This window comes from Spea bombifrons, chromosome 12, assembly GCF_027358695.1.
Source record: "Spea bombifrons isolate aSpeBom1 chromosome 12, aSpeBom1.2.pri, whole genome shotgun sequence".
Taxonomy (NCBI): Eukaryota; Metazoa; Chordata; class Amphibia; order Anura; family Pelobatidae; genus Spea; species Spea bombifrons.
Genome location: NC_071098.1, coordinates 22,168,805 through 22,308,314, shown reverse-complemented (window position 1 = coordinate 22,308,314; position 139,510 = coordinate 22,168,805). Strand labels below are relative to the sequence as shown.

Below are 139,510 nucleotides of genomic sequence, written 5' to 3'. Positions count from 1 at the left end.
TCATAGATGCTTGTTGCATAATACAGTAAAATGAATTAACATCCTACATACCTGTTTTATGAGTTTACCTGTCTATATTTGAGTCATACTTGAATCAGTTTATGGTAACCTAGGAAAACATCTGTACTCCCATAAATAAAATACAGGTTTTAGGTCTAGTAATCCCTGAGTTGCCATTTCCTAGTGTGAGCTAGCAGTTCTGTTACATAATTGTATTTCTTAGTAATGATATACTGTAGAAACATAGAATTGTACAACAGAGAAGAACCATTGAGCTCATCTAGTACCCCATTTTTCCTGTAGGGACTCAAACCCCAATCATTCCCAATCGCTTGTCCCATGCGAATTCCCTCACTGTATTAGCCTCCAGCACTTCTGATGGGACATTACTCTATTTATCTACCTCATTAATGTACAGTGGGAAGCTATGAATAACCCTTTCCTGCCCAGACTCAGCAGCCTATTTTTATAACAATACACTTGCCTCATCTCTTGGCAGCATAGCTCCAATTAAACGTCACCCCCGACAATTGACAACTGGGTATACCAAAACCACACGGTTTCTTCATAAGCGCTGCTGCATGACTGAAGGCTTCTTCAGAAAATCCAAATCCAGCGAAGCCTTTACTTACTATAAATTCATACTTCGCACCTACAACGCTGCCCTCTCTCTCTCTCGCCAAACAGCTCTACTTTTCCACTCTCATATCCTCCCTTTCTTCCAACCAGCGACGCCTTTTTTCTACGTTCAACTCCCTTCTGTGTCCCTCCATACCCACCCCACAAACCTCTCTCACTGCCCAAGATTGAGACTATTAGACAAGACCTCTCTTCTTTACAACTCCCTCATATACCACTTACCACCACTCTCTCCACTCATCCCATACTAACTGTCTTTTCCCCCACAACTGAAGAAGAGACAGCCACTCTACAATCACCTTACGAACTTCCTCTCCTTGACCCCCTACAGTCTGGTTGGTTTCAAACCCCTTCACTCTACTGAAACAGCTCTATCAATTGTCTCCAATTACTTGCTCTCTGCCAAAGCAAAAGGTCACTTCTCCATTCTAATACTATTGGATCTCTCTGTTGCTTTTGATACTGTTGATCACCGCCCATTCCTCACCCAAGAATGCACAAAAAAAAATCTCAAATGGTCTTCTAAATGTGCATGACCATGTCTCCTTGCCTGAGTGTTCCTGCTCTGTGCCCTGCCAGTGGGCTGTTCTGCCGTGTGCCCTGCCACTGGGCTGTATTGCTGTGTGCCCTACCAGTGGGCTGTCTTTGAGTGTACCCTGTTTGGAGGTCCTTCCAGTCATGTATCCAGCGCCATGGACCTTTCAAGCAGTGTTCCCTGTCGAGAGCAGGCCCCCTCCAGTCTGGCTTTAGCATCCTGTTGTGTGCCCGGCCAGTGGGCTATCAAATCTGTGCTAGTTGATCAGTCCAGGTTTGTACTTACCTGTCTTATTCCAATACAGACTGTATCATATATAATATATATATCAGCCTTCTGTGTATTTCTATTTGCTTGTCTGTATCTACTAACGAGTCACTATGGATCGTGGGAACAGATAGAGCCCCTGGTATCATCCGGCACCTGAGTGACTTGACTCCTAGCCCATGCCCTGACAGTCAGCCACTAAGAAGTAGACCACAGAGCAGGGCCGCAGAATGCTGAAGCATGTAGCCAGTGAAAAGCATCTGTCCTCAGTTGCACACAAGCCAAACTTAAATATGTGCAATGCCAAGCATAGGCTGGAGTTGTCTAAAGCACACCTCTACTGGAATCTGGAGCAGTGGAAATGTGTTATCTGGAGTGATGAACCATGCAATGTAATTAACCCCTTAATGACAAAGCCTGTACATGTACGGGCTCAAAATGCATTGTTTTCAATGGGTTTAGGGACCGCCCACTGTCCTTAATGGGTTAATATCTTTTGTTGCAGATAATTCATAAAGCAAACCATACGATAACGAACATGAAAGTTCATAGCGTGAAGTCTATGAGAAAATCAAATTGGAGCTGTTGTAGTAACAACAGTTTATGAAAGCAGGTAGGCAGATATACACTGGTGATTACCGTTCTCCTGCCACAGAGTTAATAGTGGAAGTCCAAGTGAGATATTGGAGCTGTAAGGAGTATTGGAATCTGTAGCAGGCGTAACAATGACAAGCAGAATCAATGAAGCAGAGTTGATGTTCCAATAAGACTTCTTATAAAGATACACAGGCTTCTGTAGTTGAGGAACTTCATTTTGGTAATCTTAATTCCAATGGACCCAGGTTCTTTAGTAAGGTAAATGCAAATTAAATCACAGGATATCAGGAGCCAGATTACAGAGCCTGTAAGGTCATCACAGTGTCCAGGTGAAAGTCAGACCAGACAATTGCCAGGTAGAGTGACCCCTGGTGGTCAAAATAAGTAAATCATAAACGAAGGGTTTAACATGAAACATCCTGCAGTCAGGATAGAATCCTGACACCAATAAAGTGCCTGACCTCACAAATGCTTTTTAGGCAAAGTTCATATTAATCCCCATGGTTTTGGAATGGGATATCCAACAAGATCATATAGGTGTCATGGTCAAATGTCTACATACTTTTAGTCATATAGCATATAATTATTTTAGGTAAAACCCTGAAAAAATAAACTAAATAAAAGCCCAGTTATATTGGTATATTTTCTAAAGAAAGTCCTTCTACTGAATATATAATTTGTGTTGCTACACTAAAATGAGTGAAAGAAAATCACTGTTGATTAAAGACATAATTTTGCTTTACAGATGATAAAGACATGTTCTGGCAGGTTTGTTTCTACGGTAAGTAGGATTTTAGTAAACATTTGGTGCAAGCATTTCCTGAGGTGATTTAACAGGAAGTGAAATACATTTAAGCAAATAGTTGACTTGATTAAGAGCTTTTCTTAGCAAAAAATACCCAACAGGGAGAACTAATTAAGCCCGTAGGCAATCTCCTTAAGTTGTTGATAGACTGTACTGTTTCACTGCCATGCCATTGACAAAAAAACAAACAAAAAAACAGCTCATTGATATGGGCTGACCCTTTAAAAATTCTAAGATACCTTTATCTGTGTTAACTAGATAATAAAGCTTGCGGTAGTGCAGACACAGTGGACAGGATGATAATTCTTACATACCAAAAATCTCTTTGTGAATAACACTTAGCATATAAACTGATTTACTTGAGGGAGCAAGCAACCCTGAGTGAGAATAGGAAAGATTTTCACCTTGACTTCTGGAGCTGTAGCTCTCCAAAAACTGACATAAAATTGTCCATAACGGGTCGGGACAAATATATTCCAACCTTACTTAGAGCTTGACCCTGAATACCTGACATATGTACTTACAACCAAATATTTTAATGGGCTAATCACGGTGTAATGAGTGTAAAATTGGCCGTAAAGGACCTAAGGGCAAAATGCCAGTAAAACAGCCTCTAGAGTGCGATACTGGTTCAATCAATTATATTCAACAGAGTATTTACTTTGAAGGTAAGTGTGTGTGTGTATATATATATATATATATATATATATACACACACATTGTTCTTGTTTTTTTGTATTCTTACTCTGTTTGGGTTCCTATGGGTTTCCTCAACCCTATTTTTCTTTGTGTTGTGTTTGTCATCAACTTGGATAGTCATACCAACACACATATCTAATGCTTGTCCCTTCCCCTTGTAAATGCTGAATGGCCAGAGTAAAAAAAGAGTAAAGAAAACAGGAAATATTAATTAAAAAAACATTACACACCCTCTCTCACACAACTTACACATTCATGCTTAAAGACTAACACATTGATGGTAACACACTCCCTCTCATACCACTTACACATTCATGCTGAAACACACATTCATGGTAACACATACTCCTAACACCACTTACACAATCATGCTAACAGACACTTACACATTATTATTATTATTATTTACAGTTTTATATATGTGAACACTTTTTGACCAGCCCTGGGCCAGCCAGCCCCTGGACATTGCTGGAGTCAGTACTGTCCCTTACGAAAAAATTACTGCAGTTTTTCTGAAGTAATACTGCAGTTTTTTGGACATGAAAAAACTGCAATACTGCACTTTTACTGCAGTATTACTGCACATTTACTGCAGTTTTACTGCATTTGTACTTCACTGTACTGCAGTTGTACTGCAGTTATTTTTGTACGGAAGTACAATTGCAATAAAGCTGCAGTACATTGAAGTACAATGCAGTATAATTGCAGTAAAAAAAAAAAGCGCAGTAAATGTGCAGTAATAATGCAGTACAGTGAAGTACAAATGCAGTAAAACTGCAGTAAATGTGCAGTAATACTGCAGTAAAAGTACAGTATTGCAGTTTTTTCATGTCCAAAAAACTGCAGAAAAACTGCAGTAATTTTTTGTAAGGGATTCCCCTGTTTATATCATTACATTACATAGCCTGATCCCTGCTACCATACAAGGTTCTTGTATTGCGAATTCATGGGTGCCCCCACTCTAAAACCCTCTCCCCTCAATAAAAGATATATTTTTTTAAAAATCAGGTAAAGGCATAGGCACCATAAATTATTTTTTTTCAACATTTATTGTTTCCCCATAAAAATGGACTACTGGGCTTTTGTGGACTACAGCTCTCTTTACTCTCATTACAAAAGCTTGCCATGTACATGTATTCTACTTTTTTGCGTCTTTAGCATGATTATTGAATTTAACCCCTTCTGTGTGCTTAAAATGCATTATATGTCACCTGCATGGGCTCCGTGTGCAATCTAGGTGTATGTGCAAGCTCATTTACTAAGGGGGTGGGTGCTTATTATTTTGTTTCAATTATTTTCACTATTTGGTTTAGAATTTATGGTTAACTAATATTGACTTTAATTGAATAAAAATATATAGCTTTTCGTAGCTAAACTTAATGGGTTAAAAATCTGTGTATTTTTACCCCTGCATTTTTCTTTGCATGCTGGCCGTACTATTAAATTGTCAATTTTTTAAATATATTTTTCATAAAATTTTGAACTAATTTTCCATTCTCTCTCTTTCCTTTTTTTTTGTTTCTATTGGGTCTAAGTAGAGTTAGCCACACAACTAATACCAGATATTCATGTGATTCTGATCTTACATTATCCCATCACATGAACTTTCTCATTTTATTTGAAAGAACTAATGAGGCCGTGCAGTGAATCAACAACATCCCATGAAACAGAGTACTAAGGTTGCAAGAAAAGCTTTAACTTACTCTTAATTTAATCAAAATCATTAGTGAAAAGGATAATTATTTTTGCATTGTATCGCATGTCATGAGAGACCTTTTAAGCTGCAAGTTTATGTGTTTTTTTCTATCCCAGTAGTTGTGCTTATACTCATATTACGAGAACACTAGCAAGAAATATAAACGACTGGGACAAATATTTTTCAATTTTCTGACCTACTAGACTATAATTGTAGTTAGGTTGCCTTTCAAATCTATTACTTCAAATAGATTTCATTTATTCACATTTTGGTATATTAGTTTTTCAGACCCAGCATTGTATATTTTCCATTTAAACAATCTCCTTCTTGTTAACATGTTATTAAGACCTAGGCCACAATCTAGCATTTTAATTTATTGAAACTTGCATTACCAACTAGTTTGCAGAAGACTTTATTTCTTCTTTGCTAACATCCAAAAGCTTTTCCAGCTTATACGGATAGTTAAAATTGACTACTTAACCAAGGAAGTCATGTTTGAAAACACAGTGAGAAATTGTCAGGCATAAAAAACCTCAGTAGTGTGATTATGTTACTTTTATTCTAGTCAGATGGCGTTCTGGCAACCTTTTTTTTGCCAGCTATAGAAGTGTGAAGTTATGTGATAATGCATGATCATGAAGATATGTGATTAAAATTTTCCTCGGGTTTTCAAAAGATTTGAAGAGGCTGATCTATTCAACACAGTGTATGTTAATCTGAGCGCCCTGAATAGTACGCTTTTCTAGGCCTGTGAGTTTCTATAGCAACAGAGTTCTAGATTTCAGGCCAATCCTAATACATTTCAGCGGCACCAAATAAGGCTGCTTGAGTTGCTATAGAAACAATGCAGGCCCAAGAGCCTTTGTTGGTATCTAGCACCAATTGATGTTTACTTGTTCCAATAGACATATGTGTATGAACCGTATTTATTTGTGTCTATTTTATGTAACATCCATATTTAAGTGCACATCACTAATTACTGCACATTCTGCAGTACGGAATGTAAATATTTTTAATACTGTATTAATGTATTTCTTATGTTTTTATCCCTACTTACATTATCACATACTCAATACAATAATTACTCCCACTTGCTACAGATGGAGTATAAAGATACCAGTTACAAACCAGTAGATATATAAAGAGAGATCAGAGAGAGACTGACAGATCATTAAAAAGTAATACTTTCCGTTTTACAGATGCTTTATATTATGAAACTTTGTGTCATAATTTTTAATTCCACTCAATAAAGCAAGAGACTGGTGCATACTATTTAAAAGCACCTATCTGAGGGTACATGTACATCTGAATGTGTATGTTTCAAGATGAAATCTTTGTTATTCTGATGCAGCTGCTGGAGGACAAATATCATCACCCTCAGCCAGTTAAAGGGTTTCTTCTTTCCTTTGCTCTCATCTCCTACTCTTTTGCTTCACTGTTCCCTCCTTACTTACTTTTCATTCTTATCGCTCTTTACCTTTCTTACATTTCTGTCTTCCCTCTCTCCCCTACTCCTTATCTTTTTTTTCTTTAACTTGTCTCAATTGTTTCCTTTATTTTCTCATCTCTCTCTTTCCTTCCTTTTTTTACATTCTCTCTCTTTTCTTTATTACCTTTTCATGTTTTCCCTCCTTTTCTTCATGTTCTGTCTTTTTCCTATTTCCTCTCCTTTCTCACTCATCTGTACTTTTCTCAACTAGTTTCTTTACTCTTCTTTTTCCTTTTTTCTCTCCAATATCTCTCTTTTTTTTCTTTCGTCTCACCTTGAAGGTATGGGTAGTGATTGAGTTGTAAACTTAAGAAGTTATTAACAAGTAACAAAAGAATTCTAGATCATTCTCAAACTCATTTAGGTATTAGGTAAAATCAAGTTAGATTTTGGGCAAAGAATCAAGTTCATGCCATTCGCAAACAGAAAAGTGAAATAAAAAAAATACATTGTGACTCCAGGTTCAGGCAGTATAAATCTCTGGATCAACAATTATTTAAATAAATTGTTTGATAAATCTGTTTTCTTTAATACTTTCGGTAAAGTGGAAAGCTATGCATTTAATGTTAAAGGAGCTGCAGATCAGCCATAGATAACGTTTCCAGGTATAGAAGTTATTGAATTATGGGTACAATAGAAGTTTACGTGAGTGCAAAGTGGAGCCACATAAATTTTTCATTGTACCCATATTAACAAAAAGGACTTGCCATTGCACCCACTTTGCTCCCACAGAATTTTCTATTGCACCCATATTGCAAAATGATGGACTTGCCATTGCACCCACTTTGAACCTCCATAAATTGTACCCGCACCCATGTTGCACCTAAAAGACTTGTTTTATTTATTTCATAATGTGTGCAGGGATGTTTTACTTGTAAGCAAACAGAGATATTCCCGGCTGCTGCTGCTTTATGGTAATTATGGTGACGTTACATGTGAATAGTTGAGCAGATGAGTTTGGGCTCAGGCTCTATGTATGGAGATTTAACAGCCAAGATTTAATGGTCAATAACCAAAATGGCCACTGCAACGCATTGTAATGCTATTGCCAGTAACTAAAATGGTCACAGGCATGCGTGAAGCGTTTTATACAGACGGGGACGCACATCTATGGATGGATCCAATCGAAATATTACTCAATATAGATGCACACAGCAGGCTGCATGGAGAGTGTTGCAGCTGGAAAAAAGGGTATTTCTTATATCCTTGCATTAAAGTTTTACAGCAGATCTGATGTTATTAGGGTTTAAAGAATTAAAAGAAACAGCTTAAAGGACAACTGTAGTGTGAAAACATAATATAACGGTGAGCACATGGAGTAAGAGTTTAAAATCTTATATTATCACTATTCTAACCAATCATATATGAGGGAGATATGTTGTTACATTAAAAACGCAGGAACTGCCACTTTTGATATTGTCTGTAGCTGATCCAGGACAGGGATCTGTATTTTAAGAAAATCTTTAATTTTCAGTTACGTTTCAATTTTGTTATCACTATAGATAGTGTGGGCATATTTGAATGATCTTATGAGGTCCACACTGAGTGGTTTATTCCTCACTGTAGTAAGAACTTGACAATAATCTCCTTGATATTGGCATGCCTGCTTGACCATCCAAATATATGCTTAACATACAAGAGAAGACATAGACATGGGAGTAATTAGTTGTTATTATTAAGCAAATAAGCAAGCAGTGCAATAACGTGTCATCAAGAAGCAAGCAGGGCCACTATACAGATCTTTGGTCTGACCTCACCTAGAGTAATGTGTACAGTTCTATAGGCCTTATGTCCAGAAGGACATTGAGATATCGAAGAGGGTTCAGAGGAGGCCTGCTAAAAGGGTGAATGGCTTACAGGATAAAAAGTCATCAAGAGACACTAAGAGATGTGATAAAAATATTTACATTCATTAAAAAATTTAAAACTAGAGGATTAGATGTAATTTAATAAAGTTTTACTTTACCAAGAGAATGATAGATCAGTGGAACAGCTTCCAGCAGAAGTGTTAGAGGTTAGCAGATTAAAGGAATTTAAACTTGTATGGTATAGGCATAAACCTATTCTGATGAGTCTTACACAAAAAGTCTACCGAGATAAGTATACTTTTTTGCACACATTTTTTTTTTCACTTATTGTTAAAAGTGGCTGGGGAGTAAACATATTGTGTTTGCGGCACAGTTTTAGGAAGGCGTCTGAATCATTATATTGTCATACATTTCTTGCTATTATGCATCTAAGATAAAACCAAGAACTGATAAATAGTCTTTATATCAGGAAAAATTGGCATACTAAATGGCCCAAGTGGTTCTTGAATGAGCAAAGTAAATAACTAAAAATCTAGTACTGGTTTAGTTTTTTCCTGCCAGTACTAAGTTTATAATAGTTGAAATAAAAGTTAAGTTATATTTTATTTAGTTTGTGCATACTATGAGCTTGGGATTTGATACCCCCTAGTGGTTAAACAAGAGTATTGCCCTGGCTTAGTTAGTATTCCAAATAGTTCTTATCTGATGTCAAATTAGCTGTTTCTAATAATGCTTAATTAGTGAAAAATTTCAGCAAGTATATTTTCCTTTGTTTTTTTCTCCTTTAGATACATACTACTGTTCAAAAGTTTAGGGTTACTTCACTGTTTTCATGGAAAATAATGACATTTCTAGCTGTGCTAACATAATTGCAAAAGGTTGTTTTTATGATCAATTAGCCTTTTAAACTTAAACTTCGTTTGGTGAAAACAAGGTGCCATTGGGACACATGAGCAAGGAGCCTCTGTATTCCTATGAAGTTATTCCATTAAAAAAATCAGCCTTTCCCAGGTACAATAGCCATTTACAATGTCTGCACTGTATTTGCTGTAATTTTAATAGACACAGTTTGCTTTTCTTTGTATATTACAATCATTTCTTTCCAGTGGCTGCACTACCTATTATATTTAATCTTGGCTACTGGCTTGGTCCTCCATGCCAAAGAAGGAAGGAGTGTGAACCAGAGCCAGTCCAGCTCAAATTTCTCTTCCCCTTTTGTTGTTTTGTTTTTATACACCTGTATGCATGTATATGTGTAGCTATATTTGTATTAATTTAGATTTACTTATCACTATATAATAATATATTATTTTCCTTCACGTTGTCATTTGCATATCAAGCCACAAGTGATGTCACTTTTTAGGTTATGGGCTCCCCTTTTATTGTATATTTTTTGTGGTGTGCATTCTGGAAATTATTTACAATTTGTGCCATCTTAGCCTCCGAACAGCTTCTCTGTGTCATTTTTGTCATCTAACAGCTTGTCTGCGCCATCTTTGCCATCAAACAGCTTGCCAGGCCCCCAAACAGCTTGTCAGTGCCCCCAGATTGTCTGTGCCATCTTTGCCTCAAACAGCTTCTTAGTGCCCCTGAAAAGTCTGCCTGTTCCATCTTTGCCTCAAGATCAAAGAGAAAATCTTGCCTGTGGGGACCAGAGTATTTGTTCTGTAATCACATTAATCCATTAATCCATTAATCCATTAATCACACATACTTGCTCATAAACCCTCCCCCACCCCTTACCTGAACTGCAGATCTCTCACTCGCAGACTTCTGCAGGGGCCCGGCTGCTTCCCTTTGCAACTTCTCTTGACCCGCCCCCAGAGGAAGAAGGACGGGGCGGAGTCACATGACTACTCTGCTGGCTTCCTGTTCTCCTGCTGCTAGTACAAGAGACGCTGCCCGTGACCAAAGCACCGGTAAGCAGCCTAGCCCCAGCGGACATTTTTTTCCCAGCTATTTGAGGTCTGATTAGAAGACGATCTCGATTATAAGACGAGGGGTAAAAACCTTGTCTTATAATCGAGCAAATACGGTATATGTATAGAAGGGGGTGGGGAGTATATAGGGCAATATACCCTCCAGGTTGATGTCATTGCTCACAGGGTGGGGGAAGATGGGGCAATCATTCCCCCTTGTCCCACTTTTATTCTGGGTATGTCTGGATATGTTAATGTGTACATGAGTGTGTCTGGTTATTTTAGTGTTTGGGTATGTTGGTATGTGTATGCGTGTGTCTGGGTATGTTAAAGTGTGTGTGTCTGAGTATGTTAGTGATTTCTCTGGGAAATCCATTTATATAAATCATACGGAGTTACACATTTGTATTGTCTAGGTTTTTATTTTCTTTTAAATGCGTGGAAAATGTGTCTGGAATTGCAACACAGATATTATGAAAGAAAGTATAACACATTTTCTTATGCGCAGCCCTATTTTTCCACTGACTTTCATGTTTGTGTTTTTAAAAAGGGAGCACAAGTGTTTTTGCTGCACATTTTATTGATAAAAGTAGCACCTAGGTCACTTTTTTATCTATAGTCTGAGTGTGTAAGTGTGTGTCTGGGTATTGTGGCAAGGTAACCGAGTCTGTCTATATCAGCGGCAGGTCGTAGTGTTCTATATTCCCAGCATGAGGGGGTTAATTGCTGGAAGTCAGCAGGTGGATCCAATTAACCTGCACTGAGATGTTTAAAGGGCGGCCGTTAGAGGCATTAGTGGTCTGAAAACAGGGAGAGAGGCAGTTAAGCCAGAGGCCCTAAGACTTTCTGAAAAAGGCACGGTCCGAACAAACTTGTGTTGTGCTGTAACTACTTTATGACTGGGATTTGATTAGCCGGCCAGTTGGTTAGCGAGAGAATAATTTTGTATAGATAGTCTCCAAGATGTGGTAGGATTTGTTTTTTTAAGAATTAAGGCTTTATTACATTAAATAAAAGTACAAATAATTGTAATTTGTAACACCAATCAATAAGAATTTACTTTAGCCAATATATATATGGCTGGTATCTGGTCAAATCTTCTTTTCTACGTAAAATATAAAGTGAAATATAAAATATATAAAATGTAGGATATTAGTTGGCTAAAATAATAATCTCACAATAGATCCCTCTTTACTCAACTCACAATGTAGAAGTCAAGGTGGAATTTGACCGCAGCAATGTTTGAGTGATCAAGCCAGAGCATTGGAGATTGAATTTGGCTTATATGATGTTTGGCATTCCATACACTCTAATGATACATATTGAAGAATTGATTACATTATGGCAGATAAATACTTTTTACCATTACAACAAATTCATCAATGTCATATAGGACATGTTTCTTGGTCCTATCACGCAGCATTGATTATTTCCACATGGATTGTGGAGTTTAAATAAATTTGAAGTAGCCAGACCTCCAGTGCAGCAGGAATTTCTCAAACACAAATTACTATTAAAAAAATCCAATATCTTGCTTACAGATTAAAAAGGTCAAGCTGAATCAGCAGAATTACAAAGATATCAAACTAAATTAGCTTTGTGGTGTTTAAAACAGTGATATTATGAAAAGGGTAATAAAGCTGACCACTTCCTTGCTAACAAAATGATAAAGAGAATGGTCAACTCTCTCTCGAAAAAAAAAAAAACTATTGCAGATACATTGCCAAGCTCTATGAGAATTTATATACCGGTAACTTGAATAAAGATGTTTCTGTCCCTCAACCAAACCCCAAAGAGATGAAGCTGTTTTTACTAGATCTAGATCTAGAATTTATGTAAGCCTGTAAGGGAAGTAGATGAAGTAATTAAATCTCTCAAACCTCATAAATCCCTTGCCCCAGATGGATACTGTAATTCCTATTACATGACTTTTAAATCATTTTTACTTCCTCACCTCACAAATCTCTTTAATAATTTTCTATTAAAGGGCAACATCCCTAAAGAAATGTTATGAGCCCATATTGTTACCATAGAAAAAAGTTAAGGACAGCGGGCTCAACAGATGGCAGTAAAAAATTCTTTATTTTTGCAGATAGCGATAAGGCATCATAAAATTGCTCAATTAGCAGTACAGACATGTACACTGTGTCATACCCGATAGCCACCTAATGCATTTTGTGCGTTAAGTACATAGTCACCTATGTGATTATGGATTACTCTGCTCTTGCCAAAATTAATCAGTAATGATCAACTAGGATGTCAGGCTTCTGACAATGCTAGAAAATTTATAAATATTATCCAGATTTCAAAAGATAAATAAATCCTTGCTTAATTCTATCTTTAAAAGCTGAAAAAGCATAGATAGATTACATTGGAAATATCTTCCAGAAGGCTTTAAATGATATGGTTTCCCAAACGGCTGCTGTTTTGAATGCAGAATTCCTATCCAGAGATCATAAGTGGAACGAGGCAAGGTTGCCCGATGTTTCCACTACTATATGTTAGCTATAGAGATATGACAAAACACAGAAACTTTTGGCTTTCTGATTTTGGGTATTAACTTGCTGAAATTAAATTACAATAGACTGTAACCTATCATCTGAAACTGAATATTAGAAAAAAAAGACAGACAATTTGATTTTGAGTGGAAATCTCATTTATTGATTATTTAGGAATTAGACTAACGAATTCTATTATACAGCTTGTACATATAAATTTAAGTGCACAATGGTCTTCCATCAATCAAGCATACAAAACAAAGCAAGAATTCAGTGCATACCTGGTGAATACCAGTAAAAAAACAAGGCATAAGTGTTGGTGATTCTGTCACACTATATGGCCATGTTTGGCGTGTCGTATCTAATTTTTCATGTGTTTATTGTTTACCAAGGAGCTGAACAATTTCCTGCGGCATAGAGGAAAACCACAGGCGGTTTAATTTTAGAGTGATCTGAGACAGGATTTTTTCAGTATAGATATTGCAATGGTCAACTATAGCCTTTTTTCTTTTGCTGTAGCCTTTTGCACCCTGTCCTTGATTGTTTCCTGTGGAGTTTGCATTTGCTAATATGTAATAAGCAGCACCTGTTAGATTGATTGAGCTCTGAATGCTTAACGCACGTACCCACTTTGAACCTTAACCACATTTTCCTGGAATGCAAAATCATAGCTTGTTTAAGCCTGTATGACCCCAGATAATACAACACTTTGTAATTACTGGCAACTGTCCCATGTGTGAGAGGGAGAGATAACTCATCTATAGCAGACAAACAAAAATACCAATTAAAGAAATGTCTGCCGTTTTGCAGTTTGTTTTTGTTACTTTCATCAGGGATCATCCTTGTTTTCGGAGGTTAGTACTAATGTACGAAACAGTCCATTTTTGTTAAAGAACAAGTTCGTGCGAACCAGTACAAGTCTATTTCCTTTAATACCTTTTACATGTTGGAGAGAATGTGGTGAGAATGTGGTATTTTGTGACATATTCTGTGGTCTTGTCACAAAATTAAAGAGATGTGGGACAATGTGTTTCATTTAATTTCTTTAGTTTTGAGAATGGGTATCCTAGCTGCACCAGTAGCTTTATTGTGCTTTACACACAATGGTATTCCATATACATTTTTCAAGACTATTGGGATATATATTTTTGGCTGCTAAAATTGCTTTAGTCAGAAACTGCAAACAAATATTACAGAAGACACATTCTATTCAAAACTTAGTTTACTTATTTGATCTCATACGGGTTTCGTTGTATACAGATATTAAAAATGGAAGAAAATAATATGATATTACTATTTACTAATATACTCTTGTTATTCATATGGAAACCAAAACAGAGACACGTATAGGTTAACAAATATATCAAAATCTTTTACATATTTTGGGGGCGTGTCCTGGTGCCTGAGGAAGATGGTCGCACTTTGAGATAGCTCCTGCTCATTACTCAGCAACCTTAGCTTCCACAGCTTGTCCATTTACTGAATCCAACAAATTTCTGATCTTCGATCACCCAGCAGCGAGATGTCCACCCGTGGGGGCGAGAAACCGTGAGCTTCCTCCGAGGTGCAGGACTTTTTTAAAAAAGAAAGACGCCACGCGGGGTGAAGGCCTTGTGGGAGCAGACGAGACATTGCGTAATGACATTGCGGATCTTAAAGCCTGCATACTCTCGGTCAAACAAGAGCTGCAATCGGATCTCAAGGCAGGGCTGACGGCTATCGCCACAGATATAGCTGCCCTTGCCGACAGGACCGTTCACCTTGAAGCCGTGGTTGACACCCTTACCACTGCGCAACAGGACCGCGACACGGTTATTGCCCGCCTCGAAGCCACGTGCGCGGATCTTCAAGATGCCATGAAGGACACGGACAACCGTTCCAGGCGCTCCAACCTGCGGATCCGAGGTATCCCAGAATCCCTGACCGACATCTGCACATTTATCCACCGCTATCTGCGGCAACTACTGCCTGACATGCCGGAGGAAGAGTTGCGCCTGGAGCGGATCCACCGAGCATTACACCCGAAGAGGACGCTGGGCCTTTCCTACGCCGCCTGGAATTGTAAGCTCCCCTCACTTGCCCCGTCGACACTTACTACTCTTAATGATCCTTGTGACGGAAGCCTCCATCACTGGGACCACTGGAGAAGCATGACTGCCAGCCTCCTCCCTATTGACAATGGGCCCTGGGTTTGTAAAGGCTTCTGTGGCTACCCCCAGCAGTATCATCTCATCACTGGCTGAGGGGATTATCTCCAGCAGACAGCCAGGATCTGCCACCAGGGAGTGACCACCATTCTTTCAGTTTAATGTTGTATAAATCAGTCTCCCCCCACCTATTGTATTGTTAATCCCGCTACTGCCCCTGTTGTCTCTGGGAGGCAGATTAAGGGGGCGGTTTGTGTTCCAATATCTTGTTTTATGTAAATGTGTGTTTGGCTGGTTATATCCAGCTCTGTGTGTCCAAAATAAATCAGTCTTCGTTTGGTTTTACCCTACACTGAGTCTCGGCTAGTGACTGGGGAACTGGGGAAAGTGTGTTGTCCCAGGCTAAGGGAGCACAAGACAGCGGAGGTAGTCGGTCGGACTAGCCAGCTCCGTGACATTGGTGGCAAGCGGCGGGATTGCTTCTTAGTCTGAGGGACACTTCCTTTTCCCGAGATTGACCGACAGGACGGCAGACTTCGGTCGCCTTAACGAGGACATGGATGTGGTATCAGAATTCCAGGGGCTACTGCGGGTCATCCTCTCCTGCTACACCACTGCTCTGCCTACAGAACAATACCACAGAGGCAAGTGGTTCGACGGTCACTATGGCAGAGGGCTGTTATACGACGGGGTCAGTGTCTTCCAAGCTCCGAACAAAAGATTAGAGACCAGCAGGAACTACGGATGTCATTCCTGGGACAGCGACCCCAGGAGCAATGGGTATCCGAATTGGACAAGCTGGTCCAACAGGAGGTAGAGCTGGAAAATCACTATAGGGCTCTGCAGTGGTATACAGAGCAAGCATATTGGGGAACTGTGAAATAATGTTCTCCAGAGGGCTATGACTTTGGTGGCCTGGGATTATTATGGGATAGTCTTCAGGAGGATCCGGACTTTGGCAGTACAGCGGAGTGGCGGATTGAGGACATCCGGGATTTCAGGGAGTGGGACCTCCCAGATGCACTAGGACTTAAAGGTGATTTAGACTTTTTGGACTTTTTGTGTTTGGTTGGTTATATCCAGCTCTGTGTGTCCAAAATAAATCAGTCTTCGTTTGGTTTTACCCTACACTGAGTCTCGGCTAGTGACTAGGGAACCGGGGAAAGTGTGTTGTCCCAGGCTAAGGGAGCACAAGACAGCGGAGGTAGTCGGTCGGACTAGCCAGCTCCGTGACAATCCTATCACGGTGGATGAAGTATCGGCCGCCTTGAAACTTTTGCCCTGACGGCTTCACTGCCAAGTATTACAAGTCTTTTGCCGCATGTCTTCTCCCGCACCTGACTAACTTATTCAACGCGTTCCTTACGGGTGCAGCATGCCCATCCCCAGATATGCAGCGGGCTAAGATAGTGATGATTCCTAAGGAGGGAAAGGACCCGTCCCTATGTACCAGTTATAGGCCCATCTCCCTCATCAACATAGATCTGAAATTATTTGCCCTTTGCCTCAATGGGGTCATAGCTGGCTTGGTCCATCCTGATCAAGTGGGCTTCATCCCGGGCAGGGAGGCCCTGGATAATATTCGGCGCACGCTGAACCTGCTCCACTCGTGTCGGAGGACTGGAACTGGAACAAGGACTGGGCCAAGTGAATGCTGAATTTTCTGTTTTGGACCAGAATTTTAATTTTGGTGAATTCCTACTATATACTAAGTCAGACACTGAAGTGGTAGGCTTTCACCCCATCAATGTTTGGCTTAGTATATTGTGATAGGGGTTATGCTGCATTATTGTCAATGTCTGACTCAATGTATAGTGATAGGGATTACTCTGTACCCCCGTCAATGTCTGCCTTAGTATATTATGATAACAGTTATCCTGTACTACCGTCAATGTCTGTGCCAGTATATAATGATAGAAGCTATGCAGTTTTAAAGTGTGTGTGGGGGGGTGCCACATACAGGATCCGCCCCAGGTGCCAAATACTCTAGGTACGTCCCTGCTTTTGAGACCTCTAATATATGCTCATAACAAAGTAGGAGCAAAAAAGACAAAGAGCAACACAATAGTGAAATATTGCATAAAATATTGATTTAAATATGCATCAGATGCACTCACATGTTACTTCAACAGTAAAGTAGGTGGATATCTTCTTCATGGTGGAATAACCTTTAATATACACCAGGAGTAAGTATGAACAAAAAACTCCTCTGTAGGATTACTATATAATTCAGCCATGCCACAAATAAAGTTAAAAATATAAATAACATTTATTTCTAGGCAGTGAAAAGAAAAAACGATTAAACAAAAAATAAAAGGTCTAATGATAATCGGTGCAGTTCCGCAACGCATTTTGCCCTTTCACGGGCTTCTACCAGGCGCCCACTGCACTTTTCATTGGTCTTCTTTTTAGCTCTTATCGTGTAGGCACCTCAGGGTTCTTCGTAGCCGAGCGTGATGACGTCATTGCGCAATCTTGTAATCACGTAGGGGGAAGTCCTCAAAGTGCCGGACATACACAGTACCAAAACTGTAGTTCTCACATCCAATTCAAAACATAGTGATTTAGATCATGTAGTTATAAATAATAGCATATGTAAAAAATATATTTTAAAAAATATTTTTTTCCACAATTAAATCCCTTATTTTATTTTTATCATCATAAGCGCATGAATCAATTTTTTGGTGAACAGGTTTAGCACTGTGTTGCTGTCTTTGCTTTTTCTTGAGAGGTTTTATGATGTTCAGTTAGTGCACCAATTCAGTACAGAATACAGGTATTTTTTTCACTAGATGTCAGTATTGCATTATATTTCATGCTCTCTAAGCAATGCAATCTAAGGATTCTACAATTTTCAGAGACATGTAGATTTAAAGAGATGACATGCTATTAAAGATAATTTTTAAGTACATACATTTTATGAATAATTACAACTTAAAAGAAAATTAAACACTGTCCTTATATGGTCAAAAGAAATAAATATATTGGAAATGTTCTTTGTGACAGTGCCAAAATTGGGGGCATGTCATTGTACATAAACGAGTGATTTAAAACAATGGTCAATAATTGTTCAATGCTTTTTCATCTTAAGTATTTTGTGTTTCCAGGAACAACATAAACAGTTTTGTATAATGAAAAATTCTTCCTTAGATCCAATTTGTTTGATTAACTATCATCCTATCTCTGCTTCCTTTCACCTCTTGGACAGATTGTGTCATCTCTCGACCCTCAACGACCCTCTACAGTCTGGTTTTAAATCTCTTCTCTCTACTGAAACGGCTCATATCAAAAGTCTCCAATGACTTGCTCTCTGCCAAAGCAAAAGGTCACTTCTCCATTCTCATACTCTTGGATCTCTCTGCTGCTTTGGATACTGTTGACCACCACCTTCTTCTTGACTTACTTGCTTCTACAGTTATTTGAGATACAGTTCTCTCCTGGATCTCCTCATATATGTCTAACCGTTCCTTCTCTGTCAGCTTCTCTGGCAAGACATCATGACCTCTTCCACTTTCGCTTGGCGTCCCCCAAGGATCAGTCCTTGGCCCTCTGCTGTTCTCTGTTTACACTTCATCTCTTGGCAAATTCATCAACTCATTTGGCCTCCAGTATCATCTCTGTTTGTCCTGACCCCATTCCCTTAAGATTGTAAGCTTGCGAGCAGGGCTCTCTCCACCTAATGTATCGGTTTGTCTTAGTTTGTCTTGTCATACCCCTTGAATAAATGTACTGTAAGAAGCGCTGCATAAATTGTTGGCGCTATAAAAATAAAAGATAATAATAATAATAATAGGAGCATATCTGTTTGACAAGGATGAATTTTGTAGAAGTTTATTTTCTCCCTTCATGTCAGTCTTTTATACTTATTTTTAAGTGCACACTTAATGATTATGATGTGCAAAATGGAATATATGCATGTTTACAACCTTTCCTATATGTATTATGGACTAAGGGTATTTTTTCACACTTAGGGGCCAAAAGGTTTTCACTTTGATCCCCAGTGCAGCTGAGCCCAGAGTGATCAGCAAGGAGGACTCCAACCTTCTGAACACTCTTTTACATTTAAAATTTACTTTTACATTTAAAATTGTTTCTGGCAGTGTCAGGCAATGTAAGTCCAGGCATTCTCACTTTCGGTGGTCAATGTGTTTGAGTTTCCGTCAGTTTGGCAGGGGGTGCCCAATATGTTTGCTTTATTGGCATCTTTGAATATTTTGTACATCATGTATCTGTTAAAAAAAACTCTTCAGTGAAACATATTTGGTCTATATACCCTAATACATAACAGCAAAGGCTACAAAAAGAAAAGGCAGGATAAAGTATAAACACTGCCATGACAGGATTATATGCATTATTTGAATTATTGAATTGAAATCACTAACAAAGAACTAGAATTTCATTGCTGTGAAATTATACTCACTTATGATAAATTGTCAGTGCTTACATTGATTGAATTAACAAATCAATAATGACTTCAATGCTTAAAAAGGTTACTTTTATTCCATTTCTTTTTTTCCCATTTCCCTTTTATAATGGTGAAGAGAGCTGTCTGGGAGAATCAGCTAGTATCACCAAACATAAGAATTCTAAACGGGATATTGCCATCTGCAGAGGCCTTTGCAACCCTGTTTCAGCAGTTTGCAATGTTTAAAATGTTTGTTGCTCATAGAACTGTCAAGAACCTACTGGGATGTGGTGATCAGAGATGTCTTTAAAAGTTAGTGCGAAATGTGGAAAAAAGACCACTTAAGACATCTACACAGTTGACGTGGAGCAATCTGGAGCGATGGAGATGAGTGATTCTGGGAAAATGTTCTATGGACAGATGATAAAACCAAAGTAGAGATCTTTAGCAATGCAGACCAGCGATATGTTTATAGGTGACAAAATGAAGCCTAAAAATAAATGAATGCACTACCTAAAGTTAAATATAGTAGAGGATCTGTGATTCTGTGGGGCTGCTTTGCTGCCTCTGGTACTGAGGCATTGAGTATATCAAGAGAATCATGAAATCAGAGGCTCACCAAGGCATTTTACTTTACTGAGAGGTTGGTAGAAAAATGGAATGCCCCTCCATAGAGGCTAATACAGTAAGTGAATTTATACATGAATGGGATAGGCATAAAGTTATCCTGCATCAAAGACAAGACAGAGATGTCTTTAAAAGTTAGTGCGAAATGTGGAAAAAAGACCACTTAAGACATCTACACAGTTGACGTGGAGCAATCTGGAGCGTTCTGCAGACCTGATAGGCCAAATGGTTCTTCCATCTGCAGTCAAATGTTTTAGAATTCTAGATGGTAAGGCCCAATTACCATGGTTCCTCCAGCGGAACTATGATCCTAAGCCTACATCCCAAAGCATAAAATAATGATCAAAAAGAAAAAAAATGACTGTTTTAGACTGGCCGTCTCAACTAAATTGAAAATCTTTAGAAAGAGCTGAAATCTCCCATTGGGAAAAGGAATCCTGCAAACATTCTGCTTGTACCAATTGCAATTGAAGATGGTCTTAGGGAAAGATCCACCCTATTTGTACAAACCCAAGCACGTTATTCACCCTTTAAAAGTTACTAAATTTCAGGATGCATCTTGCTTGTGTTTATATTTTTTTTATTCTTTATTTATAGGGTTTCCTAGCAAGTGTGGTATGACATACATTAGCTAAATCAGCTCAACCCCCCACCGCCCCACCTAATATGTTTAATTAAACTGATGAACAAACAAAAAGCACAAGCTATAGGTAATTATAACTAATGCACTTAGTTATATGAAAAGCATTGTCAGTTTCCTTGTTAGCTTTTTTTATAGGAATCTAGTACAGCGTTTTGGAGCTCTATACACTGGTATACCACACAAAGGTATTGGGACACCTGACCATTACACCAACAGGGACTTTGATGACATCACATTCTAAATACATAGATATTAATATGTAGTTGGACCCCCTTTGCAGCTATAACAGCTTCCACTCTTCTTGAAAGGCTTTCCACAGGATTGTTTCTGTGGGAATATTTGCCCATTCATCCGGTAGAGTATTTGTGAGGTCAGGCACTGATGTTGGACGAGAAATCCTGGTTTGCAATCTCAGTTCAAGTGATGGAGTTGAGGTCAGGGCTTTGTGCGGGCCAGTCAAGTTCTTCCACACCAAACTTATCCTACCATGTCTTAATGGACCTTTCTTTGTGCACTGGGCACAGTCATGTTGGAATAGAAATGGGCCTTCTCCAAACTATTCCAACAAAGTTGGAAGCATAATGTCCAAAGGAAGATGAAGGTGTGGGACCCTTGTTAGCCAAGAGAAATATTGTGACATGTAAAACAGCTGTGTTTACAGAGGAAGAAATTCTACCTGAACTCTCCACGTTAAAAACAGACAAATCTATGGGACCTGATTTGATACACCCAAAATTATTAGAAGAGCTTCAATGTGCCCTGGCAAAACTGTTAGCAGACCTTTTTAACCAGTCACTTATGACAGGAGTAGTTCCACAAGACGTTGGCAACTGTAGTTCCACTGCTTAAGAAAAGGACGTAGGGAAGACTGGCCTAACTACAGACCAGTAAGCCTTACATCAGTAGTTGGTAACTTACTGGAAACCATGCTAAAGGATAGGATTGTTAAATATCTGCAAGTTGATGGTTTGCATGATCAGAGACAGGAAGACCCTGTCAGATTAACTTAATTTTTTTTGATAACTAAGTTATTGATATTGCCTATCTAGGTTTAAGTAAAGCATTTGACACTGTATCCCATAAATAAATGACCACTGTTTTTGTTTACTATGCACACATAAGGGCTTCTGTAGCTTCTGAGAATGTATCAGGCTGGTAGCTTGCTGAGTACTTGTACACTGACACATTTTGTTTTCCTCTGTGAGATTTGGCCTTTCTTATCTATCTGGTATAGCCCATAAACTTGGAGTTAAAGCATACCACACACTCATATGGAGCTCCTAATGGGATTGGAGTTATCCCACCGAAAGTGTTGAAGCACATGGTACTGTGTCTTTTAATATACTGTATCTGAATGCTATGCTCAGCTTGAACAATATTATTTTTCCCAGAAAGCATGATTTGTAATGTATCTCATCCAATTAATCATTTTAATGTGTGTCAGGACACCTTCTATGATGTAGTATCCTGAAGTACCGCAACGTTGAAAATAGACTTCATATGTAGCTGTAGTGGCATTTTTGAGTGGCTATGCCACACTCAACTTGACACCTCATGTCGTACTGTACCTGTAAATTGCACCACAGTATTTGCCTCTAGGGCTGGTTTGTCTCTGGGCTGCTTGCTTCCACTATGCACTGAACAGACAGACTCAGAGTGAGGCTATAAGAAACGTGCTGTAATAGACTGATAGACCTTACTATGATCCAATGAAATCAGGACTTACATACAGTCTCACTAATTATGATATTTGTGCTTTATATGCCAGCTGACAGGGACAGCAGTGTTTTATTTTCTCCTTTTCAGTGGACCTAGGAATCACTCTTCAAGTATCAGAATGATGTGCAATGCTGCGTAGATCGATCTGGCACTCATATGGGCAAAGTTATATTTAGGAAACTGAAAAGGGGGGATGAGAAAAGAAAAAATAAAGAAGTAAAAAAGATAAAGAGGAATGGAAAATAAAATGTTAAATTGCAAAAAATAGACATTGTAATTGATTCACTGAAAGGTCTAGTTGATGGCTGATATGGGAGTTGCATATATTATGAGCTGCAGTCAAGTTCATATGAGGTCACAAACATGTCCTCATCTGCAACCAGTGTAATTCCCTTGGTGCAAACAAATACTTCATATATTTTTAAAAATGCTTACAAGACCCTCTTATTGCTGAAGAATTTCAAAAGAGGAAGAGTCCCTACATCATGAGAATATATTTCACATGTTTGGTGAGAATAACTGGATAACAAAAAAATAAAAATACTACACATATATTGGTAGCTGGTATGTTGTTATAACCACCTTGGTGGATTTTGATCAGGTTAATATGGAGCTCATATGGTCTGAAGAATAGAGATAAACAAATAGGGAAAAAAATATTCAATAAGACAAAAAATACTTTAAAAATATATTTTTTCAGCTTTTCTCCCCAAACATTTAACCTGTTTCTATCAAAAGATTGATATGAGCCTCTGGAACATTAATAAAATGTATGTATGTGGGGTATTATTGTAATTGGGGAATGTTGCTGAACATAAATTGGATTATTGTATGCAGTAGCACCTACTCTGTAGAAGAAAAATGACAAAAATGTGCTTTTCTGTTTTTTTTTTACATATTAGCACTAAAATATTTTATGCATTTCCCTACATATCCTAAACAAAAATGATGTCTAATTCGTATGGATACACCAAATATGGAAAACAGTGATCATGGTTTAAATGTATGGGCAATGGCAACAAAAAAGCTCTAGTAGGTCTGGAAGGGGTTACATGTTGTGTGGATATCCCATTGCTTTTGCCGTGTGCCACTGTGTTTGAATACATTAACATCAGTATATAGCACAATAACAGAAGATCACATAAATAAATGATGCATATGCTGTGTCTGAGTGTAAGGAAACCATCAACTGCAAATTTTACTGTGCATTGAACCAAACATCCTGATCAGTAGTCTGCCTATGCTATTTCTTTTAAAACAGACACATTCTATCCAAATGTTACATCTGAAAATAGCTACTGTTTAGTCATTCTGTAGGAGTATACTCATTTTTAATTAATCTGGACATATAAAAAAAAGCAGTATATATATTTCTGGGAATATATTTATAGCGGAAACAACTACCATTAAGGATTGCACATTTTTATTTTTGAAAACTGTCAAGCGATGGAAACATTTTGTGCATTCTGAAATATGAAACATATATAGTACATTCATATACAATCTGTCATTGACCTGAAGCTATCCAACAGTTTTACACCATCATGCTCAGCAAGGAAGACTTAATCTGCAGTTGAAGGAGAAGAACTGCAAATGTGAGCTACAAAATTAACAAGAGGACCTCAGATGCATCAGCCTCGGATACAAAAGGACAGGAGAAAGCAAGAAGGCCTCTTTTTAGTCCCTCAAAGACTTCATTAACTTCTGGAGGCAAGTCTTTCATTTTAGCTCCCTTATTTGTAAGGGAAGCGATAGGTTCTACAATTTTAGTAATCTTCAGTAGTAATTGGCAAAGCCCAGTGATCTCTTTTCCATAGGTTAAGGCCACTAAAAGATGGCCAAATCTCTGGAGGGATACAATTCAAACCCTGCAGCAGAAATCATGTATTATAGGAGGAATACCTTGGGGGCTTCAAGCACACCCTTTTTTGTAGTACCACACAAACACGTTCTCAGTGGGATTTGAGGTCAGCAGAATAAATTAGGATATCATGCAGGTAAACTATGACAGAAAGATGAAGTCGATCCTGGAAGATGCCATTGATAAATTCCGAAAAAACGAAGGGGTGTTACACAACCTAAATGGCATTACGGGATACTGCTAATGGACCTTTCTGGTGTTAAATGCAGTCTGCCACCACGTATGTCCAGTTTAGTAACAATAACAGGTATTTATATAGTGCTTTTCTTCCAATGGGAATCAAAGTGCTTTACAGGGATAAACACAAATTAACTTGATGTAGTTACATAGTTAGACATTAATGTGGAACAATAAAAGTGAATAAGCAAAATGCTTGGGGAAAAAGATGAGTTTTAAGTCTTTAAAGATGGGACCTCCCTGACTGAATGTGGCAGAGGGTACCAGAATGTACAAGCAGCATGGCAGAATACATTGGAGCCTGATGGTGTGTGCACCCTGGGCACTGAAAGAAGAGAAAGATGTATAGATCAAAGGGGACTTTTTGGGATGTAGGGGGACCTGGTTCTTTGGGGGTTTAAATGCCAACAAAGCAACCTTATAATAGAGTCCCCATTTAATAGGAAGCCAATAAAGAGAGCAGAGAATAGGTGTGATATGGCATAAGCCGCACTGATTTGTTAATAGCCTGGCTTCTGCATTTTGAATCTGTAGGCGATTAAGTACTTTTTGTGGGAGGCCTGTAAATAATGCAGGCTTTGTCAGAGATGTAAGTTTACATATACAGTAAACCCTGTGTTTGAATTTTATGGCTATATATTCTTCCATGGCCAAACTTTCAGGTTCATGTGAGGGCTTTACATGTTTCCTAGGTAAAACTAAATTTTTTGTTATATTTTAGGTTAATCTATTCATAGATGATATAATATAAAAAATATACAAATGTTTTTCCCTCACCAAATATTTTGTAAAAGCTCCACCCCCTTAGTAAATTTATAAAACACTGACTATGCAGTGGTACATACATGTAGATTGCACACAAATGTATGAAGGTGAAGGGGTAAATTTGCTAAAGAAACAAAATGTAAGGCGAAAATACACATTTCCATGGCTGTGTAAACCTCTTTGCACCTTTGGTGCACCTGAGGGCTACAACACCTAAAGCATTCATCATTCTAGCATGAGGGTAGTGGGATTTGTAGTCCTGGAGCTGCGGCCATCCATTGCAGGTTGCATCCCCGGCCTGGAGTTAGACGCACGTCCCAAAGACGGCGTGCGCGTCCGGCTCCCAGTAAGGGGGGAATGTCTTGCGGGTGGTGACGTGGTGCTATTGGTAAACACAGGGAGGGGGAGTGTGGAACGTTGGAAGAATCATCCTCACTGCCCATATGGCCATACAGTAGGGGTTGGAGTAGTTCCTGCATCTCCTATAAAAGCCCCAAATGCCATGCCATTACTGCTTGCGTTGCATGCTGTGTGGTTTACCTTTTGTACTCCTACTAGTTGTTCCCTTAAAGGTACAGTCCCATTTGTATCCCCATTTACCATTTGACCTCCTGGCTCCTGACCTTGGCTTGTTCCTGGACTTCGGGAGACTCTATTACTCTGACCTCGGCTACCACCTGGACTTTGATTTTTATGTTATCTGTCATACCTTCATTAAACAACTGCCTGCTTTTGAACCCCAGGATAGTTTGTGGCTTTTCTTTTAGTCATTCCTGTGCTACGCTCCACTTACCCAACCACGACAGGCAGACAACCATGTACTGTGCGTGTCATTATGTAAACTCTTCCAATATCACAATCATGCTTACTTAAATCACTTCCTTGGGATATTTTTCTAAAAACTAGCACACAATTTATCAGTTGCCTCTGATCTTAACCCTAGCAATGCCAAGGATGTATTTCATACAGTTGACATGGATTCCCGGATGAATACCAAAATATGGGGTTATTCACTAGTGAACCATTTTAAATGAGGTAGGGTTAACATTTCATAAATTTCACCATCTACTATGAAGATTGTGACAGAACCCTCCATCACTGGGCCACTGGAGAGGCCTGACAGCCAGCCTCCTGCCTATTGACTACGGGCCCTGGCTTGGTATAGACTTCTGTGTCTACCCTAGAAGTATATCATCTAGTTTGCTGAGGGGTTTATCTCTGGTAGACAGCCAGGATGTGCAACCAGGGAGTGACCCCCATTGTTTTAGTTTAATGTCAGCCCCCCTCCCCATGGTGTACTACTCTGTTGTATAAGTCAGCCGCCCTCCCCATGGTGTACTAATACGTTGTATAAATCAGCCACCCCACCCTCCCAGTTCCACCACAACAGACATTTACCCCGGCCAAACCTTGGAACTGAGTTCAGCCAGTGATAGATAGTGGAAGTTGGGAACCTATTGTATTGTTAATCCTTTTACTGACCCTGTTGTCTCTAGGAGGCAGATTAAGTTTGTATCCCAATATCTTGATTTGTGTTAATGTGTGCTTTGCTTGTTATATCCAGCCATGCGTGTGAAAAATATACCCTACACTCGGCTAGTGACTGGGAGACCGGGGAAAGAGTGTGTGTCCCAGGCCAAGGAAGCAGAAGTCAGCGGAGGTAGTCGGTCGGACTATCCAGCTCCGTGACAAAGGTCCAATCCCAAATTTCTTTTTCAAGATGGGCATAGTTGGTCATGCATAATTTACAGTTAAATTAGTGGGGTTATTTCATTAACTTAACTATACACAATCACCTAGGCCCATTGTACATAAGAAATTTAGTGGGGTAGCCCCTTCAGAATGCAAAGTTAAATTGATGAGATAAAAATTTTAGCTGCATGACATTAGGAGGATTCAAGCGCGCTTTAAGTTGTGTCACAAAAAAAACACTACATTAGGAGATATTCTCTGTCTCGGTATGAGTGACCTTCAGATAATGTCAAATTTAAGACACTCAAAATGGCCCTAAAAAATTAAGAATCCAGAAAAAAACAATATTCTAAATTCCAATTTTGCTTTAATGTCCAAGTTGAGATGGATTGTGTTCAGTTTTATGTTCATTGTGCCGTGGGTATCCTTTCTGGACAAAAATCATTTCTGTGGCTTCTGAAAATAAAAAATAAAAAACCCTTGTGTTATTCTCCCAAAATGTATTCATGGAATAACTTCCTTGTTCTAATTTTGTTGGAAATGTAGCAAGGTAATTGTGTTTACTTGGAACCTTGGAACCTTTGGTTAGATTTGTTAAACTGAATAACATCTCCGAGCCCCAAGTATCAAGAAATAACATTAAACAAGCAATGCTATTAACATTAGTTCAAAAGGTCATGGGCATTTATGTGAATGGCTCGGTTATCATCTAAAAAATGAAATGGCAAAGCCTATAAAAAGGTCTTAAAGGTTCTTTGCTGCCTTAAATGGATTCAATGCTTTGTAGGGATATGGGATTTTAAGCATGTGTCATCACAAGCTATGTTCATTTCATTAAAAAAAACAAAAAAACACCAATGTCTTATTTTACAAATTCTTAATTGTTTCCACTATTAATCTGGAAACTTGGCATGCCTCTATTTGGAAATAACAGAAAAATAGTGCAGCATTAGTCTACTCAGTAAAGCGAAATTATTAAAGGTACAAGGTGAACACAGCAGAGAAAACTAACCCATTTAAATGTTTAATTGTGTGGCTGAACACATCAAGTAGGTGCAAATTACAGGAGTTTTGATGCCTTAACCCCTTCAGGACAAATTTTTTTTAACCATGTTTGTACTAAATGACCAGAGCAGTTTTTGTGCTTTTGCTATGACTTTATTCATTTAGTGCACCCACACACATTATATATGGCTTTTTTCTTCAGCACAAGCAGGGCTTTCTTTTGAAATACTAAATTATAAACCATCATTAAGAAAGAAAATTATCTAAAAATGCGGGGACAATTAGGAAAAAAGAAAAAAAAAACCCTCCAAAAGTGTATTACGGCATCGTCCTGTTTTTGGAAACACCTCATATACCTGGTATTTTTATTTATTTTGGCACTTACAGGGTTAAATAGGAATGACACACATCACTCTTTCTAAACAAGATTTTTGAAATATGTGGTATGCCGGGAGTTGCGCTCAATAGTGACCAGAAAAAGAAAAAAAAAATATTTTTTGCAAGATGACATCTCAAAGTATTTTACTAGTATTTTGGTCCTTTTTGGGGACTAAAACCAACCAATCCCGTTCCCGGGATCAAAAATACCCCACCCTAAAACATCACTTTTATTAACGTGTTTGTTAAAAGGTATAACCAAATAAAGATGTTTAAAAACACCAGTGTCACCAGTCCTACCGTAAAAGGTATACATCACTGTGACATGAGGGCATATGCGCACAAATAGCCCCCTTGACATGTTTCACTCCTCAGAGCTTCATTAGAGGTCTTGGCTAATGGCTTCCAAAATGGAGACTGTTTGGCCTTATATCTCCTTTGTTAATGACATCACAGATTAGGGGAGGGAACAATCATATCCAATGGTTACCGATATATTAGATGTGTTGCCAAACCCAGCCAATTGCTTTAAAGGTAACTAAGCATGACATCACCCACATAGTCCAATAGAATTCCATATGCATGAAGGGCAGCGGTTCTCTCCAATTCCCAAAGGTGAACAATCAAAGAAATTGACTGACAGTTATTCTCACCAATCATTAATGTTCCTTGCCGCTCAGAACCACTCCTATTACTGGATCTCCTACCCGTTGTAATTCTTATTTCTCACATTACACCCGGTTCACCAGTACAAATTGCTGGGTAACACAGTGGCTCAGTGGCTTACACCGTTGCCCTGCAGAATTGGGGTCCAGATCCCACCAAGGATACCAAAATCCATCAAAGCACCATATCCAAAAACAGTGTAAATTCACATCATTTTAGCATATTTGTTATACACATCACAATTGAATAATTCCCTTCCCAAATATACATTCCACAATATAAGTCTCCATAATATAGTCATACCTCCCTATAAAGTAAGTTAGGGCTGCAACTAACGATTATTTTAATAATCGATTAGTTGGCCGATTATTTTTTCGATTAATCGATTAATCGGATAAAAAAAATGAATGTAAATTTTTCATTTATTTAAAATAATTTACTAAACAAATGATGTTAAATACAAACAGCAGAATAAAAAAACTTTGATAATACATTTCTTGTCTTTATTTCCCAACCAGCCCCCCAATATATGCACATTTGAGCCCAGGCTTGCTACGCTGCCTCCCAGACATGCCATGCTGCCCCCCCACATATGCCACGCTGCCTACCACAGCACTCCACGCTGCCTCCCACATATACCACACCACGCTGCCTCCCACATCTGCCACTCCACGCTGACTCCCACATATGCCACTCCACGCTGCCTCCCACATCTGCCACGCCACGCTGCCTCCCACATCTGCCACTCCACTCTACCCCCCACATGCCACTGTGCCTGATACGCCTTATACCCCCTGAAACACCACTCCATCCTCCCCAGACATGCCACCCTGCCCTCCCCACATATGCCACGCCATGCTGCCTCCCACATCTGCCACTCCACAATGCCTCCCACATATGCCACGCTGCCTCCCACATCTGCCACTCCACGCTGCCTCCCACATCTGCCACTGTGCCTGATATGCCTTATATCCCCACTCCATCCTCCCCAGACATGCCACCCTGCCTCCCAGACATGCCACTTCTCTACCCCCAGATATGCCACTCTACCCCCAGATATGCCTTATACACCCTGATACACCACTCCGTCCTCCCCAGACATGCCACACTGCCCTCCCCACATATGCCTTATATACTGTATATGCCTTATAACCCCAGATATGTCACTTCACTGCCCCCAGGATTTAGATTCCCCTAAATTAACCCTAAACTCCCCATTAACCATAACTGCCCCTAAATTAACCCTTAACACCCCCTTAACCACAGCATCCCCTAAATTAACCCTAAAGACCCCATCAACCACAGCATCCCCTAAATTAACCCTAAACACACCATTAACCACAACTGCCTCAAATTAACCCCAAACACCCCATTAACCACAGCTGCTCCTAAATTAACCCTAAACACCCTATTAACATAACTGCCCCTAAATTAACCCTAAACACCCAATTAACCATAACTGCCCCTAAATTAACCCTAAACACCCCACTAACCATAACTGCCCCTAAATTAACCCCCACCTCCCCTAACTTTCAGTAGCCCATATATATATATATATATATATATATATACATATACTTACAGTTAGATGAGTGTCACAGCCATGTGGTTCTGGCCTGGAGAAGGAAGGGGCGGGGCCAGTTGTCACAGTGATTACAGGGAGGGGGAGTAAGTAGGAGCTGCTGCTGTGAGACGGTGAGTCAGACTAAACGGATTATATAATGAGGGGGATTTTTCAGAGCGTTTGCTCTGAAAAAACCCTCATTTTATAATCGATAATAATCGATTCAACTGATCGATAATGAAATTCGTTGCCAGCGAATTTCATTATCGATTATTATCGATTTTATCGATTAGTTGTTGCAGCCCTAAAGTAAGTAAATCATTATCAAATAATCAATATTACAAATCAAAGAGAGTCCCATTATTTTGAATCTACAAATAGGCTGAGAAGGAAAAACCTTCATTTAAGCCTAGAGGACTCAGACTTTTGAGTCTATAGATCCACTTGGCTTCCTCTTTTAATAGTAATCGATCCAGATTCCCTTTTGGTGGACCAAGTTTAAGTTGGGAGATACCCCAAAACCACTTAAAACGCTTCCTTTTTTCTGACACTCACGCATATTAAAAATAACCAACACATTGAATTGAATTCCCATGAGGCTCAGCCAGACATACTTTTTCCATGATGCTGGCTAAGCATCATGGGATGTGAAGTCAACAGAAAGCTGCAGATGCTAGATGTGAACTACAATTCCCATGATTCTCAGCCAGCCAGATGCCACCATAATGCTGGCTGAGCATCATTGGAAGAAAAAAAGAGATTTTTTTTCTTAATTGAAAAAAGGCTAATCTTAACTTCCCTGCCCAAACACACTGCCTTTATACACAACTGCTCATAAACACACATATACACATAAACTGCCTTTACACACACAAATACACGTACACTGACCATACACATATGCTGCCCTTACACACACATATACACCTACACTGCCTTTACACACACATATACACCTACACTGCCCTTACACACACACAGACATATATATGTATATATATATATATATATATATATATATATATATATATACACATACACTGCCCGTACACACACACGTTTATATATACATACAAAACACTTTCAAAAGATGGTCAGCACTCCAGGTCTTTAAATTGACAATTTCATTTTATTCAAAGTCAAGTCGACGTTTCAGTCATTGCTGACTTTCATCAGGACATACCATGACTGAAACGTCGACTTGACTTTGAATAAAATGAAATTGTCAATTTAAAGACCTGGAGTGCTGACCATCTTTTGAAAGTGTTTTGTATGATAACTGCTGGTTACTAGCACCGGGCTTGGAATATTTGGAATGGTGTGCAATGGACTCTGTGAGTAAATATATATACATACATACATTGCTCTTACATACACACATATATACACATACACTGCCTTTACACACACATATATACGGATACACTGCCCTTACACACGCTGCCTTTACACTCCTTTCTTCCCATCTCTTACCTCTTCTTCCATCCTTCTTCCATCCTCTGGTGGGAGCGGGAGGCCTGTCACTTCAGACCTCGCTTCACTGTTCCCTCATCACTATGCGCCAGCTAATGATGCAGAGCGTGGAGGTGACATCATATCCCCGTGCCCGGCATCATTTGGCGTGTGAAGAAGCAGTGAAGCGATGTCTGAAGTGACAGACCTCGCGCTCCCTAATGTTGAGCCGACTAGAGGGAGATTGTGATCTCCCCCCCCCCAGCAGCTGCACCTGAGATGAGAACGGCTCTCACCTCACCCTACCTCTGCCCCAAAATCGGACAGCTGGGGGGCATGAAGTTTCCCTGAATGACAGTTAGGAAATGTGGTCACCCTAGCACATTACAGTTTTCAAATATGGGATTTTGACAGATTTCTTGGGTCCAGGTCTCATTTGAGACACAATAGAGGTCCCGTATTTCATTTTAACCCCATTAAACGATATATTTTCAAAAACTAGACAGCTCAGGGAATCTAGTTAAGGGTATAATGGCCTTACCCATGCACCTTACAAGTTAGTCTAACCAAAAAAAAGGTATGAGGTACATCACAGAGCCGATGAGCCCACTTGGGCATGATGTACCTGGTGCATCACCGGACGCGAAGGGGTTAATACAGGTCCAAAACCATGATAATTTTACAGCTCTCCTGCCTTACATTGGCTACCTGAATCATACAACATCAGCAGCTTAACAGTAGGTGAGGGAGCAGCTTAATGTACAGGAATAATGTTGGAATCTGTAAACACAGCTACATTGGTCTGTTCAGTGTACAGACCTGTAAAATGGAGACCTTGGGAAAAAATGGCAGATATGCGTTAAGATATGGCTTACAGTTGAGTTATGAAGATATTTCCATTATTCACATCAAAAACGATGGATAGTTACACTTGCCTGCTGGGATTTGCCTTCAGTTCTGGGAACGGTGCAATCTGTATTAGTGGAATTTATTTTTAAAAAGGTTGATGTTTTAATCATGTTTACATTAGCAAAGGAAAGGTAAACTACTTTGGTTTTAACATATCTATGCCTTAACCAAAACTATTTGCAGCTTTTTGTTGTAGTGTCATAAATTTTATGCTATGGAAGGAGAGCAATGCTAAATGCTAAAACAAAACACTAGCATTTCTGTGATCCGAACAACTACTTGTTTTCTCATCAGGTCCCAGAAAAGCTTTAGATCAAGCAGCCTTTGCTTCAACAATTGCCAAGAGGATCACTTACTGCATTAAACACATTCTCGCTCACAAAGCAGTGCTTTACTTGGAATGTGCACTGCATTTACATTAGTATATTTCTTTGCCAAAAAAAACCCCATATATATATATATATATATCCATTGAAGATATCTGTAGAACAAGAACTACATGGGTTTTCTTAAAATTGCTATAGCTGCTATTGAGATTTCAGGCACCTTTTCTGCAATATTTTGAGAAATTGTGAGACAAGAAATCCTCTTTAAGAAAATATGGAAAAAGTAGTCTGTAAAATGCATTAACATTATCGGTGCCATGCAAGATGCATATTGTTATAAGGATTTCCTATTAACCAGTTAATGCCCCATAGACGTACTGGCACACCCACAGAAAAAGGTGACAGGATATTCCTAAAGACATACCTGTACATCCAGTCTTTTTTGGGACACCTGCTTAAAGACATCCTGGACTCTGTCCTGTCAGCAGAAGCCAGCATCTGTGTAACAGCATGAGCACAGTATACCTTTACTATATAAATACTGACCATGTGATTGGGCATTCCCTACCAGTAAGTATCAATTTTGTTCCCACCTGAAATTCTCAAAAGAGGAGACCCAATAAGACCTTTCCAGGCCCTGTTGGGACCTCTAATTGCTCCCTCAGCTGGCTGAAAACACACATTGTAGGGAGCCCAGCGATGTTACCATGACTTCACTGGCATCCTTAAGATGATTTCCCTAAGGCACGCCTACACATATTGCAAAACAAAGAATAGAAAAATAATAACAAAAATGTGTGCCCTTCACGAATATTGGCACCCTTAGTAAATATGAGCAAAGAATGCTGTGAAAAAGTGTCTTTTTTGTTTAACCTTCTGATCTTTTATGCAAAAATAATGCACAAAAATACTCCCATGGATATCAAACAATTGCAAACACAACACAGGTATATCCCACAAAAAGTTGAATATATGTGTGGCACAAATATTGGCATTTAGTCATTCATCACAATGGGTAAGACCAATTAATATAGGCAGGATGTGCAGTAAAAAGTTGTGCAGCAAAATGGAAAGTGGCTATAAGAAAATCGAAAATGCCCATTACCACCATCAAGGCAATAATACCAGTCAACTGGTAATGTCATGAATAAACCTGGAAGAGGACATGTGTCTATATTTTCTCAACCTGGGGTGAAGAGGTTGGTTCAAGTGGCCAAATAATCTCCAAGGATCACAGCTGGAGAACTGCAGACGTTAGTTGCGTCTTGGGTTCAGAAAGTCTCCAAAATTACAAATGGATGTCACCTACATTACCACAAGTTGTTTGCAAGGTTCCAGGAAAAACTCTACTCTTTTCCAAAAACAAACTCAACCATTTGCCACACACTACTGGAACTTCAAATTGGATCAGATTCTATGGGAAAATGAAACTAAAATAGCTTTTTTTGGCAATAAACACCAGGGGCAGTTTTGGCACACACAGGGAGGTAGCCTCATGCCCACTTTGTTTCCGTGCCCGTGAACAGAAACAACAGGGGACTGAGTTCGAGGACTGCAACTCAGTTTCCCTTCTCGTGATGCTGCTCAGACCCCTCTACAAGTAACACCCACCACTGCAACCAAATAATTATAGTAAAAAAAAACTCTTCAGTACCCAAACCTCTTAAAGCAGTAGTATGAAAATTACATGAAAAGTACTGTTATAAACTTTAACATTTAACATGCTAACTGAGGCCTGTAGAGTTTGAGATTTTTGCAATTTCTTTGAGCATTGAACCATCTGACCTTGGGATGACACTGCTAGGATGTCCACTCCTGGGAAGATTGGCAAAGTCTTGACTGACTGTAGAATGATGGAATTTAAATTGTTTGGAAATGGCCTTGTAACCCTTTTCTAGATTGATGGGCAGCAATTGCTTCTCTAAGATAATTGCTGATGTCTTTCCTCATTGGCATTGTATTAACACACACCTGAATGCTCCAGACCAGCAAACTGCTAAAACTTGGTGGTCATGTTGCAGATGATCAATTAATCAAGAGCATTTGATTAGCAGCACCTGTCTGCTACTTAGCATCTTAATTCCTATGGAAGCAGTAATGATGTACTTAGGTTTTACACTTCTGTAGACCTGCTAAGGAACATATGATTGTTAATATGTTCTGATATGTAAAACCACATAATTAAAAGAAGATGCACACACGACTGTATGTATGTGGAATATCAGGGAATGTTGTAAAATTTAAATCGCCTTATTATTTAGAAGTGGAACATATTGGGTAGAATAAATCTTGAGCGAAATTTCAAAAAGTAGCATAGTTTTTTTTACATATTGGAGCTAATCATTTTTATTTTAAAAGAAGACACTAGTTTAGACAAAAAATGTCTAAATTGTGTGGGCATATGACATGGAATAGGGGAATAATAGAGCAACAGACATATTGTAAAATAGACCAAAAACAATCTAGTCTTTTGGGTATGAAAAATACCCAATCCTTATGGGGGCTGAATGGAATCTCCCACTACTTTTTTCTTTTGCTGGTATAGTTATGTAGTTAGTGTGCACAGCCTAATTTAGCTTCTTTTTCATGTCTATCCAGTGTTGCTCTTCCTGTCTGACATGTAACTGAACAGGGATATCCCATTCTCCTTCAGACACCCCATACTTCAAGATGCATATTGGTGAAATTAAGACCATACTTTTCGGCAATATGAGGTCAGTACATATACCTCAATACACAGATGCCACTACTATCTTACAATCTATAGGCACCTTCCTGCTAACAAACAAAAGTTTGGATAGTGCTAGAGGACCACAGGTAGGTGAATACTAACGGGAACATTTTAGGTACCGTAATTAAAATAAAATAATTATGGGAGTTTAAAATAAAGCATTAAATATGTATTGGTTACCTAATTAAAAAAAGATTGGGCAGAATGTTGGGAGTTACTCATTAAGGTAGGGATCTGGTCATCCTATGCTAGCTGGAGCCCAGATGATAAGCTTGGTTCTACCAAGTACAACTATGTTGGTTTATGGGGAAGATTTCAGTTTACAAAATAACCAATGTGCCTCTAAATATGGGAAGAAGAAGTTTATACTTAGATTAATATATGCCGGTACTATGCACGCACAATATCACAGAAAGTTTAAAAGGGAAGGAAATATGTTAATGAAGATTGTGAGGAATGTGATATGAAATAGTTAATTAGCACAGGAAGCAAAATAGTGCAGTTTGTGCCCAAACTTACATTGTATCATATATTCTATCTTTCTCTCCAGACCACTCAATGAGCAATCTGTATGTTAAATGGGCACTACAGCCATCAACGCTGTGGGGGGGGGGGGGATTTTGTTCTGACACCTGTGTGCATCAGCAAAAAGATTATTGTGTATTACGTTGTGGCCTGACTGTGACTGTGACCAGGTCCTGTCTCCTGACCTCTGCCAGTTCCTATTTCACTCTGCTGCCGCCTGCCTGTTTGCAGTGCAGTCCTGTGTCTGTAGATAGCTCCAAGAAGAGGTCTAAGGCCATCTTTTGTCAGAGACTCTTGTATCTGCTTGCCGCATGCAGGATACTGAGCAAGCACCTATATAATGCTGTACCTATAGCTGTACAGTTATATTTCACTCAAGTAAGAGATTAAGTTGGGTACATTAGAAACTAATTTATGCTGTATATCCAAGTTGAAGACTTTCTCTGGACGCAGGGAGATTTATAGTTTTTACCAGGGATTGAGAATTGTACTGGTCCTTGTAGCCTCTAGTTTAGTTTGCATATTACTCCAAAGCATATTTTGTATAAATATTTTCCATCCGGTAATCAATAAGTTTAGTAGAAAATATAAAAGTTTATTTTGGTTCCCTAAATGAATAACCTTGATCAGCATATAAGACATTTTATTAGCCAATTACATTTTTTTAATTGAAAAATGACCCACACCTCCCATGTTTTAATGGCCTAAAATGTACCCTTACGTAGGATGAGTTTGCATAAAACAATTTATAGAGGCTACTCAGACCTCCCCAAGAGTCGGTCCAAACCTCCCCGGGGTAGGCGTAACCCACAGGTTAAGAACCTCGGTGCTGGAGAGACATTCATTTCCTACTGATCTTTTTGATTTTTTGTTATCGCTTCCGACAATGCTATTTGGTGATATGTATTCTTATGTGTTTTTTATTTTTGGCTTTTATGTAATGCATTACAAGTATATAACACATATAATATAAATACTAACATTCTCTATGGAATAATATAGTTGAATTTGTGCAAAAAAATACAAAATACAGTGTTTTGAGGATAATGAAAGTATTTATTTTTTATTTTCCAATAGAAAATGACCGTGACATGCAATATATAAATCCAGAACAGCAATCCTTTACAAAAATCCCCATACATGCCTTTGATGCATATTGGTGATAACATCAAGCCATAACAGTAAATTATTTTAAAATCTGAACAGTCATCACATTGTTATTGGAGTCTATTTCATACAACCATAAATAAAATGTGATATTGTGAAGACAAAACAATACCAATCGGGCTCATACCTATACAATCATATTCAATAAATAATATTATATATATATATATATATATATATATATATATATATATATATATATACATACATACATACATATATACACACACACCATTTACAAGCTTGTGGTCAATCAGCAATTTCTAGCTGTGCTAACATGATTGCAAAAGGGTTTTCTAATGCTCAATTAGCTTTTTAAACTTAAACTTGAATGAACACAGGAGTGGTAGTTGTTAATAAAGGGTATCTGTATGCCTATAAACAATGTCTACACTGTATTTGTGACCCAGTTAATATAATCTTTATAGACAAAATTAGCCTTTCCTTAAAAAAAAAACAAGGACATTTGTAAGTGACCCAACATTTTTAAACAGTGGTGTGTATATGTATATATATATATATATATATATATATATACTTATTTTTTCATGAACTAATATAATAGAAAGCGCTATACTCTTCCCATTACTTGCCATACTTTTGTGCTTTTATACTGAGATTTGTTTCATAAAAATGTATATATCACCATGCAATAAATAGTTTTCAGCTCTTATTTAAGACTTTTCTGGTGTATTTTGATGATCAATAGGCTGGTCCATAAAGAGACATTTAGTGAAGGTATGATATACATTCTCAAGACTAGCATGCATCATTACTATGTTTAAAAAACAAGCATAAATAAAAAAAGGACATCATTTCCAAAAGAGTGGTTTATATTCGGGAAATGGCTAACATGTGAAAACACCATGCATATTAATCTGGAATGTAAAAAAATGTAATATTTAATTTTCTTATACCTATTTGTACGTAAAAATATTTGCTTTGGAATGTAAAAGTAAGAGATAATTGATTCAAAATTACCTAATCATTATTTTCTATTTTTTATATGGTATTGCAGAAAGAAAAAACATGTTAAATGTTTTAAAGGCATGTTTTTTTTAGAATTCGCAAATACTATATTTATTGAGTATTTGTTGATTGATAACATTGTATCAGTGCCTAAAAAGCAAATATGAAATAGCTTACAAATATCTGAAGTCTATGTGTTTAGCTATAGGGGCGGGCAGGCCTTGGGAATGGGGGGCACAACTGCCGACAGGGCTGGTCCAAAATTCTAAATTCTTCACAAAAGGGCTGGTTCGACTTGGACCAGGCCACTCATGGGGGAAGGGAGAATGCAGCAAGGTCACGTAACGCAATGCATGCACAGTATGCAAGAAGCCAGAAAGTGACCTATGGGCGAGGTAAGGGGGTGACGGGAGAGAAAGATTGGCAAAGGAAGGGAGGAGGTACATATGTACATTAGAGTGAGAGTTTATGTGAACTATGTTAGTATGAATGAATGTGTGTGTGTGTGAGAGAAGAAGTGCATTGGCATGAATAAGTTTGTGTTTTAGCATGAGTGTTTGTGTCAGAGTGTGTGTTAGTGGATAGTAGTATGTGTGTTAGCAAGAGTGTGTGTAAATATGTGTGCCAGTGTGTATGTGAGTATCCGGGGACAAGTGACCAATGAGGCCACTTGGGTTTAACTGACCCTGTGGTCAGTAACCAATGAAGAAGGTGACCATGCAGAGATCAGGTGACTGGTAATCTACCTGTAGCTGGAATGCAAAGAGCACTAAACATCTTTGAGTGCTTAATGAGTTCCACACATTTCAAAAAAACACATGTGATATAGAAAATAACGAACATAAAAGTCTGTGCTCTTCAAAAATGATACATTGCATACAATAGAAAATTAGCCCTACAAAATCTCTTTGGGGTTACGATAGCACCTCTTTTATAAGGCACACGTAATGCCCAATCAGGGGAGAGTACGTCACCAAAGGGCTGTCATTTTGCCCCAAGTTGATTGACTGAAGATAGCATATTGAAGAGATAAGAAAAGAGAGAAGATAAAAGATAGATGAAGAAAATGCAGACACGAAAGTGGGAAAGATAGGGAAACGTTTAGAAAGCGTGAGAGAGTGAACAAGAATGAGAGTGTGAGGGAGTGAGAGCGACAGAGCGTGAGGGAGTGAGAGCGACAGAGCGAGAAGGAGTGAATATGGCCACCAGGCAACAAATTTAAAAATGCCCCTGAATTTTTGGCAGAACTGAACGGGTAGGGAATGTTATTTGGTGCCCGAAAATGAATGAGCCGGAAAAAAAAGTCTAATATTTTATGTCTAATATTTAGAAACGTTTATGTGCATATGATTTTACAGACGGCTAAGACCAGTGGTGGTTACAGGTGTTTGTAGCAACTAGTGTGTACTCCAATATATTCTGAGTTGTGTCTGATAGATGTTGTAGGGGTCTAAACCTAGGAGTTCAACTTAGGGAGAAGTCAATGGTGCTGTGTTTAACCACCCAATGAGGCTCGCAATGCACTTTCTATTGGACTAGCTAATTCCTGGTGTAAGAAAGAGGGCTCCCACACTTTTGTACTAATAAAAAGGTTAAGGTATGTGTGCATCGACGCATATGAAGGTATCAATGTGCAAAAAAACTCCAATATTAAATTCTCCAGCAGTGATGCCACAACAGTTTAATGTTTTTTTGTATTCAAAACTTATATCAGCCTGTCTGAGGCAAATGGTCTTTACTTTTTGGCGTTACCTGTACTTCTGTCTTATTTAGGTCCTCCAAGTAAGCCAGGAAGCATCAGTATGTAAACATCTTGCACATTGTCAGTAGCACTCTGATTAAAATCATTGAAGCAGCAATCACATATATGATAGGAAAACAACTGCAAGGGGGCATCACATAAATTTAAAGGGACCACAGTCATCCTATGCATTAAAGTGCATTTGATGACTAAAATGTGCCGTTAATGACGTTGAAAAAACCCACTATGTCTATTGAGTCCATACTTTCTAATATATTCCTAATTGCTTTTATCCAGAGGATGTCAAGCAAAAACCTGCAATAAACTAATAGTAGTTTTAGTCATAATAAGGGATAATGATTTTGTGTCAAAATAATGCTGGCGTCAAACTGCAAATTTCCTACCATTACAGATAAATACAGGTTTTTTTTTTACATTCAGCATCCATACTATACACTTCCATCTTCTCCTTACCTTCAGTAAAGAACAACCATCCCTAAGGGATTTATTTAGTATAGAAAAAGCCTTCCAAGTTGGGAGTCTCATCACGGCATACAGTATAAGCAGCAAGTAGACAATCTGATTAAAAGAATACCACCTCGGAAGACTTTTTCGACACTAAATAAACCCAGGTTTCTGGCGACGGAAAACTTATCTTGGCTCTATCTTGTAGCCTATGTTTTAACATCTCCAAATCACTCACTTTTTATACAATTTTAATGTGTTATTTTTCACTACCTAATACCAAATATTTTACGTTAAAGTCTAATTTTAAGCTATATGTTAAACATACCATTATGGCCCAGAATGAACTTAAGTAAACACAATTCTAAATAAGACCTACATAAACGTTAAGTTATATGTTCTTACTTACGTTTGATCTCAGTGGTTAAAAGGTTACGTTATGATAGATGGCAAAAGTGATAAGATGGAATGTCTATCAATAGTCATAGTGTGGTCTGTAATGATCTGAAGAATTTCACATTTGGCAACAGGGACACCCAAGATCATTAGCAGTCTTTGTGCAGCATGTCTAGCTTGAATAATTTTGGTTTTCTTCACAGATTTTAAGTCCTGGGTCATTTGGCTGGAATTGGTCAAATTTGCTAACCTGCTTCCTGGTATTTTATAGAGGATAATAATCGTGATGCCATTTTTTTCTATCCAAATTTGTATTAAAAGTCAAAAAATCACACACTTTTTCCCCAATGTGTTGATTTTAAGTTTTTGCAGCTGAATGGCTGGAATCCTTCAGTCTGGGTTTGAGGAAGACAATGGCCTGTCAACTACAAGAAGAGAGAGAAAATGTCATTATTTATTATTGCATGAAGGATTAAGTAGCATTCCAAATTATAATATAGAGTATACAGTGTGGATCACAATTTTCAGGAATAGAACCTTTGTCCATGTATTTCACGCAGAGAGAGGGAGAGAGACATTTTCTGCAGATATAAATAATGTATTAATACTCAATGTAATATGTTTAGATGAAACAATATTTATAATTATTACATCGTTTTACTAAACAATGTCCTTCGTGATTAAATGCAAAGGACTGAAATCCTACTGCACTTAGGAGTTAAATTGATTTTAAAATTGATTTGATTTTATATTGATGGAGCTATTTTGACATTTAGCACAAACATTATTCATGTATAATGAGGCAATCAATGCTAAACAAGATATAAAGATAGAAAAACATAGAAAATAATATGTCAGGGTTATTCTCTCTAACATTACTAGTAGGGGGCAGCTGTGTTATCTGCCCTAGGCCAACTGTTCCAATGGGAAAGAGCCACTATGCCACATAATATGGCACTAACCTCCATAATGCAGCACTGTAAGATATGATGTCATATCCCAGGCATCCAACACAAAAATACAGTGGAACTGTCATAAATTCTACCATTCATTGATTCAGTTTCAGCCTACTTACAGCTTGTGGTTTTTGTTTGTCATTCAGTATAATTCTTTTGTAAATATTTAGTTAACTTAGTGGAAGCTGTGACCAGGGGGCCGCATGTGACAGATTCATTGTTATTTAATCAATTTATGTCCTAAATTTCAATCCTTTCCAAATATTACAAAGGCTGCATGAAGAAATCATCAATTGCTACCACTTAACACAAGGGGAGAAAATAACATAATATCATGTTATAATGAGAATCTATGTATAAGTGTTTGTTAACATGACAAGTATATGTGAGCATGAATGTGTGTGTGTAGGCATTACTGTTAATGTGTAACTGGGCAAAGCTGGCACAGACATGCTGTTTGGGGGCAAAGGTGGCACTGATAATCTCGGTAAATTTCCTCATACAATAATACATTATATGATTTTTGTATAACTACTCTAACAGTTTGAAAAATACCACTTACTGTGAAGTTTGTAGTTAGCTCCTTTGCACTTCCGTCCTGGTTTGCGGAAATCAAGATTTCCCCTCAGACCACGGTGGAAAAGTGGTTGTACTGGCCGGAAATTGTCACTCATACTCTGAAATATTTGAGATGGCTGGTTCTGGCTGAGTAAGCGTAAGGAATGCATCTTTAAATAGAGGGAGAGAGAAATGGGAATATTTTAACCGTTTCTGCAGTGTATATAACATTTATATAAACATAATGCTTACATGGACTCCAACACATTTTACTGCAAATCAGGCATTCGTTAATTATTAGAGTTTGCAAAATCAGACCCATTTAGCTGCCTGTACTGAAAATTGGCAAGCCTACCCCAGCATACTAGTATATGCTTAATAGAACTCCCACTCTAATCTATGGCGGCTGAATAGGAGTTGCAGCAGCCAATAACATGTATGTTATCGCTGGTGCTGACATACATTGCTAGTGCTTTAATGGTACTAGACATGTATGCACTAATACTAATACTTCCTACTTTCAGTAGAGGCAGCTAGAGGCAACAAGACAGTCTACTAACTAAACAATGCATGATCCAGTCTGCATGCGGTAAATACATTTCTGTATATACAAAACGGAATATTACAAAAATTAAAAATAGAAATTACATTTTGAGAACTCTCCACATGCAGATGTATGTGGTGACCTTAAGACTTTTCTCTTGCTTATACTTTTAAAGTCCAGCCACACGCATATTTTAAGCAACATCCCCCAAGTACTTGGGCACGTTACCATTTTTTTCTATTCTATCGTTTTTAGTTCTTATTTTAAGTGTTTTGACTGGAGAGCCATTTGATGTCTTTAAAGATCTCAGGGATCTCTATTGGGACCAGAAGGTACATACATGGTGGCATCACTGGAGTCCATTTAATTATTATTTAATTTATATTTTTTCTATTTTTTAAAGAGAGGGTAGTAGAAGCATTATTAAACACTCATCTACAGACACCAGACAAGCCATAAGGCTTGTGTTTTCCCTGAGAAGTCTCATGGTTCTGCCACAACCACAAGGGATTCTGGGTAGGCAAATGCAAATAAGGTCAACAATGATCACCTTTTGCCTCTATATCCACTTTATACATGGAACCCTTGAAAGTAATTGCCTGCTGTATAAGACAGCCTTTAGACAAAGCTTGGGTAAGAGGTGCAGTAGCCAGGTGCACTCTCCCTCTTTTCACTTTGATCCTCACTGCAGCTTGATTACCCACATCGCTAATCAAAGTACCTGTGATCAGCCTACAGGGGGTCTCATCAGAGGTCCCAAGAGGGTATGGACTGTATTAATATGTTTTAAAGGGAGTTAATGGGTTAATATACATTCTTTAGGAGGCTGTCTGTAAGTAACACTGGCATATTCATTTTCCTTTATCGTATATGCACAGACCACAGTTTCCCTGGCAATCTTTATGATTCGGTTGTGTAGCACTTTTACAAATACAGTTCATCTTGTGTAAACAATAGGTCTAATCTGTCTGAAACACACAATTAGATCGACAAAATGATATTTTCACGGTGATATTTGACATGATTTAGATTGACAAAATGACATTGTAAGAGTAATATTATGGCAGTTAATGGAAGCTGCTTCATTTATATCACTTGTCTCCCTTAGCACAGTAATTGTCTCTCACTAAAATATTCCTTATTTATATTTTTACATATGACCATGTTTTGTATGTGTAAGAATAAACAAAACTATTACAAAATAGTATGATAAAAACCATGATGAACTTGATTTTTATTCTTTTCTCACAGACTGCAGAAGGGTGCATAACAATTTACATATCTGCCATCTATTTTCCAGCTTAACACAATAGCCCACGGGTGACATTCTCGCAAACGAGGTACAGATGCTATATTGTATCTCAGCAAGTGAGTTATATGAGTCATGTTGATTGTCATTCTGTACATTTCTACGCATTGCTAATGACAAGATTTCAGATACAACACTAAACTACTATGTGTTAATTATGCATATCCTGATAATGCCGCAATATGTTTTATACTGTACTGTTTTAATAGCTGTATGAACATCGATGAACTTTATTAAGGTTCTAACTTTACTATACTCCCAAGTCTACAACAAACTCTATAAAACTATAAAAGGACTTTAAAACATATAAAACAGTTTATACATCCAGTAACCATGCCCTGCAGTTTTATATTTGTTTCTGCTGGGCTGATGTTTATAATCTGCATGCCATTTCTATGGATTCTATAATTACTTTGAGGTTGTGTATAGTAATTGTATGAAATTTGTCCTCACTATGGTAACTGTGGTTACTATGGAGTAGGACCAGAAAGTGTTGCAGGTGCAATGGGTGGTACTTACTGCCAGAGCTGCTGATTCTAAATGTGAATTTTATTTACTAAGTTTTTGGCTCACACGCTGAACTACGAACTCATGCTGAACATGCTTTTATATCATTTTATTTTCTAATTTACCTGCCAGTTTTTTTTCATGTGCGCCAAATGTTTTAAAACTATCTTCTTATAACAAATAAGGTATGTATTTAAACTGTTATTTTTTACATAGGAGAATAAAATTAGTTTAAATGTTACAAATAAGCAAAATTAGAAGTGATCAGGAAGGAAGCAAATTATTTTTCACCGTACTGTACATAAAAAATAATTAAACAGAATAACCTGATGTTCTCATTTTCAGTAGACAGTTGCTGCTTTGAGACTTCTGTATCTGGAAATGCCCCCTTCTAGATCAAGAATTACTACTTAATCGTAGGTCAAGTATTTTTCAAAACTAATATGGATTTATGCCATTGACCATAGTCAATATATTTATAAACCAAATCGCCATTTGCAGTTATTTTATTTAATACTAATGAATAATGGCTGCGTACATTCTTGGCACTATATAAATAAAGATAATGCTAATATATTAGTGATACCAAATGTGTATTTCAGACAGTTTTTTGTCCACTTTCTATGTTATGGATACATTTAGTCCTTCTCCTTAATGTGTAAATTGTTTAAATAACGTAAATAAAACTGTCCTCGGAACTTACTTTAAAAAATGTGACTAGCTGAAGCTAAAACCCTGTATAATGCGTGAGTAATGAGTATATTTACTAACGTATCTCTAAATATAATTGCCAATAAAACATTTTAACTTTCAGAATACCATGAAAAATAAAAATAAAAAAATGCACACACCTGCATTGAGGTTATGTTTAAAGGCCTATCGATAACAATCCAAGTTACAGTCTCGTAGCATGGTGGGACAGTCATGGAACCCTGATAAGTCAAAAATCCAAAGCTCTCTGGATACAAATCTTCAATACTCAGATCTTGTATAAAATTGGCATCATCTGCAAAATACAAGGAATTTAGCATAAACAGGGTCAGATATTACCACAATTATTGCTTTTTTATGAGGTACTTTGAACTTCCGCTATACATTTAAAGCTACAATTGCTTTTAACATGTTTTTACAGGCACACTTTGCACTTGTATTTTACAGCTGCTGGTATATGTCACTGTCAAACACCACAATATGTGTTCAGCAACATGTCCTGAGTACATTAATACCACCCATGCATATGTTTGTCAGGTTGTTTGGTGGCTTAAAGGCTGCATTTGGGAGGTGCACATTGCAAATTGCAATTTTAACATGTGGCCATCCTGCCCTCGTGTATTATTTGTGACATCTTTAAAGCTGGTCAATTCAATTTAGCCCATCAAACCATATATTTTTGAAAACCAGACCCCCCAGGGTATTAAAATGCTGGCATCTTAACTCTTTCCATGCACACATTTTACCACCATCCTTTGTCAAATTTTGAAGTAGTATTTTTAGGTGTTTTTTCCCCACACACATTCTACTTTAGGTATGAATTTCCAGCTCCTCGTATGTGTGTCTGCCAAACAATGTGTATCTCCTGAGTACAATGATACCACCCAGGCATAAGTTTGTTTGTGGGGTAACAGGCCAGATTTGGGAGGTGTGCATTTTTTTGAATTCTGACATCTTGTCAGTCTGTGCCAACGTCCCTTTATATCTTTGAACCCGGCCATTTCGATTTACCCCATTGAACCAAGCATTTTTGGAAACTAGACACCTCATGGATATTTAAAATGCCAGTATTTTTACTCTTTCCATGCAAGGATTTTTGTAAAGATATCTATCTATCTATCTATCTACACACAGACACACACACACACACACACATATATATATATCTATATATATATATATATATATATATATATATATATACACACACACACTTTTTTTAACATTTTGTTGGAACTGTATGGTTCCCCCGATGGCGACATAACTGAATAATTATTTTTACATATTACCACATTTTTAATTTTTAACTAATTTTCTTTTTTTTCCTTTAATTTATTTTACTTATCACAGTACCTATAGTCAAATTGCAGGTTCAGAGTTCTTAGGAGGGTCTGGAGAGATTCTCTTGGGAACTTGTTTATATTTTTAATGGGTGCCACCATCTTGCCAGAGGAAAAATCTCTCGCAACAGGGCTTGTGACCACTCTCCGGAGCGATCACATTGCGCCCTGCTGGGTTTTCAGTGTTGCTGAGTGCCTTGATATCGAGGCATTTCAGCAACACTGATTAAGCTTAGGACTAAGTCCTTTTAAACAGACGGCTCCGTATTTAATATGGCCCAGTTGAAGATCTGTGGAGTGATCAGACAGGGTCCCTGGTTTTGGTTTGGGAGAAAAGGATCTTAGCTCACTTTCTAAACCCGTTTAAACCTATGATGTGCCAAGCACGTCAACTGTTGCCAACAAGATTTTTTTCTGTTGCATTCCTAGGATGTCAAATGGTTAATTAATGTGATAGCTGAGTGTCCCCTTAAAATTAACATTTGTCCCCCTTACATACATATATGAAGGGATTACCAAGCTCAACTCCTTCGCTTACAGGAGATGTATTCAGCCAATACCAGGAATACCAGCACTGGCTTCTGTTAGAGACTCCCATTATGTCTAATAAGGCTCTAGCATGCATTTCAGTGGGAGCACTTTTTTGCCAAAATTGATATTTTTTATTATTATTTAATCTTTTTTTATTTGTTGGTGATCAGTAACAATATAGACAGAGGCATGCAAATCAGGGGTGGGCCCAAAATTCTTCACAAAGGGCTAATCAGATCTGGAACGCCAATGGGGAAAAGGACATTTTATGGCATTGCTGTAAACAATTGTCTCAGTATTGTATTTGTAGGGATGTCAACTAAATAAGGTATGAGACCTCTAGATTGACAGACATTTCTAGTTATATATTTAGGGCCACACTACAATACCTCACCATCCAACATAATGTAATGTTCAAAGAAAACTTCCCACTGCCAGGGGCTCACAAGACTGACATATTTATATTTTATAATGCTGAAAATGTTTCCTGCTACTCAGTGAGTGTCAGTATGCGTTTTCACCATAGATGTCAAATCTGGGTTGTCTGACAGTGCTGTTTTAGTGGAGTTGTTTTGTAGCCTTTACACTCCTACCAAACTCTGTTAAGATTGTATCCCTGCCATGCGTATAAATCTTTGCAACAGAAAATAAAACGTAATAAATTATAAAAAGATCAAGATTTCTCGTTACAACTCCCTAACAATGTCCATCTTCATTATTATCCTGCTGTACACACCACTGTAGAAGACCTTTCAGCATGTGTTGTTAAACAGAATCATATTATCAATCAAATATATGATCTGGTCGCATTTTCACAAGGAACTTGATAACATATCACACATTTCGTTTTGATCATGTTGCTGCTCCACTGCCTGCAAGATAAAAGGATATTGCTTTACCCCATGGGATCTTCTGAATTCTTACTTCTAAAAGATATCCTTGTGATAGTTTCTCTGTTCAACATCCTGTTGAGAAATGGATTGGAGTTATCCGCCACCTTCAAAGGAAAATGCCCCAGAATTAGTATTAGTAATGCAATGAGAATAAAACATATGTATATATTACATTGCCAAATGCATTCTAATGTACTGAAGGCTTGAACTCATGCATGATTCATTATGCAAATATAAAAAAGGCTAGTCAGTTATGTTTTATTTTGATAGTGGCACTTTAATGTACTATCTGTAATCTAGGTAGAGAACAAAAAAAGAACATTATTATAAATATGCTGAAGAACCATCCCACATTCTTAATCGTGTTTAAGGTCTAAAATTTTAAGCATGGATGGGAATCAAGTTGCATATCCCTACCTAGTATATATAATCTCTCTTACCTATATTTTAATTATGAATATGAATATAAAATTATAATAATAAGAGAGGGTATCTCTGAAATCCTGTAGGGGTTTGCCTTTAAGGAATATGTAGTTGGCCATGGAATAAAGGCATACATAAAGTTGCTTTTAGGATTAATGATATGTATATGGGAATTTGTGAAACCTCATATGAGTTACTGTATGTGCATATCTGTCTATTAATTAAAAAAAAATAAATGTAGACCGCCATACTTTTTTATAGATTCATTCCATAGTTATGCTGACTGGTTTAATAAGAAAATAATTACACTACCCTTGGCAACCATCTGTAAATGTTTGTGTCCCCACTTGCTCTCATTAAGCTACATTGTGACTTAAGACGTTAGCAGTGCTAGTTTCGATGAAACACTGACCAGACCGACATGTTTCAGATTTTGTGTAGAATTACCTCCCCTTCCAGACAGTCTTTTCATACTGTCAGTGGTGGTACTCACACCTGGAAACTCTCTTTAACTTTGAGTATCAAGGTTTTTCCCCCAAATCTCAGGGTCTCAGAGTGAATGTGCAGATTCTCAGGGTCACACAGTCTGGAACTAACTCCTTTCTACTATACACTGCTGTCATTATACACTACCGTTCAAAAGTTGGGGGTCATCTAGCTATTCTCATGGAAAACAAAATAATTTCTAGCTGTGCTAACATAATTAAAAATTATCAATACGTTTTTAAACTTAAACTTGAATTAGCTAACACAACGATGCCATTGGAACACAGGAGTGATGGGTGCTGATAAACAGCCTCTGTACATCATCCGTTTCCAGCTACAACAGTCATTTACAACAATGTATCTACACTGTATTTCAGATCCATTTAATGTTATTTTGATGGACAAAATGTGCTGTTACTTCAAAAACAAGGACATTTTAAGTGACCCTAAACTTTTGAACAGTAGGGTACATAAGACTGCCAACTGATGCCTTTGCGAAAGTTTGTTATGGTCGATATCCCTGCTTGATTGCTGGTAAAGTGTATCTTTACATAATGACCAATTAAGGTTTTAATGAAGACTGGTATCACCATTTGTTTAACACGTTTGATGAGTCATTATATGGAATCTTCGCAGTGGGCTATTAACCTCTTCAGGAATGGGTTTTTTTTTTTACCATGTCTGCGCTAAAAGACCAGAGCCATTTTTGTGTTTTTTCTATGTCTTTCTTCAACTGTAATTTATCTCTTTCTCAATTAGTGCACCCAAACAAATCATATATTGGTTTTTTCAGCACAAGTAAATATAAATAAACCATCATTTGGTATGAAACATATCTAAAAATGTGGGGGGAGATTAGGGAAAAAAGGAAATATTTTCCCAGTTTCACCTATAAAAACTATATATATATATAACCAGTGCAAATGGAAAAAAAAGTGTATTTAGGTATTGGTTGACGATACTATGATCATGTATGTAAAAGATAAAGAAATCATAATTCAAATGTCAGGATTTTCCCACTACGCTTGCTGTTAAAATAAAATGTTATTCAATGTTAAAAATATGTTTTGGTTATCATTTTACTTTAAAACCAATATGTTCAAATATTTTTGTTTGTACTTAGTTTTAAATCTTCTAGCACTGCAACTGTCCTCATATTGTACTATTCGCCATGCTAAGACCAGGGTTCGACTTAACTTTTACTGTATGCCAACCACTTTACCCACTTCTAGTTCTATGATTAGTCTATTCCTACAAAATAAAATGCTAGCTTTAGTTTAAGAAGCATCCTTAAAACAGTAATAAAAGAGTATGCTTTTTAACTCTAGATAGAATAAGCAAAAAAAAACAAAGAATTTTGTTGTTTTAAGGTGATCTATATTTGTTAAGGAAAATATAAATTTAATTTTTCTTTCAATTTTATTCTGTATATTTCTATTATTAATACAATGCTATGTTAAGTGGCTATTGAAAGCAAGAGGCAAGGGTAACATCAATTTCTCAGGAAAATCAAAGCTGATTAGCACATTCCATAATGCAGTAATAGTAAGTCGCTTGATAATATACTTAACATAGCTTACCTAAGATAAAAAGATGCATTCTGATTACTATCATGCACATATGATTATGCATGTTCAGATAACTGTGACATTTATGGCCTTGTCTGCAATCAGATTTTCCCATTTTAAACTTGGACTTTATAGTCCATTTTAAATTGTCATCAGTTCTTGCTATGACATCATGTAGAGTTTTGTTGCTGTGCATAGTTTTTGTTCTTTAGTGTTAACAAAACTAGGTCTCACATACCAGTAAAAGTCAGCTTTTGGTACAAAAGCAGTTGTACATAGTAAAGGGCTGGCAACATTGATCCTGGGACAAGTCTAGCAAAGTGACCAAGACACAGAAAACATGCTCCATGTGCACTACTCAGTCATGTCCAAAACACTTTTACAAACAATGCATAGAAAACTCGTGAAAGGTACAGGAATGCCTGTTAAAATCCTCTTTATTCCAGACATCCTTGTGATTATATGTAAAACTGTGAGAAGACACTCAAAAAAAAGGAAAACTGCCCAAAGTTTTTAACCTAATCCATTATGTAACCAAGTATGCAAGTCAAACATTTGATTTCACTTACTTGTACCCATGCTCTTCTGATATTCTTCACTGTGTCACTCACCTGGAGCTCAGAACACTGCAGCAATACCATTGCATGTACTGTGTTATGAACCCTCTACTTACCCGCTCCCGGAATCCAGCAACGAGCGGACACATCGCCGCGTCTCCTCTCCCCTCCTCCCCTGCTCGCTAACACTCCGTAGGCCGGCAGGGAGAGGAACGCGTATAGAGGTTGCCATGGAGATGCGTCTCCTCCGATGACATCACTTTGGCGCTAAATTCAAATGTATAAAAGCCCTGATCTCCCAGTAACCTTTGCTCAGGTATTGGCTGGACTTTACCCTATACCCAAGCGTTGTATGCTATTTTGATTACCCGTGTACCAGACCCTCTTCAGTGATATCTACCAGTGATTCTTGCAACCTAGCTTGACCCTTGCTTTGTGACCTGACTCTGCCTTTTGTATCTTCCCTTCATTACCTCTCCTGGACTTTCGTGTGTGTAACAGCACCAACCTGTTACCTGGCTCGATGCCTGCCATGACATACTGTAGCATAGTGTGCCACGCCACCGGAGGCTGCATATGGCTGAAAAGGCCCCAGATTGCAGCCTTATTTTTAGCAAAATGTTGCCCCACGCAAGGGCACCTAAGCATTCAACACTAGGTACCCTACTGGCTACACCACCAAAAATGTGGGGTTACCCTTTAAAGTAGTGGCCCAAAATTAGCTTTCTTCTGCTTATGTAATTTCAGATTTTCTAAATGATCACATTATAATGGGGTGTTTGGCGCCTTTAATGATTTACAGAAATTATGTTTTTACTATATAAAAACAAGAACTTACATTCATTAACAAAGATACTACAGCCAGACCATTGGGATTACGGGATGCTTCGCTGACGTTGTTGTATAGCTCCTGGTTATAATGAATCAGTTGTACCTGTAATAAGAGAGGGATCTCTTATAAGGTCAGCCAAAAAACAGCCAAATGTCACAAAAGAGAGCTATCGGTACAATGGTAATTGTTGCAGATAAATGAAGATTGTTGGAGCAAACTCCAAGTTTATTCAGCTACTATTACTTTATTTGATGCTGAAAAAATATTTACTTTTCCATGATACTTCCCTCTTAACCTAGCAGGTGAATCTCAGGTTGCTCTCCTCTTCTACAGTTTTGGGTGCTTTATTATGCATATTGTAGTTCATTTTGTGTGGATCCCAATTAATTTTACTGCATTTAAACCGGTGTTTTTGTTTGTTTATAGGAGTTAATTTCTGTTTCATTTTTCTTCTTCTCTGCTAATGGTTCCCACTTTTAATGACTCCAATGTTAAAATCTCATTCTCATATTGATTTCATGTATGCACGTTGAGTAGAAGCAGATAAGGGAGAAAGAATAAAAAACAAAACAAAGCAGAAGTATAATTTTCTAACTCCAATAACAATTAAGGTGTGCGCCTGTTTTATTATAGTGAAATTTTGCACTGAGCAGTTTACTGAAATGGCAGCTGGAGTATTCCTTTATCTATTGGTGTATATATAGCTACTCAGGGGTGCCTTTCAGGACTACGAAATTCACATATTTATGAATATGTAAATATTGTATGAATTTATATGACTAACCATATACCTTTCTGTCTTTAGTGTTATAAATTACAGGTTTGATTAAAATACAAGTAAGTTGTATATGCTTTTAGTTACTCTGACTGTCACAAGCAATATAAATTATCTAATTAAATGTGGGCTGAAAAACTTCCCTTTCAAGTTACTGCTTCCTTTATATCTGTTTTTAGTTATTTAGATTTGCTTTTGAGTTCCTTACACAGAATAAATAGACTTTTTGCAATTTCATAGACAAGTAAAAATGGAATTCCAAGTTGAATGACCTAAGGAAAGATTAATTATACGTAATCATGTGCATAAATGCTTTCCTCCAAAGAAAAAACATTTTTATGCACGTATTTCCTTAGCATAATGATAAAAAGGCCCCCCCGTAATATAAGGAAAGGGGGAATATGACTGCTGGCCCAGGTCAGGATAACTGTGGCCCTCATTGGGCAACATGGTTTTTAGTCTCCCTGTAGCAAAAATTCAGAGACTTAGGTCATTATTGGATACGGTAAGCAGTTCAAACAAAGTTCAGTTGAAGCAGATTCAATGTTTGTCAGGCCATTTGACATTTGGTATGATTTGGATAACCAGGGAGTGGTATTCAGGACAGAGAATATGAGTGTAGTTCATGTTATTAATAAGTCAACGACGGTTTCTGCGGTGTTTACAACATAACATTTGGATTAAGGCAAGGCATGTTCCTGGGGTTCAAAATGTCATAGCTGACACTTTGTCTCGTTTCCAGCTCGGCCGCTTCAGAGGGAGTGCGCCAGAGGCAAATTCAACAGGTCTACCCTGCCGCCCCATTTTTCTGGAGCCTCGCTTTGCAGGACTCCTAGGATTACTTCGCTCATCATTGTCAGAGAAAACGGCGCGTTTGTATTCCCTGATATGGAGGTACTGGCTGCAGGTGGGCAATTAGGTGTTAGAAGTGAGGAAGATAGGAGGTGGCAGCTTTGGGTATATCTAGTGGAGCTTCAAGTGTCTGGCGTTTTAGGGTCTACAGCTGAGCGCAATTTTGCTGCGAATTTCTTTCCTTTTTTAGGAATTAGGGTGGCAAGACCTGACATCAGAACTTGTTATCCACATCTTGGTTAAGGGCTGGAAAAGGAGTAAAATTACAGGTAGCCGGCATCCTGTGTCTAGGCCTTCTCCTTGGCTTTTTTTGGTGCGCTTAGGATAAGGGAAGTATTTTCTGCTAGCTCTGCCTGCTCAGGAGGTCTTATGGACTGTGATGTTCAAATTAGTCAGGACATATTGTACATATGGATTAGACGATCTAAGACTGATCGATGTCTAGAGGTACACGGTTGATGGTTATGAATATTGGTGGGATCTGGTGTCCAGTCAAGCTCCTATCAGAATATTTGGAGGTCAGGCCAAGGTTCACTTCTGGTTCACTCGGATGGCGTTCCACTAACAAGATACTAGTTTTCCAGTATATTTCCCAAATGTGTGGTTTGGTGTGGGTTAGAGGCTAAGCATTTTTTCTTACACTCACTTCCCATTGGTGTGGCAACTGAGGCATTTAGGTGTGGTTAATCATCAGAGCAGATTAAACGGATTGGTAGGTGGTCATCAGACCTCTTTAAGATCTGGCCTCATTTATTGTAATTGTATTTTGTTTTAGGTGGCCCACCTCGACTTGTATGGATTTTGGGATCTCATATATTAATTGGGCAGCGCTCCGGGCCAACTCCAGGGTATATGGAAGGAATCTGGGTTTTCCGCAAGAAAAAATGCATATTCGATGGAGGGGTCTACGAGGTATGCGATGGAAGCAGGTTTACCCAGAATGTTGTTATCTGTCCAGGTTTGTCCCGGCATCCATTATACTAGTAATACACGCCGGGGTAATGATAGTGGAAAGATTAGGACGGTTGATTTAATTCATTTAATTAAGTTAGATCTGGCTAGAATATGTAATCTTAGTGTGGTCAGAGGTGGTGTATAGGCCAATTTGGAAGGAATGTAAAAACCCCAAAGCTTTAGACTGTTGCAGAAGGAAGCTTATTGTTGCAATTTCTAGGTTTGTCACGAGGAAAGGCAGGGCAGCCATTAGGCATAATCAGTTGGAAGGTGAAAACAGAGATGTAATGCGTAAGAATGGAGTGCAACTCTCCGCTATTGGTCTTGATATATTTAATACGGGGCTGCACGAAAGCATTGAAAGGGCTATGACATTATGGAGCATCTGGGCCTAAGCAGTCATGTATTGAATGTGTACAATATTAAAAAATATACATGTGCATACTTACTGAATTGCATCAAACTAGGCATTTGCACAAAGGCTAAATAAAACAATGCTCATGCATTTGCAACTTTTGCTACCGACAAACATGGGACCTATACCCACTCAAATTAAGCCAGTCAAATCAAAAGATGCCAGGTTAGTTAATCTGACAACGAAACTAACCTCACCAGCAAAGGCCTCCTTGTTCATTAGATGCTCTGAGCCTATTCCATTTTCGCTGCCAAAATGCAACATCACTTCTTCAAGACGGTGATTATATAAAAGAGGCCCACCAGAGATATTTACTGGGTTTTGGCTGTCTAGTCGAAAGGAAACATGGCGCCCAGTGTTGAACATTGTTCCACTGACCTAGTAGAAAATGCATTAACATTATTTTATTCTATGTAAGACATTTTAAGCAACGTCTTGCAGATCTTTTGGCATTCTGGATTTCGAGTTACTGTTTAGCAAACTACATTTTTATGCCAGATAATCATTGATATATCCACAAATGTCAGTGGGGAGTGCAAACATCAAATTACTTGAACAAGTTCACTATATATGCCAAGATTATTATTATTATTATTATTTATTTTCTATATAGCCCCATCACAGCAGTGCTGTACAATGGGTAAACAGGACATAATAGGTAGTGCATAACATAACAATAACAGCTAACCAGAAAATAAAATGCAACTTCTTCAGTGATTTAACCACTTTAGCTATTTTGCTTATTTTGCAAAAGTTATTGTTCCATCTCTGCTCTATCCCTGAAATTTACATAGATATCCTATTCATTTTTGTTTACATACCATTTTTCCATTCATGCTCAGTCTTAGTGGAGGAAGGAAAGGATCAAAGATTATTTGGCTGGTATTGATGTTAATAGGTGATTGTCGCTTGCCAATCGTGCACAAATTCCAGGCAGAGTTCACCAGACCCCAAAAGGCAGGACCTAGAAAAGAGAAATCAAAGCTACAAATAAAATGTGATCATTGTTTGGGACTGTGAAGATAGCCCCAACCTATAATGCTGGTATCAATGATTATGCTGTCACTGGTACCCCCCCCCCCCAACACTGTAAACCACTCTCCTGCAATAAAAACAATATTAATAAACATTTTTTATACCTTCATTTTTCAAAGAAAAAAATGGGCCTGCTATGTGCATGTCGCAAGTATAAAGTGGTGGCATACGTTTATAAAATACTCTTTTAGCCAACCACAAATTTTGCTACTAAACCTGCTAATAGAGTTTAAGAAATATGGCTATTTTGCTAATTTTTAAATCAACCATTGATTTCCCTGTCTTAAGCCTAGGCAGCATAAATATCTCAATATGTGGCCCTCCAAAGACCTTAACCTCCACACAATCTTTGCCTCTCTCATGGGTGGCCTATATGATCATGCTCAAAATAAACATTTAGTTATTCCTTTATCTGCAAACCAGGAGCCACTACACTAGAAACATAGAAACAATCTGCTTAAACATACTGTATAATTTTGATGTACCATATGCTGCAATTTGTTGGCACACAGGAAGACATCCTAAATACTACATTGTCAGCATAGGAGTGGGACAAAATGTATTCAAGAAACTTCATATTAGATCCTTAGCGTATGCTATAGATACCCCTAGTTACAGGGTAGACTAATTATTGAAGTAGCTGTAGTGCCTTGCCTGCTTATATGGTGGGAATGGCCAACAAACCAACACTTTTAGAAAGCATTTTACAAAGTCTTGTCCAATTTAACTGGGTGACCTCCATTCATTCCAGCCACCTGCTTTCACAAATAAGAGTTGTACTTTAAAGGTGGAATTTGCTGAAGCCTTCAAAGCATTTCCCTCTCTTCCATGGGAATTTATTAGCATCTTACATAAGTAATGCAGGCGATGGCTGACTAAGGGGACTTTGTGGGCTTATGAAGTAATTTAGTGGGTCTGATTTGTATATAGGCCATCTAAGTGCCATTAAGAAGTAGTTTATGAAGGGCTAGATCTACATGGCACAGTCTGCTAATACATATCCCACACTCACTATCATGAGCTAATTTGTCATCCCTCCTCTCTTCTCCTTTTTACAATTATTCATTTTTTAGCATTTACTCCAGTCTATCCCCATCATTGCTGATTGTACTGTTTAATTGATTACTTTAGCATTTTATTTTTTTATCCCAGTCTGGTATGCCTGGTATACTGCTTAGCATTTCATGTTTTGCATTTACTTATACTTTAATATGTTTTAGTAAATAGCATACACATTTATTACACCTCTATTTTCCTGAACCTCCTTGTTCTTACTGAACCTATCCTCTTCTGACACTCCACCTTTGAGGTTCATGCTATCTGGCTATTGAGCAGTTTGTCATTCTATACTGTCCTGGTCCTGCTAATCTCTGTCTTGATCACTTCTTGGCATTTCATACTTCCTCTCTTCTGGTGTTCCCTCTCTCATCCCTGTTGATGTAAACTTACCTATTGACACCCCATTTCAGCTCTGTTTTCTCAAAATCTGTTCCTATTACCTCTTCCGTTAATCTTACACTTAACTAACACTCTTACTCACAATAATGGGCGCATGCTCTTTTTTTTTCCATAGCCTCCTTTTACCACGTCCTTTTATCTTGCTCTCTCAGTGTGCCCCTTACTCCTTCTAATGCATCCTAGTAACCTTGCCCAACCAGTGACCTTTGCTCTCTCAATCTCCAACAATTCTCCACTGATCTACTGCCTGTCCTTCCTTCCATCTAAAACTTCTCTTGAACAAACCTAGCAACTTTTACGTACAATTTTACAATTGCCCTAACTCTCCAGAAAGTAGTACAAAACCACTACCTGACATTTACATTCCTAGCCCTGGCACCCAATACTAACCATTCATTTTTCTCATTATTCACAAACTACTGAACGAAGATGGATGAGTCTTTATCTGTTTGGGACCTCCTGCATTATAGATTCATCCTACAATACTATTAACCCCTTAATGACAAAGCCCGTACATGTACAGGCTCAAAATGCATTGTTTTCAATGGGTTTAGGGACCGCCCATTGTCCTTAAGGGGTTAATCTGCCCCATTCCTTGCCAAGCAAGCCTACTTCACCTCCCTTATCTCACTGTCCAATTGTGACCTTCCCTTTGAAAACTACCTCATTTGCTCGATTATAAGACAAGGTTTTTTTTCAGAGCAAATGCAGCAGCGGAGGTTGTCTACGTGCATCGTGCAGATGTTCACCGGCTGCCAGAGAGGAGGAGCTGCAGGAGACCTAGATCTACCTCTCTGGCAGCCGGTGAAAGTCTGCACGAAAATCCCTGTTTCCTAGACATATACCCACATTAGGCCTGAGTGAAACATGAGTGCTATGAACATGCATTTATGATCACGCCAAAGGGTCTTCTTTAGAATGCTACTATGTTACATGAATGATCAAATAGGAGTAGAAATATTCAAATGACTTAATAAAAAGCAGGGCAAAGTCTTTCTCCTCTCTTTTCAAAAACACAGAGGTTCAGGACCCAAGCTCCATCATCTTACTACAATCTGTCTTCAATTAGTGCCGTATGTACAGTATACTATTTTGGTCTAACAAATACCCCTCTGTAAAATACATAGAAGCTGTGGTTTTGACCAATTTTTGGTCACATAGACACTTAGGTATTCAGTAAAAACAAACATCTAGGGAATATGACATAAGCCTTGCATTTTCTAGCAAGGGGCTGTATGTTTTACTATTTGTATGTGACAGGATAGGATATCTGATTAAGCATAAAAGGTCTGCACAGTGGTAGTTATTGGCATTTTGTTCCAAAGCATGCTCCAGAAAAGCCCTGTAAAGGAAGGCTTCTGTAACTTTATGGGAAAACATTGCGGAGTGCTGTTTTAAATAACGTTCTTCTGGATTACCAGCTTTTTTGACATCTTGGATAATACTCAATATTAATTGCAAATTATATCCAAAGACATGTATTAAAAAAGTTAATTAAAAATACTGAATGTGCAGTGTTGTTTACTAAAAGCCTACCACTACATTTATAGTAGTAGCAATACCTTTTAAATTACAAACACAAATAAAAGCAAACACTATGCCTTAACACCATATTAGTTTTAGATTTTACCAGTAAAATTGTAAAATAATAGATTGGAAGTTTGTAAGAACAGGGCCCTTATCTCTTTCTGTACCAGTATGTCTTAACAATTGTTAATCTTTTTTATCAAATTGTATATGTCTGTTTTAACGTTATTATCCATTTTCATGGTAACCCCAATAATACCGCTATAGAATCTGCTGATTTATATTTTACATACATCAGTTAAAATATGTTACTCAATGCCTGTTTTAAATCCATCAGGCTCGCTCTCCTAAGGCTTAATATCGATGTGATTACTTTATTTGAATTACCCATGATATTCACAGCAGTTTCTCACGTCCTTCAAATGGTTCAGTTCCCTTTGTTCTACATCACTTAAGAAAACAACGTAGAGACATTCTGTCAATGGTACTATTTGCTCTTTGCATTCAATGAGATTTATACCTCAATATATCTCTCCTACTGCTATATAAATAAACAAGCACCAAATAGTGTTATAAATTATAATATAATGGTGGAATAATGAAGGGATTCTAGAATTGTAAGGCAAGGAAAAAATGTACCAGGACATGTTTCATCCAAATAAAAACTTGCCAATTCTGGAAATATTTTGCAGAATTCAATAGGCAATACCAAGGACTGGCAAAAATGTAAAAAATATTCTTCATAATTCAAAAAATCTAAAGTGGAACTAAATAAGTAGATCTATACACCCCCATATGAGTCTTAAAGCAGCTTGCTATATGAGATGGATTTAGGTATTCCAAGTTGATAAGCAATAATAATTGAGAAATGCCAATACACTGAATAATTTCATGGAATGAGGTATTAATGTTAGATTGTGTTAAATTCCCACAGTCTTTGTGGGACATAAAACAAGCACCTGGTATACTGGCATAGGGATACATTATTGGTGGGTATTATAGCATCATGGCATGACTGGTCAAAGCAGGAACTCGAATGGTTCCTTTATGCCGTGTAAATGCCGTGGTTTCCTTTTTGTGTTCATTGCAAACTAATTTGATTAACCCATTAAGGACCATAGTTTTTATTTACACTATAGCACCAGATACATTTTCATGATTTTACTATGTCTATGTTCAACCATTTTCCTGTTTCTCAATTTTACCCACACAAATGATACTGTATATTGTATACATTTTAGCGCAAGTAGTTTTTCTTTAAACAGTGTTCATAAATGTATGAAAAATTGTGTAACAGGATGTTTTGACCCTCAAAAATCTTGAATAAACAAACAAAATCCCTAAACATATGCATGTGGGGTATTATTCTACTGTGTTAAGTTAGCTTTTTACAGTGGAACTAAAGGAATGCAAAATTATGAAAATTTTTATTTCTTAGAAATATTATATGATAGCTATAAATATGGTTTCAAACGTAACCCTTTCTTCGCCCCAAAAATGTATCTCATTTGATTTATTAGATGGAATTCTGTTTTTATAATTATTAGTTACAACTGGTTTTTCTGCTGTAATTTTCTCTGGACTATTGTCGAGTGGAAGGAAATAATATAAATGTATCTCTAAACTAATTAAATGCGGGTTGTTTTTCAATGAAATCCATCCTAATATGTTTTTGCATTTATGTTAATATATACTGTGACAAATCTCCCTTTTACGTCAGGATTTTTGCCAAGGATCTTGTTAGTAACCACAGTCTTCTGGGGTAAATGAAGCCCAGAATTTGCTCGATTGTAAGATGACCCCCCAAAAATTTGAATATTAATTTAGGAAAAAAAGAAAAAGCCTTAATATAAGACCACCTTATAGGGAAAAAAAAGTTTTTCTAGTAAATATTAATTCACATGTAAACTATTTTTTTATATTTAATAAAAACTATGATTGTGAAAAATGCATTTCTTGTTTTTATCTCTTTTATGCCCCCTAGTTATGCACATCTGCCCCCGGCTATACACATCTGCCCCCAGCTATACACATCTGCCCCAGATATGCCACTTGGCCCCCCTCCAGACTTACCAATGCATCCCCAGACTTGCCCCCGTGCTCCCGACTCCCCGGTGTCAACCTCTGCTGCTGCCTGGGATCATGCAGAGGTCCACCGGCTGCCAGAGAGGAGGATCCAGGTCCCCTGCAGCTAAAGTAGAACATCTTCCTCTATAAACCGGCATATATCAAATGACTCAATGGTCATTTTTCCTAGCTGAGGTATCTCTATCCTTGATTGATTATGTCCCATCGCTTATGATAATGATAAGTTTTAAGTTCGAGCAAATACGGCATATATATATACCGTATTGGCTCGGATATAGGCCGCCCCCGTATATAGGCCGCACCCTAAAAGTTTGGTGCTTTTTTAAAGAAAAAGTTTTTTTTCTTTAAAAAAGCACCAAAAAAACATGCTGCCACTGTCCTCCCCCCCGAGATATGCTACCACTGTCCTCCCCCCCGAGATATGCTGCCACTGTCCTCCCTCCCCGAGATACGCTGCCACTCTGCCCCCCCCCGAGATACGCTGCCGCTGTCCTCCCTCCCCGCGATACGCTGCCGCTGCCCTCCCTCCCCGCGATACGCTGCCCTCCCTCCCCGCGATACGCTGCCGCTGTCCTCCCTCCCCGCGATACGCTGCCCTCCCTCCCCGCGATACGCTGCCGCTGTCCTCCCTCCCCGCGATACGCTGCCGCTGTCCTTCTCTGCCCCCCCTCCTCGACTTACCGGAGCAGACTCCCGGGTGTCTTCAGGGCCGGCGAGGGACATCTACGCAATACGCGTATGCAACTTCCGGTACCGTTACCGGAAGTTGCATTTGCGTATTGCGTAAATGTCCCCCGCCGGCCCCGCAAGACACCCGGGAGTCTGCTCCGGTAAGTCGGGGGTGGGCAGAGGTAAAACGCTTAGATAACCTCCCGTGCCGGCACCCCCCCCCGTGGGAAGTGCTGGCAGGGGAGGCTGTCTGAGCGTATCGGGGAGAAGGATGCAGGTCCCCTGCACCGCTGCGGGGGATCTGTATCTTAACCCCGCTGCCTGCCCGGCGCCCGGGACTGCATGTCCCGGGCGTCGGGCGCTAGACCCCGAATATAGGCCGCACCCCCACTTTAAAAACTTAAAGTGGGGGAAAAAAGTGCGGCCTATATTCGAGCCAATACGGTATATATATATATATATATATATATAATATATATAGTAAAGTATAACTGGAGTGCATTACATCAGGATAAAGAAATTAGAAATTATTAACTTAATATCACCAATAAACCTTTTACCAGCATACTTTGTATTTGTGATGACAACTATTTTCTCCATAACCAGATTGCTTTATTTTTAATTAGTAATACAAATAAAATGAAACAAAAAATGAGTAATATAGTGTGGTAAAAATCAATGTGACATTCTAACAGTTCCTATACAGCTGAACATTTTCAATAAGCTAATGAATCTTAGCAGAAATAATACTTTGCATAGCAATATTAGCCAGGAAATAGTCAAATGCTTCAAACAACTATTTATCAATATAATTGAGCATGATGCATATAAACTATGTAATCATCAATCAGCTTTAATGAATATATATATATAATTACCACAGAGTATGAATCTTCCCAATGTAAAAAGCTATCTCACAGTGATAACTGGTATAAATGGTATTTAAATGGTATTTAATGGTATTTAATTGGAAACGCAATATTTATCCTTTTCATATTGGGAATGAAAATATAATGCTATTGTCACGCACAGTGGAGGTGGAGACACCGATAACAGGCAGGACCGAGATAAGGTCAGACAAGCTGAGGTCAGGGAACCAGAAAACAGAAACGTCGTATAACAAGCCGAGGTCAAGATACCAGAAATCAGGAGTAACAGGAAACTCAAACAGAAATGCGTACTGAGGAATAGGCACTATTAGAATTGGCACGACCATCAGAAGGCAAGGTCTGAAGGTTTCTGAGTCTCTTAGGTACAGAGGCTGCTGTGTGGAGGTGGGGGTCTCCCCCTTCTCCGCGGTGGCTGAGGCTGCTGTGTGGAGGTAGGGGGTCTCCCCCTTCTCTACGGTGGGTGAGGCCGCTGTGTGGAGGTGGGGGGTCTCCCCCTTCTCTGCGGTGAGTGAGGCCGCTGTGTGGAGGTGGGGGGTCTCCCCCTTCTCTGCGGTGAGTGAGGCCGCTGTGTGGAGGTGGGGGTCTCCCCCCCCTTCGCAGCGGCTGTGGCTGCCGTGAGTGTGAACCGAGCGGTCTTCCCCTTCTCCCAAAAAAAGAAAACACTTTATGCAACAGCAGGGGCATAACTAGAAACTGCAGGGCCCTGACTCCCAAACTTCACCATGCAACATGTCCCACAGTGACAACTTTGCCCACAAGCAGCTTGTGAGTACCTCCTTTTCCCCCAAGCAGCTTGTGAGTACCTCCTTTGCCCCCAAGCAGCTAATCAGTGCCCCCAGAGAGCCTGTCTGTGCCATCTTTGCTCCAGCTTGTCGGTGTCCCCAAACAGCAATCTGTGCCATCATTGCCCCTTGCACACGTACACAAATTTCCACATGCTAACACACACACGTACACACACATTGTGCCCCATTACTTCCAAAAGCCATAAAAAAACCTCTATCTGTAATCTTGAGATGTAGCTGAATACATCTTGGTGTGGAAACAATCTTAAAAAACATGAAAATTTTGGTTAAAAAAAAGCAACGAAAATTAAGTTTATGGTTCGTTTTGCCAGAGATTGGTGACCATCTGGTTGAATGATACTTGTCCAAATGCTCCTAGTGAAATACCCTGGATTGTCTTTGATAAATGAAAGTTTGGAAAATGAGGATTTTCCATTTGTGCACCTAACTTCTAAAACCCATTAAAAAACGTATGCATGTGCAGTGTTTCTGTAATCTGGAGATGCAGCGGAATACACTTTGGTGGATGTTTCTGCAGTTCCGTGTATAATCTGTGCAAGTGATATTAAGAAACCTGGAAAGTTTGGTGAAAAAGGAAACAAAAATCAATGATATAGCACCTTTGCCAGGGACTGTTGACCAATTGGTTGCATGAAATGTGTTGAAATGCTCCTAGTAAAATACCCTTGGTTGTCTTTTTCCAATGATACATACTTTCATGGGGGTATTTTAAGATGGTAGGCTGCTAAACAATCCCAAATTAGACATAGGTCTCACAAAATTAATGGGCATGTTGGGTTGTTTCAAATTCAGGACACTTATATTAATCTATTTTGTGATATTTTGTTTAACTGAACTGGATAGTAACCTATTAGAAAACATGTAATATTTCAAGCATTTTTCATTATTTTAATGTATTATTCATAATAAATGTAGAACTATACATCTAAAATGGTATCAAAAGAAAACTATCTGTCCTTGAAAAAACATATAATTTGTGTGGGCGCATGAAAAATTAAAAAGGAGAATCACGGTTAAGGAAACAGCGTAAAAAGCTAAAAAAGTGTCAGGTCTTAGCCTCAGTAAAGAAGGGGTAACTGCAGTTATACATTTGCAATTTATTACACCAATATATCCTTTTTTATTAGAGTTTTATTAAATACTAGTGTTTTAAGATGCTGGTTTATGTTATATGCATTTTTTTTCTTAGGATTGTAATCACATATGCACGAAGAATCACATTTATTATATTCCACTGCTATCTAGCATTGCACCTTGCGAGGCTTCTATAACAGTTAGATAAAACTCTAATGATGTCACAGAGTCCACTGGAATCATCATTTTATCCAATTCCTATACTTACACAATGTGTTTCGCTGTACCTGCGGGATTCCTCAAGGTGTATTATATCTTGAGGAATCCCGCAGGTACAGCGAAACATGTTGTGTGAGTATAGGAATTGGACAGGATATTTAGGATACATGGACTCTTGTTTCTTGATTGATTCTTCCATAGTAACTGGACTGCTTCAGCTAAGCAGTCTAATCAGCTGTTCTAAACTCTTTAGTTATAGATATGGTTTATTGTTAGGGTCTGGCTTTACCCAGGGATTTATTGAAGCTAGCCGCCTGGAGAGTTCAAGAAGGCCAAGCCATTGTGTTTGCAAAGTGAGTCATGCTGTTTCCTGATGTTGTCCTTTAACTATGTGGTTACGCTAATTAAGTATGTTAAAGTTATATTAGTCTGAATTTGATCCCTTTGCATTGTGATATGAGGAGCCCAGGCAGAATTCCTCCTATTGGATTTAAAATGTCTAATTGTGTGCTGTGTTAAAATCCGATTCTTTTTTCTGTATAAATATCCGTGCTGTTTCACAAATAAAAGTTAGCTCCCGCATGATTCTAACACTGGTTTTGTCTAGTGATTTAGAGCACCTCTGAATATACACCAATCGGCCAGACCATCTGCCTAATATTGTGTAGGTCCCCCTTTTGCCGCCAAAACAGCCCTGACTCCGAGGCATGGACTCCACTAGATTTCTGAAGGTGTGCTTTGATATCCGGCACCAAGACCTTGTCCGCCCATGACCTTGTGGCCGCTTCACTGCTTTTCCTTCCTTGGACTACTTATTATATTGACCAATGCAAACTGGGAACACCCCACAAGAGCTGTAGTTTTGGAGATGCTCTCACCCAGTCTGGACTATGTAACTATGCCACCTTTTTTGAATCCGGCGATGCGCACAAAAGAACATGCCTTGGGGTGTCATAGTGACACCTGGGTCCTATGGACCCACCAGGACCCATGTAAGGGTCAGTTCTGATAAGACAGTGTTCACTAACAATTGGTGAATTTAATTATATATTAATATTCCCAATAATAAGAAAACAAAATGAAGGAAGCTGTTTTTAAATCATATATAACTTCTTACCATCTAAATTAAAAAAATTTCAGTTATAAATGATTCAAAAATCAGTTGTCACAAAGGGTACACCATTGAAAGAAAGTTATGGCTGTGTTTTAATGTAAAGTAGTGAGTGTACAGCATGTATAAGAGTGTAAATTTGCTGTCCCCTCAAAATAACTCAACACACAGCCATTAATGTCTAAACCTTGAGAAAAAAAGTGAGTGCACCTCTAAGTGGAATTGTCCAAATTTGGCCCAAAGTGTAGCCCCCCCCAGTGCCGGCAGCACTCATGCAGGCCCAGACCATGACACTCCCACCACCATGCTCGACTGTAGGCAAGACACACTTGTCTTTGTACTCCTCACTTGGTTGGCCCCACACACGCTTGACACCATCTGAACCAAATAAGTTTATCTTGGTCTCATCGGACCACAGGACATGATTCCAGTAACCCATGTCCTTAGTCTGCTTGTCTTCAGCAAACTTGTTTGTGGGCTTTCTTATGCATCATCTTTAGAAGAGGCTTCCTTCTGGGACGACAGCCATGCAGACCAATTTGATGCAGTGTGCGGCTTATGGTCTGAGCACTGACAGGCTGACCCCCCACCCCTTCAACCTCTGCAGCAATGCTGGCAGCACTCATACGTCTATTTCCCAAAGACAACCTCTGGATATGACGCTGAGCATGTGCACTCAACTTCTTCGGTTGACCATGGTGAGGCCTGTTCTTAATGGAACCTGTCCTGTGAAACTGCTGTATGGTCTTGCCCATCGTGCTGCAGCTCAGTTTAAGGGTCTTGGCAATCTTCTTTTAGCCTAAGCCATCTTTATGTAGAGCAACAATTCTTTTTTTCAGATCCTCAGAGAGTTCTTTGCCATGAGGTGCCATGTTGAACTTCCAGTGACCAGTATGCGAGAGTGTGAGAGTGATAAAACCAAATTTAACATACCTGCTCCCCATTCACACCTGAGACCTTGTAACACTAATGAGTCACATGATACCGGGGAGGGGAAATGGCTAATTGGGCCCAATTTTGGACATTTCCACTTAGGGGTGTACTCACTTTTGTTGTCAAGGTTTAGACGTTAATGGCTGTGTGTTGAGTTATTTTGAGGGGACAGCAAATTTACACCATTATACAGGCTGTACACTCACTACTTTACATTGTAGCAGAGTGTCATTTCTTCAGTGTTGTCACATAAAAAGCTATAATAAAATATTTACAAAAATGTGAGGGGTGTACTCACTTTTGTGAGATACTGTAGGTATTGATTACCTCATCTGATTAAATGTTCTGTATTGATTTTTCCGGTACATTTTCCGGCATATTCCTAGCAGTACCAGTCTTGGTCACTTGATGTCAATCTTTACCTGTATATTGGTAAATACTTAATACTAGTTACTCATGGAAGTTAACGTTTATAATTTTTAACATAACTCAAGAAGTGACTTGTTATCTGTAAACAAATTTGCCTTTCTGTCTGAATTAACCTGCTTGTTGAGCTATAGGTGTGTGTGTGTGTGAACATGGATGTGTACTTGTGTGTGAGCATGGATGTGTACTTGTGTATGTGTGTGAGCACAGATGTGTAATTGTGTATGTGTGTCAGCACAGATGTGTAATTGCGTATGTGTGTGAGCATGGATGTGTAATTGTATGTGTATGAGAACGGATAACAGTCATTGTTAGGATGAAAAGTAAGGGGACAGTGTTTTTTAGATACAGCTTGATACTGGAGACAAGCTTTTCTGATATATTTTAATGCACAGAGTAATGCAATAGAAACTATGACATGTTTAGACGTTCATCTCAGCTTTAAGGTATTTTTCTCTTACAGTAAAATTGGCAAGCATTATAACTAATTGTAAGTCTAAAATGTATGTTAAATGTCTATATTTTTGAGAAAATGTATTATAGATTTCAGATTTCTATCATTACAGGATGAGGCATGATCGTGTAAAGAGATGGATGGCACCAATTGATGAGTGGCAGGTTCAGATAGCCAGATCACTTTCCATCTACAGAAACCAATCATGTCTAATGTCCAAATCAATAACAGTATAATGCCTTAATCTTCTAAAACACATGCAATTCTTAAAGCTCCAATGAGTTACTAGCAAAATGGGGGAAAAGTCAATTGAATGCAGAATGTCTAGAGTTTAATTTTTTATCAAGTAAAATGTCAAATATTTATACCACAGAAATATTACATTTTTATTTCCTAAAAAATAAATTAGCCTTTCCCTTTAGCTTGTTTTACTAGCCATTTGGCAGTAAGAAGAAAGAAGCATGGTTGTTAACCTATTTAAGCACAGTAAAAGTGTAATTTCCTTGATATAGTCAAGAAGTTTAAAGTTATATGTGCCGTAGGGATAACTGGACTTACAAGAACAGTAGCGTACAATATTTTCTTTTCTGTCTCTCCCCTGACAATGACACTAAGCATGTTTCAAAGGTTACCAACCTAATGCCACAAAGGAGCTGCTGCTGAATGTATCGCTGCACCCAAGTACATTGGAGAAATGCACCATAACCACATAAAATGATTCACACAATGACCATACCTGGGAACTTTCTAAATGACTCATCAGATGGCTCTAATATCAGTCATCATGGAAACCTTGATTTGTCACTATTTAAAGATCTCCTTAATTGAGTCACCTGCATTTTAGCAGGGATATCAACTATAACACACTAGTAGCAAACACACCAACTGGGAGTCTTATATGTGGTCACAACACGGTAGAATAGTACAAAGTCAGTTCCAGACTGTGTGACCTTGAGATTGGGGCAAATAACCAGAGACTCTGTTCCCAGGTATGGTAATAACTGTTCGTTTGGATGCAATAGAGAATTTAAGCAATAAAGCGCTTATAATGACTGGAGTGTCCCTTTAAATCTTTTTATGATTCCAGCGTCCTCCAAACATTGATAAAATTTGTTTCCGGATGCCCTGTGATACATGTGATTGGCTGCTTCTACTCCTGTTGATTTCAACTGAACCTCAGTTCCCACTGACAACAGTGGGGGTTCTACTAAGCATATAAAAGAAGCATATTGTGAAATGCTTCCTGCTTTCAGTAAGGGGAGGAGCTACATGAGATGGAATGAGAAGAACTCCAATAACTAAAGGATGTCCGTGCTTATTTGCATGCATTGAAACACAATGGAGTCCATACATAATAGACTAGTATGCATTTAACATCAAAATAGAGCTGGACAGCACCACTATGAAGCATCCAACCGCATGAAATAATATAAGCTTGTAGAGCACTCTGAAACATAAGTAGTGCACCTAATCATAGGGTATCAGTTAAAAGATCTACAGATTGGGTTCTGCTGAGACAACCTTCCCGATGAACAAAGAAAAGAACCACAGAAAAATTAAACTGTGTCCTGTTTTACCATGAATTCCTGTACCAAAAAAGAACAAATGTCCAATATGAACATTATTATTGAACATTAAAATTAATTAAAGTTAATATTATACTATAAATTACAATGAGTTTTCAATTCTGAGAAGGATACCATAGGAGCCCTGATTTTGTAGAAAATGAGATTGACAACTCTTCATCCACTCAATTTTTTTAATAGAAAATGGTGAAAAAAAAAACAGAAGAACATGCCTAATGTGTATGGTATAAAATGTCAGATGGTTGATGGCAGACGAGCCCCCTGCTGCCGACCAATAGAATCACTCGTACAGACTTTTGAAATCCTGGTGCCGCAACTTGGCCGGGAGAGACCACTGGTCTCCTCGCTCCAAGAGTTAAAAGTCAGTATGAACGACAAATAAAGTCGCCAGCCGTGCGAGTGAGCCTATCGGTCGCCTGCAGGGGCCTCCTCTGAGATCAACTAATTGGTTGATGCCAGACGAGCCCCCTGCTGGGGACCAATAGAGTCGCTCGTACAGACTTTTATAATCCTGGTGCCGCAACTTGGCCGGGAAAGACCACTGGTCTCCTCACTCCAAGAGTTAAAAGTCCGTACGAACGACCAATAAAGTCGCTTTAACTCTTGGAGCAGGGAGACCATGGTCTCCCTGGGCCAAGTTGCACCATCAGGAGTTAAAGGTCTGTGCGAGTGAGCCTATTGGTCGTCTGCAGGGGCCTCCTCTGGCATCAACCCCTGACATGGCATCAATCCCCTGACAGGGAATTTGGCCTGTCTCCCCGCTTCAAGTTTAACTCCAGTTATCTACGCAGCATCACAGGGGTTAACGGAAGCGGAAATCCATAGGTTTGCCGTCAGGAGTTAAACGATGCGATGCTCTGTAGATAAGGTAGGCTAGATGGGGAAGGGACCTGGGAGATTAGTAGATGAAGACGATTTTGCACCCTACGTGTTTGTTTTCATGTTCGCCCGAACACAAATGCACAAGTTCGGTTATAGCCCTGCTGGAGGACCCATGATTTTCAACCCATATCTAGTTTCTGACACTGGGTAGCACTTTTCACTGTAAAATGCCTTGGTAATTGTAGGATTGCATCGATAAAAAATACGAAACCTCAGGTTGTAGGTCAAACACCTTTTTCTGTAGGACTAGAATGCAAAATAAATCTGGTTTCCTTTAATAATTAGGGAATGTAACTTGAAGGGTGCTTAAAGTCCAATGAGCCATGAGCTGAACCTGACCCCAAAATGAAGGGAGGGGACCAGGTTTATAATTGGGGTGAAAGAAGGGTCAGCCAATTGAGGGCCTTCAGGGTCAGGTTATATTTGAGGTGAATTTAGGTTCAGCCTATGGGGATTGATAGGTTAAGTTTGTGTTAATAAAAAGGTCAAACAATGGTTGGTGTGTGAGTGGGGGGTATGGTTCTATTCGCGGTTGAAAAGAAATTTAAAAGAGAGAAAATAAAAAGGGGAATTTGCTTGAAAATGTATTGAGCATGCTGTGTTTGGCCAACTTCAAAAGATATTGATTACCTAATGACTGATCCAGCTCTTGAGGTGTTGCTGAATCAGATTCAAGCATCAGCCCTCCAAAACAAAGCTGTGTGGCTTCAGGACCGGATGGAAACCTTCGGGGCTGGCCTGTTACTGGGCCAGTTGTATTAGAATCAATAAGACCTCTGCAAACCAGACACACAAGGCCTCAATTGCAGCCCTGATGTGATGATGCGCTCAGGGGGTGATCAGTGAAGTTGAGGGTCCTCTAAGGAAGGAGGGTATAAGAAGAAGGCATCTGGGCGCTGCCTGTCAGCAGTGGCAGGAGACATGGATCATCAGTGGCAGACGGAACCTTGCCCAGAGAACGGCAAACAGAAGCAATCCATTTGCCTATCTCCGTCTGGACCTGCACATCAAGAATTTGGGAGCGGAGGTAAGGAGAGAGGCGGTCCAGGAAACGGGGGACGATGTGCGACAAGTCTGTCACGACAGAGATGCAGGCAGGAGGCAATGTCTTTATTCCGACTGCCAGAACAGATGATCACCTGAGCTCCTGGACACACCTGCATTGAACAGAATAAAGTGTCAGGCTCAGCTAGGGGTGAGGAGTATGCGTGTTTTGAAGGCCATCTTGGTGTTCATTTAAAACAGGATGTTAAAGAAAAAAATTGGCCCCAGAAAATTGTTCTCAGTTTTTTGTTACATGGACAAAAAATTCAGCATAGGCGAATACATCCTCCATGCTCTAGGATCATAAAGATATAGCCCTATATACACAGTATATCCAGAGCAGAGAGCTTGAAGGGAGATATTTCTTTCTGATCAGGAGCTCAGAAGCATACAACATACTTCTCTGTAAGTTTCTTATGTCTACCAGGCTGAGCTTTATGAGCCCTTAATGACCACACCTGTAATTAGATACCTATGTACTTAGCCTTAATGGTTTGTACAGCAAGTGAAATACAGGCAAGTAAACCATAAAAGCTGCTACTATCAGGATTCTCTCTGTCACAGTAATAGACATGTGCAAATGGGCCAAAAACAATTCAGGCAATTTCTTTAGTTTGTTTTTGGTCTTGTCCCACATTCACTTTCTCACACTCTCTGGATGTCTCCCTACCTTCTCTGCCGGATAAGTTGACAAAGAAAAAAGAAAGAAGACAGATGAGAGAAGAATAAGAAGGTAAAATGCTAGAGATAAAGTGGAGCTGTGAGACACGGATGTGGTCTGGGGAGAAGGTAGGGAAATATTTGGAAAGCACGAAAGACAGCATGCATGAATGAATGTGTAAGAGTGGGAGTGAATGAGCCCACAAAATTTGATCAAGAATTCTGTGTTTTTTGCTTCATTGGTTTTTACTTTGTTTTTGGAGATTCGTACAAATTGACAAAATTCTGAAAAAGCAGAATGCACTACATTCTACATAAAGTCTACACAGTAATCAGTTTATTTTCTTCAAAGCTTAATTTCATCGCCTATAAACATAATACTGGTCTGCTTTGCAAAAGTGCTCTACTTTGGACTTTTCACCTGCCCATTTAATATTGTACAAAAATGATCATGTTTCACTGGGTAGTTTTGGTTTTTAGTGTTCCTCTACAAAAAACCTTCTTGGTATAGTGTTCAGGGTATGGTAGAGGTTGACACCAACATTCCAGATTGCTCAAGGTCAGCCTTAAGCTGTGTAGATTTATAATGTGTTTATATGTAAAAAACAGTAATAAACTGATCAGTGTTGTTTTACTTTGTGGTGCTTGGTTTTTTGTTTAAATGTTAATTTCCCCCATTTTGACATTTTAAAACTTTTTTTTAGATTAATTTAGGCCTTGCAGCCTCATACTATTCCTCACATTGCTCTGAGCAGTAAATTGTACTGCTTAGATTTATTTTTCTCTTTTTTGTGGGAATCTTGTTTTTGGTGGGCAATTGAGTAGGATAAGTGGGTTAGTGTTAAAAAAACAAAAACATCATGGATAGTGAGCCACGTCAATTTCCGCAGCTGTTAATCATCAATCAATTATTTGAGGCAATTGCTACTCAAACAAATCTTAATGCCCAGCAGTACATGGCAGCTAATCCTACCTCATATTATGCAATGCAACAGACTTGGCACCCCAGTTACTTGATAAAGATGAAAACGTTTTTTTACACACTTGCTGGTGATGGGTATTGTAAAAAAAAAGATAAGCATACGCTCCTATTGGAGTAAACATCCTATGTACTGACTGGACACACTTGCCTGTGGGACTGTTCGAAAAAAATGGGAAAGCAGCTGGTTTACCCAAGGCAAAGGCATTGGAAAACATCCTCTTTAAGGAAAATTACTGGCCCTTAGGTACACAGACAAAAATGACATGTACATGCTGTCAACTATACAGGATGAAAACACAGTGAAAGTGTGCATAATACCATACCTTGTTCAGTGCATGTCAAATATCTAAAAAGGTCAAAATATATTTAATTCGAATGGCCATGTACAACCCGTACAAAAGCTGAATGGTTAAATGGTGAGGCGGTGACATCTTCTACCCCAATTAGCAGGGTCAGGGGAGAGGACATCACTGAAAGCTCTGCCATTTTGCCCTAAGATAAGCCAGTGTGACCTTCCCCAAAATGGCAGAGCTTCTGGTGACGTCCTCTTCCCCGACCCTCCTATTGGGGAGAGGACATAGTTTTTCAGTTATCATGCTGGGAGCTAAAATACTGTTAGGATTTTTAGCTTTTCTGTATATAACCTGTGGCTTCTGTGGTACGGAATACATCATCTTGCAACAAGATGGACCACTGTTTCTCAAAAATCTTTGGTATGCTAAATGTTGGGTAATAAACAAAAAATAATAATCGTTATCCCCTTATCACTTCTTTTATCAATTACTTTGTTTTATGGAGAAACTTTCGCCACACCCGCTCCCCTGGTTGGAGGAACAGGAGAAGAGTGTATGCCCAGAGGCTCTGTTGTTTTGGAAAAGTTTACCGAGAGGCCAGAATAATGAAGACAGATTCGCTGAGAAAGAGAAGCGTTTTATTTTAATAGTTGTGAGATGCCTAATTATTTAGGTGTGGGGAAAGAAAAAATGGGCCAATATGAGCCCTCCATGATTGATAGGGGGTCCCGCGGTTATTACTTATTTTCATTATTTCTATTAGATCGTATGGTAGGGTAATTTTATGAGTTTCAGGTGAGGACATATTAGTCCTCATTAAACTAGCATGCCCTCACATTCCTTCGACTCAAACATTTTAGTCACTCTTCTAGTTGTTTTGCTTGTGTTAGCATGTAAGGGCATACAATCTCAATTAACTTAATCCTTAACTCAATTGACTAGTAGAACCCAAACCAGAATACCTGCAAATGATGACAATTAATTTGTCTTTAGTCAATGCACTCATACGAAATGTAGCCATTGTGTTTTTACATATATTTTTTATTTTAAAATTTAAAAAAGTTTAAAAACCCTACATGAATTAACAAAATATGACGTCTATGGGCAGTAATACTTATTCTACAATTCCCTTATATTTTGATAATAAAACCCAATACAAAGGCCTCACACTACTTCTTTTACATCACCATGGCAACTTGCAATATAAATGTTGATTGAGGGGGCAGCCACCACATAGCACTTGCCAGTGATTAAGAAACTAGTTTCTCTGAGTTTTCTCTGAGACCAGAATGACCTTAATTAGACCTAGCACTGCTTTAAAGTGACCTCTGACAATCTCTCTTAGGAATTAAACATTATTGTTAAGGATAAAGTGTGTCTGAATTATGTACTGTGTAAACAGAAATATACAGCACATATAGAAGAATAATTCTGTATTATTAGATTTCCAATAGCTTAATCACAGGAGTATACCTTATGCATGCATTACAAACAAAAGGGAATTCGGAAAGAGAGAAAATGCTATAAAGGATATTTTGTTTTTGATTATTCCCCGTTTTTGTAGTTATATATCGTTAGACATATCCAGCTGATGTCGATAATGTTATTTTGGCCCCTTTGAGAATCTATGGCTTTTATTGCATTTTCTTTTGTTTTTTATATAAGGCTGCATTTTTTATGGTTGTTTTTATGTCTTTGGCATCTTTCTACTTATCCCTGAGCAGAAGGCTGAATCTTTAGACCATAATTTTAATAATGCATTGGTTACACTTTCAGTGCTAGACAGAATTTTACTACTTCATTTCCCTGTGGTAACTACCCTACATGTACAACACCACTTAATACTGTTTATAGAAATAATAAGCAAATATGTCAATGATCATATGTATTCAATTTACTATTTTTCTCATAGAAGACACACTGCCATTTAGTACTACCATAGTGGCCATTAAAGAAATAGTTCAATTAGTTTTAATAATTAGCTTTAGCTTAATAATTAGCTTTATTCATATATTCAATTTATGTTTTCATTCTTGTCACGCAACAGCTGGATAGGAGATACCGAAGTCAGGTAAGACTCAAGGGTACGGTAACGTTCAACAAGCCAAGGTCAGGACTCTGGAAAACAAGATAAATGGGTAAACACGCCAAGGTCATGATGCCAGAGAATATACGCAGTCGAGAAGCAAAGCCGAGCTCAAACACAAAGGACTAAAAATATCAAAACACACTATGAGGACTAGCACTAGGCATAGACGACCATCAGAAGGCAAGGGTCCTTCAGACTGAGGTGTTTCTATAGGAACCAGAAGTGCAGATTAAAATTTGTCGCCAAAACAGTACGAACGTCACTTCCGGGATCAGGGTTTTCTGCCATCTTGAGTGTGGCGTAATCTCCCATCATATAGACATGTAGTTTGGGAGTTCTCCACTAGAGGGTGCGCGAGTGCCAAAGCAGGCTGCCGCGCAGAAGGAGGTCTCCCTCTCCTGCGCGGCTCTTCAGAGGACTGCAGCCGTGGACGAGAAGAGGAGGGGGTCTCCCTGTCCTTGGTTGCGGCAGCTGTGGCGGTAGTCGTGCGGTGGAGAGGGGTCTCCCTCTCCTCTGTGGCTGCAGGTAGTTAACAATTCTATTCTTTTTCCTTTGCACATTCTGTCTTTGTTTCAGTTTGTTTCATTTTCTATATTTGTCACTTTCAAATGTATGTATGACAACAATGTAGTTGTCACATTTCAGATTAATTTTTTCAATAAAAACATTTAATTTTGGAACATATCTCTTTAATAGGTTCATATAGGTTATTACCTATATGACTCAAATTATTTTTTTCTTCTAAAGAATATATATTTTTTGAAATACAATCATATTTATAGAAATAAAAGGCTGGTATTTTTCAACTATTAAAAATAACACTATAAATAAGGTATTTGTGCTGGGAAGGTTTGAGAGTACATGTAGAGATCAGATGTGTCCGAATCAGTGCGTAGAGATTTTTCATGATTATTATTTATTTTTTTATATATCTTTTTATATAGCGCCATCAAATTCCATAGCACTGTACCACCGGCAGCGGCAATGAGCGTGAACGACCTCCGCTGCCGGCACGTCTGCTCGATGTGCTTTAACAATCTCCCTTGCCGGGAATTCCAAACAGGAGGCCTACCAAACAGGTGTAAGCATGCTGCAAAAAACAGTGTATTGGCTGTACAATGTATACAAAAAACAAAAAAACAAAAACTGTCTGCGCTTCTTACCCTAATAAAGTTGGCGCAGACAGTTTTTGTTGTTTGTTTTTTGTTTTTTGTATACATTGTACAGCCAATACACTGTTTTTTGCAGCATGCTTACACCTGTTTGGTAGGCCTCATATTACACATTTGTATTATTTGAGCCTGTGACTAGCTTAGCGCACCGACATTTTTTCTTTTCCCTGTTTGTATATATATAGTTACCTAGTTACCTAGGCTGAAAAAAGACACGCGTCCATCAACTACAGCCTTTCCCACATCTGTTAATTGCCGTTGATCCAAAAGAAGGAAAAAAAAACAATTTTGTAGCTCTTTCCAATTTGCAACAAACTAGGGGAAAAAAATCCTTCTTGACCCCAGAATGACAGTCAGATCTCTTCTTGGATCAAGAAGCTGTTTCCCCATAATTAAAAACTTATATCTCTGAATATTATGTTTTTGCAAGTATTCATCCAGTTGCTGTTTAAACGTCTGTACAGACTCCGATAAAACTACCTCTGCAGGCACATAATTCCACATCCTTTTTGTCCTTACTGTAAAAAAATGATTTCCTCTGCCTTAGACTAAATCTCCTTTCTTCCAGTCTAAATGAGTGACCACGTACCCTATGCATAGTCCTGTTTACGAATAGGTTTCCACACAATGGTTTGTATTGGCCCCGAATATATTTATATAATGCTATCATATACCCTCTAAGGCGGCGTTTTTCTAAACAGATTTTTTTTTTTCCATAACTTCCTTTTATTAATTTTGTAACCTGCTTCTGCACCCTTTCCAGTGCTTTAATATCCTTCTTTAGAATAGGTGCCCAAAATTGCACAGCATATTCAAGGTGTGGTCTTACCACTGATTTATAAAGAAACAAAATTAAAATAAAATTTATCCCGCGAATTGATGCCCTTTTTTTTTTTTTTTTATACACGACAATACCTTACTGGTCTTAGCAACTGCTGACTGACACTGCACATTGTTGCCTAGTTTGTTGTCTATAACAATTCCCAAATCTCATTTGTTTTTATCCCTAATTCACTACCATTTAGGGTGTATGTTGCATGTGCATTCCTTACCCCAAAGTGCATAACTTTGCATTTATCTACATTATATTTTACCTTGCATTTGTGTGCCCAGTCCCCCAGTCTATCTAAATCCCTCTGCAGCAAAGTAATATCCTGCTCACATTGCATTACTTTCCAGAATTTAGTGTCATCTGCAAACACGGAAACATGACTTTCAACGCCTATTGCAAGATCATTTATAAATTATCTGAATATGATAATCAGGGTCATCTTATAATCGAGCAAATACGGTACTTAAGAAAAGTAGTTATTTAAAGTTTCTGCTTTTTCGTGGTCCTCATTAACTAACACACCAATCTCTGTTTTCAGTGTACCTACACTTTCATTTTTTTTTATTTTTTTTTTATCATTTATGTACTTAAAGATTTTTGGGGGTTGGTTTTGCTCTCTTTGGCTATCACTCTCTCATTTTCTAGTTTAGCCCATCTAATCACCTTTTGCATGCATGATTGGCTTCCTTATATCTTATATAGGATGCATCTGATTTAAATGCTTTAACCCCTTCGTTACAAAGGCTGATTTTATTTTTTGTACCCTTCGTGACAATGGCTGTTTTAACATTTCTGCGCTGCTCGTGTTTAGCTGTAATTTTCTTCTTTCCTGTTTCCTGAACCCACACCAGTTATATATTGTTTTTTCAGGACAAGAAGGGCTTTCTTTAAATGACATTGTTTTGATTGTGTCATATTATTTACTATTAAAAAAATGACTTTTTTCTAACTTTTACTTGAAAAATCTTTTACTTATCTATAAAAGCTAATGGAAAACCCTTCCACCTAAAATTAAGGGGTAGTAGAAGTATTATTAAACACTCATCCATATCTACCAGACAAGCCGGAAGGCTTGTTTTTTTCCCCAGAAATCCCATGGTGCTGCCACAACCACAAGGAATTCTGGGTAGGCAAATGCAAATAAGGTCAATAATGGTCACCTTTTGCCTCTATATCACTTTATACATGGACTGAAGACAAAACCCAGATAAGAGGTACAGTAGCCAGATCACCACTCATGGACAGCTGTTTCATTCTTAATGGGACTCGTCAGCAGTAGGCTTACTATTTGAGGCTTGGGGAAGCACAATAAAAACCAATAACAAAAGTTATGGCGGGAAAAGTTATTAAACACTCATCCACATCTACCAGACAAGCCAGAAGGTTTGTTTTTTCCCAGAAATCCCATGGTTCTGCCACAACCACAAAGAAAAAAACAAGCATTCTGGCTTGTCTGGTAGATGTTGATGAGTGTTTAATAATGCTTCTACAATCTTTATAGGAAGAAAAAACCAAGTAGTCAAGTAAAAGACAAAATGGAGTTGACAAAACAATGTAGAATGACAGATGATGACATTTTTCAAAATAAACAATAGCCTGGCCAAAATCTGGGTAACAAAAAGTAATATGAGCTATATGAACACTAGCCAGTTGCTAGTGGCAATAAAAGGAAAAGGACATTCATTGGTGGATCTAAGTCTCTATTCAACCTCCAAGCTGCCAGTCTGAGGGAATGAGGAGGATAGGGAAATGTTTCCTTGTAGAGGAGATTAATGAACAGTGGGAGCTCTCAATCTTGGGCAGTGAGGTCACAGAGAGTAAAAAGTGATGACAGAAGTCTTTCCTTTCTATATTTTCTATAGAACTCTTGGCATCAGGAATATTGGTGGGAAAATATTAAGTTCTTATATGCCAAAATAACCTAACCCATGGCTCTTGGATAAATTCTTATGTAGAAAAATCAAAGAGCTTGTAATTTCCAGTTGAAGTCATCCAGTTGATCTGTGGAACATACCATCTCTCTTTCCTCATCAAGTAGTGTTTCAAACATTTGTCAGAGAGGACGACTTCTGATCATACCTGGGAACTTCTGCACTCTGGCTACCCGGAGCCTTCCCTTACAGGACATGGCTAGGACTGCAAGTTCAAATAAGAGAGAAACTGAACTCACAATAATTCTAAATCAATATAAGCTACTATACTGACAAAAGAAAACCTAATTTTCTAAAAAAAGGAATGGTGGAATTACCTACAGAGGGCAAGAAAAAAGACTATTTACTATAAACTTATCTTACAATTTACTAATTCTAGGCTGATAAAGTGCAATGTCCAAGTAATAAAATAAGGAATATTGTTGCTAAAATAACAATATATAGGAGTGCTTTTTTGTAAATTATGAGCAGGTGTGAATGAGCTGAGCATTATCTGCAATGGAAATTAAAGCAGAAAATAAAAGTTGCTATTTTTTGTTTTTTTACTTACCTGCAAAGTCCACCCCTTTCCTGTGAATAGTGTACTCAAGAAACTTTTTTTTATCAAGGAGAGATGAAGCTTTCTTTTGATGACATAGTTACATGATTAGCTGAACATAGTAATTGAGTAATTCAGTAAAAACTAGAGAAAAATGTACCCTCAAAATGTATCAATTCAAGTGTCCTGTTCTTGGAAACACCCCAGTTATATATAATTACCATACATTTCCAGCAGTTATGTAATTTTGCAAAGCAGACAATACAAAGTATTTCATAAGGAGGATTTGGACTATTTTTATGCAGCCATTTTGCCACCAATCACTGCCAGATTTAGCTGTAGAAATAGAACATGCCAGTATTTTTGGTCAGGATGTTTTGCTAGGCCTATGCAGTAAAGCATGGTCCAATAAAAGAAAAGTAAGACGCAGAACATTTTCATCTTGCACGTTTGAAGTAGCATACTCAAAGTATTACTCTTTTTGTATACTCTTTTTATACACATCTTTTTGTCAGTGTACTTAAGGGCCAGAATTTCTTTTTGGGCAAAGCACTCTTGTTTGAGGTGGCCTAATTGCTTGGGGAAATCTTTCCTTTTTTCTGACCATGCCACAGGCTAGGGTGTCAAAAAGAAATACATGAACAATGAAATAACCCTGGGCTACAAAGGGCCTTTGTCAAGCTAACACTTCACTCTAAATCACACCCTTAAGTAATGAGTAAAAATTCTATATAAACCAATCAGGTTCAGTAAAAAGTCACACCAAGTAATGCAAACAATTAGTGATTTAAAAACATCAAGTAATTAAAATGTTTATATCTACATTATACAGTATATTACAAAAAATCAAACATATTAATGACACATACTAATCAAATGCTAAGTAAATACCTTGTGTCTCCATAACTTAATCTCTTCCTGTTGCCCTTCTGCCAATGTCTGATCATGTGACCAGACCAAACCACATGATTGCATGATGACATCATGCCAAAAAAACTAAAACAAAAAGATTAGGTATTCCCAGGCAGTCTCCCATCCAGGTACAAGCCAGGCCCAAACCTGCTTAGCTTCTGAGATCAGACAAGATCAGGTGCATTCAGGATTGTATTGCCTAAAAACTTATGTTATCAAATCGGCAGAACGGTCATCAGGACGACCAAGTACATATAATGTAGAAACAATCATTTAATAACATTAAAGAGCCACAGCCACAGCCAAATGGGGAGAAAAAGAAATACTACGAGCAAATATGCAATAACCCAAATTAGTCCATATTGTGAACAAAGTGCAAATTTAAGTGTATTAAAATATTAAGCATATGAATGTAAAAAGTGAAAAAAGTGCAGTTTATCAAAAAATACAATTAATAAAGGAGTATAATATTTTCTACAAAAAAATTATGATATTAAATCACATGTATATTAAAGTGTAAAAATCATGTCAAATAGACAAATATAAATAGCAATACATGTGTCCTCTTATACCTCTTAATATCCCTATATTACATCATACATATAAAGTGATAATGTGTACTATGTTACACATTTAAAGTGACAGTGTATTAAAGTGAACCAAATTTGGCAAGTGTATAAAATTAAAACTTATAAAATTGTTTCATAAAAGTGTATGAGAAATCTTGATACTAAATGGAAAAGTAGAACACCTGCATATTATTGCTCAAAGATGAGAGTGTGTGAAGTTCTAAAAGTGAACCAGCACTAATTTTCATCAAAGAATCTGTGAAAAACATAAAAAGGTTAAGTTAATCACTATCAAAAATATCAATAAAAGTTCACAAAAAAATATAAAACTCATCACTATTCAAATGAGAGATGTCACATCATAATCAAAATTTAACCTTTTTGGACTAAAAGTATTCAGCTCTCTAATCCAAAATGCTTCGCGGTAACAGAGTTCTGAAAACCAAGGGGGACCTTGGTGACTGTCCTTCCCCTAATAAAAACTGAAGGACAAGGTCTTTTGTACAACTGTATGAAGGAATATTGAAATATCTGGTGCTGGTCATAATACGTGAGAAAAAGGGGGTTGCTGAAATTGGGTCCAATGGTAGGGTTTTTTTTTAATACTACCCATCATAAGGGTCACTGAGGTGCCAGACTTCACATCTTCTCCCTTGGTTAGCTGCCAGACAATGGGCAGCATAGATGTTTTTTATGTGTAGTTAATTAATTTTAAAAAAGATTGTATATACCGTATTGGCTCGGATATAGGCCGCACCCGAATATAGGCCGCACCCTAAAAGTTTGGTGCTTTTTTAAAGAAAAAGTTTTGTAAAAGATATGCTGCAACTCTGTCCCCCCCACCCCCGAGATATGCTGCCACTCTGCCCCCCGAGATATGCTGCCACTCTGTCCCCCCACCCCCGAGATATTCTGCCACCCTGCCCCCCAAGATATGCTGCCACCCTGCCCCCCCCCGAGATATGCTGCCACCCTGCCCCCCCCCGAGATATGCTGCCACCCTGTCCTCCCCCGACTTACCAGAGCAGACTCCCAGGTGTCTTGCGGGGCCGGCGGGGGACATCTGCGTAATACGCGTATACAACTTCCGGTGCCGGCACTCAGCGGATGTGCCGGCACCGGAAGTTGTATACACGTATTGTGTAGCTGTCCCCCGCCGGCCCCGCAAGACACCCTGGAGTCTGCTCTGGTAAGTCTTCAGGGCACAGGTAAAACGCATCGTGCGGACGTTCACCGGCTGCGGCGATGCGCATAAACAACCTCTGCTGCCGGCGCGTCTGCACGATGCGCTTAGACAATCTCCCGTGCCGGCACTCCCCTCGTGGGAAGTGCTGGCAGGGGAGGCTGTCTGAGCGTATCAGAGAGTAGGATGCAGGTCCCCTGCACCGCTGCGGAGGATCTGTATCCTAACCCTGCTGCCTGGCAGGCGCCCAGAACTGCATGTCCCGGGCGTCGGGTGCTAGACCCCGAATATAGGCCGCACCCCCACTTTAAACACTTAAAGTGGGGGGGGGGAGTGCGGCCTATATTCGGGCCAATACGGTACAACATGAAAAATAGAAAATACAAAAAACAAAGGCAATATTTTACTTAACCAATAAGAATATCTACTCCCATGATACATATTAAACTCTTGGCAGCTACATATTGTGACCACAGTTTTTTTAAAATGTTTTATGCTTGTGGGGTAAGGCCATATGACATTATGTAACCAAACTGAGTAAGGAATTATTAACCTAATAGTCATCAAATTGTTAACCCCTTAAGGACAATAGGGGTTATTACTCGTAGTATATTGTGGGACAATGGCTATTTTAACATTTTTTAGTTTTGCTGTTTAGCTGTGATTTTCTTCTTTCTCATTTCATGCTCCTACACATATTATATTTATATAGTGTTTTTCAAGACAAACAGGACTTTCTTGAGATACCATTAATTTTATCATATCATCTAATTTACTATAAAAAAAAAGATAAAATATGGGTATTTTTTGTTAAAAAATTACTTTTTCTCACTTTTTAAACAAAAAACTTTTACTCATCTGCAAAAAATAATGAAAAAACCTGCTAAATAGATTCTACTATTTGTCCTGAGTTTAGAAATACCCAATGTTTTTATGTTTTTTGCTTTTTACTGCACGTTATGGGGCAATAAGTACAGGTAGCGTTTTGCTATTTCAAAACCATTTTTTCCAAATCTGGTAATTCTTCCACCCATGTGCCATTTCGGGTATCTTTGAAGCCGGCCAAAGCAATTTACCCCATCAAATCATATATTTTTAAAACTAGACACCCCAAGGTATTTGAAATTCTGGTATTTTAACCCTTTCCATGCACTGATTTTACCACCAGCCTTTGTGAAACTCTATGGTAGTAAATTTTTTTGTATTTTTTTCACACACGTTGTACTTCAGGTATAAATTTATCGCTCCTGGTATATGTATGTGTCAAACAACACCCCAATATGGGTTAAGTAACATCTCCTAAGTGCAGCGATACCCCACATGCATGGGTTTGTTGGGTTATTTGGGAGGTAAAAGGCTGCCTTTGTGAGGTGTGTATTTTTTAGCCATTTAGACATCTGATCCCACTGCCCCATGTCCCATATTTGGGACATCTTTGAACCCGGCCAATTCAATTTACCCCATCAAATCATACATTTCATACAACTAGACACCCTATGGGCATTTATAATGCCAATATTTTAACTCTTTGCATGCTGGAATTTTTGTGAAGATAAAGAATTGTACGACTTGCTTATTAAAAACTTATTTTTTTTTCGGTGGGGATTTTTACATGTTACCATATTTTTTATTTTTTTTGTTTTTTGAACAATATTTTTATTTTTATTTTATTTTTACTAATCACTCTGATTAGTGAGCTGGGCTCCATTGACCTTGCATGGTTGGATGCATTCAACCTGCAGGAGGAGCTTGAGAGTTCTCAAGAGGGTCTTGATAGACCCTCTGTGAACTCATTTTCTATTGTTAATGCCATTCTGTGAATGACGGCAATGACAGGGAGATTGCTGATTGGGGTTAACGCTATTAGGCCAATTTGTTTTTTTTCAACTGAGAAATTTGGAAGACTTTTTTTAATAGATATAGCAACAGCTTACCACACTTAGCCCCATGCTCAAAGAACAGTCTCCTAGTTTGAATAAATACCTGCTGAGTGCTACAATTGCAGAGCTGGGACAGGCCTGCCTCGCTTCCACGACTTGTGCAAAAACCCTGTTGTCTTTTGTGGTCTTGTGCACCACCTGAAGGCCCTCTATTTGTGAGCTTTTCTCTATTAATTAGTGCTCAAGTTGGGCCTCAAGGACCGAGCGGACCATGGGCGCCCAAACCGGCAATCCACCGGTCTGTGATTAGATTTTAAACACATTGATATTGTCCAGTTTTCCAAAATATATTGTTTGATGGGGTAAATGAAATTGGCCGACTTCAAAGATGTCCCAAATAGGACATAGAGGCTGGATGACCAGGTGTCAAAGTTCCAAGTTGACAAATGCGCAGTTCCCAAATGTGGGCTTTTACCTTCCACACAACCTGGCAAATACATGCATGGGTAGTATCACTCTACTTGGGAGAGGCTGTTGAAAGCAGATTGGGGTGTTGTTTAGAAGTGATGTATACAAGGAGTTGTAAATTTGTATCTTTACAATTGCACTTTTTTTTTTTACAAAAAAACTGGATTATGCATGTCTGAAATGTGGCCTTTTAGGCCGCAAATAACCTGACAAACCCATGTACTTATGAGATCTTGCTGAACACATATTGGGGTGTTGTTTTGAGGTGACATATACCAGGAGCCTTACATTTTTACCTGAAGTACAAATTGTATGAAAAAAAACAAAATAAACTACTACCCCAAACTTTGACAAAGGCTGGTAGTAGAATTAGTGCATGGAAAGTGTTAAAATAGCAGCATTTTAAATGCTCTGGGTTGTATAACTTTAAAAAATATATGGTTTGATGGGGGTAAATCTGACTGGTTTGAAAGATGTCCCAAACAGGACATAGGTACAGTATTACCAGATGTGGAAAAATGGTTTTGTAATAGCACTTATTGGCCTATTAGCGCCGGTAGATGAGTAAAATATTTTCCAAATAAAAGTACTTTTTTCAACTTTTCAACATATTTTCTTTTTTATAGGAAATTAAATAGGTGATATGATAAAAAAATGGTATTTAATAAAATTCCCTTTGTTCTGAAAAAGAAAATTACAGCTAAACACAAGCACCGCAAAAATGTTAAAATGGTCACAAAGGGTATAAAAAATCTGCCTAGTACTTAAGGGTTGAATAACAGTGGGCCTAGGGCAGAACCGTGAGGTACTCCACTTACCACTTTTGTCCATATGGAGAATTTCCCATTAACAACAACTCTCTAAACTCTTTAAGCCAGATTTCAACCTAGGTGCCAATTTTTAATCTAGGCACAAACAATACTGCCTAAGCTTATCTACTTTAATGTAAACATTAACCTTTTATGAGAAACTGCATCAAATACTTCTGCAAAATCCAAATAAACCTTATCTACTGAAAGATCCCTCTATGTATTTTTGTTCATCTCTTTATTGAATCATATTAATTTAGTCACAATTTGTCTTTTATAAAACCATGTAGACTAATGTTACTAAAGATGTTACTGGACAAAATGTATTCCCGAGTATTATCCCTTAATAAGCTTTCAATTTCAAATTGTAATGATTTCCCCGATCATAGACATCAGGGTCACAGATCAATATTTACCTGGCTGAGATTTTGATCCCTTTTTGAAAATTGGTACCATGTCTGCTTTATGCAAGTGTTCTGGCACCATACCAGATGAGAGAGAAACCTTGAAGACCAAAAGCAATGGTCTGGCTATTTCTTGGCCAAGTTCCCTAAGGGGGAATGTATACCATCTGGTCCTGAGGCTTTATCAATTTTAACGTTATTTAGCAATTTTATATTGTTGCCCTGCGTCAGCCAATCACATGATTGCCGCAGGGTTTTTGGTAGCAACAATTTGCAAACTTGAAAGAGAGATACATGAAACCCTACGTGCCATAGTTATGTAATGGACACTATTGAAATAATTATATGAAGTTGTGTATATTTAAATAACTTTATGGTTGTTACCAATATATAGAAAGACAGATGGACTTCCCATGCCCAGTGCCAAATAGCGAGCTATAACATCTACAACACGGAAATCCTGGCAGATAGTAGTTCAGCTGCAGCGACCATGGTAATAGATCTGTCCTTTTAACCCTTTTTGCATCAGATCAACATGGAATGAAATCCCTTGAGTTGCTCACCTCTCTTGAAATCCAAGCTATAACGATTTCTATCCCAATGACTTGTCTGAATGTCCTAGCATTCTAAGTGTGTTCAGGGGGGTTCTATGAATGTTAGTAAATAAATTGTCAACCTACAAGGTTTTATCACACCATTATCTACAAAATCCACTGTCACAATGAGAAATTGATTTCAAGATTTAAAGGTGTTGTTCCACCTAGGGGGCCTCATCAAATATTACTAGACAAGTGCTGCATCGTGTAAAGAGAAATAAAAGAAAAATATCATGTTATTTTTCTCCTCGATGCTCACTGTCGATTAAAAAATGCATTAAAATGTTTATTGAGATACTAGAGTTGCTAAGCAACAGAGTCACGCCAGCAGCCATCCTCTATGTATTACATCACAGCAGTCTGACCTCCTACAACCACTCCCTGCAATGTTACATTCCCTGCATGGTATATAGGATCATGCTTTTTTTTAAACCAGCATGCCAGCTGATCTTACATTAGATAAGCTGACAGCATGCTGGCACTTTATTTCCCCTACCTCTCCAGCATCTGTTACCATGGTGGTACAAAACCATATGAGGCTGTCTGCCTCATAGGTCGATTGCTCTCTTTTCTTTCTTTCTTTCTCTCTCTCTTTATTCTCTCTCCCTATTACATTCTTCGGTGCTGATCGGTAGGATATGACATCATACCTCCGCATCAATATCTGAAGTGAAGGTTTGTATGAAAATGATCCCTTCATTTTGTGCCACTTAAGAGGAGATTAATGATCTCCTCAACCATCCCAGCTTCTCCAGCGGCAAACAGTTCAGTCCGCCTTTGGAGGGCACCTGCAGACTGATGGACACCACAGATTGTGATGAGTGAGATCAGCATCCATGTCCGGACACATTTTTTATGTTTATTTTTAAGTTTAAGTTTATTTTTTAATCTTTTTCCCCATTGTGTTTTTTCCACATGTGCCGATTTCAATAAAAAAAAATGTTGGCAATGACAAGATGTGTGTGTGGGGGTGTGTGTAAGGGAATTTACCAGAATGTAACTACAGTCTAACAATACAAATTCATTCACATGCAACACACTATTCCGTTGTTTTTTTGTGAATTTAAATATAGCCTACTTCTGCATCTTATTGTAAAATTTTACAATTTTAAAATGTTCTAGCTTGTCACTACACATACATGCATGCCCATGCTATATACTGCATTATTCTTGCATATGAAAACAAAGAAAGGTTTGTGCGAGCACATTTTAGACTGTTTATAAGCACAAGGCAACAAACACATTACTTTCATCTACATTGCCATTGCAAAGCTGTCTAAATATTTTATAATTAGTAATACTATAGAGAAGCTAGATTTAAGAAGCTACTAATCTCATTCCCAAATCTGAACATGCTTGCCAACGATGGTGTTTCTCTAAGCCTGCTATGCTACATTTCCAATGAAATCTTTTTTAAGAAGGAGCTTTCACAGGGGAGAGCAAGAGATATTGATATTTCTCAGCATTACATTCTCTGAAAAGATGCTTCTAATGTGATGGTCATCAGAGGTGTAATACGATGTTTGTAGGATAGCAAAATAGTCTTGTGAAAACAATCACATTTTGTTGTTGTTCTCGTTCATCTACAAGTGTATTAAAACTATACAGATATTCAGATCTGGAAGCGCATCAGAACTCATTAATAACAGATGAGTTACAGATCACACTATTTTCTTTAATTAGAACATTCTGTCAATGTTGATCTTAATGTCAATGCTATGGAGAAATGATTTTATCTAAAACATAATATAATATAATATATATATAGCTTCAGTTTTTTGTTGGTGATATATATAGCTTTAGTTTTATATATATGACTACCACCTACTTATTTTAATACTTTTAACTCTTGTCATGCTCATTTGGCCAAGGGCATGCACAATGTTATGAGTCAATGACCCCTTTCCTTCTTGTTTGTTTCTTGTCTCCCTCCTTACTAACCTGTTTGCTTTTTTCCTTCCCCAGTCTTTTGCTTACAAAACCCTTATCATATCCTTATTTGCTTGTGTCATTATTTCTCTTCTGCCAACGATTCATTCAGCCTTCTCTTTCTTACGCTCTGCCTTCCTACCTATTCATATTCCTCTCTGTCTTTGCCTTTCATTCTGTCTTAACAGCCCCCTACACCTTGCCTTCCCAATCCACCCAGAAGACACATTGCAGCCTCTTTACATCAAACAGAGCTGAAAAAAATTACATCTCAGTTCCTATTAAACATAAAGATAGACAGATGGGGAGGGAGGTGTAGAGGGATGAGAGAGATAGAGATGGGACACTCAGCATTGATTTGAGAGAAATCTGGAGTAATTTCCCACAGGTCGAGGAGCCCTATAAATCTTTAACAGGCTGTGTGAGTGTGAAAAGTAAGAACATCTGTGGGGGGAAGCACAGCAAGAGAAATAAGCCAAAGTGGTAACAATAACGAACACCCAAGAGTGTGCATTAACCCACTGAAATCTGACAGTTACTGTCAGAAGGTTTCATAAGCTCTTTGTTGTAACATGAAACATAAGATGTGTTGAACTTGCGCATTTTGAAAAGTGGATATTTTTCCCCGTTATGCAGCAGACGTCTCACATAACAGGATAAAATCTAGAATGTGTAAAAATTAGGACTTGTGTTTCAATGAATTACGGTAATTTTCAACACAGTGAAGTTTAAAAAATGGCATATTAAATCCTCCAGATTTTTAGAATTACCGTCATCATGGAACATTTTTATAAAAACAGTCAAGTGGAATAAAAACAGGTGTTACTGTTGCATATTACAAACATATACAAACTGTACATCTTATGTTCTACATTTAAAATGTGTACATATAATATCTGTGATCTTAATATAAATGAAACAGTATTTAAACACAGCATTATCCTATTTAATTATTTTAGCATTTGGTAACAACATTTCAAAAAGGAACGTAACTTGAAGGAAATCATGTTTATCAAGTAATAACTGGCAAAAATAATTGTATTTAGGATTCATTCCTTATACCTGGGATAGTTGGTTGCTACACTAAAACACTTATTAACAGCAAATAATTATTTTGGCTAAAATATGCTTGGCACAGTTTATATATAATATGCATATTCTTCCACTCAGTTGAACAACAAATAAAATATACTTGCACTTTATTGCAAATCAAGACCTAGATACCTAGGTACCTAGATCATTCCAGATATAATATAATAGGCAAATATCTATTAATATTTATCACATTTAAAAAAAAAAATCTGCAGAAACCATCTGTTAGGTGCTAAACAAAAACAAGTCTCTGATGCTAGTGTCTTAACCCCTTAAGGACAATGGGAGGTCCCTAAACCCATTGAAAACAATGCATTTTGAGCCCGTACATGTACGGGCTTTGTCATTAAGTGGTTAATAAGCTATCTGTATAGGTTTTGTTGTTGCTTTAACATACTGGCACCTTTTATTATAGAATGTAAGCCCGGTCAGATTATTCTAGTAACTATATGTGGAACAAATGTGGTTGATTCACTAAAGAGTCGAGCTGACGAGGGTTCAAGGCCCTAAGACTTCAAATTTTAGGAGTTTTGGGCAAAGGCATGTGATTTCAATGAGAACTATGTCCTCGCCTGAAACTTGCAAAATTCCCACAGTACATATATATAATATAAAGACCAATTTTAACTGAGGGCAGCTGGTGTGGACAGTGGCATGGGAGAAATGTAATTAACCTGGAGGGTATATTGCCCAAATACGCCCATTTACCACATCCAGGTCCCGGCAGGTAGGGGTTACACAAAATTGATATGCCTTAGGGGCATCCTGTGGGAAAAAAGATAATCAATTACCTTGAATCGTCATATCGACAGCTCAACTCTTTAGTGAATCAACCACATTTGTTCCACATATAGTTACTAGACAATCTGACTGGGTTTACATTCTATAATAAAAGGTGCCAGTATGTTAAATATATCCAAAAAAATAAAATAACTAAAAAGCCCAATGGAAAATTAAAAAGCACTGCAAAAAAAAAAGAAAAACCAAAGTAATCCATGCTCACCCAATGGCAGCAGGTTGAAAAAACGGTTGTGTGGGATCATGTAAAGGTATACTTCCGTGCGCCCGAACCCTCAATGTTTAGAGGTTGCATTTCAACATCCATTGACTTAAATGGGCAGTGGAGAACAATTACTTAAAAATATAGTAGCACTTTCTGCCCAGGGTAAATACAGTGGAGATAATCGTGATTCTTGTTTTAGGAAATGTTGCATGCATTGGGTCATGCAGAAATTACACTTATTTTTGCTTCCACAGGAGTTATGTCAGAAGTAGGGGTGTTGCCTCCTAGGGGACCCCAAAGGCTTCATAATGCATTAGAGTATCCTATGATGCTGGCATTAACACCACCTACTGCTAATGAATATTGCGCCAGGCATGTAAAAAGCGTGGGTTTTTATCTTTTTACTGGCTTACTTACGTTAAAAATTCCCACCTGGACTTTATTAACGTCATAATATATCTGCATATAATTGAGTTCTAGTTTCACATATCTGGAATTACATAATCAAAAATGTATGTGTTGCGATCCAAAGTAGGATACATATAAGATTGCCCTCAACATAGCTTGCAGGGGGATCCAAATTTTATGTAACACCTTTGCTCGGAAGCCAAAAGAAAAAAAAATATTGCTAAATCATTTTTTTAAGCGTTCACCCTCCTCTAATCCTTTAATATTCCTTGAGGTTTTTGTTGCTGTATTCCTAGCTACATATTTTCTAATGGTAGTTCTATTTAATCAATGAAATATTTTGTCTACAGGTGTAGACATATTTTGATATCTATATTTAAGATTATACACATTTTCCACACAAAGATTCAATTTCTAATTGTGTTTGTTTCCTTCCAGATGCACCCACTCACTAGTTGAAATGCGCATTTCTAATGACTTCTTGTCACTGTACTGGCAAAGAGGAGGAGGGGATGGACTGAAACATTTCACTTAATATTAAAAAAATCACGTAGAAGTTACTTTTCCTTCTTGTATAAAGATAAAGTATGAAAAAAAGTGTATATAAACAAAAATACACTAGTAAACACATCAGTGTGGATGTCAAAGGACACCACTTTGAAACATATGAGGTCAGCACAAGAACTTTATGCTAGATGTAGTGTTTAGAAACTGCAACTCCTATGAGTACCTCTATACTCAGAGTCACAGCAGAGATCTACCAACTCTGGTACCGGGGAGAACACCTGTTACAAATATGCTACTAAATGTACTAATTAGTAATGGTCTGCATTTTCTCTTTTTTATGCAAATAGTTTGAAACTCTTAATTGTGGTTTCTTCTTTCCGACGTGCATGGGATTTAATCACACTTAGTATCTGTAAGTGCTTGATTTCTTGCAGGTGCACTCTTACTAATTCCACGCTATTTTAATTTTAATTGATGACAGCAACATGTTTTTTTTTTTGCCACATTTGAAGCTATTTATGAAATAAAACAAGACAAAACAGGGCTGGTTGAAAAGTGAAATTATGCTCCTGAAAACATTACGTTATTTTTTTTGTTTTTTTGTGGAAACCCTATCTTTATGTAATGGAGCTACAGGAAGCCCACACAGTTTGGCTTTTCCTCACCCCTACAATTGTTTTCCACCCAATCTCCCTTTGTGTGTTTATCTCCTCCCTAACTATACTTTTGTATAGATCTGGTGCTGTAAGATACCTCCAGGGTAGCCAGGTGGCTATAAATCGCTGATATAGATCATGGTATAGCATCACCCCCTCTTGCACCCGCATTGTATAACATTTCCACATTATGTAACCACAGACTAATCACAGGTTAAGTCAGTTGTTCAAGGGAACAGTGGAATAGTTACTTTTTCCATGTTTCACAAGTACAAGGCAATGAAACAGAGGAAAGGAACAGATGTTGAGTGACCAAGCACTCTACTCTGGAGCTGGGTCTAAGGAAATTATAAATTATTCCTAATACCATGCTAATACCACATAATATATGTCACACTTTTTATTCACTATTGTGATATTTTTCTTTTTTTAAAACAGAGCTCATGGAACTGTCATAAATAATGAAATCAGTGTGGTAATTGTGCAGAGGAAGTTACTGAAAATACCACATGACTGACAACAATGGCAGCCTCCAGATCAGTAGATAAAGGAAGTTTATTGGAACAAAAGGAGATAAAACCAGGTTTTTGTCAACTAACCTACATTATTGTATATCTCACTTTATTTTATGCTCATTTAAAAAAAAAACATTTATTTCATTACAGCTATATTTAAGTCCACAATTCATCCCACCAATTAGTGTTTTAAAGTGACTACAAAAATATATATACAAATCACTATAATGACACTATTGGATTCATTCCTAGCGATCTAAAGAGATTTGATTGGAGCCTAACACTGTAAATTCTGCAGTCATTTATTTTTATTATAAATGGACAGAGGAATAAGCCAATGTTTCAAAACATACACTTTGTTAAGAAAAGGGCGTGCATTTCATGTATTTTTATAACAATAAGGTTTGTATTTCTGTGAACCAGCTATATAAATTCAAAAAGTGAATATGTATACCAAATAAAAGAAAAAAATAAATTCAATTTTTATGTTTTTTGGGGTTTTTTTTAGATTTGTTAAAAAACAATTCTGCTTTAGTGTATGGTACAGTCTGATATCTGATGCATTATACAAAAACAATAAATGAGTTAAATCATATGGCATTTGGAAAGCATAAAGATTAGAGATATCTGACAAGTACCTGGTACAAAACTCCCCTGGACGGCCTCTTTGTATGCCCACCATTCTTCATAAGTCTTAGCAGGGCTGAATTGAGCTAAAAGCATAAAAAAAACAATAGCTATCATCATACATGCCACAAAATATACAATACATAATACTACACATTATTCCAGTTCATATTTGTTGAAGATGTAAAGTTGTAAATTCAAACTTAATTAATCTCCTTTATATTGGTACCGTAGTTTTGTGGGTATAGGTGCTTGAAACTACTTTTCTATTCTTATGTGCATCTAATAATTTAAATAAGCCATGCTAATTCAATTTTATTTAACTACAACATTATCATTAACATGTTTTCTCTGGAAATTCATGAACTCATACATTCTGAATCCCAGCAACTGTGCTGCATATAAATGGCAAGTAAACAGGTACTTCTGAAAACAAATGCAGGTGTAGCTGTGCAGTTTTTGAAATGTAATAATGCTGGATTATGATTTATCTTATTATATCATATTATCATAGCTTTTAAAGAACATTTTGTTACACTTTTAAATGTAAGGCTACCTGGAACACTGACTTTAGTTACAGTTCACGCATCGCTGCTGTTCATGGGGTAGCTCATAAAAGAAAGGAGGATGATTAGTGATAACAACCAATTAATAAACTTACATGGAACTTGACTCCAGTGGCACGGAATAAGTGACATCTATAGTATATGTTAAAGGCCAGAGTCTTCATAAGAAAGACTAGCGATGTGTAGAATACAAATAGAGGGTGATTGAGGTTTAATGGTAGCCCAAACCTAACAGAACCTAAGCCAGCCGCTAGCCCACCACTAACATTTATTTAGTATGTGTCCCCATAACGTTCCACTCAATTCCTCCTTTATTTAGTATCAAGGCTAATGGCACACATGGGCCAAATCCTAGTTAACGGCTACCAAGCAATATTTTCACTTTTTATGGTGTTCTTGTTGATGGTGTTTTCGTATAACTGACATCTGTATCTTTTTCTACTGTAATATTAACCCCTTAAGGACCCACAAAGTACTTTAATATGCACGCTTCTTTAATATGCATTCTTCTATAAAAATAATGCATATTAAAGTACTCACAAAGTACTAAATATACATTCTTCTTTAGAGGGGCTGTCAGGGACAATAAACTGTCCCTGACATTTAGCAGGTATTCAATCGTATTTGTGGTGATGACTAGAGAAAATAACAGTTTTTTTTGGATATATATATATATATATATATATAGATAAATAGATATATATAGATATATATAGAGACATATATGTCCAGTATTGTGTCAGTCATTTAATGTAAAATTTTCTGCACAATGGTCCATGGAATCACAACCTTTTGAGAATAACGATATTCAGCTGACAGCAATGATTTTTTTTTATTAGATTGAGTTATTAATGAATTGCGATTGGACAGAAATTACGAAATCATTCAGGCTTCCCCTTTAGCAAGCAGGGATTGTAATGTTTCACTCGGTTTAGTGAACTGTGTCACTATCCTCCCTTATAAACAATCAATCAATGCATAACTGCAAAAACCAGTTCTATATATAGGAAATATAATGCAGTCATATTAGTATTGTGTTGCATGGCTAATGATCATTTAATCATATGGGATGCAATTTAAAAGTGAAAATGCAATTGCTTCTATAACTGAAGATTAATAACAGTAACAGTCCGAAGTAAAAAATAGACTTAACATCTATCAGATCAAAGTTGTACAGGAAAGTAGGAGGAAAAGGTGAGGCTTCATTGTTTTGCAGCTAAGAGAAATACTGAAAAGCTCAATATAAAAATAATAATAAAGTAGTGTAAAAGTATAAAAATAATACATTAATAAATTCAGGTTATCATTTGCAGACAAAAAATGTTTTAATTTTAATGTTAATACTATAGTCGGTTTCAGGGCCAGCCCAAGGATGAAATGCCCCCCCCCCACAACCACAACTACCAAAACCACACCCACATCCATTATGTCATGATTAATAAATTCACTCTCTCATGCTTTCACACTGACACTCTTTCAGTGTTTTCCTACCTCCTTCACTGACCACTTTTGTGGCCATGTCTCCTTTCCCGCACCTACGCTTCTTCTATTGCTTCTTCTGTCTTCTTTCTTTGTCTACTTCCGCCCCCAGTAACTGGCATACAAACTGGCACATATTTTTACACGCATTCTCACATTTGCGCAAATGTACACACACACGCCAACACACATGCACACACAACATCCATGTTAGGACATACTCCCTCTCACACACACTTATACATATACACATACATCCATGCTCGCATTCAGACACTTACATATCCATGCTCACACAGAAACACACATCTGTTTTGTATTGGGGTGTTATGCAGTTTGTTTTCCAGTAGATGGCAGCATAGTGAAATTGTGCACCTGGTCCTCTGTTTTGTTAGTGCCTCTTGTGTTTATATCTTTATCGTATGTGTGTTGTCACTGAAGTAAACTAAAGAATAATTTCTATTGTCGCTGCTTGTCTGTGTCTGTGAGGAAGCATATATAAGGTGGTTAATGCTATTCAGAAAAGAGCTTTTTCACGGAATGTTATTGGATCTAAGACTTTTGATACTGATCAACGATATTTTCTGCTAAACTGAAAGACTGCTCACTTGAAGAAATACTAGCACTGTTAAAAAAATCACACCCAGCCCAACTAAAATTTCAACAGACAGAATCAACAACCGGTTGAAAGTATTGCAGCATACATTGCAGAACTGCGTAGCCTATCTGAAAATTGCAATTTTGGGGCCTGTTCAGAATCCTTGCTAATGGACAGGCTTATGTGTGGAGTGCATGATGAAACATTGCAGAGAAGACTTGTTTGCAAGACAGAACTGTATTATTGCACAAGAGGAAGCACTCACATATGAAGCTGCATTTTCACATTCAAAAGAGATGCAATCCCCCTCCAGCAAAGATAACTCACCTGACATAAATCTAGCGAAGAAGATGGTTGTTAAATCAAAGGATTTTTCACCACACACTGATGTCGCAGCTCAATTTGTTATAGTTGTGGCGGAAAATACAGGGATAATACACGTCATTTTCAAAATGCAGTTTGCCAAAGAAAAGCCAATGGAAAACAAACCCATTATAAGAATGCGAGTACCACAAAGTGGACAATTTGTCATCAGGACAGGCTTAAGTTTAAGGGCTTACACTGAGATTGTCCCCTAAGATGTACCTTGCAAAATGGAAGTAGATTCCGGGTACACATATTCTTTGATTTCAGAAGAGACATTTACCTTGTTATGGTCTCATAATGGCCCTTCAATAGTAGCCTGTGATATTCAAAGTATTGGTAGATATTCAAAGCATTGGTAGCCTACACAAATAGGTTGTGAATGTCAAGGGTATGGTTAATTCAGCAAGTTTGCTAGGCAGAGATTGGTTTGAACCCCTAGGAATTTCATTAACTGGAGTTCAGAATTTAACCACAGATACTCTACAGATATGATTGACGACGTTAGTGCAGTTTTCAAAGAAGGTCTTGGCTCTCCTATTTATTTTGTATTCATTTTTACAGTACCCCCAATTCATATGAAGCAGAGTTGCATTAGCTCTCAGACAAGAAGAGATGCTGAGATTACATATCTTGTAGAACAAGGTATACTTGAACCTGTAACACACCCTAAGTAGTTCCAGCGAAGAAACCAAATGGTGATGTCTGAATTTGTGCTGACTACAAATGTACAATCAATAAATCATTTCGATTCTTACTACTTTGACAAAAAGGAAGGTATTTGCCAAATTCGATATGGCTCAAGCCTACCAGCAGTTACCTGTGGATGATGAGGTTGCTGATGCATGAAAAAACACACAAAGGAGCATTCTGAGTAATTTGCAGTTTGGCGTTTCCATTGCTCCGGGCATATTCCAGAAACTAATGGAGGACCTCTTATCTGGACTTCTGGGCGTAGTACCTTATTTTGATGACGTTCTTACTGGAGCGGACTGTATACAGTAATTGGCTGAACAGCTACAACTTGTTTATAAACTTTTCTTTGATGGATGCAGCATGTATTTCCTTGGTTACTGAATTGCGTCTATCCATAGAACCCCAGTTCCAACAAACAAGAACTGCAAGCTTTCCTAAGGTTGCTTAATTATAACCATTGTTTCCTGTCTGACAAAACCACTGTTGCTGAACCTCTGTCTACTGGATACAGATGCTTCACGGAGGTGCAGGGGAGGGCTGGCAGCCTAAGGCCTGGGGGGCAAGTCAAGTGAAGTGGCTCCGCCCCCTCGCACCCACCTTTCACCCCTCACGCTGCTCCCATCACTATGCGGCCATCAGACTGCTGGAAAACTTATCTAAACGGCCGCTGGGTGCTGCTCCACCGGCCGGAGCTACTTTAATCCTTTTTTAAATTTATTTAATATGCCGGATCGGCTTGCCATATTAAAAATAAATAAATAAAGTATTAAAGTAGCGCCGGCCGGCAGCATCAGCACCCAGCGGCCGTTTAGATTCAATTTCCAACAATCTGATGGCCGCGTAGTGATGGGAGCAGCGTGAGAGGTGAAAGGTGAGTGTGAGGGGGCGGAGCTTTCACCCCTCACGCTCCTCCCATCACTTGGCGGCCATCGCATACGGCCGCTGGGTGCTGATACCGCCGGCCGGCGCTGCTTTAATACTATTTTTTTTTTCATTTAATAGCCGATCCGGCTTGCCATATTACATTTTAAAAAAAAGTATTAAAGTAGCGCCGGCCGGCGGCATCAGCACCCAGCGACCGTTTAGATTAGATTTCGGCCGGCCTGGGGGGCAATTGCCCCCCTGCCCAGCCCGCCCCTGCGGAGGTGGACTTAAGTTTATATTACAGCTTTGAATGCTGCAAAAAACTGTTGTCTTCTGACAGTGTACTTGTACATTATGATTTGGAGAAGCCACTCAACCGTGAGTGAAAAATGTGGTACCCCTGGCTCCATTCTATTCATTTGCTTCTTAAATTGTATATCAAATTGTTATTTATAGCTAATTATCTTTGCAGATACAAACAAAATGTGTCCTTGATCTTGTTATATTCATGATGGTGATATACCGATCCCATTCATGTTAACATTCTATCACTGTATTAAAATCTACTACCACTTAGTTACTACCCATCCAGTAAAGTAATACACTTTTACTATATAAAACACAACCACTGTGAACATAATGACACCAAATTGTGTGGGTTTATACATTTAATTCATTATGTGTGTTTGTTGCAGAATGATTTAATTAAATTGGAAGAATGGTTAAACAAATGTCAGACAATATTCAATTTAACTGTAAAGTAATGCATTCAGTTACACACATATGACACATGTTATTTCAGAGGTAAATAGGGTCAAAATGGGGAAATCATGATATGAATAGGATTTAGGGGTGTTACTTGAGTCCAAACAGTAACCATATGCGGTGTCAGGCTACATCAGCCAAACCAACAAGCTTACTAAGATGAATCATAAAACCTTACCAGTGAATTTTGGGCACTGAATGAGAAAGACTACAAAGAAAAGCTACAATTGCAATAAGCGAAATTGAGCTCTGAGGGCTGATAAGCTTTGGAATATCCTACTTATCTATGTGGTAATAGCAAGTACTTTGGTGACTTTAAAAATAAATTAGATTGATTGTTGGCAGAGGAGAATTTGGGAGTTCACAGCATAACTTATTGATCCAGAGTTTCTTTTGACTCCCCATGAAAACACAATGATTTTTCTCAATTTCAAACACAATGTGCACAAAACGTCTGGATAAATGCAATAAGCCATCTCTTGGAAGGGTTAATGTTGATGAACCTGTGCCTTTTTGCCAACTACCTTACATACTTGTGGATAAGCCCATTCTCGGATAAGCCGACCCTCAAAATTTCAAGGAAAAAGAGATTGCAACCGTGGAACTCGCAGATACGCTGTTAAAATGTAAACACACACACACCTAGACACTCACATCACCAGACATGCACACTAAGAGCCTCAGTCTTTCCTCAACACAGCTATGTAGTGTGAGCTGCTGCACTCTACTTCGGGGTCACAAATGTTACCTGACCCTGCTCTTAATATAGGGTATCCCGGGCTGTATATAACTCTCTAGCCGAGGTGTAACTTGTTGTATTAATTCATCCCCTTCTGTACTGCCTATACAAGTTGGCGTCCTCTTTACGTTCCCCACTACTGCTTAACATTCCCTGCCTTCCATTAGAGAAAATGTCTTATAGGTCTTGGCCCTCTGTTTATAGGTCTATGTGTAATAAAAAAAGCATACTGTAACTAGCAGTATGACAGTTTTTGACCCTATGTTCTGTTTTTCACTATAATAAAATATCAGAGTGTGTTCTACTTGAGTTTAGCGTGTTAAAATGATGGGCATCTGAGGACACAAGGAAACAAACATGTCCACCATTCTGAGACAATGAACTATTTTTTTTTTATAAACTCTTTTTCTTTTGTTTTAAATTTGTAGCTTTTTAGGCCTGACATAAATGGTAGCAGTGAACATGACTCATGAAAAATAAAGCCATTAGTTTTTTTTTTTTTACCTGGCAGCTTTATCGTAGCATATAAATCAATGTTAAGGCCACACAGGATAAAAACAAAACAAAAATAACATCTAGGGGAGCAGATGTTCAATCAAAACCCATAAGTAAATATCAGTGTAGGATTATAACACTGATACAGTGGTGCTGATTAGATAGATAGATAGATAAATAGATGTAGATATGGATCTAGACACAGACACACACTAAATTTTTAGCTGTGGTAACATAGTTACAAAAAAGGTTATTTTAATATTTAGCACATTGATAACGTACTGATCCATTTGAAGTTATTTTTATTGAAAAAATTGCTTTTCTTTCAAAAACAAGGACATTTCTAAATGACCCAAACTTTTGAATGGGCATTTGTCTCTCCATGTGGGGATTCCCTCCTGTAAACAGGGTCAACTGGTCACTTAGGCTATGCAATTATTATTACCGTATTTGCTCGATTATAAGACGAGGTTTTTTTTCAGAGCAATTGCTCTGAAAAGTACCCCTCGTCTTCTAATCGGGGTCGTCTTCTAATCAGACCTCAAATAGAGGTCTGATTATGAGACTAAGATCCAGATCCCCCGCACCGCTGCAGGGGACCTGGATCCTCCTGTCTCCCCCCCCCATACACACACTTACCGGTGCTTCCTGCTGTATTGCCGGGGCAGCAATCCGTGTAGACAACGTCCGCTGCAGCCGGAAAGAGGTGTGGCTAGCAGCGGGGGTTGTCTGCGTCTGTCGCGCATACCTTCCCCGACTGTGCCACCCCGGTGCGGGGAACTCTGATCTCTGACAGCCGGGGAAGGTATGCGCGACGGACGCAGACAAACCCCCGCTGCCAACTCCATCTCCTTCCGGCTGCAGCGGAAGGAGACGTCAACCCGCTGCCCCGGCAAAACAGCAGGAAATTGGAAGCACCGGTAAGTGTGTGTGTGTGTTAGTGTGTTAAATGGGGGCATAGGGCATTTCTGGAATGCCTTATACCCCTATATGCCACTCTGGTTAAAAAGCATATTATGGGGCAGAGTGGCATATAGGGAGGTATAAGGCATTTCACCTCCCTATTTGCCACTCTGCCCCATAATATGCCTTTTAACCCCCTAAATGCCAGAGTGGCTTATGTTCAGGCTTTTTCTTTTTTTCCTAAGTTAATATTCAGATTTTGGGGGGTCGTCTTATAATCAGGGTCGTCTTACAATCGAGCAAATACGGTACTTATTGTTTTATATATAGCGCCATCATATTCCACAGTACCGTATAAAGGGAATTAATTAAGACATTAATACTTGAGTAACGTTAATCACAGTCCCTTCTCAGTAACTCTGAACATCACAGAAATAGCAGTGGCAATGTCTGATTTTTAATCAAAAACATCTACCCAGGGTATTTGCCATTGGTAGTTGCCAGAAGCAGTAGAAGTCTGCTTCCATTCTCAATAAATTGTGCACAGTGGTGGCGCAGTAAGTAATTGAAGTTTTAAATGTAAGCCCAGCACATGTTTTTTTTTTCAGATAAGCTCCTGGTTATTAGGTTATTTATAATTTATGAGCAGTAGACTTTTCTGTATAGCACCCACGGTATTAAGATATGTGCTGTTATGTGCTACCGCTCTGCATTATTTAGTTAAATGCTCTGTTTCATTCAATAATATACTCACTTATTCACTGTGCTTCATAATCACTGCAATGTTAATTTATGTTATTAGACTCTATATTATTCAGTAATAAACCTGAACACTACTCCTTCAATCTTTAAATCTCAGTAATAGCCTCTATTAATGACTGCATTGCAAGTTGGCATGTTGCCATTTTGTGATAGCATAAAGGAGATATGAATACAATCACTGCCTCTTTCTGTGTTGTGTCTTTACAGTAATTTTTGCTTTATTTTCCTACTTTGTATTATGAACTAGAGTATTTACAAGATACCAAATCTAGTAATTACATCTCACTTTTTCATTTGTTTAGTGAAGGAGGGGAGAAGAGGTTCATGTGTCTGTAGTTTTTGGTCTATGTGTTTTCGAGCGAAAATCATTGTGTCCTTACCTTCTCTTTGGATCGTTTCCGTGTCCCTGTCTCCTTGCCCCGCCTCTTCTCTTGCATCTTCTTGTTCTTCTGTCTTCTTTCTTCACCTGCTGCTCTTGTGTCTTCTTTCTTCACCTGCTTCTCAATGGACATGGCCTCTCTGTGAACTTCCGTAAAGTGGGGAGAGGTTGCCCTTGTGTATCAGCCCTTTAGCGGAAGTTCACAGAGAGGCCAGAATAATGCAGATGCAAATGCTGTAAGATGATCACATGCAATAGATATTTACAATGAAATCAAATTACTGTTTGCAGGGGCGTACCTAGAGTATATGGCATCTGGGGCGGATCGTGTATGTGACACCCCTCACACATACAAAAAAATTAATGTTGCCAAGAATATTTATTTCACAAATTTGTAAACTGTATGTCAACTGGAAAAAAATAGAAATCTGAAAAAATAAATTAAATTACGTTACTAAACAGATATGGTACAACATAACTCCCATCACTATGTACTGAGCCAGATATGGACATGGTAGGCCTCTGCGCCTAAAACAGCCTGCCTGTGCCACCGCTGCCCCCTTTTTCGCCTGCCTGTGCCACCTCTGCTCCTGAAACAGTCTGTCTGTGCCACTGCGATAAGTGGCCGCCGGGCCACCGGGCACCCCCTGAAGAGTGGCACCCGGGGTGAACTGCCCCCCCCTTTAGGTACACTGCAGACTGTCTGTCAGAGAATGCCTATATCTATATAGCTCACAAAACAGAATGATAATTATGAATTGTCATGCATCAGATGAAATGCATCAGTCTCTTAGTTTAGTAATATGACAAAAACAATCCAGGCTTGCACTATGGAAATCATTCTCCTATTTCAGCAAAAAGAGCATTCCCAATGTATAATATATGATAATTATGAACATTACGTTGGTTGTTGTTAGACTAGGAATGATTAGGTAATTGCTCTCCATAGCAGTGTGTGACAATAAGAGAAGTAGGTAAAAAAATCTAACAATTTATCAATCAAAATAAAGCATTTTACAAATATGGTCTGGCAAAAATGTATAAATGCAGTTGTCACGGCAAATGGGAGAAGGATCTCAATATTGTCTTTTTGTTTGGCAGTCAAGTTCCTCGTCTGATATATGTAAGACTTATCAAAGACACTCTCTTGAAGGAAGTGCATGTATTTAGATGTTTTAAATGGTAGCTGGTTTAAATAACATGAAATAATTCAAACATTTTAGTAACTACACGTAAAGATCACTCTCATTCCAGGAGAGTGTGCCCTGAGATTTCATAGACCAAGGAAGGGATTCTTTACAGTAAGGACAATAAAGGTATGAAATTCACTGCTAAGGGAGGCGGCGTTATCAAATACATTAGATGCCTTCAAAAGGGGTCTGGATATTTTTTTTTAGAAAGGCATGACATACAGGGCTATAAATAGAATTACTATTTTAGAGCTTCTTCAAGGAGAAATCTGATTGCCTTTTGGAGTCAAGAAGGAATTTCCCCCCCTGATGGCAGCTTTCAAAGTACCGTATTTGCTCGATTATAAGACGAGGTTTTTTTCAGAGCAAATGCTCTGAAAAATACCCCTCGTCTTATAATCGAGGTCGTCTTCTAATCAGACCTCCAAATGTCTGCTGGGGCCATGCTACTTACCGGGCTTTGATCGCGAGCAGCAGGAGAACAAGAAGCTAGCAGCGTGTCACAAAACTCTGCCTCCCCCCTCCTTCCTCTGGGGGCGGGGCCAGAGAAGTTACATGCACAGCCGGGACCCTGCAGAAGTTTTCGAGTGGGAGATCTGCAGTTCAGGTAAGGGGGTGGGGGAGGGTTTTTGTGATTAATGTGTGAAGTATGTGTGATTAATGGAATGAATGAGTATTTAAATGTTTGTGAATTAGTGTGTGTTAGTATGGATGTGTAAGGGTGGTGGTGGTAGCATGGCATAGGGAGGCTGTACTCACACCCCTATCATCCTCAGGTTCCAGCATGTACTGGCTGCCTTGGCTTGATAGGAGTGTGATTGCTGTTAGCAGATATATATATATATATATATATATATATATATATACCCCCAGAAATGCCTTTTAACAACCTATATGCCACTCTGCCCCATGATATGCCTTTTAACCCCCTATATGCCACTCTGGCATATAGGGGATTAAAAGGCATATCATGGGGCAGAGTGGCATATAGAAGGGTATAAGACATTTCTGGAGGCAGAGTGGCATATAGAGGGTTAAAAGGCACATCATGGGGCAGAGTGGCAAATAGGGGTATAAGGCATTTCTGGGGGCAGAGTGGCAACCCTGGGGGCAGATGTGCATAACTGGGGGGGCAGGTTGGCAAATAAAAGGAAATAAAAAAATATATATTTTTCTCAATCATAGCTTTTATTAAATATGAAAATATTGTTTACATGAATTAATATTTACTAGTAAAACTTTTTTTTCCTATAGGGTAGTCTTATATTCAGGCTTTTTGTTTTTTTCCTAAATTAATATTTAGATTTTGGGGGGTCGTCTTATAATCAGGGTCGTCTTATAATCGAGCAAATACGGTAGCTTAATTAGGGGTGTTTTGCCTTCTTTTGGATCAAGAAGTGTTGAACTTGATGGACTTTATGTACTATGTAACTATGTAAGGTCTGGGACATACTTAATGAGATAATGCTTGTTACATGTTTGATTTGATAATATACATTGGGATTATTTTGTTTCATATTTGTATAACTGGGAACTTGTCAGATTTAACCCAGAGTCTTTGGGTAAAAAAACCCAAAAATACTTATGTGGGATGGCACCGTTTGGGGGATCTTTTAATGTATTTGAATAATAAAGGTCTTGTTATATATCTGACAAATGAATATAATATGGAAAAAAATGTTATGTACATTATAAAGTTTTAGCCCAAGTTCGGTGTAATTGTACAACATTTTTAGGATTTAAGGAACAGAAAAACAAGTTAACAGAAGATTTTAAGCAAAAGATAATAACAGAGGTTCTAAATAAGGCAGGAGTAATTGTGAGAGAAAAGTTACTAGATTCTAGTAGGAAAACTAAGAAGAATGACAATAAGATGATTCTGTTCATAACCAATTTTAATACACAAAATAGGGAAATCAGAAATATAGCAAGTAAACATTGGTCACTGCTGGCCAGAGATACTGCATGCGATGTTTAGGGGAGCCCAGATCTTAAAATGTTAACAAAGTTATAATAAATCAGAACCAATTAAACATTTTATAAATCAAGGAAAGGGGTTTTATACACGTAATACTTGTCTAGCATGTAAAGTGTAGTGTGCTGTACGTCTGTATAGTCTGATTAGCTGCAATATCTGCCAGAGGGGGAGAAGCCCGGAAAATCCTTGAAATCCAGCCGCGAAGTACACACGCCGGCAAATACCTCATCAAACACCATTTAGCTGGAGAATTGGGGACGGTTAAATGTGTCTGTTATTTTACTTATTCACTTATTAATCATTGTGAGTGGCGGAAACCTCTCCCAGATGGCTATTTCATTTCATTGAGCAGTGTAACTGCTTAAATCCATGTAAGTGGATCCATTCACTTTTGTTAAATAAGTTGAAACTTATGAAATCCATACATAGTTATCATAGTAAAACTAGATACATAATGTTGATCCAGGGTGAGTCTGATTCCCTTGGAGTCAAGAAGGGGGTTTCTTCCCTTTTAGATGACATGACTGTGACTGTCTCGGTCTGGTTTTTTGCCTTCTTCTGAATCAACTAATATGGGTTTGTGGAATGGTTGAAACTATGAATCACTGCTTCCCTGGCTATGGGTTAGAAGCTTAAATCACTACAAAGGTGAGTGGGATCAGCCAAGAGAGAAAGCTGTTATGCTTGGCAAAAGCTGGGCAAAGAGATTCAAGATATACCAAACAGCAAGAGGAAAACAACAGAAGCATTTGAGTGGTTTGGGCAGATGGCCTCTTTGTATCGACAGTAATAGCATCAATATACATCATCATTTATTTCTGTGCACAGATTTCTGAGCATAAATCTGAGGCGAGATCTGTGTCATTCCAGAAATGGTTCTCTCTGTTTCAGAAGATGCGCTGCAGCCCTTGACTTCTGACATCTATAATCTCAGACATTATAGAAGGGGCATTACCTTTAAGGTCTTCTAGTTTAAAGTTACATCACTCCCATCACACAAAACAACTCACTCCCGCACACCTATCACACAAAACACCTCACTCTGTTATCACTATCACACATTACTTCACCCAGGGCTGGCCCGACAATGGAGCTGAGTGGGGCAATTGCTTACCCGCTTGGCGCCCCTCTCTCTCTCCTCTGCGAGCCCTCTAGCTCGGTCTCGGTGTCGGCTTGTAATGCTGAGCGCCGGAAGATGACGTCATTTCCAGCGCTCATCATTACAAGCCGGCACCAAGACCGAGCAGGGAGACTCGCCGCAGGACTGCTGAACGGTAATACTCCCACCACACAAAACACCTAACTCCCTCACACCTATCACACATCACTCCGATCACACCTATCACACAAAACACCTATATCTCTCATACCCATCACGCATCATAACTCATTCTCCATCAGTGTCCACCACAGTGTATTAGGATCTCTAAAATGTTGCTGTTTCAAGTGCATGAGAATGAGAAGGCAGGTGATAATATCTGTTGGAGGTCAGACTGCTGTGATGCAATGCATAGAGGAGGGCTTTGGAAGAATGACAGGTCTGTTTCTGGTATTTCAATAAACTAGAAAACAAAATGACAGATACCTTTTTGCTCGCTCTATATGATGCAGTACTTATCTGGTCAGGCCTCTAGGTGGAACAGCACTTCTAATAGCAGATATGTAAAATAGGGCACCAAAGATGCCTTCATCTATTTTCACACTAACGGGGTAAATCTCAACATTTAAAGGAGAATGGGATATTTTAAAAGAAAATGTTACTACCGTTAATAGCGAATGGACTACAACATAAACCATGAATTTAAAAAAAATCAGAAGCAAAATAACATGATTCGAATTGCAAAATGAATCCAAAATGGAATAACATTTATAAATAAAACAGCAATTATGATTTCAGTGAAACTGTTATTAAACATACAGCACTGCTATGTAAAGTGCAGCCAAGCGGTCAGATATCTGCAACTAGTAAAAATTCAGTGTTGCACATATAACTAAATATTTGATGCTTTGGACCTGCCATCCATTGTGACAGAAAAACAATAAATGTTCAGAGGTGATTAGAAATAAACATTGCACCTTGTCACAACAGATTTACTAGAAAGGTACAGTGGCAAAAAAAGATTGTTTATTTATTGATCGATAGAAGAACCGGTATTTTGGACTGTCTTACTATACCTGCTTGTTTTGTTGAATTTATCTTTTTGAATACTTTTTGAATACAAGATATATCAAGTCAAGACATTTATTAAAGTTAATGCCAACAAAAGTATCTGTGTAATGAAATCTACTGTGGGGGCAAACAGGGGTCTTATGAGAAACAATTTTGAACTGTATTGATTATACAAATTACTATGGTACTGCACACATTAAGCTATGGATGGATGCCCATAACCAAGGTTTTGTAATTTTGCTAAAAGAATCTGTGAGATGAAAATTCTTAGAAAAAGAAGATATAAAAAAATAACATAGGTCTATTTTACAGTTTGTCCCAGTCAACTGTCTGCATGCCCTCCCAATATTCTGATTTTTAATCTATTGTGTGTTCCAGCACACTGACAAACATTGCATGATTTGGACACATGCTGGAGAGAGGGGCAAAGGCCTGGGATAGGGTGTGTACCCTCCAAAGAAGCTTTTAGTACATTTGACCCTACTCGCCAAAGAGGGCAGGTGAAGATGTCCTCTAATGGTTTGAATTTATTTAACTTCCCCATTCCAACAGGAACAGGACTGGGTGGATCAGAGGAGGTTAACCTAATATTTGGTTAATAGGGGGTTCCGGGGTAACCAGCATTCCTATTTAATGATTTTTTAATACCGCATTTGCTCGATTTTATAAGCCTGAACATAAGACGACCCTATAAGAAAAAAGTTTTACTAGTGAATATTAATTCACATGGAAACTATTTTTTCATATTTAATAAAAACTATGATTGAGAAAAATGCATTTTTTGTTTTTATTTCCTTTTATTTGCCAACCTGTCCCCAGTTATGCACATCTGCCCCCCAGGTATGCCTTATACCCCCTATATGCCACTCTGCCTCCAAGATATGCCTTTTAACCCCCTGTATGCTACTCGGCCCCCAGATATGCCTTTTACACCCCTATATACCACTCTGCCTCCCTGATATTCTTTTTAACCCCCTATATGCCACTCTGCCTCCAGAAAGCCCTTATACCCCCCCCCATATGCCACTTTTAGCCTCCCCGACTTACCAGTGCATCCCTAGACTTCTCCCCGTGCTTCAGATTCCTTCGTGTCTAGTGGGGCAATTTTCCACGATGGAGGTTCCAAATATTAAAGTACTTAACATTTTATTTATTTTTTAAAAATAATTATTTATTGTGTGCCAACAGATACTATAGTACTAGTATAACATAGTGAAAATTAACAATAACATTAACACAATTATGACATACTGGCAAAGAAGCTTTCACACTGGAATACGTACTGGAGTAAGGATAAATGTGTGCATATGAGCACTACTTCTGTGTCTATAGATGGCACTATAGAAGCCTAAGGCTATAGCGGATAATCGTCTGCAACTAGGTGCATCAACGCTTTTCTGCCTTAAGGAGAGTTCTGTGTCTGATCCTGCCCCTGACAAAAACGCAGTACAGTTTTGGACGTCAGTTCATAAAAATGACATCCTGGAACCGGAAAGGGTTTAGTGATGGGATTTCATCTTTGAAGACAGACTTCAAGTTGGACTTGCTTTCTTTGGAAGAATATGGATATGATTATCATATAATGCTTTTTCAAAGACGATGCAAATAACACAGTCAAAATGGATGCATCATTTAAAATTAGAAGTGATTTATTGTTGAGCAAACACCTTTTTCATTTTTTTTTTACAGGCAGGGCGGTTACTATGTGGCAAATAATTACCAAGTGAAGTGGCTTTAGTTCATTCTGTCGATACTTTCCAGTTGAAAAGTAACTGGGTAAGGTTATTTCTCCTTTTTATTTTATTTTAACTAGCCTAATTTTTACATGCAAACTATTAATGCCATATTTATTAAATCATATGTACAATTATGTGCTATAAAAGGAATGGTAGTTGCAGAAGAGGCATTACCCATCTCACAGTTATCACAGCTGAACCCCAGATCTTCTTAGATCCTTGCAATACCCCAGGTAGTCATCATGACTACCCTGGGTAGTCATCATGAGGAAACACTGAGTTCTCAGTGTTTTCTCTCACAGCAGTTACATCATGATGCCAATGGGGATTCCACAACAGTTAACATGCCCTGGTCCTGCACCCCATGAGCGATGGCCCTGATAACAATATTTAACAAAATATAACAATCTAACAAATCAAGGCCCAGTAGGAAACACCTAGACATAAACTACTCGATGACTAAGCAAAGTAGCCCAAAATGGTATGAAAAGTCACCTGACAAAGATTTGCTTAGTACCAGCGATGGAAGACGTGAAACATAATTGTTAAAGAGATCATGCAATTAAACCCCAAGAACACAGTGAAGGGAAACCAACAAAGAATACCAGTTTGTCATGTTTCACTGAGAAATAGTACCTATTTACTGTATTGGCAGCTCCTGCCCTTCAAGGGCATGCACCAACACCACCTGTACTGCATATCTGAGTACAATACAGTGTATACAGTCCCCATCTTACAAAGCTTTCTTCCATAGTTTAGGAAGTGACTGAAGGACTGAAACCTGACATCACCTGCCCATGCCAATGACATGTTAAATGGTATATTGTGCGATAAATCAAGGAAAAAGTATATAAGCAGATGGCAAAATTCTTACTGCGAATCCCTTGGCGTAGATATAAGCAAACCTGGAACCCTTACTTTTTGGGATGTGGGTGGTTGGCTCGCTTTCCCCAAACGTTGTAAAGTTGATGTAGCAAAAGGTGAAGTGAGCGGGGAATACGGCATGCCCAAGTCTCGGCGGTGACCTGGTCTACTAGCCATATAAAGTCTTATTATGATTCAGCATTAATATTTATATCTATATAGAGGTACATAAAACCTCATAAAAAATGTGTTTCTGGAGAATCACATCAAAGACATATACACTAAGAAACATGAAGACAGTAGAGAGACCCGGATGTGAATAAAAACAACGCCTTTTATTTCATACAGTAGTGTTATGCTGGGCAAGTCAAAACTCTCCTGAGAGATATATGGTGACAGATATTAACATGGAGTATATTCTGACAGAAAAGGGCATATTCAAAGGCACATTGAAGATGCATCTATGACATGCCTTTTAATTCCATAGTAAATTCATTACATGTAGAGTAAATATAAGTTCATCCGGTACTCATCTATTTTCTATTACTTTCTACCATCTGTAGAACACCAGCCGGGGAAAGATTTAAACAATATTAAACTGCAAGTTGTTGTTCGCTGTAGGTGGGTAAGTTGAATCCACAACAGCGTGCTCATGGTGCTCCCACAAGGCAGGTGCCTCATTCTAGATTGAACACTAATATAAATCTTTTCAGGACCCATTAATCTCTGTCTGTTAATATGTGAAATGCATACTAGGTCCCATAGTGTAGTATTTGTTTATCTGCGGTGCAGAGGCAGTATAAACTGCATTTTAAGTACATGCTGTGTAGAATTTATAAAGTAACAAAGCTGACGAACTGGAACTGCACTTATATAATTATACAACAGATATAATGTTTGCAACAATAATCATTTCACGTGGTTCTATTTGTGCTTTGTCCTCCACACAATACTACTACAGTACGAAATCCAATTATGGTCTAGGTCTATAATTTAAATTGTTTTCATACTAGCAATTAAAATATGCATTATAGAGTATTGCTAATTGCTAAGCATTGAAATGTAATACATTTTATTACATGTTTAGGATACACAGTTCACAATCCAGGAAAGGGAATATGTATTTCTTCTACAACATTTAGGAGATATTGGTCACCATTGCTGAATTTTAGATTTGAGTCGCAATTATCTATCAGTATGCTGCTACTCACTTTTAGCCCCAGGGAATCTACCCACTCCTGTGAATGATTGAAGAAGCTCTGTTATTAAAAGGATAGTCTAAAGTTCTATACAGCACCACCGACAAAGAATGCTTATTCAAGTATCTTGCACGTACTTTAATTATGTATTCATATTTTGCCCCCTCAAAATATAAAAAAGACCCATCTCTGGTGTTCATGATTGGCGACAGTTTTCGCTGTTTCAAGCAACCAATGACTAATTTCAGTGGTGTCACTTTGTTACCAATGGGAGTGCTTTCTGGTCATGCGCATAGGGATTCCCACGGAACTGGAGCCCTGGAGATTGCTGGCAGAGAGTATGCATTCAGCACAATGTTTCTCCTGCAATTAAAATAGCCATGGTGTGGGGAGGAGGATATCATATAAGAGATTCTAGGAAATCCCTATATGTTTTTGTATGGAAAACAATTCAAAACTGGCCATATGCATTCCCTACATGAATCTTGTAAAATACTTAAGAGAAGCAATGGGCAAAAAAACTACCATATTTGCTCGATTATAAGACAAGGTTTCTTTCAGAGCAAATAGAGGTCTGACTACAAGCCTAAGATCCAGATCCCCCGCAGCGCTGCAGGGGACCTGGATCCTCCTCTCTGGAAGCCAGTGGATGTCTGCTGGGGCTTCTATGATGGAGCACCGGCGTGACATGATCTTCCAATGCTCCACCATAGAAGCCCCGGCTGAAGTACCGGCCAGCAGCAGTGGAGGTTGTCTGCGTGCATCACGCAGATGTTCCCAGGCTGCCAGAGATGAGCATGACAACCTCCGCTGCTTCCTGACACTTCCGCCAGGGCTTCTATGACGGAGCACCGGCATGACGTGACCTTCCAGTGCTCAGTCATAGAAGTCCTGGGTAGCAGCGGAGTGGTAAATAGGGGGTATAAGGCATATGGGGGGGGGCAGAGTGGCATATAGGAGGTATAATGCATAACTGGGGGGCAGGTTGGCAAATAAAAGGAAATAAAAACAAAAATGCATTTTTCTCAATCATAGTTTTTATTAAATATGAAATAATAGTTTACATGTGAATTAATATTTACTAATTAAACTTTTCTTATAGGGTAGTCTTATGTTCTGGCTTTTTCTTTTTTTTCTAAATTAATATTCACATTTTGGGGGGTTGTCTTATAATCAGGGTCCTCTTATAACTGAGCAAATACGGTATATACCGACATTTTACGTATTTAGTCTGCATCCAAAGAAGCCGGGTTGGAATTATGCATTAAAGGTTTGTTATTACTTACAGAAGGTTTATGTTATACCATTAATTTTTATGCTTTTCAGTGATGATTTGTATGTAAATTGCTCTGCTTATATCCTGTGAATTCTGGGAAATTAATCTGAAGCTATGGGTTTTGAAACATTGCTTGGGGAATCAATTTACACAGAGTTTAGTGCACTATATTTAAACATTGTGTTTGTTTATAATGTATAAGACATCTGAGCATCATTCCATTATAGTTCATGACAACATATCCAAAATACATCCAGATTTAGCTTGACATGATTAACAGATTATAATTACACACAAATAATTTATATGTGATTTGGTTTAATAATTTCACTCACTAATAAAGATTAGTTGTGCTGCATTTAATTAGCGAATGAAGAGTACATTACTTGATCAACATCCAAGTAACAGCAGAAACTTGGCAAATTTATCTGAAGCACAAACTTTTTTAATACTTGAAAGTATTATCATTTTAGCGACACTATCCAACATTTCAAATCGGATATGAAGGATTTCAATTCACTGGCTTCGCTGCTCATGGCAATCCCTGGTAAGGTCCTCCTACAAGAAGGATTTAGGTGGCTCTACATAATGCATAGCTCAATCTGGAAAATTATTTTCAAGAAAATTCATCAATTTCACTGTGCATTACACACAACCATCCAATCTCGTCTTGCAGCAGAATCTCTTTTAATTCACCCTTGCATATGCAGTAACACTTTAGTGATTAAACCCAAGTTTTACATAACAAGACATGCTAGGCAGCTTGGCTTTCAGTATGGTAAATGTAGTTTTATGGCCAGTAACTAAGCACTAGAATAATGCAGGGACCACTTACACATGATGGAGACAAAGGAGGGGCAAATATAAAGACATACATAGTAAACTAAAAGTAAATGAAACATTGGATAAGTAAATAGCAAAACATATGTGTCTATAACACTCAACAGAGAGTTGTTTCAGTTTGCGTATGTATAAATAAAAAGACCACTAGGGGATTGCGGATTCTAGAAGTACCGGGATAGTTCTTTTTTGTAATGGAACAGTCACTGCCTGCCACTAATTTTATACCTTCCAAGTCTGCTTACTTCCAAGTCTGCTACATTAATACATTATGAAGTTCAGTAATTAATGGTACACTGTAACAGTTGTTCTTTAATGAGGTTTCCCATGCAGGTATGGCTATATGTTTAAGTATACTTAAATGTAAGTAGGCATTTTTAATATTTACTATTATAATAATAAATACTACTACTACTAATATTTTAGTACACAGCTGCTGTTTCACTGTTTAGCCCATGGCAAACTACCTGCCAATATTTCTTGTCCATGTTGATATATTAGAAAATATTTTGCAATCAAAAGAATCTGTATTTTACTGGTTCCATGCACATACTTTCCAGGTTATGGAACACTCAGAATTCCCAGTCATTATGCACTAAGTGTCAAGCCTTAACATTTTTTCAAAGTACGGCATTAATTACAGCAATGGTAATCGGTTCCTGTTCTCATTAAAAAATATCAAGGAGATATTCCGGTGGAGTCAAAGTTGATCACACTTTAGCATCTTAACCCCATCTTCCCTATCATATTCTAAATAGATTGTAGTTTGCCAGCATAGATACCTCAGTGTGTACCCTATAAATTTCAGGGTTGCATTGCTGATTTGTCTGTACTTGTAATATGTGAGTGTCAATGGAATAGTTAGCATTAGTACTGAAGTTGGTTGGCAAGCATGGTTTCAATCATTAAACATGGTTCCAAAAAGGTTCTGCTTATAATTCAAATTGTGTTGGAATACGCAACATTACTTTATAGCGCAGATTTCTAAATCACTATCAGTTATGAGATTTTAGCTATTAACTATAATACTTAACTTTCATGATAACCATTAATGATGCCCTCGGAACATCCTTGTATGTCAAAGTCTTATAAATTTACTGTCAAATATTATTTTCTTGATTTGTGATTAAATATTTTTATTGTTTCAATTAACTTTCACTGAGACTCTAGACCAGCTACTGGTATATAAAATCTTGTCAGCTGAACTGTAATTTTATAACACTGGGGAATGTTAAAGAGGAGTGATTGGATTTCATAATGGCACTGCAAAAATAAATAAATAAGTTTGGCAGTAAATATTTCTGTCACTGATAAAACCTGGGTTTCTTGTCTGACTAGCAATACTGTCTCTTTTACTGCCAACTGAAACATCTAAAACCGATTTTTTCATTTAAAAAAATTCAAATATTAAATTAAATATTTTTAATCAGTAACCAGGTTGCTTATATGAATATATTATATCATTTTTGAGCAGTACACATATATTGGCATGTATAATTCTAAAAACTTACAAATCACACTTTTTTTCCCCCAGGAATCAATAATGCAAACCATATGTACATCAATGTCCTAGGCACTCTGGGATATGAGCAGTGTTTCAAGGAGAAATGTTGCACCATCAGGTAGCTTCCTGACATCATGCATATAGTGAATTAGTCTATCTGAAAGGAGCACAGGGACATTACCCAGGCAAGTTCACCAGTTCATGAGTGTGCACAACCATTGGTTAAGATCCATTGGTTAAGATCTAAGATCTTAAGTTCACAAGGGGAAGAAATAAACATTTCATGTTATTCAAAGAAATTATATCCAGTGTTACTGGGAACTTATAGATAATGGACGCAATACTAAATGGAAGTTATATGATATTAATAATAATAACTGTTTACATAAATAATGGTGGCCATACTCAAACCTGCAGCTTTACCTACAGGTTTACCAGCCTAGTATTTAAGTGCCATCTCTATTTTGTAGGCTTCATAGAATAAATATAAACAAAAACAGAAGCAAGCTGATGGCTATTTGGTCTATAACAGTGATTAAATTAAACATTTAAATCTTTAGGTGTAACACACATATTCACAGGATTTACACTAGTAATTTGATCAAATAAGTAATGAGCTTGGTGGCTCTATTGGTCAGGGAGTGGCCAGTATAAAAAGATATAGAGCAAACATTTGCACCCCTCTCAGCAGAATGTAAACTGCATAAATATCCAAAATACACGCTGCTCATATCTCAGGTTGTGTAGACTGGAGCCTACACCTATTTAGAGGGTAAGAAATAAGAGTTGTACATCTATATTGATGATTCTCTTAGGTTCATCACAAAAAATAGAAGCTTTGGGGCATCCAAAGTAGAAGTAGATAGCTTCTAGTGAGTTTCGGATCAGGACAACTCAATTTGAGACGTGCCAATCATCAATTAGACTATGTAAAAGAATACCACCCTCTGTAGAATGTGCAGGAATTTCTAGAAATTCTGAATGCAAACTGGAGGAGAGAGAGGCACCAAGCGTTCGCTTATGAATAAGTTTTCAGCAACGCTCAGCACCCCTCACTCTCCTACGCGAGGCCTTGCGCTCCCACCACAGGACTTCTGGAAGGTAGATACAAAAGAGGGAGAGGGTAGATAGTGAGAAGGCAGGGAGAGGGGGTAGATAGTGAGAAGGAGGAGAAGAGGTAGATAGTGAGAAAAGGGGGGAAGGGTTGATAGTGAGAAAAGGGGAGGGAAGAGGTAAATAGTGAGAAAGGAGGTGATAAGAATATTGAAATAAAGAGAGAGTGAGTGAGAGAATGAATGAATGTGTAGATGCATTGTGTGAATAAGTAAGAGAATGAAAGAATGTGTGGATGAATTGTGTGAATGAGTGAGAGAATGAAAAATTAATGTGTGGATGAATTGTGTGAATGAGTGAGAGAATGAATGAATTGTGTGGATGATTTGTCTGAATGAGTGCGAGTATAAATTAATGTGTGGATGAATTATGTGAATTAATGAATTTGTGAGAATGCATTAATAAATATCTGTAAATTATTTGACTGTAAAAGGGTTGTATCATAGATGTATAAATGCATCTATGTATAAAGGCAAAGATGGCACAAGCAGGAGGTTTAAGCCTTGAGGACCAAGATGGCACAGGCAGGGTGTTTATGGGACAAAGATGGCACAGGTAGCGTGTTTATGGGACAAAGATGGCACAGTGCGGACTTTTTGGGGACAAAGATGTCGTACACTGGACTATTTGGGGGCACATCCTATGTGTGTAATTTGGGTGCTGGTCAGGTTCTATGTTGGCAATGTGGGTGCCAAGGCTGGCCTTTGGGGTGTGCAACCTGTGATCTATGCCTGTAATTTAGGGGTTTTATAATTTATCTAAACCTATAATGTTGAGTTTTTAGTTGAATTCCAATTGATCTATACCTGCAAAGCTGGGTTTTTGTGTTATTCTATTTATCTATATCTGCTATGCTATGTTTCCCTACATTATTTTTGTATACCTGCAAATACAGGGTTTGTAAGTTTGTAAGTACCTGCAGTGCTGTTTCCATGTGTTTATTTGATCTATACCTTTAGTGCTGGGTTTACATGTGATTTTCAGTTGATCTATACCTGCAATGCTGGGTTTGTGTGTTCTGTTGATCTATACCTGCAGTGCTATGTTTCCATACATTATTTATGTATACCTGCAAATACAGGGTTTTTATGTCTTATTCAGTTGTTCTATACATGCACGTGTTGTTTACATGTGTTGTTTGTTTCATCTATACCTGAACTACAGGAAGTTGGTAAAAGAGAGGTATGGCTTAGTGAATGAGGGGACAAAGGGACACTGGTGATGATAATGGGGGACAGGACCTCTTAATGTCATGGTAGGGTCAGAAAGAGGGAAGACTGCACTGACTTTCACTGTCTTCCCCTAATTTGCAGTCAGTGTGGCAAAAAATTTTTTTATGGTGTGGTAGCGGAGGGATTGATTGCATGCTAGGGAGCGTGGAGTGGGGCCCAAGGAAATGCTTTCCTGGGGTCCAATTTTTTTCAATATAAAATATATTGGCAACAATAATATATATTGGCAGCAGGGTCTAATATTTATATATATTAAAAATAACTGGCAGTTCAGCTGTTATTTTGAAATCATATTTCAATCACGGTCTTTACTTCAAAGAGGTAAGTACATATTATGTAGTTAAAATGCATGTTTAACGCGTAAATTATATATATATATATATATATATATATATATATATATATATATATATATATATATATATATAGCATTTTAAAACCCCACACACACTTTGGTCCCTGCCCCCCCATATATGAAAGCTGGAGCTGCCACTGCTTCTATGATACCAGGAATTTCAACTAATTGACTTCACTATGCTGCAACCTTTTTCTGCAAGAAGTGATGGATTTACTTAAAAGTCAAATTTGTGAAAACATATATAAACAAGGATCACCTTTAGGGTCCCCCCAAAAAATAGAAAAATACATATATTCAATAAATTAATGTTTTTATAACAACCTCTAGAAGCCTTCTACACAATGGAAACAACAACTAAATTGTATAGTGTAGCTTAATGACAAAACTATTGCATCATGCTGCAGAATAACTATTATATCTACCGTATTGCCTCGAATATAGGCCGCACCCGAATATAGGCCGCACCCTTAAAGTTTGTTGCCGTTTTAAAGAAAAAAATATTTTTAAAGCAAAAATACACATTGGTGGAATGGTAAAACAGTGTTTTGTCTAATGAATGAACAGGAAGACATGCATTTTAACATTTTTGATATCTATCAGTTTGTCAGCATATGTTATATACAAACAGAAAACCAATAGCCATTTTAAGTCCCCCACCTTAATTAATAATGCACCTTACTTACAGATATGCCCCTCTGTCCCTGAGATATGCTTTATGCCCCCAGATATGCCACTCTGACACCCCAGATATGCTTTAGGCCCCCTAGAAGTGCCCACCTACCCCCTAGAAATGGCCACCTGCCCCCCAGATATGCTTTAGGCCCACTAGAAATGGCCACCTGCACCCTAGATATACTTTATGCCCCCTAGAAGTGCCACTCTGCCCCCTGATATCCCACTCAGCTTCCTAGAAGTGCCCAGACTTACCAATGCATCCCCAGACTCCCTGGTCTCCCGGCCAGTGGACATCTGTGTGATGTGCGCAAACAACCTCCGCTGCTGGCACTTCAGCGACAGAGACGCACCGGCTGAAGTGGCAGAGGTTGTCTACGCGCATCGCCGCAGCCTGTGAATGTCTGCGCGATACGAGTAGACAACCTCCGCTGCCGGCACTTCTATGGTGGAGCACCAGAAGGTAATGTCATGCCGGTGCTCCACCATAGGCAGAAGTTCTGGCAGCAGAGGTCATCGCGCAGACGTCCACGGCTCACGGAGAGAAGGATCCTAGCCCTGCTGCTTACCCACAGCAGGGATAAATGAAAACGGAACAAAAACACCCGCCTGGCGCCCGGAACTATATGTCCCGGGCGTCGGGCCACACGAACTTCGCATCCCTACGCAAAACCCCGAATATAGGGCCAATATGGTATATAAAATGATAGCAGTACTTTCTAAAAATATGCTATTTCATAACAAAGTCAACTGTATTTGAACTTCTGTTGAAAAAGAATATGTAATAATACCCTCTGAAAAAATATTCTGTGTTATTGTTTGCAGGGAAAACAGTACCTTCATTTAAAATAATACAAAACATACATTTTGCAAATGCAACTTTGGATTTCCTTTAGGCTTTACTACTGAAATGTGGAGTAAATATGCATAATCACATAGAAGTCTGCAGGTGCACTGTACAACCTTATACTGGCAGGGCTAGCTGAAAATGCTAACTCCCAAAATAATCTATGTATTTGACACTACTTGTGCATGCACTTGTTTGCTACGATATATATAGAGTTGGTCTTGGTCATTGGTATTCTACAAGCTTTAAGCAATCAATATATAATCAAGGATAAAAATATGAATAGTAGATACATCTTGATGATTATATACATATATATATATATATATATATATAGAGAGAGAGAGAGAGAGAGAGAGAGAGAGAGAGAGAGAGAGAAAATAGGGGCACTCGCAGGACTTCACATTAAAGTGCAACACAGAGCCTTCATCAGGACATACCATACAAAAAATGTGATATGAACATGCAGCCTTGTGCAGAAGGAAGAATAATGGATGATAGAAAGATTACAACTCAACTCTACTCTACAGGGGAAGAATGTCTGTTGCAGTCCCTGTAAGTGGTATATTAATTAAATATATACACATGCATAACTCCCATGATTATATATTAAGTCAGACAATAACAGTGGAACAGAATAACTTCCATATGTATATAGCAAGTCAGACACTGACAAAGTTACAGCATAACTCCCATCATTAAATAGTAAGCCAGGCACTAAGGGTGGTATAGCATAACCTTATATACTGAGCCTAAAGGTGCTACAGTATAACTTCCATCAATATATAGTAAGCTTGCATGCTTTGTAAACAACACTGTATATTTTACTTGAGGAGCAGGATGTGCCAGGGGTCAGAACACAGTTTCCCCTGTAGAAGGTTGGGCCAATTTTCATAGTTTTGCTTACGTTGGCTATAGGGGCAAGCCTTACTAAACTGCTTACATTTTACCATGGAAAACAAATATGTATTTTTTCCAGGACAAGTTGAGCTGTTCGTAGACAGCTACCTCTACGGCATACTGTGCATACACTGAGCTCAATAAGCCAATAGTTGCATGACTGTTCTCAGCACAGGCAAAGACGTATGTATGCTGCCAGCTGTTCCTAGACATGAGTGGTAGAGTTTGCAGTGAAAGTAAAGCTGGAACACAACAGGGGAAAAAAAGCTTATGTTGTGATTTTCTGTGGGAAGATAATGGCTGAGGGTGATGGGAATCTAGCAACATTGGAGGACATTCAAGTTGGATAGTCTGTAGCTTGTATATATATAATATATATATACTGATCAGCCATAACATTATGATCAATATTAAGTTGGCTTTCTAAGCTGCCAGCTGATTTTAGTACAACTTTTTCATTTTTAGTCAGCTCATTGATTTCTAACATATATGTACTTTTACAAACAGTGTTACAAAAAAAGCTGAATTTCTGTTTTCTAAAGGATGAACTTTCATATATACACTATAAATTATACCAACTACTTGTATGACTCTAATAATAATCAGGTAAAAAAATATGAAATATACATTTCAACTTGCTCACCAATGAAAATAATAGGAAAAAAGGAAAACTACAAAAGATATTTGGTTAGTGGATAAGATCAGTGTTTAATCCTGTGGATATGTTTTTTTTTCCATGGGTCAGTGGATCAAGTAAAGGGGCACCAATGAACAGTCATGTCGTAAACATTTAAAATAGGGCTGTCCAACTAGTGGCCTCCAGGCCGCATGCAGTTCACGAGGCGCTCATTGTATCCCATGGCAACCAGAAGGAGCGAGATGGCGCTGCCTTCTGGGCCCATCCAAAATTCTTCACCAGCCCACTCATGAGACCCTGCAGTAATATTGCAGCTTTGGTTCTGTACTAGGTAAGTGTGTGGTGATTATTAAGTGAGGATGTTTATGTGTGCTTGTGCATTAGTATGTAAGTGTATGAGTGTGTATGTGTAAGTGTTTATTGGCATGAGAGTGTACACTGATCAACCAGAACATTATGATTACTGACAGGTGAAGTAAAAAAACACTGATAATCATGATAAAACGGTCAAGCATATGGACCTGAGTGACTTGGTGAGGGCCAAATCGTGTTGAAAACTGCAGCTCTTGTGGGGTGTTCCCAGTCTGCAGTGGTCAGTACCTATCACAAGTGGCCCAAGGAAGGAAAAGCAGTAAACCAGCAACAGAGTCATGGGCAGCCAAGGGTCACTGATGCCTGTGTGGGGCGAAGGCTAGTCCGTGTGGTCAAATCTAACAAACGAGCTACTTTAGCTCAAATTGCTGAAAAAGTTAATGCTGGTGCTGATGGAAAGGTGTCATAACGTACAGTGCATTGCAGTTTGTGGCATATGGGGCTGCATAAATGCCGACCAGTCGGGGTGCCCATGCTGACCCCTGAACACTGCCGAAAGCGCCTACAGTGGGCACGTGAGCATAAGAACTTTTAAGGATCCACCCAGCAATGATCCATAGAGCCCTGGCTCCTCAATATAAAAGAAAAAGTGTCAGAAGCCTCTTTGCGTCTCCATTGACTTTATGGTGCTCCATTCACGTCTATGAGGTATAAGCTTCTGTGATTTCAAGGTGACAGGCTGCTCATAAATTGTGTATTTTTTGGTTTCATGCCTTTTTCAACTTCCTTTCTATTCACATTTCCTGCATACATTTCTTTTTTCTATTTTGTGCCAGTGCTAATACAGTATGTGTTGAAATCATGAGTTAGGCTTTAATCTGCTGTATTTTTTGCCAACTCTCAAGTAGTCCCACATTAGTTTATAGACCTGAAGGTATTTTTATTGTGCCCTAACCTAGGCCTGACCCAGGGCAGTGCCCCTTACAGACCCCTCTGCACAGCCCTGGATAGAGTGTGCAATGACGGCTATGCTAGCTAAGTTCGTTCCTATCTAGAATAAAAGGGCTGATGGGGAACTTAAACAAAGTCTTAAGTCTTATTTACAATATAACAAACATATACACTCACTGGCCACTTTATTAGGTACACCTGTTCTATTGCTTGTTACCACAAAAAGCTGATCAGCCAATCACATGGCAGCAACTCAATGCATTTAGGCATGTAGACAGGGTCAAGATAACTTGCTGAAGTTTAAACCGAACATCAGAATGGAGATTTAAGTGACTTTGAACGTATCATGGTTGTTGGTGCCAGACAGGCTGGTCTACTGCTGATCTACTGGGATTTTCACGCACTACCATCTCTAGGGTTTACAGAGAATGGTCCGAAAAAGAAAAAATATCCAGTGAGCTGCAGTTGTGAGGACGAAAATGGCTTGTTGATGTTATAAGTCAGAGGGGACTGTTTTGAGATGACAGAAAGGCAACAGTCACTCAAATAACCAGCCATTACAACCAAGGTATTCAGAGTACCATCTCTGAACCCACAAGTCGAACCTTCAACAACGAGTTCACTGTACTCCAATGGCCTCCACAGTCACCAGATCTCTATCCAATAGAGCACCTTTGGGATGTGGTGGGAAGGGAGATTTGCATCATGAATGTGCAGCCAACAGCAACTGCGTGATGCCATCATGTCCATATGAACCAAAATCTCTGAGGAATGTTTCCAGCACCTTGCAGAAAGGAAAAAATTAACATTATAGAAAAAAATGGTTTTCAGTCCAAATGCTAGCTAATATCAATACAAATCTTGTGAATATAGTAGGTAATATGTATAGAGTGAATAATAAACAGTACCTTTTCTGCTTCAATAGTTGTAAAGCACCTAATCTTTTTACAAGATAAATTAAACATGATGCTTCTTGCTAGGCTCATGCACTGACACACATATTTACACACAATCACATGTAAACAAAATTCCACACATACAATCTCACACACACATGCTTACACTAACACACACTTACAAATACTCAATCTCACAATGACATACTAACACACACATACGCTCATGCGAACACACACTTTCACAACCATACTCTAACATACATATATACAGATTCCTCCTTTTCTAACTCCATGATCCTCTTAGTCCCTCCCTCACCTTGCCTACAGCCTTCTTTCTGTTCGCGCGTAGATTTTAGCCTTGCCTTTACCGTGGGGTCACATAACATCTGCTGCGTTCCCACTCCACTGTAACATGGAAAAATGAATTGCCTTCATGATGCCACAGGTTTATCATGAGCAAAGCTTTTCCTAACAACACACGCTAATATCCCTGCATGGACAACTTTTATGACTGCGAAGCACTTGTAAAAAACGTTTTATTTAGAGACTATGAACACACAGACAAGCACACAAATGTATATGCTACACTTAAATGCATATATACACACATAGAGAGATGTATAGCAAACAATTCCTGGGATTTGGATAATATCACATACAGTTATGGTCAACATTATTGGGAACGTTGAATATTTTCTACATCCTGTACACCATTATACAGTATCTAATTGGAAATGTACCTATTTTGTGTTTTCAGAATATTTTAATTAGATGTTTAAAGTAAAAATGATGCTTTTTCAAACTGTCATGTGATTCTACAGAGGAAACATAAAATATGACCTAAACAGCACTAGAGGCACCCTTCCCTAATATTTGGTTGTACAGCCCTTGGAAACAATGATAGCCTCCAAACAATCTGAGTAGCTGTCTATAACCTTCTTGCAATTGTCTACTTGTAGTTTCTCTTGCTCTCCAACTGCAGTTCATTCCAAAGGTTCTGAATCAGGTTGAGATCAGTGCTTATTGAGGGCCAATCTAAAATAGTCTATTTTTAACTTTTCAAGCATCATTTTGTGCTTTTGTATGTTTGTTTTCACCATCGGCACAAACGAGTGCATCATTAAGTAAATGCGGTCCACAGGCCACTAGTTGGACAGCCCTATATTAGATGTTTATGACATGGTGCCTCTTTACTTTTTCCACTGACCATTGAAAAAAAAAAAAAAACATATCCACAGGATTAATCCACTAACCAAATATATTTAGCAGTTTTCCTTTTTTCCCTTTTAGTTTCATTGCTCAGCGAGTGAAATGTATATTTCAGATTTTTTTTTACCTGATTAATATTAGATACGTAAAAGTAGTTGGTATCATTTTTGGTGTATCCTTTAGAAAAGAGAAATTCAGCTTTTTTGTAACACTGTGTTTGTAAAAGTACATACTTTGGAAATCAACGAGCCGACTGAAAATGAAAAAGTTGTACTAAAATCAGCTGACAGCTTAGAAAGCGAACTTAATATTCTACCTCATTATAATGTCTTACTGAAAAAAACAAGCCTATTAGAATTCTACTCTCTTCCCTTAATATTAGATTATTCCAATTGCTGTTATGCTTTGACGTGTGATGTAACATAGTGATAGATCCTACGTGTATGAACTGGCAGCATGCCTTTTTTAATCATCATATTTCTTAAACTAGTCTTATATGTCTTGCTTTATTTAAGACTAGGGAAACAGTTGTCAGAGTAGACCTACAGTGTCTACCCAGTAGCAGCATAGCTGATTTTAACACTTTTAACCCTCTGAACTGCTGGAGGGCCAAGCCAAGTGTGAATGTGTGACATGGATATGGATTGTCATCTTCTTATCCCTTTCTTGCTTCAGCGATCTCATACACAGCTACACATGGAAAGCTAAAATTTAAGCCTATACACCAAGGTTGAAAGAAGCAAGCGGTGCTTTAACATTCATGGCTGGAATCACAAGGCAAACGTATTCTTAATGATATTTTAGAGACTGATTTAAGCATTTTTAAATGATCCTTTACTTTTTTTCTATTATAGGCTTTGTTTGCTGACAGATCCTAATGCTGTATTTAACATTTTATAATATTTACATTAGCACATTTTTGCCATTTGTTAGCAGCTATGACAGGCTACTACTGTTCCTTTTACAAAATGTTTTAGTTAATGTTTTAATGTACCATATTTGTTCGATTATAAGGCGACCCCCCCAAAATCTGAATATTAATTTATGAAAAAAAGAAAAACGACCCTATAGGAAAAAAGTCTTACCAGTAAACGTTAATTCATGTAAACTATGTGAACAATTGTTTGTTAATAAAAGCTATGATTGAGAAAAATGTTGTTCTTATTTCCTTTTTTTTCAACCAGCCCCCCCCCCAGTTATGCACATCTGCCCCCAGGCTTGCCACTCTTCCCCAGAAATGCCTTATACCCCCTATATGCCACTGTGCCCCATGATATGCCTTTTAACCCTCTAAATGCCACTGTGCCCCATGATACGCCTTTTAACGCTCTATATGCCACTGTTCCCCATGATATGCCTTTTGACTCCATAATTGCCACTGTGCCCCATGATATGCCTTTTGACCCCCTATATGCCACTCTGCCTCCAGAACTGCCTTAAACCCCTATATACCACTCTGGCATTTAGGGGGGTTAAAAGGCATATTATGGGGCAGACTGGCATATAGGGAGGTATAAGGCATTTCAGGAGGCAGAGTGGCGTATAAAGGGTTAAAAGGCATTTCTGGAGGCAGAGTGGCATTAAGGGGGTTAAAAGGCATTTCACAGAGCACTCTGCCTCCAGAAATGCCTTATGCCCCCCATTTAACACTCTGGAAAAAACCTTGTCTTATAATCGGGCAAATACGGTAATTAGTGTGAAGGTAGCAAAGAGTTTGTTTCTTTTTACAAGTGCTATTTGTTTTGATGAAGATGCTTCCTAATATGTGAACATGTGAAATGTACTGATGTTTTCAACATCCACCTACTTACACACTTGATGACTACCAGGCCAGCTAGGAGTCTAAAACTATATGTCACAAGGTGATCAAACTATGAGTTGGAAACAGAACCATCGCTAGCTCCATTTGCCCTCGAGGCAAGAACAGAAAATTGTGCCCCCAGCTTTTTACAGAGGTTGTTTTATTTACACTGCTCTTACACACACCTGTCCATAAACACACATATACACATGCACATTGCCTTTACACACGCCTGTCCATTAACACGCATATATGCATACACTGCCCTTATACACAACTGCCCATAAACACACAGATACACATACACTGCCCTTCCACACGACTGCCTTACACACACCTGCACTGCCCTTACACACATATACGTACACACCAGCTTACAAACATACAAATATCTGCACTGCCCTTATACACACACTGTCCATACACATACCAGCTTACAAACACTCACATATATACACATACACTGCCCTTTACACACAAACACACCATCTTACAAACATACACATACCTGCACTGCCCTTACACAGACACTGCCCTTACACAGACACTGCCCCTATGACAGGCTACTACTGTTCCCTTTACAAAATGTTTTAGTTAATGTTTTAATGTACCATATTTGTTCGATTATAAGACGACCCCCCAAAATCTGAATATTAATTTATGAAAAAAGAAAAACCCTGAATATAAGACGACCCTATAGAAAAAAGTCTTACCAGTAAACGTTAATTCATGTAAACTATGTGAACAATTGTTTGTTAATAAAAGCTATGATTGAGAAAAATATTTTGTTTTTATTTCCTTTTTTTTAACCAGCCCCCCCAGTTATGCACATCTGCCCCCAGGCTTGCCACTCTGCCCCAGAAATGCCTTATACACCCTATATGCCACTGTGCCCCATGATATGCCTTTTAACCCTCTAAATGCCACTGTGCCCCATGATACGCCTTTTAACCCTCTATATGCCACTGTTCCCCATGATATGCCTTTTGACTCCATAATTGCCACTGTGCCCCATGATATGCCTTGTGAAATGTACTGATGTTTTCAACATCCACCTACTTACACACTTGATGACTACCAGGCCAGCTAGGAGTCTAAAACTATATGTCACAAGGTGATCAAACTATGAGTTGGAAACAGAACCATCGCTAGCTCCATTTGCCCTCGAGGCAAGAACAGAAAATTGTGCCCCCAGCTTTTTACAGAGGTTGTTTTATTTACACTGCTCTTACACACACCTGTCCATAAACACACATATACACATGCACATTGCCTTTACACACACCTGTCCATTAACACGCATATATGCATACACTGCCCTTATACACAACTGCCCATAAACACACAGATACACATACACTGCCCTTCCACACAACTTCCCATAAACACATGTATGCACATACACTGCCCTTACACACAACTGCCTTACACACACCTGCACTGCCCTTACACACATATACGTACACACCAGCTTACAAACATACAAATATCTGCACTGCCCTTATACACACACTGTCCATACACATACCAACTTACAAACACTCACATATATACACATACACTGCCCTTTACACACAAACACACCATCTTACAAACATACACATACCTGCACTGCCCTTACACAGACACTGCCCTTACACAGACACTGCCCTTACACACAAACCAGCTTACACACACAAACCCCCTTTCTCCCCATCTCTTACCTTTCTCAACTTTCATCATCTACTATCTTCCATCCTAAGGTGGGAGCGCGAGGTCTGTCACTCCAAGCCTCTGCTTTAGCACTGCCCATGGGGGCACCTGATGAGCAGGGCTAGTTGGGGAGAGCACAATCATGCCCATGCCTCGATCTTATCTACAGTATCATCTGCTTCCTGTGTATGTTAAGAACAAGGAGATACAGTCGATAATTTACTACAGTAGTTGTCGCCTTGTGAAAACACTATAGAACCAGCTCAATTCTACTGTTGTGAGAGCCCAGATCCAAGGGCTGGTCAAGCATTTATCTGTCTAGATAACCCTCTTAGGATTCAGCCCAGTCTGCAGTAAGAATAAAACTAAGAGGGCAGTTGTCAAGCCAATGAATCTTTTCTTAACAGAAAAAGTAGTCACCTGTCAAGTGTCATACTTCTGCCTCACAGGAATATTCTCCACTCTTGTCAGGCACTGATCCACAATAAAAACAGGTTCCAGACCTGGAAACAATCTTCAACATAGCTTTTGCCTCTCAGTGACACATTTTGTACCTTAATTCTGCAAATGTAAATTGGCTTATAAAATATTGATATTTCCTATCATCAGATCTTTTTATTTACTAGGTCCATTGTAGAGAGTGGTATATATTGTGACATGCCTATATAGCTGGTGATAAAGAAAACATAAGAAAAGGTTTTCCATATAATCAGTTGCCAATGGTCTTGTTGTGGTAGCACAACGTATGTCCTGACTGCCAGCTATCCTGATCCAGCTTTCAAGTAACTGTGCTGAGCATTCATAAAAAGGGCAGAGCTGGGTGCATTACATTTCAACATTTCCTTTATATTACCTTTTTTAGATTAAACATACCATAAAATCAGTGGTGGAAAGTGATTGAAAACTGACTCACATGTACAAATAACAAAAGACAAATACAGTATTTAAGGGTATATACGATCTTTTTAAAAAATATATAGATTCCATTGAAGAATAAGATCAATACAAATTAAGTTATCACAAACATATTTTACTTGAGACAGTAATGCCTATAAATTGATTTTTTTCAGCTAGCGCATATTAATGTAAATAAATGAACACACCAGGGTACACTGCAACACTGATGTCAAATATCTCGTTATGGAATATTGGATATAAATGTAACTCCATTATTTTTTTATCATTTATAACTACCCAAAGGAGATTGTTTTGCCATTTTTTGAATAGCTGGTTTGTGGAGGGAAACACTTTCCTGCAAGCTAACACAGCAAACATATCTTAACCTTTTTCTCAGTGACCCCATCGATTAGGTATTTTTACTAGGGGTTTTCTGTTATTTTTTACAACAGGGGAACAATTATGCTTGTGTATATCACAAGTACTCAGGTTGCCTTACACAAGGTGTCTATGAATAGTTTAACCTGTCCAGCTAAAAAAAAATATACGGTATATAGATTTCCTTAGGTAAAGTATTTATGTGCTTGTCACCTGAATCTAACAATAGCAAAACTTCAAAGTGCCTGCCTTCTCTTTGTAAATTGGGGATCAGCACAGGCAGCCTGCTTCAATCTTTCTTATATGCGGGTGCTCAATGCTGGTCCTGCCTAACATATCCTTCACAACAGGGAACATAATGTACAAAAAATAATACCACAGGGCTATGTCCTATCTAGTAACATATTCTGGTAATGGAACCAGGGGTCCTTTACTCAAACTATCCGAAGAAAACCCAGCAATAAATCACTTTTTTAAAAAAGTTAAATGTTTTAAAAGGCTAGCCATTCATTAAAATGTTATTCATAATAAAAACATACTGTATATCCCACCATCCAGGCACATCCTTCCTCCAAGCCTACCACTAAATTTAAATTATCACAAAAAATTCCACCCAGTGGAACCTTTTCTCCCAAGGACCCGTCTTGAAAATAAAATAAGTGCCCGATATAACATAAATATGGCAAGGAGAGTATTCACAGGGTTGGTGAGCAGAGCTGCAACTCTGAGGCTTCAACAGCACTTTGTGGACTTTACCAGCCCTGTAGGGGCTACAGCTCGGATTACTTGTGGCATATGACCTGTGGCTTAAATGAAATGGCGCTATATGTGACACTGTGTTAATACACGCCTACGCTTGTGCTTCATTGGCACAGCCACATAGTGCCATCATCAGACTTTGCAGCTGAAAACGAGCAGCCGATTCAGGATCTTGGAACGAGTACAGAGATCACGGTAGACAATGCACATATATGTTTTATACAGTTAAGAAATATAAAGGTGTAATGATAGGAATGCCACTGCATTGCCTTCTCACGGGGAGTTTCATTAGAAAAAAAATGAAAGGGGTCCTGGATAGTCCACTTTTCTAAAAGATGTCCCACTTATGTTGACTTATATTGACATGTGTATGTTTTAAAATGGACCAATATCCAACAAAGCAGAGTTTTTAGAAAAGTGTACAAGTGAAAAGAAATCCAAACCAAATATTGTCCTTTCCAAAACCCTAGTTTGAGTGTTGAAACCACTCAGAATTGCAGGCAGTAATTTCATTGCATCAATCTTATTTATTTTAATTGGTCCAATCAAATGTAGCCCACGTAACTTTCCAAAGTAGACCGCACACAAGCAAGCTAAACGTCCTGATCATAAATATTATACTTTTTTTTCTTTTAAGCATAGTACGCAGCACTGTACTATTTAAAGTTGGTGGGTTAAAAAATACATAACAAAATACATAACATACATATACAACAGGGGTTGATGACCTTTTCTGTGAGCTTGCACCTAGCCATATGGGACTTTCATACAAAGTTCATGACAAGAATGGTGATCTTATGAGGCTCCCCACCATTGAGCTTACAATCTAAATGATCACAATGTAAAAATACCAAGCTTGGCATGCATTATATACTACAGTTTTTTAAAAGAGCTATTATGCAGTCATAGAATGTCCTACACGTGAAAAGGATTCCTGCTCCCTACAATTTTTACTGGGATCTTGAACACCGGGATCTGGCTAAGTTTAATGTAAATATGTTTCAATTAAAACATTTGGAAAGACAAAGTACTAAAGGAGGAACTTTCAATTCCGTTTTCAAGGCCAGAAGTACCTGTGGTGTAACCACGGTAATGTATCTCATAAATACAGAGATTGTGAAGAAGTCTGTCACAGGGTAACAAAAATGATGAGTGTTTTGTCAAGCAAGGACTGCGAGAAAAGACAAGCTACACTGAATCTGCTCAGTCTGCCAAGATGCCAAGGACCACCGGAAAATAGTTTGGGTCTCTCTAGCATTACAAATTGGTAAATGGATTAATGAATCAACAGCAAGTCTCCTATATTCAAGAGTAAGTCTTTAATAACGTATACAGGGATAATGATAAATGGAGACTTAAGCTACATGTGACAGGTTCAGGTTAATAAGACGTATGAATTTAATCCTAGTAATACATGGTTTTAAGGGAAGTCAGCTATGATAAAGAAAGGAAGAGATGTGGGTAGAAGGATTTAAATACACACAACTGTTTGCTACTCCTTGCAGACTGTACAACTACAGTTGTTGTAATACTGTTCAACCTTTTTAATGATATACATTGCAGCATGAATTGTTGCAATATTTCACCTTCCTGAGAAAGGGCTTCGGTAAAACATTAGTAAATAGCAAAGTTTTAGCACAACATTAGTAGTGATACAATTAAATGGAGCAAGATCATTTCAACAACATTGTCACGGTAACCCCCTGAGGCTGAGGACACATGGGGACGGGTTTGAGGTTGGGAGGGGGCACTGATGAATTCCTTGGGAAACTCCTTTCCTGTCTGCCCAGTCCCCTCTTATGTCCAAGTCACCCTGTGCTCATTGGGGGGGACAGGGTGACAGAAAACCCCATCTGGTCTGACCTAACCAGGCCCAGAAATGCTCCTGACAGCACCTAGCCGCAAATCCATGGAACTGTGCGGCAGCTAGGAACCACGGCAATGCCCGCCAACAACTGGTACTGCCTCGCTACAGACATCCGTTGTCCCACCACGTCGCATTACACTATGCTCGTGGTGGGAAACATATGGAAGTGGTTACAGAGAGGGGGATCATTTGGGAACCCTGCTTTTATTACCCATCTTCAGGACCGGGGTTTACCCAGCAGTGGCTATGGAACTCTGGCCCCGCTACCGCACGGACTATTTCCGGTGAAAGTTACGGCGGCTGAGCTCTCCATTGGTACTCTGGGATTGACGCTGCTCCCTTGGGATCACCTGAAAATAGTGACTCTTTTTTGGGTTGGCACTGCTGACACATGATGATTTAAATCTTTTAAGCAATGTATGACGGGTGTACCCAGTTGGGGTACAGGTCATTCCTGTTACAAACATACTTATGATTCCACTAATGCATGACCAATATAGCCCAACAACTGTGAAGCTACATGTACACACTAGCTGTAGTTAAAGCTAGTTGCGTACTCAGCATCAAAGCAGCAAGCAACCCCTTGCATGAGTATTTGAATCAAAGATTATTTTTAAGAGAAAGGATGGTGATTAAAATCCAAAATCAATGTAAAGAAATACTCCAGGTAAAATGTATATTTCAGAAACACAGAAAGTTGATCCCTTTGGGAGTTTGTCTCACAATATGCCCTTATGCCATATTAGCTACGCACATTTTACAAGCCATCCTTGAGCACAATAAATAGTAATTAGCAATAACTAGTAAGCATATCCATGTTTCCAATAGCAGGAATAAATGTCATCGCCTCATTTGATAAACTGCTTATACTGCATGTTGCATCCCTTCTGGCTGTGAGGAGGATGTATTGCTATGACATATGTCACTGGCTTGCCTGGCATTATTAAGGAAAGTGACACAAGATTTTTTTTCTGTGTTCTAGAATTATATATTTTATTTGAATAATAGGCTCCCTAATCTCATCACATGGCTTTATAACATGTTTTGTATGCATGTGTGTCTGTTGTTTTGTGTTTTTCTGTGAGCTATATCATCAATCTTGGTCCCAAAGGTATTTTTTAAAGATATTCTAGAGTAATGCGTTCTGTGTGTCTGGCACAAAATAACCAACAAGTATGGTTACAAGACCAGGTTTTTAGTAATTTTCACTACACAAATACAGGAAACAAAAATGAAATCAGCTTAGCCACTGTTATGGCGGTGCAAAGGTAAAAGACTCAATGATTGAAATAGCTCACATTATCTTAATATACTCATTTTCTTCTACTCCTTAATTGGTACTTTTAAAAATGGTGACCCACTATATTGTACACTAACTTTTGGTTTTAACTTATATTATGTGTGTGTGTGTGTGTGTGTGTGTATATATATATATATATATATATATATATATATATATATATATATATATGTGTGTGTGATTATTAATGTATGTATTATTTATATATTCTGTTAGTTTTGTAATTAAATAACTAAAGTGAAAAGTAATTTGACAGACTGTGTGAATTTCATATTCATTCTAACCAACACAAAAATCTCCGAAAAACTGGACTTTGCAAATATTTTCTTTTACCAGAGTTTTTTTTTTCGTTAGGTCACAATTTAATTACGGAGATGAGAAACTCTCCCAAATGAGAAATATTTAATTCCTGAGAAAAAAAATCCAACTCTTTCTGATATAAAAGTCACCCTCATTAATGAAAATGGAACCTAAAGGGACCCTGTCATCTACAAAAGTATATAAGATGATCTATATATTTTGTTAGTGAAAATACAATTCAAGAGACAGAGAAAATGGCTTTAAATGTTTCTGCATGCGGTCATGTTTCTATTAAACATATTCTATTAAAATTAGGAACTATATGAAAATACACTGAAATACACTGCTGTAATAGTCTATAGTTAATTTGTATATGGTGCCACACGTTTCCCGCATTTTGATTTACATTTCATCTATTTCCATAGTAGGTTAAACTTTATATGCAAAATCAAAATAGTGTATCACAAATTTTAGTTTTAAATTCCCATTGATCTAATTTAGGAGAATCACTGTAGATTTACAGTTGTAGAATTACAGCATAAGGAAAAGTCTGGATATTTCACTCAGTACACTAGGTAACTGTCTGTATTACATCATTTTGAGATCTGGTTCAACATAATCAAAATAGGGCACCAAGCAATTTACTTTCTATAAGTACCCTCTTATAACGTCTTCAGTGTTAGAGTTGAGAAAAGCAATTAAGGAGTGTGTGTGTGGTGATGGGTGTAAATGTAAAGGGACCTCATCAGGTCTCAGTGACTACTAGTAATGTGTATTATTAAAATACTACAATCTAAAAGTCTCTCCACTTACAATTAGCAGTAGTGGAATTGGAAAAGAATAATTATTTCGTTTATATTTCTTATATACATTGTGTTTAATTGTAATTTATAAATAAATAAACTTAGTAAAAATGTGTAAAGTATTTTAGAGGAAGGATACATTGAGGTTTCTCTCGTTTTCAGGTATGCCCTGGGTTCACAAACATTGCATTATTAACTATTTAACTATGAATGGATTGTTATAGCAAACTAAACAGATGGTGGCAACTGGGATCCTTTAGAAATATGTTTTCTCACTTCATCCTGCTCTTAAATACCAAAGTTAAACTCTGTCTCCACATGCAGTGAGCACCCTGCCTACTTTTCTTTGACAGGACAGAACAAACTCATAGATCAATAGAGAAAGCTGATGCAAACAGGTTAACCCTTTAAAGCTGCACATCATTTGCAATCCCACGTATATCCCTCAGACGCTTAAATAGTTAAACACCGTGGTTATGCCAGACTCTACACAGCAATCATTACAGGTTGACTGTTAAGTAATCGCTTATAATAGGACGCATAAAACATTGATAATAAAGAACGACTTACCTATGGTGTATATGGCAGTGCTCGCCTGGAGGATTAACACAGATCTCCATATGAATTCCTTCATTCTGCTACTGGTTATCCGTTCATCTCCTGAATGTGCTGGCAGACAGCTAGTTTCCCATCACCATACACATCGGTCGTAAAGATTACACAAAGACAGCTGGCTCCCAAGATCGAGCTGTTTCCCTATGTTCCTTTTCTCTGGCAGTGTATTTGTTTGTTATCATATGCCGGCTTTACAATAAAATAGTGACGACTTGTGTAACCCTTAAACTCCCAGCCCCCCTTATCACTCCCTTCTTATCACACCCTTAATAATCCCTCGGCTGTTGTTTCTTAGAAGAAATCTTGCTTTTTGATCTCTCCTTTTCGCTCCTCCTTTCTCATGCCTCTTTCCTTTTCTTGAGCTCTCTCTGGCTGGGTACCTTGTAGTTGATGTCCCCCTCCCCTTTCGCTTTTCGAATTATGTTGATTCCTCTCTCGCACACATGCTGCCTCTCCCTTACATAATGTGTGTCCTTCCACTAACGTTATCTGGATCTGCTCCTTCTACTCCATTCCTCTGCACTACAGTTCTTCATTTCTGTTTTACTTCCTAGGTACTTTTTTGGGGGCATCTAAACGCTTTCTTATTTGCTTTGTTAGTTTTCCCCCAAATCTTGAATCGTTTATTCACCATCACTTTTCCCTGGAGAACTGGTAATCTATGTATGAACATTTCCCATTGCTACATGGGTAACAAATCATTTATGTCAATCGGACCTACAGTACACAGGACCACAGGGTCAAAAACAAAATTAGTGTAAGATTTAAGTATGAGATGCTTGTTAAAATGTCGTAGAAACAAATAAAACACATGATTATATTTCAACTGCATTTATATATATATATATATATATATATACACATATAAATGTATATCGTTTATATATATATTGGTTTATATATATGTGTATGTATATATATTTATAGTCTTATATATAATATATAAGGATATAAGAATATATATATATATATATATATATTCTTATATCCTTATATATTATATATAAGACTATAAATATATATACATATATACATATATATATATACATACACATATATATATATATAAACCAATATATAGATAAACGATATACATTTATATGTGTGTGACAGTTTACATATATAACCAACCAGTTCTCTACAAATGTAAAATATATATATAAAATATTCTAAAAATGAGCAAATAGCATTAACAATTTACACCACTGTATAAACCTAAATTTAAAAACAAATGTACTGAAATATTCCTCATATGGAATGCTTGCAGTGATGTATTTCCATTTTCCACCCCCTCTGCAGAAGTGAGAAGTCTGTATATTTCTACATTGTTTCTGCTATTCCTTTCTATATATATATAAATATATAGGTTGAAACAGCACCTCCTTGTCTCAAGAGAAATAAAAGGAGGGGGTTATGCTTAAGGTGGATCAAGGCTGTGCTACTGCAGCTATGAGGGTTGTTTAGCTCAGAGACAAATTGATAAATAAATGGAAATTAGTAATGGGTCCTGGACTACAAAACGAATAGAAGCACAAAAGTCTATGATATATAAAAATATGGTGGTGAAATAAACAGCGCATTAAATAAAAAAGAGATAACATTTTTCACATTAAAAAATATACGGTATATATATTGAAAATAAATTATATACACTGCAATGGAACGCTGCCATGCGCTTAAAACGTCACTCCAACATAATATGCCCTAATGCATATAATAGCTGTTATAATTTTCTTGATGCCCCCCTTGCAGATGCATGGGCGATTTGGCAGAATCCCTCCAGCTATTTGTTCAGCGAAATATACCTCCTGACATATGATACATCCACAACCAGCCAGCTCCAACGCTGGCTCAGCAAATGCTCTGAGGGGGAGGGAACTGGGGGAGAGGGCTAACTTAATGCTCATGGGAGTGGTTTCCTGCCCCTCATTGGCTGCTTCAAGCAACCAATCAGTGGAGAGAAATAACAGACCATGGGGAAGCTCTGCTGCTTCTCCATCAAATAAAGTAAGCTTTTTGGGGTTTTTTTTGCAAGTTGAATGCATACATAAGGTACTTTTACATGCATTTATTTATCAAAGACACCCTGCAACACGTTAGTGTCCTTTAAGTTAGCAGGAGGAGAGGGTACCCCAAGCATAGTTCATCTAGGTCAAGACCTAATCATCATCGCCCTGCTTTGGCCTATCACCCCGATTAACTACATATTTTGCTACAGAGTTTCCTGTTGCAGTCTCTTGAATCCTAATGCTGTGTACACTTAAATGCATTTACAAACATATTAAAAATGCCTGCACTAGTGAAGTTGAAACCTGTTAATGCTCTCAATGTGTTTTGTATGCAATTCATTACTAGCAATGTCTACATAAAAAAGCGTGTTTATTGATGGAGTAATATGTGATTATACAGCTCTTTAGCAACAATACTGTCAATCATAGGAGGAAATAGCATTATTATGTTAGTTTCACTAAAATAATGTATTTTTAGAAATTCATTAAGGCTGCAAAAACGTTACATTGAAACATATTTGTTTGTTTGTTTTCTTCAGTTTAGATCTGCCTTATAATCAGTTTTGTTCTATGCTTTACTGCCTGATTTTCTGTCTAGGTGATTGGTAATATATTCAGTGTTCAGAAATAGGCCATTTTTTGGTTTAACCCTTTGAGAGTCGGTAAGACATTGAATTAGTTTGACTGTTTTAACTTAATATTTTCGAACTTCAGTTTCAAAGTTTAGTGTAATTGCTGTTGACTCATTTAAATAGACATACTTATTTTTAATATGAATAATTGAATTGCGATTGTCTTTGCATATTAAGACTGCAGGTTTTCTTACCATTATATTTCTAACAACATTTTTAAAACAGCCACATTAAACATGTCAAGAGGGTGCCCTACATGCAAAGAGAAAAGAAAACCCGATGGCAGATGTGTGGCTGGCTGGGGTGGGGGACATGTGACCCCTTCTTTCTAATAAAGCACCTTGTGGGTGAGAAAAAAAAAATATAAGTGACATTTGGGTAATGCATTTGACGAGTCCAGACATAGAATCTACATGATGGGCTGTTAAAAGGTTAATATCTAATTTAAAGAGTTCCCATGTATGGTGATTATTGTATTATAAGGCTACAGTGTATGTTGTAGACGTGGTGGAATCATATATTGTATGGCTGTCTGTGAGCACCATTGGTAGGGTATAAAGTATAGGTTGGACTTCTTTGAGTGGGGCAAACTTGTAGCATATTTTGCATAGTTGCCAACATTTGAAGAAAAAAAAAATCCAGGGACACTTTGCAGCACAGCTATCAATTACTTGGACATTGACCTTGACCACACCCACTGCCAAAAAGCTCCACCCGCTCTGTCTAACCAACAGAATTAGCATAAATTAGCTCTGGCTAGTTATTATGCTGCCGATTATATCGCCAACACTACCATACATCCTTGGTATGTGCTAGATACATTTGCAGCACACCATCTATATCACCTATATCACATGAATTTTAGCTCCGTTAGGTGGGTCGGGTATTAGTGGTGACGCTGTCAGTATAAGTACAAATAATTAAGACACTGTGCTGATGTGCATCAGTCAGAGAGCTGTGGCCAAACCGCAGAACAGGCATTAGGTCACAAAATAATTATATTGGTGAGTGAATATAGCAAAAAACATGCTGAGAATAGTAAATGAAAAGTATGGAAGGAGAATTAATGGGAGAAGATGGCCACGTGGGATTTGCAGAGGAGGTCTGTGCAGAAAAAGCACAGAGCACCATCGATTTTACATCTCCCTGGGCAAGTCAGAGGAGATCAGAGGATCTCCCTAACTGGCCCATGATCCCCAAAAGCTTTTGAGGTAGTCATTTAAAATGCATGGGGTTACTGGCAGTACAAAGCATCAACCACTTTGAAAATCAAGTTGTAGTCAACTATAAATAGTATTACTACATTGAAATAAATATAAATTATTATAAAATAAATATAAACTTACCCTTTCAGTCCCCTTGATGTAACTGTAGGTCCTTAAAACTTGTGGTAATAGGCCCATTAAGGATGTACAGGTACGTACTGACTTTGTCACTATGACATCACTGGCATGAATCTGCTCCTGGGGGCGCAAAGCACTTCCAAGAGACCTAATTTACAAAACCTACCAAGACACCTAATTTTAAGCAGCCACTATCTTTGTGCAGTTTACGTAGCTTACATAATCACTGATTCTTCACAGTCTTTAGTTGAAGGTGATATATTTTATTGGGCCAACATGGAAATTGAGACACATAACCTGTTGAGACCTCATACGTCTCTTTTTGAGATTAAATAACACATATAAACACAACACAATTATACACTAAAACACACCAAGGTACTATATCCCAGACACAAGAACACCCTAACATACCCAGCTACATGCCCACACTAACATACCGACACATAAATGATCTCCACATACACACTAACATACTTTAGCACATGTCCACACTAACATACCCAGACACACAAACACCAACATACTCATACACTCATATCTAGGCATTTACACACAATAACATACTCCGATACACACAATCACATACCTAGATACACACTAACATACCCATAAAAACATATGTCCACAATAATATACCCAGACACACACACGCTGTCATACTCGGACACACTTTCAAACACACTCATGCCACTCAAGAAGAGAAAAACTGTCAAAAGAATCGGGGACGTATGGTTGGTAGCGAAGGTGGGGGAAGATTGAGAGAGAGTGTTAGTGACGACAAATTTTGTTTGAAACGTAAAAAGCC

At 38.2% G+C, this 139,510-nt stretch overlaps 1 protein-coding gene across 1 annotated transcript; it reads right to left on the bottom strand.

Annotated features, from left to right (window-relative positions):
• Window positions 1-41,698: 41,698 nt before the first annotated feature.
• On the bottom strand, window positions 41,699-135,087 carry LOC128470300 (carbonic anhydrase-related protein 10-like). The gene is made up of 9 exons (XM_053452166.1): window positions 134,674-135,087; window positions 93,822-93,896; window positions 56,375-56,517; window positions 55,746-55,931; window positions 52,564-52,659; window positions 48,723-48,795; window positions 46,068-46,222; window positions 42,861-43,026; window positions 41,699-41,767 (listed from the first exon to the last, which is right to left on the bottom strand). The coding sequence occupies exons 1-9, from the start codon at window positions 134,735-134,737 to the stop codon at window positions 41,733-41,735; spliced, it is 993 nt and encodes a 330-aa protein (XP_053308141.1). The 5' UTR covers window positions 134,738-135,087; the 3' UTR covers window positions 41,699-41,732.
• Window positions 135,088-139,510: the final 4,423 nt, after the last annotated feature.

Excerpts from the sequence above, each read along its gene's own strand:
- LOC128470300 (XM_053452166.1), bottom strand. The coding sequence starts at position 134,737 with ATGAAGGAATTCATATGGAGATCTGTGTTAATCCTCCAGGCGAGCACT. Across the intron at positions 48,796-52,563 it reads TAGTATCTTTGTTAATGAAT|GTGGCGGATAACTCCAATCC; the intron begins GTAAGTTCTTGT and ends TTTCCTTTGAAG. Across the intron at positions 43,027-46,067 it reads TAAACATAACCTCAATGCAG|ATGCATTCCTTACGCTTACT; the intron begins GTGTGTGCATTT and ends CTCTATTTAAAG.